At 41.2% G+C, this 144179-nt stretch overlaps 4 protein-coding genes and 1 pseudogene across 4 annotated transcripts; 3 read left to right on the top strand and 2 right to left on the bottom strand.

Moving 5' to 3' along the window:
• Window positions 1-7101: 7101 nt before the first annotated feature.
• On the top strand, window positions 7102-12416 carry ZBTB39 (zinc finger and BTB domain containing 39). The gene is made up of 2 exons (XM_049783965.1): window positions 7102-7228; window positions 9752-12416. Exon 2 carries the CDS (start codon window positions 9796-9798, stop codon window positions 11929-11931), a length of 2136 nt encoding a protein of 711 aa, XP_049639922.1. The 5' UTR covers window positions 7102-7228; window positions 9752-9795; the 3' UTR covers window positions 11932-12416.
• A 6665-nt stretch (window positions 12417-19081) lies between these two features.
• On the bottom strand, window positions 19082-20331 carry GPR182 (G protein-coupled receptor 182). Its single transcript, XM_049783009.1, has one exon. It carries the CDS (start codon window positions 20329-20331, stop codon window positions 19123-19125), a length of 1209 nt encoding a protein of 402 aa, XP_049638966.1. The 3' UTR covers window positions 19082-19122.
• Window positions 20332-49170: 28839 nt separating this feature from the next.
• On the bottom strand, window positions 49171-49966 carry LOC126023028 (elongation factor 1-beta-like). Its single transcript, XM_049784076.1, has one exon. It carries the CDS (start codon window positions 49906-49908, stop codon window positions 49231-49233), a length of 678 nt encoding a protein of 225 aa, XP_049640033.1. The 5' UTR covers window positions 49909-49966; the 3' UTR covers window positions 49171-49230.
• A 15314-nt stretch (window positions 49967-65280) lies between these two features.
• LOC126022985 (retinol dehydrogenase 16-like) lies at window positions 65281-110432 on the top strand. Its single transcript, XM_049784025.1, is given in 5 exon segments — window positions 65281-65334; window positions 104519-104834; window positions 106682-106940; window positions 109228-109388; window positions 110165-110432. Coding segments are annotated over 4 exon segments (945 nt in total). The 5' UTR covers window positions 65281-65334; window positions 104519-104521; the 3' UTR covers window positions 110377-110432.
• LOC126023060 (retinol dehydrogenase 16-like) lies at window positions 67666-73065 on the top strand (annotated as a pseudogene).
• Window positions 110433-144179: the final 33747 nt, after the last annotated feature.

The following is a 144179-nucleotide window of genomic DNA, read 5'->3' as shown; positions in this document are numbered from 1 at the left end:
TTTGCATAATTATCATTATAATGCAAATCAAAACAACAATGAAATATCATCTCATACCGGAGAGACTTACATACATGAAAAAAGAACAAAAATAATCTATGTTGTATATTTATGGGGATAAAGGAGCCCTCATCCATTGTTGGCAGAAGTGTCAACTGGTTCAACCTCTTTGAAAAACAACTCTGAGAGAGATTAGCACAGCAGTAGGGCTTCTGCTTTGCATGCAGCCAATCCTGGAAGGACCCTGATTTGATTCCCACCATCCCATATGGTCTTCTGAGCCTGCCAAGAGTGATTTATGAGCACAGAGCTAGGAGTAACAAAAACAAAAACACCCAACAACTATGACATTTCTAAAATAACTAAGTATTGAGCTCCCATACAACCCAGCAATTCTACTTCTACTGTAAGGGTCCAAATATATTACTTTGAAAGATATTTGTGCCCTTAAGTTCACTGCAGTAGTTTTATAATGTCAAGATCAGGAAATAATCAAAGTGTCCAAGAAAAGGTGAATGGATAAAGAAATCATAGTATGTGGAGCCTGATAGATAGTAGTACAGCAGATAGGGTACTTGCCCTGTACACAGCTAAACTGGGTTCAATCCATGGCATTCCATATGGTCCCCCAGGCCACCAGAGTGATTCTTGAGTACAGAGCCAGGAGTAAGCCCTAAACACTGCCCGCCCCCCCCCCCCAAAAAATTGTGGTATAGATACACAGTGCAATCCTACTCATCTATAAAAGAAAAGATAAAAATGATATAATTTGCTACTATATGGATGGAATTAGAGGATATCATACAGATGAAGTCAGGTAGAAGGAGAAAGACAGATACTGAATGATCTTTGTCATGTGGGATTTAAAGAAAGGTACTGAATTGCTCTTCTTCAAACCCTGTTCTTTGAACGCCGCTTGTTAGTTTCTATGTATCTTTAGCTTGCTTATGTCTTCCACTCTGGAGAAGCTCCTATTCTATCTTTTTTTTTTTTTTTTTTTTGTGGTTTTTGGGTCACATCCGGCAGTGCTCAGGGGTTATTCCTGGCTCCAGGCTCAGAAATTGCTCCTGGCAGGCATGGGGGACCATATGGGATGCCGGGATTCGAACCGATGACCTCCTGCATGAAAGGCAAATGCCTTACTTCCATGCTATCTCTCCAGTCCCCCGGCCCCTCGTATTCTATCTTGAACAAGTACTCTCTCTCTCTCTCTCTCTCTCTCTCTCTCTCTCTCTCTCTCTCTCTCTCTCTCTCTCTCTCTCTCTTTTTCTCTCTCCCCTCACATCTTTCAAAATAAGTTTCATTCAATCAAAGCCATCTTGTCTTACTAAAAAAAATTATGAAGAAGAAAAGGGAGCAATAAATGGCCAAAGGTAACGAGATAGGAAAATTGGTCCTCAAAACCGAGGTTAGTTAGGGTACTTGAGGGATAAAAAGAGGATGGTTAGGGTCCTCAGGTCATTGGTGGAAGGAAGTGGGCATGCTGGTGATGGGTGTGGTGTTGGAACAATGCATGCATGGAACTATAATGAAGAATTTTGTAAATCATGTTACCTTAATAAAGATAAATAAAAAATAAAGAATCAAAGTTCAGGGCAGAGTCATAGCTCAAAGGACCAGTTCATACTTTAAGTGTGGTAGGCCTGGGTTTAATCTCTGGCACTATATGTTTCCCCGTACACAACTGGGAGTGACCAGGACCAGGAGAAGGTCCCAAGTACTACTGAATGTGCTCCCCAAACAGCAGCAATATTCATACATACATAAAAAAAAATCAGAGTGCTAGTAAATCCTATGCAGAGCTATGTGGTTTATAGTGAAGATAGGCTTGGAGTCAACTCTGAGTTGAAGTGTAGATACATTACAGAGTAGCACTGTTTCTAGGAAAGATAGCGACTTACTAAGAGTACACACTGGAGAGAGAGAGTAGTGCCACTTCACAAATTTCTAGGTTTTATAGGTATAGACTTGGGGTAATTTAATAAGAAGTGGAATATGCATGAGATTTCAGAGAAGACGCTTTTCAGAGTGATTTTCAAGGTCTAAGAAAGCATCACCCAGGTTTTTCTACCCAAGACAGCCAAGAAGACACCATCTTTCTTTTTTTTAATTTTTATTTTCATCATAGTGGCTTACATATCTTTCACATTAGTATTTTAGGTACATATTAACATTGATTCAGGGGAATACCCACCACCAAATTTGTCCTCCCCCCTTCCCCATTGCCTTTCTGCAACCCATATCCCCCACCATCACCCCCCCTCCCCCGGGCTGCTAGAGTAGGTGGTCCCCTCTTTGTCTAGATTACTATCAGTGATCATACCTCTGTTTGGTCCTGGTGCCCCCCCCCTTGTTTCTCCCTCTATTTGAGAGGCTAAGCTAGATAAATCGAGTTATGTGGTTTTGTTTGAGGGAAAGAAAAGCAATAGAATGGGGTAAAGATTAAGCAAAAAAAAAAAATTAAAAAAAATATGCTGAAAATGGGTGGAGTCCTTCTAGTGGCTATCAGCCTCCGTTTGAGAGAGGACTTGAAAAAGGTAATTGAAACACCATAACAATACAAAAATAAATGTCAAATTAAATATCCAGTGAGCCCTACAGCAATAAAGAGAAGCACCACACAATAGTTTCGGTTCTGAATTCAAATCATGCCGGAGTGCAAAAAGAAAGAGAAAGATAAGATAAAATAATATAAAATAAAAAAGGAGACATCAATTTCAATATCTACACCAAAATAAGGACGTCAAAAAAACAACAACAACAACAATCAATCAATCAATAAATATATATGTGGAAAATGATTATTTTGTGCTTTTTTTTTCCCCCCTGCATAGGCACATAACTATTGGGGATATTATAGAGGGAATTCCCTTGGCCTAGGAGATACAGAGTTTCTCCATCCCTGAAGTATGCTGTCATGAGATTAACTCTAGACTCCTTGCATGATCATTTACTCTCCCCTTGGTGCTTTTGTGGTGTATGGAAGACTTCTGCTTCATCATGGATGGTAAAATCAGTCCTCTGTATCTAGAGATCTTGGTGATTGTGCAGCTCAAGGAATGGAGCTAATGATGAAGGTTTTCTTTGTGGTTCTAGCAGTTCTGCTTCTTCAGTGTCGTTTTAATTCATCTTCTGTAGTTGGTGTTCTTGGTCATTATGTTGCTCCTAGGATGGAGCCTGGGACAGAGTCTTTCGTTATGTTTCTGGAAGACCTGTTCACTTGCGGTTGTCTCAGTAAGACCTCTGGAATTGGAGATCTTGTTTGTTGAACAGATTATAGACTAAAACCTAGGTTAGAGCTTCTTGTTGTTGTTGGGATTTGTACTGTCTAGTCCTGGTTGTAACAACCAGTCATCTGTATATAGCAATCTTGGTTTTTGCACAGATCAAAGGGTGACATGTCTTCTGATTTAAGAAGACACCATCTTACACAATCTCCAGGGCCCAAACCCGGAGAGCCATTATAAAAGACTGCTGCTTTGCTCCCTGTCTGCTTTCCTGCACAAGACAGCTAAGAAGATGCCATCGAACATAATCTCTGGGGCCCAGACCCAGTAAGGGCCCAGCCCAATAAGGTGGGTGCTGATCCCTGCCATGTGATTGGGCACAGGAGAGCCATTATAAAAGACTGGGTGCATCTTCTAACCCACAAATCCCAGCACAGCACATAGTAAAAACCACTATACAAGTGTTGCAATGGGAAACAATGCATGACAACACCACATATAGAGAATGAAGATGATCTGAAAAGCCTCTAAGAAAAGGAGTGTAGAGTATTAATATGAAGGATGCTCAAAGAACTCAAAGCAAGAATAGATTGAGCTGAACAGATCACAATGATAGAACTCAGATAATTCCAATGAGATGCAGAACAACTCCATACAGCAGAAGAGATTGGAAAAGAACCTTAAAGTAAATGATCAAACAATGGGGGCTGGCGTGGTGGTGCTAGAGGTAAGGTGTCTGCCTTGCCAGTGCTAGCCTAGGATGGACCGCGGTTCAAATCCCCGGCGTCCCATATGGTCCCCCAAGCCAGGAGCGACTTCTGAGCACATAGCCAGGAGTAACCCCTGAGCGCCACTGGGTGTGGCCCAAAAACAAAAACAAAACAACAACAACAACAAAAAAAGATTAAACAATGAATAAACTACTCAAAAAATGTGAACAGATGAAAATAGAAGTCTTTGATAAACTTAACAGAAACAACATAGGAATCATTGGAGTCCCAGAGACTCAGGAAGAGAATATTAAGAGTTGGAGGAAGTGTGAGAAGAAAAGGAAGAGGTGTAAGAAGAAGAAAAAGAAGAATAAAAAAAAAAAGGAAGAAGAGGAAGAAAAAAGAAGAGGAGGGAAGGAAGAAAAGGAAGAAGAAAAGGAGGAAGAAGAGGAAGAGGAAGAAGAGGAGAAAAAGATAAGAAAAGAGGAAGAAGGAAGAAGAGGAAGAAAATGAAGAAGAGGAGAAAGAAAAAGAAGAGGAAGAAGTAGAAGAGAAGAAAAGGAAGAATAAAAGAAGAAAAAAAGAAAAAAAAGGAAATTGGTCTAAAGATTTATTTTTTTTGAAGATTTATTTTAATTTCTTTTTTTATAATAATGTCTTTGTTTAAGCACCGTGATTATAAATGTCTGCAGTTGGGTTTCAGTTAAGAAAAAAAAGAAACGTGCATAATTTCCTGATGAAATGATAAGAAATCATTTTCATTTCCTGAAAATGATAAGAAATTGTTGAAATACTTAGACCAAACAAAGGAGAATTCTGTGGTAATGATCTGGACCTTAGTTTTTAGGGAAAAAGAGGGGGTGGTTTTCATAATGTATTCGTCTTGGCATGTGTGACTTTAATTCTAACAGTTTACTTTGGTTTGGGGATTCAGGTTGATAACATGCAGAAGCATGAGTTAGTTTTCTCAATAATCCTTGCTTCTTGGAGGTTAAAAATAAGCTCACTTCTTTATTTCTTCAAAAGAAAAAAGGAAAGAAAAAGAAAGCACCACCCAGGTTTTAACTCTTTATGATTCTAACTCTTCCTGTAGTTGCCATGAGAATTGTAAACTCATGCCATGACTGGGTATGATTTTATTGTTTAAATGTGTTACAATGGAACCTATAATAAATCTCAAAGTCATCCACTGGTCAATTTATCTTTATTTGGCTCCAATTGGTCTCTGGCCGTTTCTTCCAGTATTCAGCATCTATAACACATTAATCCCTTTGGCAAAAACATATTAAACTTCTGGGCATAGTGAGGATTGCAAGAAAAATCTGACCAAAGATAGAAAGGGGAGGTGATCGCTGATGACATTATAGGGACAAGGTGCAATAGTTACTAGTCCTTGTATAAACAAACAGGGAATAACAGAATGTGATTCTTAAGTTTTGAAATGCCAGCACACAAAATTTTTCCATGAGAGACAAAGTTGACTGCTTCCTTCCCTACGAAGCCTCAGAAAGGTAAAGGGAAAAATTCTGCCTCCTCTACTATTAATTTATTCTTTCAAACAGATTTTATGAAAAAGCTTGTCATAGGGAACCAGATAATGTTCTGAGAGGGTGCTGGAAGGCAGAACCACGGATTTCTTGCTTTCGGAAAAACTCCCTGTCCACTTAGTTCATTGTGGACAGGGGAGAGACAGCCCAGAGGGTTGGTGTCCCCTTTGGGGAGACTCTTCACCCCAGATCCATCCTTTCCCTCAAGCCATCAAAAAGACCCAAATTGTGGGAGCAGAAGAGATAGCATGGAGGTAGGGCATTTGCCTTGCATGCAGAAGGAAGGTGGTTTGAATCCCAGCATCCCATATGGTCCCCCGAGCCTGCCAGGAGCGATTTCTGAGCGTAGAACCAGGAGTGACCCCTGAGCGTTGCTGGGTGTGACCCAAAAATCAAACCAAACCAACAAAAAAGACCCAATTGTGGTTCTCTGGAAAAGAAGAAACTTCTGGAACTTTGAGACCTAGCCCAGAAGGCGTCAGGAGAAAGAACTAAGAATTGAAGAGGGCTTTTCATTTCAACAGACTGAGGAGAGGGGAGTCCTTCATTGGGGTGGGGGTGGGGGATCCCGGCTTGCCAAAGAGCTAGGCCTGGGGTGCGGGGTGCGGGGGGGGGGCAACGCTAAAGCCCCTTCTCTTCCCCAGGCCATCAAAAGACCTAACTGTGATCCTCTGGAGAAGAAGAAGAAACTTCTGGAAGTATGAGACCTAGCCCAGGAGGTTAGGTCAGGAGAAAGAACTAAGAATTGAAGAGGGCTTTTCATTTCAGCAGACTGAGGAGAGAGAGAGGGGTGTCCTGCCTTGGGTAGAGGGGAGATCCAGGCTTCGGAAAAGAGCTAGGCCTGGGGTGTAGGAAGCGCTGTGGTAGTCAACATTAGCTCGGTCCTGGGGGGTGGGTGTGGGTGCCCTCCAGGCAGCGTAGAGGCTGAGGCGGGTCGGGTTGGGGTTTCAGAACCTCGCTGGGGCCTGCTTGGGAGTTGAGGGGGACCCAGTGCGGAGTGCAGCGTGCAAGCGAGGGCAGAGTGCAAGCAAGAGCAGAGTGCAAGCGAGTGCAGAGAGCAAGCAAATGCAGAATGCAAGCAAATGCAGAGTGCAAACAAATGCAGAGTGCAAGCGAGTGCAGAGTGCAAGCGAGTGCGGAGTGCAAGCGAGTGCGGAGTGCAAGCGAGTGCGGAGTGCAAGCGAGTGCGGAGTGCAAGCAAATGCAGAATGCAAACAAATGCAGAGTGCAAGCGAGTGCGGAGTGCAAGCGAGTGCGGAGTGCAAGCGAGTGCGGAGTGCAAGCGAGTGCGGAGTGCAAGCGAGTGCGGAGTGCAAGCAAATGCAGAATGCAAACAAATGCAGAGTGCAAGCGAGTGCAGAGTGCAAGCGAGTGCAGAGTGCAAGCGAGCGCAGAGTGCAAGCAAGGCCCGGAGGCCGGGGCTGTCCCGGGGGTTGCCCCCGAGCCGCCGTAGGGGGCGCTGCCTCGTCCTCCTCCACCTCCTCCTCCTGCGAGGCGGCGGCGGGGGGCGCTGCCTCCTCCGGGACGGCGGGGGGCGCTGCGGGCCGGGCGGCGGGGGCGGCCCGGGCCGGCGCTGGCGAGCGGCGCGGCGGATGGAGAGTCTGGCCGCGCGGCCAGAGCGGCGCCGCCTCCTCGTCGCGCCGGGCACGGCGGGCCGGGGCCTTTGTGTGCGGGAGAGGCGGCGTCGCGGGGCGGTCGGTCGGGCGGTCGGTCGGCGATGCTTGCTCGGGGCCCGCCGAGCCGGGTAAGCGCGAGCCTCGCGCCGGCCTTTCCCTCGCGCCCGCTGCCCGCCTCCCGCTCGGAGGCGCTTTTCCCTCGGAGCCAGCCGCCCCGCCGCCCAGGGCCGCGCCTGGCCTCGGCCTGCCTGCGCCAAGTGGCCGCGGGGAGTCTCTCTCTCTCTCTCTCCTTGGAACAGGGCCGCAGGAACTCGGGGACCCCCTGAGGAAATGTCGGGGCGCGAGCTAAAGCTCCCCTTCTGGCATTCCAGCACCCCCGGAGGAGGAGGAGGAGGAGGAGGAGGAGGAGGAGGAGGAGGAGGAGGAGGAGGAGGAGGAGGAGGAGGAGGAGGTTGAGGAGGTTGGGCTGCGCCGGCATAGCTCTCTCTCTCTCTCTCTCTCTCTCTCTCTCTCTCTCTCTCTCTCTCTCTCTCTCTCTCTCTCTCCTCTTCTCTCTCTCCTCTCCTCTCCTCTTCTCTCTCTTCTTCTCTCTCCTCTCCTCTTCTCTCTTCTCTCTCCTCTTCTCCCTCTCTCTCCTCTCCTCTTCTCTTCTTTCTCCTCTTCTTCTCTTCTCTCTCTCCTCTTCTCTCTCTCCTCTCCTCTCCTCTCCTCTCCTCTCCTCTCCTCTCCTCTCCTCTCCTCTTCTCTCTCTTCTTTCTCTCTCCTCTCCTCTTCTCTCTTCTCTCTCCTCTTCTTCTCTCTCCTCTCCTCTTCTCTTCTCTCTCCTCTTCTTCTCTCTCCTCTCCTCTTCTCTCTCTCCTCTCCTCTTCTCTTCTCTTCTTTCTCCTCTTCTCTCTCTCTCTCTCTCTCTCTCTCTCTCTCTCTCTCTCTCTCTCTCTCTCTCTCTCTCTCTCAGGCACCTTCTTGGAAGTTAAGGAAGCTGCAACTCCCCTCCCTCAAGGCTGGCTATATCCTTGGGAACTGGGGTGCAGCCTTTTTTGGGGGGGAGGGAGTGTGTTTCTCCACCCCAAGAAGCCCCCAGGGGTGTGTGTGTGGCTTGGTGTAGGCCCAACTAGGGGCAGAAGCTTCTTGGGCCCTCCCCCCAAAAAGTTGGGGTGGTGAAACCCAACTATGCGTAGAAGCTTCTAGAACCCCCCCCCCAAAAAAAAAGTCGAGGATGGTGAGGAGGTGGAAGAAAGAGCTGGTGGGGTGAGGGGGTGAATGACTGAGTGAGTGAGTGGTCGCCTGGAAGGGCCTTTAGTTGGCCTCCTTTTCCTCCTCCTCCCTGGAGAGGCTCCAGAAGCGGGAAAAGTGGCTGCAGGGTTTTTTTTTTTTTTTTTTTTTTGGGGGGGGGGGACTCTTCGCTTTGTAATTCGATGCCTTCTCTCCTTAGCTTAGCTAGCCAGTGTTGTTCTGACTGGGTCAGTCTGCGTGAGCTTCTCCTCAGAAAAGGGTTACACAGGAAGCGAGCCTGAGCAATATTCAAGGCCCAAGTTGGAGTCCTCTAGCCTCCCTTTTGGGATTTGGGGGTCAGTTTCTCCTCCCACAGCTCCAGCAGCGATTGTAGGACTCAGAACGAGCAACTGATTTGTTGAGGGACTCAAAGGATACAATTCTGACCCAGAAACTCAAAGAAGGGGGCATCTATCTATCTTGTCTCTCTCCTCAGCAGCTGATGGAGGTCCCATATAGTTGTGTTCAAGAATGTATGTGATTATTTGGCTTTAGAAGGGGAAAGGATATTCTCATATTCAGTAGTTGATTAGGAACTTTTTTTTTTTTTTTTGGAGGGTGGTGGTTGTTGAGTCCACTCCCAGCTGGGCCTGGAGGACCATTGTTGGTGTAGAACCCTAGGTTGGCTCGTGCAAGGCAAGCACCCAACCTTCTGTACTATCTCTCTACTCAGTAACTAGGAGGTTAATAGAAAACTGCTAATGAAGTTTCAAATTATTTGTGAGAATGGGCCTTGAGCTTCTTGGGTTTGTGGCACTTGCTTCTGTCCAATCAGGCCTATATTTACTCCCCTTTCCAATTTAATTTCTTAAGACCTAAACCCACATTCTTTTTTTTTTTTTTTTTTTTGTTTTTTGTTATTTGGGCCATACCTGGAAATACTCAGAGGGTAACTCCTTGCTCAGCATTCAAGAATTACTCCTGGTGGTGTCAGGGGATTAGTTATATAGGATGTGAGGAATCAAACTTGGGCAAGCACCCTACCTATTTTACTATTTCACTGCCCTCATCACATCCCACATTCTTGGTGCTTAATCTTGGCTCTGCTCAGGGGGCCATATATATTGCTGGACTGGGCAAAGCAAAGTCCTTTAACCCCTGTTTGATATCTGGTTCTTTCACTAAAAAAATCCAGGTTTCCATTCCTCTTAATACTAGGGTTTTGTCATTTTGATTGTTTATATATGTTTATAAATACATGTTTATGAATTTATGACCAAGTTACTCTTTTTTTCCCCAGCTGTTCTTACCCCCAGCCAAGTGAAACCATTCCTGCTCCTCATCTGGACTTAGAAATATTAAGTTGGGTGTTTTCTGGTAAAGCTCGTCCCTGTCAAGAATGTGTTTGACCATCTAACTTTCCTTTTTGCTCTCCACAGATTAACTGTGCTGATCAGGAGGCAACTTCATAGAAGCTGCTAAGATGGGCATGAGGATCAAGCTGCAGAGCACCAACCACCCCAACAACCTGCTGAAGGAACTCAATAAGTGTCGGCTCTCAGAGACCATGTGCGATGTCACCATTGTGGTGGGGAGCCGCTCTTTCCCAGCCCACAAAGCCGTGTTGGCATGTGCGGCTGGCTACTTCCAGAACCTTTTCCTGAATACTGGGCTTGATGCTGCCAGAACCTATGTGGTGGACTTCATCACCCCTGCCAACTTTGAGAAGATTCTGAGCTTTGTGTACACATCTGAGCTCTTCACAGACCTGATCAATGTTGGGGTCATCTATGAGGTGGCTGAGCGCCTGGGTATGGAGGATCTCCTCCAGGCTTGTCATGCCACCTTTCCTGACCTGGAGAATACTGCTGTTGCCAAGCCCCTGACCAGCACCAGTGAGAGCCACGCCAGTTCTTTGAATTGCGGCTCAGTAGAACCAACCCATCCCCTTGGAGAACTTCGTGGTAGTGGGGAGCACTTTGCCCCTGATAGAAGTTATATATTGTCTAGTGATATTGGAGAAAACTATAAAGAGGAAGAGAGAAATGTCATCAATGATACAAACCGTGGCTTGTCAATATCACAGCAGCCACCACCACCAAAGACAGAAGATCATGACACACCTGCTTCTTTCACATCTGTTCCTGGTGTGGGGACCCAGCCAGTCCTCAGCAACATCAGTATGGGCATTCAAACCAGCACAAGTTCCTGCCTGCCATTCAAAGTTCAGAGCAATGGCGACTTCAGTAAAAACAGCTGTTTCATTTCTGACAATGCAATAGACATTACCACTGGGACCAACTCCTGTCTGAGCAATAGTGACCATTCCAAAGATCCAAGCTTTGGGCAGATGGATGACCTCCAGCTGGAGGACCTGGGGGATGAAGACTTGCAGTTTGAAGACCCCACTGAGGAAATTGGTACAGCTGAGGAGGTAATTGAGTTGAGTGATGATACTGAGGATGAGCTGACTTTTGGAGAGAACGACAACCAAGAGAATAAGGCCATGCCTTGCCAGGTCTGCAAGAAAGTTCTAGAGCCCAACATCCAGCTGATCCGACAGCATGCACGGGACCATGTGGACTTGCTAACAGGCAACTGCAAGGTCTGCGAGACCCACTTTCAGGACCGAAACTCTCGGGTGACCCATGTTTTATCCCACATAGGTATTTTTCTTTTCTCCTGCGACATGTGTGAAACCAAGTTCTTTACCCAGTGGCAGCTCACTCTACACCGACGGGATGGAATATTTGAGAACAACATCATTGTCCACCCCAATGACCCCCTGCCTGGGAAGCTTAATCTGTTTTCTGGAACGGCCTCTCCAGAATTGAAATGTGCCGCTTGTGGAAAGGCATTGGCCAAAGATTTCCATGTAGTCCGGGGTCACATCCTCGACCATCTAAACTTGAAGGGCCAGGCATGCAGCATCTGTGACCAGCGCCACCTCAACCTCTGCAACTTGATGTGGCACACACTTTCACATCTTGGCATTTTAGTCTTCTCCTGCTCTGTCTGTGCAAATAGCTTTGTGGATTGGCATCTCCTCGAGAAGCACATGGCTGTGCACCAAAGCCTGGAAGATGCCCTATTCCGCTGCCACTTGTGTGGCCAGAGTTACAAGTCGGAAGCTGCCTATCGCTACCATGTCAGCCAGCACAAATGCAACAGTGGCCTTGACGTGCGGCCTGGTTTAGGGCTCCAGCACCCAGCTGTCCAGAAGCGAAAGCTGCCTGCTGAGGAATTCCTTAGTGATGAGCTGGCTCTGCAAGGCCAACCTGGGAACAGCAAGTATAGCTGTAAGGTCTGTGGGAAAAGGTTTGCCCACACAAGTGAGTTCAACTATCACCGGCGGATCCACACAGGTGAGAAGCCATACCAGTGTAAGGTGTGCCACAAGTTCTTTCGAGGCCGCTCGACCATCAAGTGCCACCTGAAGACGCACTCGGGGGCCCTCATGTACCGCTGTACGGTCTGTGGCCACTACAGCTCCACTCTTAACCTCATGAGCAAACATGTTGGCGTGCACAAAGGCAGCCTCCCACCCGACTTCACCATTGAACAGACCTTCATGTACATTATCCATTCCAAAGAGGCAGAAAAGAACCCAGACAGCTGACTGGGTCTCAGCAGAGCCTAGGGAACTCCCAAGAGACAGCCAGGACATTATTGATTTTCTGGTCCCTCTCCGGCTGAAGTTAACAGTTTTGCCTTGCTAGCAAGTTGGTTCTGTCTTGTGTTTAAAGAAAGAAGAAAGAGCACATAAGTTGTCACTGTTTTTGAGAAGCAATGGCCCTATCATGTTTACCTCCTTACCTATTCTTGCCCACGAGGGCTGCTTTTTAAAAGTCTTTTGAGGCCAATGTCGGGGTCTTAGGCGTTTTGTGTCATCTAGATCCCCCTTTCCAGCCTCTCAAGTTTTAGTTTACTGATGATAGGTTTTATGCTGCTAAGACGCCAGCCAACATCCTCACTGAATAGAGGGGGTGGAGAGAGGTTTTCACTGTGGGTATTTCTGCCAGACTTTAACCGGAACAGTCAGATCTGAGAGACGTTGAAATGTGGCCATTAAAAGACAGGTCAGCAGGGCCACTCACCTCAGGTTCAGTAGTTCTAATCCTTACCAGGAAAAAGGCATCAGGGGTGGAGGAGTCTGCTTGTTCTACAGCCTTAACCTGCTGATAGAATAGTAAAACCTTTTGGCAGCTACATCCAAACTGAGTACACAGCTTTCTAAATAGAAATAAAATAGGTCACAAAACTTTGGGAATGAATCCTTGTCAGCCAGAAGAGGTGTCCTGTAGTGCTGCCAGAAGTGGCGCCTTGATGGACCGGAAGGGAGCTTCCTCTTTTCTCCTCGTTCCAAAGAAACAGTGATGGAATGATGACCTGCATTATACGGTCATCTTTGTGGGGCAACGGGGGCAGGGAGCCACTTTTAATAGAGTCAGTTGTCATTATGACCATCTCCATTGACCTTGAGTTTTCTAATGGGTTGCAATGTCAGCAGCTATGCCTTAATTCAGATCCAGTCTCTCACTTAGAAAGATGCTTGGCTTCTCATGTAGCTGAGAAGATCCCATGAGGTGGTGGACTGGTGAATTGTGAGCCCTTCAGTAACTGGTGGTATATAGCAGATTATGCATTTTGTCTGTCCCAGTATTCTAACTGAGCAGCTTTGGTGAACTCTCCATTGACCTGCTGGAATTGATCTGGGTCTGGCATAGCATCTCCACCAGGGGGCACTCTTAGACAGTAGCTGGGTCAGCCCCTCCCTAGGTCACTGTGAGCGTGTTGGTTCAGACCTTGGGACTGATTGGCTCTTGGCTTGAGAGTAGGCCTTGCCCGAAGAAGGCTTGAGGGAGAGGGCCCTCAGATTTTGCATACTCACAAGGTGGCACCTCAGGACCTCATACTACCTCACCTTGCTCAGTCGAGCTCTGGGAGTTCCTGGTCTTGGCCCTGAACTACTCCTGGTGGGACTGGACTCAGCAATACCCAGGCTAGTTCACAAGGAAGTGGTTTTTAATAAACCCACAAGGCCTTTTTGGATGTTGATATTTATTTATTTTTATTTTTAAATACATACTACCCAGCATCTCTTGGATAAGAGATTTCAGGAAAAGGAGTTTCTCCCCATAGCGAGTAGCCATATTACAGGGGAAAATCCTGGCCTTGAGATTTGGGAAGCAGAGTAGATTGGGGTGAATGTGCCGAGCCTTGAAAAAAAGCAGAAAAAACCTATTTAAGCAAATGGATGTAAACTCTAGAAAGTTGAGGCTTATTAAATCCCTCTTCCATCTGTTGTGGAGTAGGTTGGGGATGGTTGAAGGGATCAGGTCACACAGAAGATAAATTCTCATCCTTCCTAATTTTGGAAAATTGGATGTAGATATCCAGGTAAATCAAAGCTCTAGCTTTATTGGACCTGCTGCCCCTCTCCCTGCCTTTCCATTGATAGAGCCTATAAGAGGTTCATGGTTCTGTTGGGGTGACCCTTACATGAAAACTTGTCTGAGTGACCTCCAGATAGTTTAAACATTAAAACCCAACATTTTGGGACTGGAGAGATGGCATAGTTGGCATAGATAGTGTTTGCTTTGCATGCTGCTGACCCTGTTTTGCTCCTTGACCCCAATAGGAATGATCCCTGAGCACCATCTGGTATGTTCCAGTAAACAAACCAAAACACTCAACTTGTTAAATATTTCTCTGGAACTTTTTTTGTCAACAAAGAAATGCTGAGACTTCTCACCCATGTTTGGACTCTCTTTTTTCCATTGACTGTTAGAAATTTAAGAATGAAAATTTATAAAAGATGGTGCTAAGCTTTTCAAGGCTGAATGATCTCAAAGTTGGGGAGGACTGATTTTTTTGGAGGGTCACACCCGGTGGCACTTAGGGGTTATTCCTGGCTCTGTGCTCAAAAATCCTTCCTGGCAGGCACCAGGGACCATAAGGGACACCGGATTTGAACCACCGCCTGTCCTGGATTGGTTGTGTGCAAGGCAAACACCTTCCTACTCTCTGGCCCCGTGAGGACTGATTTTTGCCTGACTGCTTTTAAGAATGCTGAAACTGGCAGCAGGCCAGGTAGCCGAAACTGGCTCAGTGTGCTAGAGAGACCTTTTTCCTAAACTGATGGTTTCATAATGCTAGGTAATATGTATACTTAACTTGAAACTGTGAAATTTTCCCTTTTAGCCAGTAAACCAAAAAGCAATCCTTGAAACTTTGTTCTGTAACACTAAACAAACAACTGTATCTCCTGATCTCTCTCTGAGGTCTAGTGGTTGATGAGGAGACCCAGTAGATCACAGACATGTAGCAGGGTCAGTAGCTCATGAGGCGTATTGCCCAAACCCTGTTCCTCTGTATGTCCCTGCTTTCACACCCAAACCCTCTGTTCTCTGCCTCTGCCTCCAGCATTTTTTCTGAATTGCTTTACTTGAAATACTTTGAAGTTATATTGTGGCTGAGGGCACTCTAGGATACCTGATGGAATATATTTATTTCATAGGAAGTTCAATTATTTTTCAACCCCTCTTCAATTGATTTTGTTGCCTCCAATACCCTGGAGTCTGATTTAGAACTGTATCTTACTGGGCTATTTTGAGGTTCCCTTTCACCTATGAATGTCTTATTTCCAATTTCCTCCTTTTTTTTTGTTCTGTACTCAGGACTGGCTACATAATTTGTAGAGCCCCTTAAGAATTAGTAAGAATTTCAAGATGGCAACTGTAGAGCATTAAACCAAGCATGAGGTAATTCCTGTTTCCTAAGGGAAAGGGGTAAAACATGTATGGCACACTGGGATAAACTGCGGCCAGAGGAGGGGATCATTGTTTTGGATACCTCAGGCCCAGTTTGGCTGGGTTCTCTGAATTACTTTGGTTCCAGCACTGTGGGGAGCTCTTCTCTACCACAGTATTTGGTCTTAAATGGTAAGACCCAGTAGGATTGTTAGATGGAAAGGAAAGAGGTGGGAGTAAGAGTCCAGCCCAGGAGACCCCTAAAAAGCAGGAAATGGAGTAAAAGTTCTTGACTTTTGATATATTTGTGCCCATTTGTCTCTAGGACAAGCTTTTGGGCCTTATACTTTCTCTAGTCAGGTTTTTGCTACTGATGATCCCCCCCTGCCCCCCCCCCCCCCCCTTTGGCTTCCTGTGCCCTGTTGCCCAGCCAACTCCACTTTGGAAGTGAATTTAAATCCCTTTGTAGGTGGACACTGATATTTTGGGGGGCTGAAGTAGGGTCTGGAAATGGGCTGTGGGGAGGTCTGTGCTTGTCCAGGAATCCCCTCAATCCTGCCCTGAAGGAATCTGAAGCAGGGCACAACAGCATTCCGTTCAGTATGATGATTCATGAAGTCACCTCAGAGTGAAAAGGAATCTTTTGATTTTGATGTTTATTTAACACTCCACCCTCCCTGCCCACCTCTACTAGCTAAAGTCATTTATGAAACAGAAGAGTTGTTGACTTCTAACTCCTTCCATTAAATTAATAAGTACTGACCTCCTAATATTTAAGTGTTTACTATCTATTGCTGTAAAGTTTTGTATATTTTGTAAACTTTCCCCCTCAAATAGTAGATGTCTAAAATCGTACATCTGATTCTTTTATATTCCATTGTTCGGCACAAAGTGTGGTTTTTATTTAGAATAAAAAAAAAGGAAATCTGAAAATGGAGTTTGTTTCCTGTTGACCGTGAACATCTGCATCCCTGAGTACAGAGCATCTGGGTTGCCACCACCACCTTTTCACTTCAGCAGCTCAGCAGAGGGCAGGAGTCTGTCAGGTGGCATATTTTCCATTCCTGTAACTGGTATTTCCCAGAGTTAACTTGACCTGTTTCTAGAGGGGAAAAAAAACCAAAACAAAAACAAAACATCGACCCAACCTATTTTAGGGGGAAACATCCCTAAGTGGATCTTTTGTGGATGCTGGAGTAGAGGAACTATGCTAACATTGTAGTTGAACTAGATATAATATTAAGTTTAGGATTTGGCCACTGCTGTTGGACAACATTTGAGTTGAAAGAGGCATATGCTAAGAGGAAGCAGAGGTCGGGCATACTTTTAATAAACATATCTCCAGTATGGAAAGATGTGGATTTCTAGAATTTAGGCTGTGATGTATCCAAGTGTACTCTGCCTGGCCCTGTTCTTGGTAAATGCTAAGCAGAGCAGACTTGCTGTGGTCAACAGAACCAGGATCCCTCCCCGCCAGCCCTAAAGAAGTTATCATGCTCCCTGGGTGATAACTGGTTGCCAGAGTGAAATCTGTGAGAGGAACAAGGCCTTGGGAAAATGGCCTGTGAGTTAAGCTAGGATTTAAGAAGACAGGCATGTATAATTGGGGTTCCCTTATGAAACTTCTGGAGCCCAAAGAGGTAGAGATACCAGTATTATATTTTAGTTTGGTTTTATCTAAGTTGGTGATTTGATTCTTCCTGCTTGGTTAGGTTAAGCTTTCCTACAATCCCCGATCATAGTCAAGATTCTCCTGGTTGAACAATTCAGCCTTCTTCTCTGCCACTGAGCAGCTCTAAGACCCTTTTAGGTTTGAGCTCAATGTGCTGGGGACTGGGGGACCTTTTCCCTCTGTGTTCCTGGCATTCAGGGACATAACTGCCCCGGGAGCACATGTTTAATGCATCTGGTGAATAGTTTCATGTTTCTAAGAGTACTCCAGGCTAGCGAGCCAGAGAGCAGCTCTTCCAAGATAAACATTCCACACACCTAAATTTGTGGACAGGACAGCAGCTCTCAGATTATGTCCTGAAGCCTGTTATTCTCCATGGGTAGTACTGAGACTTATAACTGAAGGGGCCCATTCTAAGTTGTTTACTTCACTCTTCGTGGATATGGTCCTGGTTTTCTAAACTACTTTATTTGGGGGGGGGGCGCTCAGGGATTACTCCTTACTCTGCATTCAGAAGTCGCTGCTGGCTGGGGCTGGAGAGGTAGCATGGTGGTAGGGTATTTGCCTTGCATGCAAAAGGACAATGGTTCAGATTCTGGCATCCCATATGGTCCGCTGGGCCTTCCAGGAGCTATTTCTGGAGCGTAGAGCCAGGAGTAAACCCGGAGCGCTGCCGAGTGTGACCCAAAAAGCCAAAAAAAAAAAAAAAAAAAAAAGTCCTGGCTGGGGGGAACCATGTGATGCTGGGATTCAAACCACTGTTCCTCCTGTGTTGGCTGTAGTACAAGGCAAAGGCCTTACCTCTGTGCTATCTCACCGGCCCCTAAACTGATACATTTTGTAGACCTATATTAATAGTACTTCTCTTCCTATCTGCTGGACACTTGGTCTTTTTCTTTATTTTGTTGAAGGGAGGGTGAGGGGACTTCCAAACAGCATTCTCCCTTGCAGGCCAGACAATTTAGTTCTTGTACCCAGCAATGCAGGACTGCTCAGGCTCAGTTCCCTCCAGAGAGGCTGGAGGTGGGGGCATGTGGTGCCAGGAATTGAACATGGGGCCTGTTGTATGCCAGGCATGTGCTTTGAACCTTTGTGCTTTAGAGCTTGTCAGCTCCTGTTGCACAAGAGTCAATAGTTAGCTCCTACACAAGAAAAATGAAATATGCAGCCAGGGAGAAAAAAGATTAAGACTGAAAACTGACTTAGAAGAGTACCAGAACACTGCTCGTTATAATAGTGGAAAATTTTCATTTCCCTTTCTGGCTAGGGGCAAGGGCAGCGGGATAGTATTTGTCAACACCTACTGTGGACTAGTCCATGGTCACCCCCTACAGTAATCCTTTGAAATTCCCTGTAATATGCAGATAAAAGGATGACAATGAAGTTCTAGTATTTCTTTTTTTTTCTTTCTTTCTGGTTTTGGGTCACACCCGGAAGCGCTCAGGGATTACTCCTGGCTTTACGCTCAGAAATCACTCCTGGCAGGCTCGGGGGACCAGATGGGATGCTGGGATTCGAACCACCATCCTTCTGCATGTAAGGCAAACACCTTATCTCCGTGCTATCAGATAGAGTCCAGCCCCTCTAGTATTTCTTTCTAAAGGTCTGGAAATAATACCCTGGAGTTGAAGAAATAGACTTGGAAAAGCTCTGATTCTGAGAATCCTCTGCCTTTGGGATTCCCTTTGGGAGGGAAGGGAGTGGATGAACCAGAGGGAGAGTGTCAGCAAGGAAATGGGGTTGTTTCCTAGCCTGTGGGGGTGGAGACTCCATCCTGCTCATCCAGCTGCTGCACCGACTCAGCCTCTGCCTCTCCCTCACCCTCATTTATCATAGCTCTGAGCATGCACATTTGGAAGTGTCCTGCTGGGCCTCCTGCTTCCTTGACCTCTGGCCTCTTGTTCCCATAGCCCACATAATATGCTGGAAGAGCAACACAAACACAAACAAAAGGAAAGTTTGGGGGAGATTATAATCTCTGCAGCACTCCTTCCTTTCTGGCTGGGAGATTTCTGAAATGAGTATGCCTTCTTTCTACTGAGTATCTATCTGTTTAGTCTAGGTTTCCTCCCCAGTCTGACAGTAAGTGCATGTTTGAGAGATTCAGAGTTCTGGATATGCTAATATTTATTTCACCTTTTCCCTGCTTGGCTCTATGAAAAATGGACTATGAAATAGTACAGTGCCTGTTCTCTCTGCCCCTTCTCCCTCTTCCCACTTTGGTATTTTATTTTATTTTATTTATTTTTTTTTAAGGGACAGAAATGGAAATTTTTTAATAATATGTACAACAGAAAGAAACACTTTGGTATTTTAAAATAAACTCAATTGACTATGAGTTCTCTGACCCTTGCCCCCCAACCCCTCCACATCTCTCACCTAGACTTTAGCTTTCTGCTTCACTGATTGGGAGAGATGGAGGAGCAGAGAGTGGAGAGATATTTGACGCCTGGGAGTTCAGGTTCAGGGGACTCTGGGGGCTCGCTGCAGTGGGCTGGATGCCCTCCTTGGTGATGATAATGGAGTGCTGCGTTGAGGAGGAAGAGGAGGAAGAAGCATGCCTCCTTGCCCGGGCCTGGACCTTGGGAAGGTAATGGACCACAGCGCTCAGCAGCTGGCCCCGGAAGTTGCGGCTGAGAAAATTGTAAAGGATGGGATTGATCACGCAGTGGAGGAGGGAGAAACAGTCGACAACATCATAGAAGAAGTAGAGCAGGTGGACCACGTAACAGTGCAAGGAGATATGGGTCCCAAGCAGTGTGAACAGTAGCAGAGTCACATGATAGGGTAGCCAGCAGATGATGAAGGTGGCTGTGTAGGCAGATACCAATATAGAGTGACGCCGGCCCTGGGGCTGACCTGTTCGCCATAGCCGACAGGCTGTCAAAACGTTGAAGATGGCGATGAAAGGGAAGGGCAGCAGGAAGCCCAGGATGGTGGTAGAGAGTGAAATCACCAGGGTTCCAACGTTGTAGCTTTCCAAGGGCGCCATGAAGAGGCATACGGGCTCTACACTCTCTAACAGCTGGATGTGGGCCACCTCGGGCAGTGGCAAGATGGCTGAGAGGACCCAGACACAGGCGCACACGGCCCGACGCACTCGGTGTTGGGAGCGCTGCCAGGAGGATGAGGCATGGGAGAGAGTGATGTAGCGGTCTACGCTGAGGCACAACAGAAAGAAGATGCTGCTGTACATATTGACAAAGTAGAAATAGTGGGCAAAACGGCAGGAGAAGCTGCCCCAGAGCCAGGTGTATTCCAGTGTGAACTCAAGCATCCACACGGGCAGGGTCAAGACGACACCCAGGTCGGCAATGGCCATGTTGAGGATGTAGAGGCGCACGAACCCTGAGCGGCCTGAGCAGCAGCGCCAGTGCACACAGATGACCAGGAGGTTCTCCACTAGCCCCACCACGAAGATGGCCAGGTAGAGGACAAAGAGGACCACACTCTTGGCATCCTCACTCAGGTCTATCTCGCACTCAGGCAAAGTGTGGTTGAAGAAATAGAACAGTTCAGTCCAGTTGTGGATCTCCCCCAGGTCATTGGCAGGCTCCGGGGTGAATCCCTCAGAGGGGCTGGTCTTGTTTGACATTAGGACCAGTGAATGCCTAGTAGGGAGAAGAGAGGTTCAGAGGAGAAAGGAGATTTGCAAAGCAGTCTTGGCTCCCCCAGGCAGCAGGCCACAGAGGCAGGGGTTGGGTACAGATTCTGGGGCTGAAGAGGCAAGAAAGGGAACTTGAACTTTTCAACTGTGGCAGTCAACTGTAAGCAGTCAACAGCCTATTTGGCAGCTTTGACTGGAGACACTTTATTAAAGGACCTTAGTGTCTGGTGAGACCAGAACTGTTTGCACCCAATATTTCTTTCTGGCTCCATTTATTACCCTCTACCCACCCTGACGTCACTTTTCTCCAGGTGTCCAGCTTTCCTTTCTCTCCATTCTTACACATGGGCTTTCTTTTTTTTTTTTTTTTTTCTTTCTTGCCATTTGAACCATGAGTGGGGCACATACATCCTCATCCACAGCACTCACACACATTTAGGCATCAAGCATGAAAGTCAATTGCTACTTTCCCCAGACCTTATTCTTGTCTTCCTGAGAGGGAAGACACTTACCTGAGTTTCTGTCAAAGCACTTGGTCTTGGAGGGCAGTGGTTGAACTCTTGGCAAGCTGTGAGTAGGCTGGAGCAGAAGTTGTGGGACAGGCTTTGCTGAGGGTTTCAGGGCCGCCCTTCTCATCCGGGAAGCAGCATCACTGGCTGAGGGTCTTGGAGAGAGGAAGTCATAGTGAAAGACCTGGGAGGGAGGAGTCGGGCTGCAAACTCGAAACTCCAGGCTCACCAATTTGGTGCACTTGCCTCTTTTAAGTCTCAGTTTTTTGCTCTGCCAAATGGGAACAGTAATAGTGCCTACAGTCAGGAGTATTGAGTGTTGAAAGAATTCAGCAAACCATCAAGGTGAAATATTGAGTGCAGAACTGGCCAGGATAAATGCTTTATGGAGATATGTCTTGCCTTCTGACTCTCCCAGTGTGTGTGTGTGTGTGTGTGTGTGTGTGTGTGAGAGAGAGAGAGAGAGAGAGAGAGAGAGAGAGAGAGAGAGAGAGAGAGAGAGAGAGAGAGAGAGAGAGAGAGAGAGAGAGAGAGAGAGAAGGGGGGATGGAGAGGGGAACTGCACAGTGCTTCAGGGAGATTCCTGGATGGGGAAAAGGAACACAGCTTACATTCCTAGGGAGACAGACAGTCACTTGACCTCTCTTTCCTTAGGTATGAGGCTCGGTGCTAGTGGCTATGTGCTGTGGTTGGACATACTGTGTCCTGCTTCTTGGAGCACTCAATGGGAAACTCAATGGGTCATTTGATCCCTGTGGTCCCTTGTGGAGTAGAAGGATAGCTTCCTTATCTGTTGTGTGGACAACACAACCTCTTTATCTCACATGCCATTGACATGAGCCCCCTGGAGCTGGCTCTGTAGCATGGAGATCTAGGGTGTGCTGGCTGGAGTAGAATAGCTGCATATGGTCCACCAATAAAAACTCAAGTAATTAAAAACCATTTATTTATTTATATCTCACAAGGGGAACTCAGGAGGCCCAGAGTCCCCACTAGTGATTCTTGGTCAATTGGGCTCTTGGTTTAGTGCATGGGACTTCGGATGTGACCTATTTGAACCCTACAGTGCTGGGAATACTTAGGCCAGGCTGGTGGTGCTGGGGACCTTCTGCACTTGGTAATGATTGGGGGAATAAGTGGTTCTGGGAACCAAATCTGGATTGGGCACATGGCTGACATAACCTCTAACCACTGGACTATCCCCTAGACCCTCAATTCATTTAAAAATGAACAACCTTGGGTCAGAGAGATAGCACAATGGTAGGGTATCTGCCTTGCATGTGGCCGACCCAGGATGGACTTGGGTTTGATTCCTGGCATCCCATATGGTCCCCCAAGCCTGCCAGGAGTGACATCTGAGCACAGAGCCAGTAGTAATCCTTGAGCGCCACCGCGAGTGACCCCAAAAACCAAAAAAAAAAAAAAAAAAAAAAAAAAAAGAAAGAAAGAAAAAAAAAAGGAACAACCTTAAATTTAAAATGGGTCTGTTGTACTGGCAGACTGATGGGCAGGAAGTGGGCTGGTGGTATGGGATGTACTCTGGGAACATTGATTGGTGGAGGGAGGTTGACATTGGTGATGGGATTGGCCCAGATTTTATTGTATGTCTGAAACCTAAGTAGGAAGGACTTTGTAAATCACAATGGTTTCAATAAAATAAAAAATAAATAAAATGATGACCAAGAGGCATTTAGTATAGTCAGATATTATGCAAGCACTACTTTTATCTAGTTCCAAACCATTTTCAAAAGTTTTTTCCCAATACCAAAATGACAGACACCTCCATACTCATTAAGTACTTGTTCCCAAGTTCCCTGTTCTCCCAGCCCTGGAAACCCCCATTGCACCCTCTGTCTCTGTGTGTTTACCTATTAAGGACATTGAATGCAAATAGAATCAGATAAGATGCAAACCTGTGTCCTTATAATACAATTCAGAAAAGTATTTCTGGGACATTCAACGCATAGCTATGTATTCTTCCCTTTTATGGTTGAGTGATATATTATTGTATAGCTCTGCCACATTCTGTGGCAATCTCATTTAAAAAGAGATTGTTTTGGGACCAGAGCAATAGCACAGTGGTAGGGCATTTGCCTTGCATGCAGCTAACCTGCAACTGACCTGGGATGGATCCAAGTTCAATTCCTGGCATCCTATATGGTGCCCTGATTTCTGAGAGCAGAGCCAGGAGTAGTCCCTGAGTGCAACTAAATGTGGCTCAGAATTCCCCACCACCACCAAAGGGACTATTTTTAAATTTGTTAATTAATCATAAAATAATATTTGAGGCTTCTCAATCAGTGCTTGGAGCCATCAGGGCCACATCCAGTGATGTTTGCATGGTTACACAGTGCTGGAGACCAAATTGAGTTCTAAAAATATTTTGTTTTTATTTGTTTGTTTTTGGGCCACATCTGGTGATGTTCAGCCTGTGAGCTCAGGACTCACTCTTGGTAGGGCTGGAGTTTCATATGGCATACTCGGGATTGGACCTGGGTCAGATGCATGCAAGATCTACCTGATAAACTTTTGCTCTATTCCTAAAAGAATTCTAATCAACATGTATGGTGGCCAGCATACCATTTTAGCTATTTTAAAGTAACTAAAAATATAGTTCAGTGTATTCAGATATTCAGATGTTTTTACCCTTTATGCTAGGGACCAGGCGGTGCTAATGATGAGGCCTGGGGTCTCACATATAAGGCATTCATTCAGTCCTTTGAAAATCTTCCAGCATTGCCCTCTTCATGGGAAGAACTATTAAAACATTTTTTGGCCACACCCAGCAGTGCTCAGAATCTGCACTCAGGGATCAGTTCCGAAGGATTTGGGGAACCATATGGGATGCTGGTAAGTGAACCCAGTCAGCTGTATGAGATGCAAGCAGCTTGCTATTACCCCAATTTTTCAGTTCAGTTTACTTAAAGTCTCATAGAAAAACTTTTTTTTTTAAATTGCTTTATTAAAGCACCATGGTTACAAAATTATTCATTGTGTTATACATTGTTCATACAAGATTCACCATTCTTCACCCTTCCTGTACCCTTCCCATTACCAATGTCTCCTGTTTTTCCTCGCACCCCCACCTTATTCTCGGCAGGCAATTTGCATCTCTCTCCCCTCCACCCCTTTTGACTCTGTGGTTTGTACTATTGTTAATGGAGGAGTACCTAGCCCATTAGTTTTTGCACTTTCCTCTTTCTTTTCTTTTTTTTTTTTGGGGGGGGGGAGGGGTTGGGCCACACCCGGTGACACTCAGGGGTTACTCCTGGCTATGTGCTCAGAAATCGCTCCTTGCTTGGGGGGCCATATGGGACACCAGGGGATCGAACCATGGTTTGTCCTAGGTCAGCGTGCAAGGCAGATGCCCTACAGCTTGTGCCACTGCTCCATCTCCCTTCCTTCTTTCCTCCCTCCCTCCCTCCCTCCCTCCCTCCCTCCCTCCCTCCCTCCCTCCCTCCCTCCCTCCCTCCCTTCTTTCCTTCCTTCCTTTCTTTCGTTTTTGGACCATTTATGGAGGTGCTCAGGGCTTACTCCTCGATCTGCACTCAGGAATTATTCCTGGCAAGTTCAGGGGATCAAATCCAGGTCAATTGCATGCAAGACAAACATCCTACCAGCTCTACTGTTATTCCAGCCCTGAAAAAACAGTTTACTTCCTCATAATACACTGTGCACAGGTGTGTAGGTTTTCTTCCCTTACACCAACTAATTTCCAATTTTATGAATATGAGTGTTCTATAATTTTGCTTGCTTTTGGACCACCTCTGGAAATGTTCAGAAGCTACTTCCATTTTGGTGCTCAGAGTTACTCCTAGAGGAATGTGAGAGAGACCATGTGTGAGGAGTGGAACCGAGGTCACCTGCATGTAAATCTTGTGCTACAGTCCTTTTAGCCATCTCCCCAATCCCTATTTTATAATTTAATTTTTTTTTTTTTTTAGTTTTTGGGCCACAGCTGGCAGTAGTCAAGGGTTACTCTTGGCTCTGGGTACAAAAATAGCTCCTGGTAATCATGGGAAACCATATGGGATGCTGCTCTGGATTAAACCTGGGTCTGTCCTGGGTCAGCCAGGTGCAAGGCAAATGCCCAACCTCTGTGCTATCTCTCTGGCCTCCCAATTAATTTCTCATACCTATGATCTGAGCTAGCAGTGAAACCTCAAAATTAAAGGACTTAGTCCCATGAGAGTTCCTTACTTTAGATGCCAGTTGGGATCCCAAACGCTATCCAACATTGTTACAAGGTTGGGGTTTTTCACCCATCTTCCTCAGTTTTGATAATTTGTTGAAATAATATTTACTTATATTTTGCTGGTTAATGAAAAAGGCTAGAGTTGAATATGGGATGACATTGGATCCCAAGTATCTGTCCTTGAAGAGTTGGGGTACAGTTCCTGACAAACAAGCATTTAACATCACAGCTCTCCTAAACCTGTAGTTGAGAAGTTTCATCACATTGGTCTGATGGATGATTAATTCCCTCTCTAATCACCCTCAAGGAGGGTGGGACTGAAAATTCTAACCTCTCATCATGCTTTGTCTTTCTGCTGATCAACCCTCATCTTAACCCTCTACACTCCTACCCTGAGTAACCTCATTGCAACTAAAGATGTCTCTGTTACCTAAGAAATGTCCAGGAATTCAGGAATCTGTGATTGTGATGTGGTCTTATCAGACCATTACCAGAAAGTTATAAGGCTTCTAGAGGTTATGTTGTGTTGAATCAAATAATTAACGATTGAGCTGGATGGTGAAGGATGGAGGCCTTTGTGCTTAGGCCCCAGCCATGTGGCTTCATTCCCCATCCAGCCTGCGGGTCCCAGGCCCAGGTGATCGGCGTAATTAAGACTCACTCACAGGCAGGCTTCAGGAAGCATCAGCTTTATTCATGCCCTATCCACCACATGTGTGTGGCCTATTCATAACCTTTCAAGCACAGCAATACTTTGCTAGCTCTGCGTCTTATCTCCTGTTAGCCATCTTCCCTTTTGGCTCCATGCTGGTCAAAGATCAGAACACAGAGGCCCAAAAGCCAGAGCGCCCACCAGCGCAAAAAGGGGCGAATTCCCTTGGTCCAAGGCTTATCTAACTTTTCCAAGACCCCTCCCAGGAATGGGCGGGGTCTTGCAGGTAAGGTAACACCTAATATTCAGTTCCCAAGACCCCTCTAAGAAATGGGTGGGTCTCGGGTAGCTACACCCAGATCCAGGGTCTCAGCTAGGTACACCAATTGCAATGTTGAAGCTGGGGATGGGGGGCAGGGGGCACAAACCAACATTTATGTCATATCCTACCCATATATTGGACCAAGGAATATAACATAATAAACTCTGGTGATGCAGCCAGTTTTATTTACTTTTTAGTTTAATTTAATTTTTGTTGTTTTTGGCCACAAGGTTTTCAGGAGTTACTCCTGGCTCTGTACTCAGAAATCAACCTTGGCAGGCTTGGCAGACCATATGGGATGCTAAGTATTGAACCTGGTTGGCTGCATGCATACAAGGCAAATGCCCTACCTGCTGTGCTATTTGCTTTAGCCCCAATACATCAATCCCACTACCTTCTCTCCACCATTGTCTCCAATTTTCCATCCTCAAGTCTGCTTCCTTAGTAATTAGCAAAATAATAATTTATTTTATCTTGCCTGTTACAACAAAATGGTAAATAGATTTATTAAAAAATAGTTCAGGGCCCGGAGAGATAGCACAGCGGTGCTAGCCTTGCAAGCAGTTGATCCAGGACCTAAGGTGGTTGGTTCGAATCCCGGTGTCCCATATGGTCCCCCGTGCCTGCCAGGAGCTATTTCTGAGCAGACAGCCAGGAGTAACCCCTGAGCACCGCCGGGTGTGGCCCAAAAAAACCAAAAAAAAAAAAAAAAAAAAGTTTAGTAAAAGAACATTTGTGAAAATTGTTATAGTTCACAATAGTGTTATTAAAGTCATTGAGGATTTACTGAGCTGTTTGTTGCTAGTTGAACCTTCTGTATTATTGCTTTTGCTTACTGAGCTTAATGGACTTTTATTCTACTTTCCTATCTAATTAGTTGTGCTCCTACTTTGTAAATATTGTGGAATTTGGAGGTGTTGTGCTGGTTCCTATCTATGAAAACCTTTTTTTTTTTCTGTAAGGACTCTGAAAAAATTTTCCTCCATTTTCTGTGCCTTTGACTTCTTCTTCCTCTTTTTTTTTTTGGACCACATCCAGCTGCACTCAGGGATTACTCCTGACTCTGTGCTCAGAAATCACTTCTGACTCAAGGGACCATATGGGGATTGAACTCAGGTCTGTCCTGGGTCAGCCGCATGCCAGGCAAACGCCCTACCACAGCGCTACCACTCCAGCCCTGTGTGCTTTGACTTCTATAGTTGCAGGTTTTATTCAGCCAAATGCCCCACAAAGAAGACCCTTGTCTAGGCTCTGTTCTCCATGCAGGGATCATTCACTCCAACGTTAGTTGCAGGAACAACCTACTATAACCCACATCCATCTCTTTTATTTTGGGACTGTATTTCCAATGCTCCTCTCCCTGCCATCTTCCTCACCTTTCCTTTGCACATGGACACACAAAGTCTGCAGTCACACCTTCACTTGTTCCCTCTACCCATTCCCCCATCACCAGATGTTTATTTGCAGCAAGAGAAAGTGATGGAGCTCTTCTAGCAGAGGCAGCAGGAAAGCTGCTTCCTCAGGAAGAAGTAAGTGACAGCATTGCAGTTTTCACGTGTTGTTTTCTAAGTGGGGGTCAGTTGGGGGAGACATGTGGAAAGAGAGAGACTGGAAGGAAGGGAAAGAGGGTGGGGCAGGATTCCCGGCACCTTGCCAGCCAGAGCAGAAGGGGGCACATAATTCTGCTCCAAGTCCCAGCAGTAGCAGAGAAACAATTCCAGGAAATTTATCTTTTCTCCTTCCTCCTCCCTCTCCTCTTCCCAAGTGCAGACAAGATATTGTGAACAACAATCTGAAAGGAAGGAAGGTACCAAGGAGGAGGGATTGGGAGGCACAGATAAAGGCAGGGTCGGTGGGGTCAAGGGCTCAAGCCTGGATTTGGACACAGCACTCAGCAGACTGTCCAGAACTCAGCCCATTTGCCTGGCCCGGATGACCACTTCTGTGATGACAGCAGATGAATGATGGACTGGTTAAAACTGAATTGCTGGCCTCATCCACAGCACAGGTTTTCAGGTCACTGATGGCAGGAGTCCTGTCTGGCCACCCACTTGGCTTTGCCTTTCTGCCTCGACTTTCCCCACTCAGGGTGCAGCCTGAGTTGTTGGGTGGTGCCAGAGAAGGGACAGCTCTCCCCTACCCCCCAGTACTAGCCCCAAGATCCACCCTTGTCTCTTTCTGCTTTTCCTGCTCACTTACTTCACAGAGATACAGTGCACATAGCCCAGCCCTCCTTTGGGGACAGAACTCAGACCTAGTGGTGAGAGTTTGAGGCACCACTTGGGAGCTCCCTTTTGTGTCTTAGTTGTGTCTTTATATGTAGAGGGAGGCTGGTGAATGCTTTCTTCCCAGGCACAGCATCTTGATTTCACAGAAGGGTGCCCCTTTCACACCTCTGTTGGGGAGGGAGAAATCCCCTTTTGTTAATTACCTGTGTTTGCTCCCTCTAGTCCCACCACCATCTGGCCCCCTTTTCTCAGCTGTAGCTTGATTTTCTGCTTGTTAGCTGTATCAGCGATGTAGAAAGGATCAGGAATAGCCCTAGTTGCCCTCTGAATAGCACAGACAGTCTGCTGGCAGTGCAGCAGTGGAGCTGCCCCAATGTACCCCAGTTGTTTGGTGAGGCAGCCACATGTTTTAAGTGTATGACAGTTCATAGTCCTTGAGACAATCTCAGCAGGTGGCGATTGAGGAAACTGAGGCACAGAGCAGCAAACCAGCTTGTTCAAGTCACAAGCTGGTACAGGGATTCTTTTATTTCCCAGGGCACCTCCCAAGAAATGCTTAGGGGGTTGCTTGCCTTACCCCCACTTCCTGAATACTTGGCTAAGCTGTGTAGATCAGCTGGTCCCCAAACCAGCCTGCAGTGCCTGGTGGTGGTGGTGGTGGGGGGCATGAGGTGAAGGGGCTTGCTGGAGGAGGGGAGACCTGCTCTGTGGATTTCAGGCAGGGCCTCACCTATGAAAATAGGCACTCCAAGCCTTTGAGCTCTTTCCCCAGGTCCTTACAGGGATTCTTGGCCTGGATTCTAACCACCTGTGGCTTTAGATGGCCAGTGGCTTCTCTGAAATGTAAACACAAGACCCAGTTTGGATTGGGGAAGTGGCTTAGTGGTAGGGCACTTACTTTGCATGTGTGAGGCCTAGGGTTTGACACTCCCACCCGTGTTCCCCCCAACCCAATCCTGTTTGCTATGTTAAGTCATTTTTATAGAGCTTAGAGTCTTCCTTGGAGCCCTTGGGACCCATGTATGTAAATGGTTAAAAATAGCTGCCTTTGGGGCCAGAGATAGCATGGAGGTAAGGTGTTTGCCTTTCATGAAGAAGGTCATCGGTTCAAATCCCGGCGTCCCATATGGTCTCCTGTGCTTGCCAGGAGCAATTTCTGAGTATGGAGCCAGGAATAACCCCTGAGCACTGCTGGATGTGACCCAAAAACCAAAAAAAAAAAAAAAAGCTGCCTTTAAAGAGTTTATAGACAGAGACTAGGATAGGAAAGTAGGTTTGGGATACATTTCCCAGAGGTGACTTAGCCCTGGAAATTCTGAGGGACTTATTGAGGAATGGAGGAGGTTGAATGTGTCTTTTCCTGGAGACAGAGAGCAATATGAGGGGATCTGGGAGAGGGAATTTGATTTGAGAAAGGGAAGGCGAGTTATCACCCTTCACTCTTCCACAAGATAAAGGATGATGATTTCTATACTATCTTGACATTGTGTACGTATCTATTGTGTGTGTGTGTGTGTGTGCGTGCGTGTGTACGTGCGTGCAATGCTGCTCTAAGGAAGAGGAAGCTTGAAAGACTGATTGGAAAGGCTCATGCTTCATTCCTTCTTGGGAAAGCCTCAGCTCTCCTTCTCTTGAATAGGGACCTCCTCCCTTAGATTCTGTTCTTCAAATTATGCCACCCCACATTCAGTCCTACTTTCCTTGTAGATGAAGTACCAATTCTCTTACTGATTCCACTTTCTGCTTACTTTTATTAATCACCTACTGCTTTCTGGTGAAAAATTCCCCAGGAATTCTTTAGTGCTTCCGAAGGCCCTACTTTCTTAGGAATCAACACTTCCTGTGCTCTTCTCTTTGTTGTTTTTGTCTTGGTGGCAGTTCTTGCTAGGAGTGGGGGTAAGGCAAGCAACCCCCTAAGTACTTCTTGGGAGGTGCCCTGGGAAATAAAAGAATCCCTGTACCAGCTTGTGACTTGAACTGGCAGAGACTTGCTAGGAGGTCACATGTTTGGGAGCTGGGATTGAAGTCAGGAATATGAGATGGTGCTGGGGATCAACCTTGTGGCCTCAGGCCCTTGTCTCACCATTTGACTTTCCAGTGAGTTCTGTCTCCATCTCAGTGTATTCATTTTACCAGCGTGGACCAGGTCTGAGCACACTAGAGCTTTGACAATGACTCAGAGCCTCTGGAAGGCAGGAATGTCTTATAATTCAGCAACAAGCCATGCCACATCCACAGAGATGGATTCTTAGGCTATCCAAAAGTTGGAATTGCGAGAACTCTCCGATTCATCTTGGTTCTCCGCCCTCATTTGGAAACTGAGAGAATAATGACTTATCAACACAATGACATAGACATAGAGAGGGACGTAAGTTGAAGAGTGCCATCTCCATATGTCTTTGTCTTTAGTAGGTCAGCGTGATAGTACAGGGCTTTAGGCACTTGTCTGGCATGTAGCTGACCCTGGTTGGGTTCCATATGCAATTCTCTAAGCACTGCCAGAAGTGACCTGAATACAGGGCCAAGAATAGCCGCTGAGCACAGCTATTGTGTTTCAATTCTACTCTCTCCCCTCCCCTCAAAATAACACACACACACACACACACACACACACACACACACACACACACACACACACACACCCCAACCACCAAACCAAGCATTCCTTCCTCTCTGTTAGAAGTGGCGTGGCTTGTGGCTGAATTATAAGACATTCCTGCCTTCCATTCCAGAAGCGCTGAGTCATTTTCAAAGCTCTAGTGTGCTTGGGTGAAATGATACACTGAGATGAAGAAAGAACTCACTGGAAAGCTCATGGTTCCTGGTGCACCACTGGAAATGATCCCTGTGCACGAAGCTGAGCTGGGGGCAGCCTCTGAGAACTGCTGGCCTGGCCCAGAAAGCAACAACAACGAAAGACTTAAGCTGCCTGTCTATCCTTTGCTGTGTCATTTCCAACCCTCATCAATGACTACTAAGCCCCTTGGGGAAAGGTGTTCAGGAGGTTTGGTCTCAAGTCAGGAGGCTCTCCAGAGTGTCTGGGGGTTTATTCCTGCCAAGGCCTCAGGAGCACAAATTGTGAATACTTGATGAATGAATCTCCCACTGGCTCCAGCTTGTGAGCAGACCCCACCTCCCTCTGGAGCCCCCCCGCCCCCCCACTCTCTCTGGGAAAGTGGAGGGTGCTGGTTCAGTCTAGGGAACCCAGAGGAAGCTGCCTTCCTTCCCTTTTTGGCTCTTTTGAGAAGTACAAGGTCAATGGCTCACCCCATCCAGTGTTCCATCTGCCCCCCCACCCCCACCCCAGTCGTTAGCTTCTGCAAGGAAGTTGGTGTGTGCCCTTCTACCTTTGGCTAAGCAAGTTTCCCACACTACTGTAGAGGTAGAGAAAGATTTGTGCAACGAATCTTTAATGTAGCTCCTAACAAGTCACCAGTTTCCCTCCTAGGGAGGACTATGGAGTGGAAAATGATGGGGGACACCATGATTTGGAGAGTGGCACAGTGATGCTGGCCAAAAATACCCCTTGGTGGTAAATACCTTGAACGGGACTGTCCAGGTTCTATTCACAGATTTCCATATGGTTCCTTCCATCACCACTAGGAGTAATAGCGACACCGAGTGTGGGTCCCCTATCCTTTAGCCCTGTCCTGTTAATGCCCTCTTGGTGAAATGCCTCTGACCAACTCAACGCGGAAACTATAGTGCCCAGAGTAACCACTAGGGGACACATGACTCCTCTCCAGCCTCTGGTTCTGCCACTGAACTTCTTCAGACCCCTCCCTCTTCTGCTCTTAATTAAAGCTTATAGGACAGAACTTGGAAAATTCTGATTTAAGGAAGACACCTGAAGAGTGAAATTACCTTCTTCTGTCCCTGGCTTTCTCTTCAGTCCCCTGTTTACTTTTTTGCTCCTATTTTGTTTTCCGTTTTAGATATTTATTTTTGCCATTTTAATTCTTTGAATATATAAAATATTTACATGGTCTTAAAGTAAACATTGGATGAAAAGATAATCAAACTCACCTTTGTTTGTTTGTTTGTTTGGGCCAACCCTGTGGGGCTCAATGGTTAGTACTGTACTCAGAAATTACTGGTACTGTGCTCAGAAATGACTCCTGGCAGGTTTGGGTTGACTATATGGGATGACAAGGTTCAAACCCTGGTTGGCCACATTCAGGGTGCAAGCCCTGCCCACTGTGTATCGGCACCCAAACTCACAGTTTTATAATTTCTGTTTTATCCCACCACCATCCTCCCTAACCTCAAAACAATTAACATATTTTTATCACCTCCTTCTTGAAATAATAGGAAAATATTTGTATATGTCCTATTTGCTCCTTTCTTAAGCTTCCCCTCCAAATTAAAAGGATATTCAGGAGGATACTTAAATTCATAGACATAACATTCTTTTCTTGACTACATACTCTCCAATTCATGTATGCACTGCAGGTTATCTATTGTTTTTTTATTTTTTTGGTGGACATCTTGTTTGAGTCTAATCTTTTGCTAGTACAAACAATATGTTACCCAATCTTGTGCAATTCTTTTTGCCTAATTGTGCAAATAGGAATATGCTTTCAGGGTAGTTTTCTGGAAATGAGGTTGTTGGATCAAAAGGTTAAACTTTTAATAGGTTTTAAAATTTATTAATAGATTTTAAAAAGGTTAATCTTTTTATTTTGTTAAACATTATTATTATTATTATTATTATTATTATTATTATTATTATTATTATTTTGGTTTTTTGGGTCACACCCAGCAGTGCTTAGGGGTTACTCCTGGCTCCACACTCAGAAATTGCTCCTGGCAGGCACAGGGGACCATATGGGATGCCAGAATTTGAACCAATGACCTTCTGCATGAAAGGCAAACGCCTTATCTCCATGCTATCTCTCCGGCCCCTATTTGGTTAAACTTTTAATAAGACTTTATGTTTTCACTCTCAATAGAATGTTATTAAACTCCTGGAATCAGGAGTTTTTGATTTACATCCCTTATCATCTTAAGAGAACACTCTGTCCAGCAACAGTAAAACTTGAGTATTCTTATGTGCATATGAAAAATCAGCCAAATTTGTCACATGTCTGTCAATAAAACAAACTTTATACATTTTATTTTTTTCTGAAGTAAAAATGCTTTATTTAGAAATTCTGAAGAAGGGGAGAGTGAATGAATGAGAGAGAAAGAGAGAGAGAAAGAGAGAGAGAATAATACATTCAAGAGATAGTGCATGCTTCTCCAAGAGACCGAGTACTTAAAGTATGAAAGAATAAAAACCCACATCTCAAGAGGAGAGATGCAGGTAACATGTGCTTAGGTGCCATGTACTTGACAACATATGTATGCCCTTAATATATTTGACAAAGAAGTTAAAGTATACAAATTATACAAAGCATACAACATATAAATTATTATAATGAAATTATAAATTAAAATATGATTTAGAAAATTCTCAACTATGTGGAAATTAAACAACATCCTCTTAAGTAACCAATGGTTTAAAAATTACAAGGAAAGTTGGAAAATAATTTGACATAAATGTAAACAGAAATATTCAATATTTTTGAACAAAGCTATTGCTTTAGCAGAACTGCACATGTAAATTCCAATGCTAAAAAAGAAAATTGTCAATTAAGCCTCAATACAATAAAATATTTTACATTACTAGTATAAATTTCTGCCTTATGAAAATTTTGAAATAAGAGTAAACTTTTTTTTTGGGGGGGGGCCACACCGTTTGATGCTCAGGGGTTACTTCTGGCTAAGCGCTCAGAAATTGCCCCTGGCTTGGGGGGACCATATGGTACACCCGGGGATCGAACTGCGGTCCTTCTTTGGCTAGCGCTTGCAAGGCAGAGACCTTACTTCTAGTGCCACCTCACCGGCCCCATAAGAGTAAACTTAAGACAACAGTAATCAGAAGGAAGGAAATAATAAATATCAAGAACAAAGGTAATACTTTAAAGGGCTAGAGTGCATTCTGTGCATAAAAGAGACCAGCACCATATTATCATTAGCACAAATTAATCATTAGCACCTCATTATCCCCTGAGCAGTGTAGGGTGTGGTCCCAAACCAAAATACATAAAGTATCAGAGGGGAACTAAATAAAATAATAAAAAAAATAAAGATCATATTAAAGAAACCAAAATTCAACTCTTTGAAAAGATGAACAAAATTCATAAATCATCACCTAGACTATACATATAAAACATATAGAATACTTAATACTATTAAAAATAAAAGGGTAATCACATTGCTGATTTTTTAAAAATGGAAAAGGAGCTATTGTAATATTATGAACAATTGTAGGATAAATTAGATGATAGTTGAAATGATTAATTGCTAGCAAGACAAAGACTAATTCAAGAACACATCAAATATAGCTATGTAAATAAATAACAAGTAATCATATTAAATGAGGAATTTTAAAACTTTCCACAAATAGAAGTCCATGCTTACGAAACCTTTAAAGAAGTTTGCCAAACCTGAGTGGTAAAGTCCATCTCTGTAACCTGAGGGCGCTCAGAGAATGAGAGGGAAGGGACACTGGGATCATGGTGGAGAGATCCTGGTGCTATGGTGATGGGCATATATATGTGTGCATATTTATTTGGGGGGGCACTCCTGGTTCTGCACTCAGGAATTACTCCTAACAGTGCTCAATGGACTATATGAGGGTCTGAGTATTGAATCTGGTGGGCCACGTGCAAGGCAAGTGCTCTATCTGTTTATCCATGAGTCCCTATTAAAAAAATAATTTTATTAAGGCACCGCGATTTAAAGAGCTAATGATAGGTGAGATTAGACACATAATATCCTAGTACCAATTCTACCACCAGTGTCAACTTTCTACCACTAGTTCTGTCTCATTTTGAGTTCCCTTCCATCCTGCCACCTTGATGGGATTATGCTAGTTTTGAAGTTTAACACATTTATTTGTTTATATTTTATTTATTTATTTATTTTTGTATTTTTGGGCCACACCCAGTGGTGCTTAGATGTTACTCCTGTCTTTGTACTCAGAAATAATCCCTGGCAGGCTTGGGGGACCATATGGAATACCAGGAATTGAACCCAGGTCGGCTGCATGCCAGGTGAATGCCCTACTGCTGTGCTATCGCTCCAACCCTCATTTATCTCTTAATTATTTTTTTTTGAAGCCATACACAGTGACACTCAGGACTTACTCAGGCATACTGGTTCTGCATTCAGGAATCACTACTTGTGGAGCTTGGGTGGACAATCTGGGGTATTAAGGATTGAACTCAAGTTGGCCTTGTGTAATGCAAATGCTCTGTACTTGCTGTACTATGGCTCTGTTCCCAGTAGAATTTGGTTATTATCTTTTTTTGTTTTGTTTTGTTTTTGGGCCACACCCGGTGGTGCTCAGGGGTTACTCCTGGCTGTCTGTTCAGAAATAGCTCCTGGCAGGCACGGGGGACCATATGGGACACCGGGATTTGAACCAACCATCTTTGGTCCTGGATCAGCTGCTTGCAAGGCAAACGCCGCTGTGCTATCTCTTCGGGCCTGGTTATTATCTTAATTTCATGTTTTTATGCTGTTGAATCTGTGGTTTGGACATATAGCTATGTCACTCCTCAAAACTGCTGATGCATACAGAGGCTCCTAACCCCTCCCTGCTCTCCTGTTACTTCTCTTTCTCATTTTCTTTCCTCCCTCTCTGGTTTCTTTCCTTCTCTGTCTAGTATTATTTAGACATTCCCTCTTTTACTACATTGCATTCCCTCATCCAGCTATTTTGTATGCCATAGGTAAGTGAAATCATCCTGTGTTTATCATGGTACTGTGTTCAATCTCGTGTTCAACATGGTACCTTCTAATTCCATTAAGATTAGAGAAAATTGCATAATCTCCTTATTCCTTGCAGCTGCATATTCCTTAAACTTTTTGGCCCCAGATAAATAGCTTTCTTCTAAAGAGACCTGATCATCATTTACCTTTTCTTCCCAGCCTGGAGAGCAAAGATTTCCCCTAGTGACTCTGTGTTCTAAGTCAGATTGAGAAATCCAGCTGAGTGAGGAGCCAACTCTAACTATTTTTCGAATCCAGTGTTGTTTCCTGTTCAGACACTTCAGCAGGTGGCAAGATCAAGCAGCAGCACACTGGCAGGGAAAATGAAAGAATTCTGATCTGAACCTAGTGCAACACTGCTCAGGGGCAAGACGTGGAACTTGGGACCTTCAAGAGTATATATCAGCTGTGCAGGAATGAGGAAGGAATTATGTCCCCCACAAAGAGAGTGGTGAGGAGGAAAATTAAAGTCTCCATGCACAGAGCTTTGAAGCAAGACTCCTGCACAGACTTTCTGATTAAAGGAGAGGCTCTTTTCAATTCCTAGCTTTTCTTTTCCTTTTTTGAAGTAAAAGCAGGTTTTATTTAGAGATAATGAGAAAGGAGAGGGAAAGGATAAGGGGTAGAGGGAGAGGGAAAGAGAAAGAGAAAGAGAGAGTAACAAGATCTCAGGAGAGAGCACAGGTTTTTCTAAAGGTGGAGAGAACTCCAGCATGTTGTAGAAAAGTAGGAAAGTCCAGATCTCATGAGGAGAGATGCAGGTGATACTCAGGATATTTAGGGACCATCTACCCAGACAACACATATGTCACAGTCTTTTTTTTTTTTGTCCTTGCAGGCCCCATGGCTGTCTCTACTTGTTGGCCCTGGTGGGCCTGTACCACCCCGTATGCTCTGATAGCAGGAGAGGCAGGTGTTCAAACATCTGCGGGACAAGCATATCTTTACCACGTCCGGTGACTCGGGTTTTGGGAATCTGATGTCCAAGGAGCTGGGATTGAGGGTAATATCTGGTATCTAAGAGGACAAGACACTGAGGACGCAGACACAGTGATCCTGGATGTTGCCACGTCGGAGAGCATCGCTGCTGCCACCCAGTGGATGTACACGGGAGAAACGGGAGAAAAGAAGTATCACAGGCTTTGTCTATGTCTCTTGAAGGGGAGATCTCGGTTGTGCTCCCAGGGGGCTTTCAGGACTTGAGTCCTGTGAGCTTTTCTCAGTCACCAGCTCTCAACCAGAACCTCTGTGCTTTGTACTGAGCCCCACTCCACTCAAACCCGGGCCTCTGAGGTTTGGGGTGTTGGGAAGAATTTCTTCATCTGGAGTCAATTGTCCCTCCACTGTTTCTACTTGTGCTACACATTTAAGGAGGTGGGGTGTGTATCTTTACATGGAGGCTTGCATATAGAGTTGGGATCAGCACTGGAACTGGGAAGCTGTTCTTAGCATGTTCTTTTGTTGTTATTGTTTAGTTTTTTGGGGACCACACCTGGTGGTACTCAAGGGTTACTCCTGGCTCTGTAATCAGAAATCATTCCTGGCAGGCTTGGGGTACCATATAGGATGCTGGGGATTGAACCTGGGTCATCCTTGGTCAATCACGTGCAAGGCAAAAAGCCCTGCCCGCTATGCTATTGTTCCAGACCCTCAGCATGTTCTTGCTGGTATTTCCAAAATATTCCACTGACTAAATATCCCCATTTCTGTGACATCACAGTCTTGAGGAAGGTCAGCTCTCTCAGCTGTGATGTCTTTATCACTGTTTTTCTTTCTCTCTTCCTCTCTCTTCATCAGACTTCCCTTTGCCTCTTTGCTTAATTGATGGTTCACCCTGTGCTCAGCCCCTTTTCCTCTCTGTGTTCTCCTCAGTGTGTGTTTGTCCTTGTCCATTGCCCTTGTCCTTCCCCCTCACAGGATGAGGAGGGAAAGTCCCCTCTGAAGTCAGATACCTTTGCAGTTAGTAGGGGCATTGAGGAGTATATGACCACCTGCCTGACCTGTCAGCCTTAGTCTTCTGGGTTGGTTGCATTGGACTGAAAGGCGGAAGCCTCAGTGATGATTCTGATGGAGGACACCGAAGATGGTATTTGATTAGTCTGGAGATAAATCTACTTATAGGATTTTTTGTTTGTTTTTGGGCCACATCTGGCAGTGATCAGGGAGGGCTCCATGAAGGTCCAGGACTGCGTGAGATAACCTTAACATGGACGTGAAGAGGAAAGTCATATCAACCCCTTTTCTTTTAGAAGCGAGGGCAGGGATTTCTTTTCCAGATACAGAGATGGGCACAAAAAAGACACCAAGAGAGCATTCAGGACCCCAGATATTTTCTTGGAAGACATCCTTTTCCTCTCATTAAATCTTCTAAGGCCCTCTCTTGGATCTTCCCATCAGAGCAGAAATTCCTAAAGTTATTTGGTCTACAACTCCTTTTCAGAAAACAACCACTCAGCATGTCCTAAAAACTACTTATTTCAGTGAAATAAACAGGAAACACACCCAACTGCACCCAAGGTTATTACCACCTCCCTGAATTGTTCTAGCACCCCTTCCCTTGGAGACAAGATTACCCATTTTGGGAAAAATTGATTGAAAGATTTCACAGTGCCCCAGATTCCTTCTCCCAGATGCCTTCCAGTCCCCTCTGAAGGAGTCCCAGTCTTTTGTTTTCCCATCACCTTTATTGAGGACCTATTTTGAGCTGGACTTGGGACTGGAATTCCCTTAGTTATCTAGTGTTTTCTGTTGCTCTGCCTGTATTTTATGTCTGACGATTTCTCAGGATGGATTCTGCAGAGAAGGGTTTGGGAGTGATTGATTAGAGTTTCAGGGGAGGCCTACAGATGCAATTTGGTAGGATCTCCCCACGTAACTCAGTTTTCTTTTCTTAGTTTAAAAACAGGCATATGGAGCTTTTAGGGGAATTCTCTGTTGAATAATATTAGTGTTGTTTGTGGAACAGAAAAATCAACTATTATGGTGCCATTCATTCTCAAACCTGTAGTGACAGTCTGGTGTCATAGAAGGCACTGTTGAAGATGAGACAAGGGCTCTAAAAAACAGGGTTACCCAACATGGCTCTGAAGGGGAATTGATAATTTAGGTTAGTAAAAGAAAACCATAACTCTTACATTCTCCTTTGTAGGACATGCTTTCTAGCTTGTAATTTTTTGATGTCTTTACTAGTGCTAGGAATTGAACCCAGACAAGACAAGACTCTATCATTGAGCTACATCCCCAAGCTAACAATGTTTTTTTTTTTTCAGAGAGAATAGAGACAATATTTTTCACTCTCCATCTACCTTGTTTCTGTTTTTCTTTTGCTTTCAAAAGAGTCAGAGCAATATAAGACCTATTTTTTTTCTTTCTTTCTTTCTTTCTTTCTTTCTTTCTTTCTTTCTTTCTTTCTTTCTTTCTTTCTTTCTTTCTTTCTTTCTTTCTTTCTTTCTTTCTTTCTTTCTTTCTTTCTTTCTTTCTTTCTTTCTTTCTTTCTTTCTTTCTTTCTTTCTTTCTTTCTTTCTTTCTTTCTTTCTTTCTTTCTTTCTTTCTTTCTTTCTTTCTTTCTTTCTTTCTTTCTTTCTTTCTTTCTTTCTTTCTTTCTTTCTTTCTTTCTTTCTTTCTTTCTTTCTTTCTTTCTTTCTTTCTTTCTTTCTTTCTTTCTTTCTTTCTTTCTTTCTTTCTTTCTTTCTTTCTTTCTTTCTTTCTTTCTTTCTTTCTTTCTTTCTTGTTTTTGAGCCACACCCGGCTGTGCTCAGGGGTTACTCCTGGCTATCTGCTCAGAAATAGCTCCTGGCAGGTAGGGGGACCATATGGGATGCCAGGATTCGAACCAACCACCTTAGGTCTTGGGTCGGCTGCTTGCAAGGCAAACTCAGCTGTGCTATAACTCCGGCCCCTATAAGACCTATTTTAAGTTACATTTTAGGAAGAAATACATAAAAACAATGCCTTGTCCTGGCCTGGAGAGATAGTACAGCAGGTAGGGCATTTGCCTTGGGTTTAATCCCTGGCATCTCATATGGTCCCCCGAGCAATGTCAAGAATGACCCCTGGTGCAGTATCAGTAGTAATTCCTGAGCACCTCCACTGTGGTGTGGTCCAAAACCAAAACAAAACAGAAATATGTCATTATTCTGTTTGTTTACAGACCTGTATTTCTTCAAGATTTCTATACTGATATACCAGAGAAAAAGGGTATATTGGAGTGTTTTATCTAGACATTTTCATAAAGCAAACTGAATATGTTATCTAGTGTGACTGAGCATTGAGGTGTCAAATTAGGGTATCCACCCTTTGTATCCAAGAACCCCTGTGGACAGAGAAGCTGAGATGTTATTTTAAATCTAGTAATATAAATACATTAAAACACATTGTTTTGAAAAGCTTCCACTGGAGTCTCTGGCTTCTAATCATATTTTTCACCTGTAACCCTGTATAAAATCCCTAGGACATTATTATAGTACTTTGCAATAAGAGCTGATTACATACCTGTTCTCTCTAAGCCGTTGTTTCCGTTGTTACTGGTTTCTTTATGGTATAATGGATAGTCGAGGTTCTGTGTTGTTCTTCTTCCATTTGTTTTAGTCACTACTCCCCAGTAAATGTTGACAACTACAGTCCTTGGAGTTTCTACCCTATTAGATCATTGTATTTGTTCCTGGAGTATTAAATGTATATATGGTGTATATTCTTTTCTTATATAATAGCTTTATTTAAACATCTTGATTACAAATATGATTGTTCTTTGCGGGCCAGAGTTGTGGAAAAAGCTGACTCTGCTGGGCTCCTTAAGCTTGGCAGACATTTTGAGGCTTCCCCCCACTTGCTTCAACCTGGGAACTTTGATCTTCTCTGGCATTCATCCCCTGAGAGTTTGCCTCGGCTGAGGTGAGTTTTTGCGGGCCGAATTTGCGGATAAAGCTGACTCTACTGGGCCCCTTAAGCTACCTCCACTTTGCTTCATGGCTGCGCACTCCCCCTAGCCAATGAATACCACCGCAACACTTAGAAAAACCTGCAACACAAGCGTGACAATGGGGAAACTATGCAGACCAATCTCAGGCACAGAGAATTAAGATGGCAACCCTGATGACCCAACAACAGCCTTTTAGATATGGAGTTTAGAGAAGAAATATGGAAGATGCTCACAGAACTCAAAGAAAGTATAGAACAGAACACTAATAAGAATCAAGAGAATATGAAGATAGAAATCAGAAAACTCCAAACTGAAATATCCGGTCAAATAACAGGTCTGAAAAACTCAGTAGACGAATTGAAGACAAAATGGATGAGCTTTCCCACAGGTTAACAGCTGCTGAGGTAGAATTAGTGCGCTGGAAAATGAGATGCATAACAACTCCATACAGCAGAAGAGATTGGAAGAAAGCCTTAAAGCAAATAATCAGACAATGGAAAAATTACTCAAAGAATATGAACAGATGAAAATAGAAGTTTTTGATAAGCTCAACAGAAACAACTTAAGAATCATTGGAGTCCCAGATACCCAGGAAGAAAATCTCCAGGAAGAATCAAAACTCAAGAACATCATCACAGATAAACTACCAGAGCTAAAGAATACATGTGACCAAATCCTGCATGCCCGAAGAGTACCAGCTAAAAGAGACCCCAGGAAAATACCCCAAGACACATCCTAGTCACAATGATGAATCCCACAGATAAAGATAGAATACTGAAAGTAGCAAAATCAAAAAGGAAAATTACATTCAAGGGAGCATCCTTGAAATTTACAGCAGACCTGTCACCAGAAACACTCAAGGCCAGAAGGCAGTGGTGGGATATAGTGACAAAATTCAATGAAATAAATGCTTCGCCTAGAATACTGCACCCAGCAAAACTTACTTTCAGGTTTGAGGGAAGAACACATGGCTTCACAGATAAACAACAGCTCAAAAACTTTACAGACTCAAAATCAGCCTTAAAAAAACCTGAAAGATCTACTTTAAAGACAAGACAGACCAACAAACACACCAAACTTCTACACAAAAATGGCAATAAATCCCATGACAATTATCTTTCTCAATGTCAATGAACTAAACGCACCCATTAGGAGGCACAGAGTGGCGAAATGGATTTAAAAACTGAACCAAAACTTCTGCTGCCTACAAGAAACACACCTGAATAGTCAGAATAAACATAGACTCAAAATCAAGGCTGGAGGAAAATCATCCAAGCAAGCAATACCCTTAAAAAAGCTAGAGTGGCTATACTAATATCAAATGACACAAACTTTATACTCAAAAAAGTAGTAAGGGACAAAGATGGACAGTATGTACTAATCAAGAGATATGTACAGCAGGAAGAAATCACTCTCCTAAACATATATGCACCGAATGAGGGGCCAGCAAAATATTTAATACAATTGTTGACAAATCTTAAAAAGGATATCAATAATAACACAATGATTGTGGGAGACCTCAACACAGGTCTGTCAACTCTTGATAGGTCAACCAGATTGAAACCCAACAAAAATATACTAGATCTGAAAAGAGAAATGGAAAAAATAGGCCTAGTAGATATATATAGGACACTCCATCCTCAGAAACCTCGATACACATTCTTTTCCAGCATACATGGGTCATTCTCCAGGATAGACCACATGCTGGTACATAAAACATACCTCCATAAAATCAAGAAGATAGAAATTTTGCAGGCTAACATTGCTGACCACAAGGCTCTGAAGTTAGATATGAACTACAAAGGGACACACAGAAAAAACTTTAACAGCTGGAAATTAAACAGTCTACTATTGAACAACCAGTGGGTCCGAGATGAAATAAAAACTTTCCTGGAAACAAATGAGAATGAAAACACAAACTATCAGAACAGCAAAAGTGGTACTATGAGGAAAATTTATAGCTTTGCAAGCACACATCAGGAAGAAAGAAGGAGCATACATGAATAGTTCAATGACACAGCTTACAGAATTAGAAAATTATCAACAAAAGGAACCCAAAATAGGGAGACAGAAGGAAATAACAAAGCTGAGAGCAGAAACCAATGAAATGGAAACCCAAAAAACAATCCGAAAGATCAATGAAAGCAGAAGTAAGTTCTTTGAAAAAATAAACAAGATTGATAGACCATTGGCAAAACTCACAAAGAAAAAGAGGGAGAGAAACTTGATAACGCATATTAGAAATGAAAAGGGGAGATCACTACAGATACTGCAGATATTCAAAGGGTGTTCAGAGAATATTTTGAGAAACACTAGATATGAGAACCTGGAAGAAATGGATAAATTTTTGAACTCATATAACCTTCCACGGTTGAATGAAGAAGATGTAGCATATTTAAACACCCCCATCACCATTGAGGAAATTAAAACCATAATAAAAATTTGCCCAAAAACAAAAGGCCAGGTCCTGATGGATTCACAAATGAATTCTTTCAAACCTTTCAAGAGGAACTACTACCAATCCTGGCCAGGCTCTTTTATGAAATTGAAAAAACAGGAACACTTCCAAATAGCGTTTATGAAGCCAACATCACCTTAATACCAAAACCAGATAGAGATGCTGCCAAAAAAGATAATTATAGACCAATATACCTGATGAACACAGATGCAAAGATCCTTAAGAAAATCCTGGCAGGGCCCGGAGAGATAGCACAGTGGCGTTTGCCTTGCAAACAGCTGATCCAGGACCAAAGGTGGTTGGTTCGAATCCCGGTGTCCCATATGGTCCCCCGTGCCTGCCAGGAGCTATTTCTGAGCAGACAGCCAGGAATAACCCCTGAGCATCGCCGGGTGTGCCCCCCCCCCAAAAAAAAGAAAATCCTGGCAAACAGGATCCAATGCCTCATCAAGAAGATCATTCACTATGATCAAGTAGGTTTCATCCCAGGAATGCAAGGATGGTTTAACATCCGTAAATCTATCAACATAATACACATCAACAACAAGAAAAATAAAAATTACATGGTCATATCAATAGATGCAGAGAAAGCATTTGATAAGGTCCAACACCCTTTCTTGATCAAAACTCCAGCAAGATGGGAATGAAAGGAACCTTTCTCAATATAGTTAAGACCATCTACCACAAGCCAATGGCAAATATTATCCTCAATGGAGAAAAATTAAAAGCCTTCCCTCTAAATTCTGGTACAAGACAAGGCTGTCCTCTCTCACCACTCCTATTCAATACAGTACTGAAAGTCCTTGCTATAGTGATTAGGCAAGAAAAAGATATCAAGGAAATCCAGATAGGAAAGGAAGAAGTCAAGCTCTCACTGTTTGCAGATGACATGATACTCTATACTTAGAAAACCCTAAAGACTCTACCAAAAAGCTTTTAGAAATAATAGATTCATATAGCAAAGTGGCAGGCTACAAAATTAACTCACAAAATCAGTGGCCTTTTTATACACCAATAATGATAGGGAAGAAATGGACATTAAGAGAATAATCCCATTCCCACTAGTTCCACACAAACTCAAATATCTTGGAGTCAACCTGACTAAAGATGTGAAGGATGTATACAAAGAAAACTATAAAACCCTGCTCCAAGAATAAGAGAGGACACGCAAAAATGGAAACACATACCCAGCTCATGGATTGGCAGGATCAACATCATTAAAATGGCAATACTTCCAAAAACACTGTACAGATTTAATGCGATTCCTCTAAAGATACCCATGACATTCTTCAAAGAAGTGGATCAAACACTTCTAAAATTTATTTGGAACAATAAACACCCTGAATAGCTAAAGCACTCCTTGAAAAAAGGAATATGGGAGGCATTACTTTTCCCTATGTTAAGCTGTATTACAAAGCAATAGTTACCAAAACAGCATGGTATTGGAATAAAGACAGACCCTCAGATCAGTGGAATAGGCTTGAGTACTCAGAGAATGTTCCCCAGACATATAACCACCTAGTTTTTGATAAAGGAGCAAGAAATCCAAAATGGAGCAAGGAAAGCCTCTTCAACAAGTGGTGTTGGCACAACTGGCTAGCCACTTGCAAAAAAGCAAACTCAGATCCCCAGATAACACCATATATGAAGGTAAAATTCAAATGGATTAAAGATCTTGATATCAAATATGAAACTATAAGGTATATAAAACAACATGTAGGTAAAACACTCCATGACATTGAGACTAAAGGCATCTCTAAGGAGGAAACAGCATTCTACAAACAAGTGGAAGCAGAGATAAACAGATGGGACTATATTCAGCTGAAAAGCTTCTGCACCTCAAAGGAGATAGTGCCCAGAATACAAAAGCCACCCACTGAGTGGGAGAAATTATTCACCCAGTACCCATCAGATAAAGGAATAATACCCAAAATATATACAAGAAAAAACCATCTAACCCCATCAAAAAATGGGGAGAAGAAATGAACAGACACTTTGTAAAAGACGAAATGTAAGTGGCCAAAAGGCACATGAAAAGATGCTCAACATCACTAATCATCAGGGAGATGCAAATCAGAACTACTATGAGGTACCACCTCATGCCACAGAGATTGGCACACATCACAAAGAAGGAAAACAAGCAGTGCTGGCCCGGATGTAGAGAGAAAGGAACTCTTTTTCACTGCTTGTGGAAATGCTGTCTAGTCCAACCTTTATGGAAAGTGATATGGAGATTCCTTTCAAAACTAGAAATTGAGCTCCCATACCATCCAGCTATACCACTCCTAGAAATATACCTGAGGAACACAAAAATAAATACAAAAATTCCTTCCTCATACTTATCTATATTCATTGCAGCGCTGTTTGCAAAAGCCAGACTCTGGAAACAACCAAGATGCCTTTCAACAGATGAGTGGCTAAAGAAACTATGGTGCATAAACACAATGGAATACTATGCAGCCGTCAGGAGAGATGAAGTCATGAAATTTTTCTATACATGGATGTACATGAATCTATTATGCTGAGTGAAAGAAGTCAGAGGGAGAGAGAAAGACACAGAATAGTTTCACTCATCTATGGGTTTTAAGAAAAATGAAAGACATTTTTAGCAGTATCTCAGAGACAATTGAGATGAGATGAGGGCTGGTAGGTGCAGCTCATAATATGAAGCTCACAACATAGAGTGAAGCGTGCAGTTAGAGAAATAACTACATTGAGAACTATCATAACAATGTGAATGAATGAGGGAAGTAGAAAGCCTGTCTCGAGTACAGGTGTGGATGGGGTGAGGAGAAGGGAGATCTGGGAAATTGGTGGTGAGAATCTTGCACTGGTGAAGGGGGGTGTTCTTTACATGACTGTAATCATACAACTGCAATTATTTTTGTAATCATGGTGTTTAAATAAAGATAATTAAAAAACAAATAAATATGACTGTGATTAGATTTCAGTATGTAAAGAACACCCTCCTTCACCAGTGCAACATTCCCACCACCAATGTCCCAAAGCTCCCTCCACCCCATCCCACCCCCACCTGCACTCTAGGCAGGCTTTCCAGTTCCCTCATTCATTCACACGGTTATGGTAGTTCTCAGTGTAGTTATTTCTATAACTGTACTCACCACTCTTTGTGGCGAGCTTCATGAAGTGAGCTGGAAGTTCTATCCCTCCTCTCTTTGTCTCTGAGAATTATAGCAAAAATGTCTTTTATTTTTCTTAAAACCTGTAGATGAGTGAGCCTATTCCACCTCTATCTCTCTCCCTCTGACTTATTTTACTCAGCATGATAGATTCCATGTACATCCATGTATAGGAAAATTTCATGACTTGATCTCTCCTGATGGCTGCATAATATTTCATTGTGTACATGTACCACAGTTTCTTTAGCCACTCATCTGTTGAAAGGCATCTTGGTTGTTTCCAGAGTCTGACTATTGTGAATAGTGCTGCAATAAATATAGGTATGAGGAAGGGATTTTTGTATTGTATTCTTGTGTTCCTAGGGTACATCCCTAGGACTGGTATAGCTAGGTTGAATGAGAGCTCAATTTCCAGTTTGTGGAGGAATCTCCATATTGCTTTCTATAGAGGTTGGACTAGACGGCATTCCCACCAGCAGTGGATAAGAGTACCTTTCTCTCCACATCCCCGCTAGCACTGATTGTTATCATTCTTTGTAATGTGTGCCAATCTCTGTGGTGTGAGATGGTATCTCATAGTTGTTTTGATTTGCATCTCCCTGATGACTGGTGATGAGGAGCATTTTTTCATGTGCCTTTTGGCCATTTGTATTTTATTTTTTATCAAAGTGTCTGTTCATTTATTCTCCCCATTTTTTGATGGGATTAGATGCTTTTTCTTGTAAAGTTCTGTCAGTGCCCTGTATATTTTGGATATTAGCCCCTTATTTGATGGGTATTGGGTGAATAGTTTCTCCTACATGGTGCATGGCTCTTGTATCCTGGGCACTATTTCTTTTGAGGTGCAGAAGTTTTTCAGCTTAATGTATTCCCATCTGTTTATCTCTGCTTCCACTTGTTTGGAAAGTGCAGTTTCCTTCTTGAAGATGCCTTTAGTCTCAATGTCATGGAGTGTTTTACCTATGTGTTATTCTATATACCTTATGGTATCAGGTGTGATATCAAGGTCTTTAATCCATTTGGATTTTGCCTTCATACATGATGTTAACTGGGGGTCTAGAAAGGAAAAAGTCAAACTCTCACTGTTTGCAGATGACATGATACTCTATACTTAGAAAACCCTAAAGACTCTACCAAGAAGCTTATAGAAACAATAGATTCATATAACAAGGTGGCAGGCTATAAAATTAACACACAGAAATCAATGGTCTTTTTATACACCAATAATTATAGGGAAGAGATGTATGTTAAGAAGGCAATCCCATTCACATTAGTGTCACACAAACTCAAATATCTTGGAGTCAACTTGACCAAAGATTTGAAGGACCTATACAAAGAAAACTATAAAGCCTTGTTCCAAGAAATAAGAGGAGACACACTGAAATGGAAACACATACCCTGCTCATGGATTGGCAGTATTAACATAATTAAAATGGCAACACTCCCCAAAGCATTATACAGATTTAATGTGATCCCTCTAAAGACACCCATGACATTCTTCAAAGAAGCAGATCAAGCACTTATGAAGTTCATTTGGAATAATAAACACCCTCGAATAGCTAAAGCATTCCTAGGGAAAAGGAATATGGGAGACATTTCTTTCCCCAACTGTAAACTGTAATACAAAGCAATAGTTATCAAAACAGCATGGTATTGGAATAAAGACAGACCCTCAGATTAGTGGAATAGGCTTGAGTACTGGTAGAATGTTCCCTAGACATACAGGAACCTAATTTTTGACAAAAGAGCAAGAAATCCTAAGTGGAGCAGGAAAAACCTCTTCAACAAGTGGTGTTGGCAGAACTGGTTAGCCACTTGAAAAAAAGTGAATATGGTGTATATTCTAAGTATCTCAGAAATGTGTTATCATTCTGTGTTTATCCTTCATCTTCTGGCTTACTTCATTTAACATAATATTTTGTAGATCCATGTTGCTGCAAAGTCTATGATTGTATCATTTCTAACTGCTATGTAGTATTCCATTGTGTATAAATACCACCTCTTCATGATCCACTCATCTGTTGTTGGACATTGAGGCTGGTTCCAAATCTTGACTATTGTGCTGAGTGCTGCGATAAATAATGGAGTGCACACATACTTTGGGATGAATGTCCTTCCACTTGGGGATAGATACCCAGGAGAGCAATTGCTGGGTCATATGGCAGCTCAATTCTGAGTTTACTAAGCACTCTCCACACTATTTTCCATAGGGGTTGGACCAGGCAGCATTTCCACCAGCAGTGGCTGAGAGTTCTTTTCTTACCACGTCCCCACCAACAGAGATTGTTCTCATTTTTGATGTGAGCCATCCTCACTGGTGGTACCTCATTGTTGTCTTGATTTGGATTTCCCTAAAGATGAGTGAAGGTGAGCATGTTTTCATGTGTCTGTTGGCCATCTTTCCTTCTTCCTCAGAGAAGTGTCTACTCATTTCTTCTCCCCATTTTTCTATTGATTTAATAGATTTTTTGGAGCTAACCTTTCTGAGTGCGTTGTATATCCTAGATATCAGCCCTTTAGCTGAAGTGTTGAGTGAAAAAAATTTTTCCCCATTCTGTTAACTGCCTTCTAGTATTAAGTAGTGTTTCTTTTTTTTTTTTTTTTTGCCTTTCAAGCATTTATTGAAGAGCCATGGCCCTAAGATTTAGATCTTGTTGAAAGCAGCCACATCCATGGACTGTACGTAGTCCTCAAAAGCCGTGATCTGCTCCTCCAGCATGTCTGTCCCTACTTTATCGTCTTCAACCACACACTGTATTTGAAGTTTTTTGATTCCATATCCCACTGGTACCAGTTTCGAAGAGCCCCAAACCAAGCCATCAGCTTGAATGCTTCGGACGCACTCCTCCAACTTGGCCATATCTGTCTCATCATCCCAAGGTTTCACATCTAGTAAGATGGAAGACTTGGCCACAAGTGCAGGTTTTTTGGCTTTCTTTGATTCATACTGTGCAAGGCGTTCTTCTCTTAGCTTTTTGGCTTCCTCGCTCTCCTCCTCGTCATCTGAGCCAAAGAGATCAATGTCATCATCATCTTTACTGTCCCCAGCTCCACTTCCGGTGGTGTCCTCCACATTAGTAGGGCCATACTTGCCCAGTGCTTTCTTCACCCCTGGCAGACTGGACTTTTCCTTCTCGAAGGACTTGATGTGGTTATACCAACGGAGGGCGTGACACAGGTCGGCAGGGGGTGGGCCGGACACAGCTTCGAACACAGCCACATCTGCTTGCGATGGGACATAGCCCTTGATGTAGCTCTTGTCCGCCAGGTAATCGTTGAGCACCTGGAGGCCCGCGGTGCTCCTGAGATCCCCAAAACCCATGGTGCAGGCGCAGAATCGGACGCGGAGGAGCCGGAGAACGTGGCCCAGGGATCCGGCGCGAAGAGAAAAGGGTTAAGTAGTGTTTCTTTGGTCATGCAGAAACTTTTTAGTTTGATGTATTCCCATTTATTTAGATTTTATGCTAAAGTTCTTGCCATTGAAATTCTATCCTCAAAGATTTTTTGATATATAGGTCTTTGAGTGTTCTGCCTATTTTTTCCTCAATAAACTTTATGGATTCGGGTCTGATCTCAAGGTCTTTAATCTATTTTGAGTTGACTTTTGTGTAAAGTGTGAGGTATGGATCAAATTTTAATTTTTTACAGGTGGTTATCCGGTTGTTTCATCATCATTTGTTGAAGAGACTGTCTTTGTTCCATTTCAAGTTCTTGGCTCTTTTGTCAAAAATTAGTTGGCTGTATATTTGGGGTTTATCTCTGGATATTCTGTACTGACCCAGTGATTTGAGACTCTGTCTATGTTCCAGTACCATGCTGTTTTGATCACTATGGCTTTATAGTAAAGCTTCAGGTTAGGTAAAGAGATGCCATCTAGCTTCTGTTTTTTCAGTATGTATTTGGCTAACCTGGGTCTTTTGTGGTTCCAGATAAATTTTATAATTGATTGTTCTAAATCCTTAAAAAATAATGTCTGAATTTGGATAGGGATTGCATTGCATCTATATAGAAGTTTAGGTAAGATAGTCATTTCAATTATGTTGATTCTACCTACCCATGAGCATGGGATGTTCTTCCATTTCCTTAGGTCCTCTTCAATTTCTTTCTGGAGTGTTTTGAAGTTTTCATGGTATAGGTCCTTCACTTCTCTTGTAAGGTTGATACCTAGGTACTTGATATTTTTGGATACTATTTTAGATGGGATTGTCTTCTTAATCTCTTTTTCCTCTACTTTGTTATTTGTATAGAGGAACACTACTGTTGTTTGTATATTGACTTTGAAGCCGGCCACTTCGCTTAATGGTTAATTGTTTCTAGGAGTTTTACTGTGGACTCCCCGGGGTTTTCGATGTATATCACCATATCATCTGCAAAAAGAGATAGTTTGAGTTCTTCTTTCCCTATTTGGATTTCTTTGATACCCTTCTCTTGTCTGATTGCTATTGCTAGGCCTTCTAAAACTATATTGAATAAAAGTGGAAAGAGTGGACAGCCTTGCCTAGTTCCCGACCTTAGTGGAAATGCTTTCAGTTTTTTGCCATTAAGGATAATGTTAGCTGTGGGCTTTTTATAGATAGCTGTAACTATCTTGAGGAAGGTTCCTTCCAGCCCTATTTTGCTGAGTGTTTTCATCATGAATGGTTGTTGATTTTTGTCAAATGCTTTCTTTGCATCAATTGATATAATCATGTGATTTTTGTCTTTCTTGTTGGTGTGGTGTATGATGTTGATTAATTTGCGCATGTTGAACCATCCTTGCATCTCTGGTATGAAACCCACTTGGTCATGGAGTATAATCTTTTTGATGTAATGCTGGATTCTGTTTGCTAAGATTTTGTTGAGTATTTTTGCATCTATGTTCATTAGTGAGATTGGTCTGTAGTTTTCTTTCTTGGAAGTGTCTTTGCCATCTTTGGGAATGAATGTGATATTAGCCTCATAAAAGGAATTAGGAAGGATTCCTGTCTTTTCAGTGTTTTTGGAAGAGCCTGTAGATCAGTAATAATTCTTGGAATGTTTGATAGAATTCACCTGTAAAACCATCTGGACCTGAACTTATATTTTTGGGGAGTTTTTCTTTCTCTTCTTTCTTTCTTTCTTTCTTTCTTTCTTTCTTTCTTTCTTTCTTTCTTTCTTTCTTTCTTTCTTTCTTTCTTTCTTTCTTTCTTTCTTTCTTTCTTTCTTTCTTTCTTTCTTTCTTTCTTTCTTTCTTTCTTTCTTTCTTTCTTTCTTTCTTTCTTTCTTTCTTTCTTTCTTTCTTTCTTTCTCTCTCTCTCTCTCTTTCTTTCTTTCTTTCTTTCTTTTTCTTTTTCTTTCTTTCTTTCTTTCTTCCTTCCTTTCTTTCTTTCTTTCTTTCTTTCTTTCTTTCTTTCTTTCTTTCTTTCTTTCTTTCTTTCTTTCTTTCTTTCTTTCTTTCTTTCTTTCTTTCTTTCTTTATTTCTTTCTTTCTTTCTTTCTTTCTTTCTTCCTTCCTTCCTTCCTTCCTTCCTTCCTTCCTTCCTTCCTTCCTTCCTTCCTTCCTTCCTTCCTTCCTTCCTTCCTTCCTTCCTTCCTTCCTTCCTTCCTTCCTTCCTTCCTTCCTTCCTTCCTTCCTTCCTTCCTTCCTTCCTTTCTTTCTTTCTTTCTTTTTTCTTTCTTTCTTGTCACAACTGTCGGTGTTCAGGGATTTTCCTGGCTCCACACTCAGAAATCGCTCCTGGCAGGCACAGGGGACCATATGCGATGTTGGGATTTGAACCAAATGATCTTCTGTATAAAAGGCAAATGCCTTACCTCCATGCTATCTCTCTAGCCCTGGGGAGTTTATTCATTACTGGTTCAATTTCCTCAGATGTGATTGGACTACTTAGGCTTTCTACATTCTCCTTATCCAGTCTTGGAGGATGCTATTTTTTCATAAATCTATCGGGTTCTTCTGGGTTTTCTAACCTGACTGAGTAAAGTTGTTCATAATAAATCCTCATGATGTGTTGAATTTCTTGGGGGTTCTGTTGTAATCTCTCCCCTTTCCTTAGTGATTCTATTTATTTGGGTGTTTCCCTTATTTTTTTTTTTTTGAGTCTTGCCAGTGTTTTGTTAATCTTGTTTATTCTTTTGAAAAACAAACTGGTCTCATTGATTTTTTGTATTGATGTCTTAGTTTCTATGTTGTTTGTTTCTGCTCTGGTTTTTATTACTTTTTGTCTTCTGGTTGTGTTTGGGTTTCTTTGCTGCTGTTTTTCCAGCTCCTTAAGATGTTCCTTTAAATTGTTGATTTTTGTCTCTTCTTTCCTGACATAGGCCTATATTGCTATGAGTTTCACCCTAATTATTGCTTTTGCTGTGCCCCATAGATTTTGAATATTTGTCTCTTCATTATCATTTATCTCAAGGAATCTTTTTATTTCTTCCTTGATTTCCTCTTTGATCCAGCTGTTGTTGAACAGCATGTTGTTTAATTTCAGTTATTGGATTTTCTCCATAGCTTCTTTTTACAGTCAATCTTGATATCTGTTGCATAGTGATCTGATAGAGTACTTCAACTAATTTTTATGCTTATTTGTGACTTTATGCAAGTTAGATTTATATCCCAAGGCACAATCTATTCTAGAGATTGTTCTATGTGCACTTGAGAAGAATGTATATACTGCTTTCTGGGGGTGGAGGGCCCTACATGAGTCTATTATCCCTAGTTCTTCTAATTTCTCATTTAGGGCTCTGATTTTTTTTTTTTTTTGCTAGTTTTCTGTCTGGTGGATCTGTTCAGTGGTGACAGTGGAGTATTGAATCTCCTACTACTATCACATTACCTTCCATATGTTTCTCTAGGTCTGTGAGCAAATGCCTTTTATATTTTTCTGGCTCTGCATTTGGTGCATATATATTAAACAGAGTTAGTACTTCATCATGTGGCATTCCCCTAATCAGTAAGTAGTGTCCCTCTTCGTCTCTGATCACTCTCTTGAGGTTAGAATGCAAATTTGTCTGATATAAGAATGTCTGTCCCAGCTTTTTTTTGTTTCCATTAGCTTGAATAATTGATTTTTCTTCCTTTTGTTCTGAGCCTGTGTCTATCCTGTACTTATAGGTGTGTTTCTTGCTGGCAGCAGAAATCTGGTGTTTGTTTTCTGATCCAAGTCTCTACTATGTGTCTTTGAATGGGAGAGTTTAGTCCATTGACATTTAAGGAGAACATTGCTAGGGAGGGCTGTTGTGCAGTTGTATTGTGTAGGGTGGTTGTTGTTACAATCAGGCGTTTGATTGTGTAATTCATCTCTGAGTATATCATTTAGAATTGGTTTTGTTTGTGCAAATGATGCAAGTACTTTTTTTGTCTGAGAATGTTTTTTGTCCTCCCTCCCATGTGAATGAGAGTTTTGCTGGGTAGTGGTAGTGGACTCTAGGTTCGAAGTTTCTTTCATTGAGTTGTTTAAATATGTCATTCCACTGTCTTCTTGCTTGAAGTATTCCAAGTGAAAGATCTGGTTTGATTCTTATGGTCCTTCCTTTGTACTTGAGTATTTTCTCCCTTGTTGCTTAAGGGGTTCATTGTTCTCTCTCTCTCTCTCTCTCTCTCTCTCTCTCTCTCTCTCTCTCTCTCCATGTGGATTACTATATGTCTTGGTATTGGTTTAGTAGGATCTATTTTATTAGGGACACTTTTCCCCTGGATTTGTACTGAAGCCTCTTTCCAAAGGGTAGAAAAGTGTTCTGCTATTATTTCCCTAACCACTTCTTCTCTCCCTTTTCCTATTTCCTCCACTTCTGGTATTCCTACAATCTGTAGATTATTTATTTTGTCTTTGTTCATTAAATATCTAACTTTTTCTTCCAATGCTTTACCTTTTTTTTTTTTTTTTTTTGGTTTTTGGGTCACACCCGGCATTGCTCAGGGGTTACTCCTGGCTGTCTGCTCAGAAATAGCTCCTGGCAGGCACGGGGGACCATATGGGACACCGGGATTCGAACCAATCACCTTTGGTCCTGGATCGGCCGTTTGCAAGGCAAACACCGCTGTGCTATCTCTCCGGGCCCCCAATGCTTTACCTTTTATTTCCTTATTGGCTTCTTGGCAATTTTTGGTTTGTAGTTCTTCAAGTTTTTCTTATGTGATTCTCCAACTGTGTAATTCTGCTACTATGGCTTACTAAGACATTTTTTATTTCCTTCAATTTTATTTGTATGGATTCTCTCATGTTCTGTATAAGTTCTTCTTTGAGTTTGTTGATTTGTTTTGTCTACGGATTTCTTGAACTTGGTGACTAGTGATTTCATGATTTCTTTTGCCATGGCTTGCAATGTTGCTTTTAGGTTCATCTATTGGTCCTATGCATTTTGGTGGACTTGGGAACTTTCTAGGATTTTTCTCCACATCCCTGATTATTAGTGTCTTCCTTAGTTTGCCCATATTTCTTTGCATTTGGCATTTTGGTTGGAATGACTAAGCTCCACTGGTTGGCTTGGATCAACCGCCCCTCCCCTACCTGGCAGAGGCATGGTTCAGCTCCTGCTGCAGAAAGGAGCTCCATAGGTCGGTTTGAATCAACCTATCTGGCAGAGGCATGATTCATCCCAAATGCAGAGACGAGTTACACAGGTCGGTTTGGATCAACCGCCACTTCCCTATCTGGCAGACGCTGTGATTCAGCTCCAGCTGCAGAGACAAGCTCCACAGATCGGCTTGGATCAACCGCCCCTGCCCAGGTTTTTATTTTCTGAACCAAGTCTCTACTATGTGTCTTTGAATGGGAAAGTTTAGTCCATTGACATTTAAGGAGATAATTGCTAGGAAGGGCTGTTGTGCAGTTGTATTTTGTAGGGCTGTTGTTGTTACAATCAGGGGTTTGATTGTGCAATTCATCTCTGAGTATATCATTTAGAATTGGTTTTGTTTGTGCTAGTGATGCAAATGGCTTGGGTTGGAGTGACTGAGCTCTGCAGGTCAGCCTGTGTCAACCGCCCCTCCCCCTCTACCTGGCAGACAGCGTGGTTCAGCCCCCAGTGGCAGAGACTGAGATCCACTCTGCATTCTTTTTTAATATGTCATATTTGACCAACCACTCTCCTTTTTTCCTCAAGTGCAGTACAATAATAAAATAACTAAACAAACAGGGACCTCATAATTGCAAAGGATTTCATGTATCTCATTTGATTTTGGTGGGTGAAGACACACTTGGCAATGCTCTGGGGCAACTCCTGGTTCTGCACTCGGGAATTACTCCTGGTGATGGTTGGGGGAACCATATGGCATGCTAGTGATTATTGAACCCAGGTTGGTTGTGTGCAAGGTAAGCAACCTACTGGCTGTACTCTTGCTCCAGCCTCTAGCCTGTATCTAGTCTTGGAGCTTAAGGATCTAGTCAGGATGATCCTGTAAGGAGAAACCTTGTGGGGGAATACACAAAACTGGGTAATATTTTTTCACTACCATAAATTACTACTGGTTCTTCACTTAGATTCTTACTGTGGGACAGTTTGTTAGCAAGTCTTGCCCTTCTGTATGCTCTTTTCATGTTCTTGTAACCTGTACCCATTTTATATGCTACATAATTAACAACATAGTGCCTCACACAGTTGGTTGCAATATACCAACGATCCTATTATATGGAACCAGTTTATCCCAAAAGTCAGCATCATAAATATATGGCCTCATCTTGCAAGGCAAGTAATTTGCCACTGAGTTATTCTCTGTCCTCTCTGCTGCCCAGTATTTTGCTTTTGAATGGGAGGACCTTCAGATTAACATAAGACAACAAAAATGTTGAGCTATACTGCCTTAGAGTTTGAAAATGCAACTATATTGAATTTGAGGTATATAATGACAATTTAATCCCCTTATATATGTAGATGATGATAGTTAATGTGGGCCACAAAGTATTCAATAAAAGTGCTATCAAAACGTAAATCTCCACAAAGAGCAGAATTGATGCCTAGTAGGAAGCTTGCCACTGGTGGTTGGATAGGTGGAATAGGTCAGGTAAGGGACCACTACAACCATGATAGAGGGAAGTAGTCACTCTGTACCAGCAATAGGTGCTGAAAGTAGATAAAGTGACATGCATGTTACTTATATCAGTGGTGACTAAAACAAAAGAAAGGGAAAGAAAGAAAAAAGTATCTGCAATAGAAGCAGGCTGGAGTGGGGTGGGAAAGAAGCTGGGGACAGTGATAGAGGAGAGAGGACACTGGTGGAGGGACTGCTTCAATATCAGTCATGAATAACTTCATAAACTTCCATTTATATTGATTTAATAAAAAAAAGTGTAAACTTTCAGGCAGGAAGGGGATACACAATCTCCAAAGAAAAAGGCCCAAATAAAAGAGCCTTATATCAAATACCCATGGTTTAAGATGTGAAAAAATAAAAGGGCTCTTCTCCCACATCCAAGGGTCACTCTAGCCTGGATCATAACTTGTTAGAAAAACTATTTAGGCTAAAGTCTTAAGAGTTTATATCCATCTGGACAGAGAGTATGAGTTAGGTTCCCAAGGTCTTTTGCAGAGACATTTGGGAGCAAATCATCCTGTGAGCCTTTCTCTTTTAGATAGCACAAAGATTAATGCTCACAGTTCCAAATTACTTTGCACTTGCTTTATAGTCTTGCTGAAAAACATTGTTAGAAAGACTTGATTTAATTTAAATAATAACTTAATTTCTTTGCTCTGTATGAAATGATTTATAAAGCACTCTGCATATATAAACTCTCTTCTCCATTTCCTGCGAGCAGGAGAATTTCTATAATTCTCATTTGCCTTTTAAGCTAATTTTATTTTAAAATTTACTGTCTGAGGCCGGAGAGATAGCATAGTGATAGGGCTTTTGCCTTGCACATGTTAGACCCAGAACGGACTTGGGTTTGATTTCTGGCATTCCGTATGATCCCACGTGCCTGCCAGGAGTGATTTCTGAGTGCAGATTCAGCAGTAACCCCTGAGAACTACTGGGTGTGACCACCCAAAACAACCCTAAAAAACCTTACTGTCTTCATGTCTTTAATATTAACTTGTCTTATCTCATATTTAATCTATAAATTATGGAAATCTCTTATCTCTTCTACCACTTGGTACCCAAAAACTGGGAAATAAGATAAAATAACTGAAATGGAGTCAATAGATTCATTGATTGTTCAATTGTCTTTTTGGGAAGTACTGTAATTCAAGATGTGAAGCTATCTACTTAGGTTGGATTTACACTTAGTTCTGGGCACAGGCACCCCATATCTCAATTTGACTGTGTAGATCCTATTAGAGATGCCTATCTCATATGCTTAGTCTCTCCATGTAAGGCCAGAAGTGTGTATGCAGGGAGATGTGCACAGTATCTTCATTACCTGTAACTTCTTGCTAGTTCCTGGATTTCACTGGCAACCACCTAGAGTGGCTGGCTCCCTGATAAGTTTCAGAAAACTGTGCCCTGATCCTGAGCAATGTAAAAGAAGCTATTTTTTTTCCTTTTCCATCATATGACTGTAACCATATCTGTTCTCCTTGAATATGGACAATTCCTTGTTTCACCACATTGCAGTTTTTATCTTGCACACTTTAATTGATGCTTTGTTTTACTACATCATGGTAGTTTAGGATATAAACATTATTTTAATAGTTGAGTCATTTGTCATGGGTGAGTTAGATACACTACTCAGTGTATGGGATGGATGAATAAACAATGATTCTTGAGTACAGAGTCAGAAGTAAGCTCTGAGCATTTCTGGGTGTGAATCAATAACACTCAACCATCCCCCCAAATAGCCAGCCAATAGCTTCTCTTTTGTTCAAGTACAAGAACTACACCATGGAGTCTATATAAATAGTAGGTACACTTTAACTTTCAGTAGGTCAAAGTGACAGTTATTGCCCTTAGACAAACAATCAAGTCATCCTGAGACTTGGTGGTGTCTGGCAACTTTGAGAAATATGTTATTTTTTACTGAGGCATAAGTGTGGACACTGACTCGTAGTTAATAAATAATCAGATCCTTTGCCTTTGGTTAATAAGCAAGTCAATGTGCTGGAAGCCTAGGGGTGATGCAGTGAAAAGTTCTCTTTTATCACTTAAAATGACTTTTCCAAGTAAAGACCAATTTTTAAACCATGCCCATGAATTCTCAGGGGTTACTCCTGATTCTGCATTCAGGAATTAATCCTGGTAGGCTTTGGTGACCATATGGGGTGTCAAGGATCAAACTCAGGTCATCTTCAGGCAAGGTAGGGAACTGAATTAAAGGTTTATTTTCACTACCTTTAAGTGCTTCACAGAGGACCTTAACCATTAGAAATGAGTGAAAGAGTATGTAATGGAGAAGTTTAGTTATTAAACTTAGTTTTATTTTTTGTTTTTTGTTTTTGGGTCACATCCGGTAGCACTCAGGGTGCTACTCAGGGTGTCTCTATGCTCAGAAATCGCTCCTGGCAGGCTCAGGGGACCCTATGAGATGCCGGGATTCAAACCACCATCCTTCTGCATGCAAGGCTAATGCCTTACCTCCATGCTGTCTCTCTGGCCCCTAAACTTAGTTTAGCGTGTAGAAATAAACTAATTTTGGAGCGCTAGATAGATAGTATAGTGGGTAAGGTGCTTACCTTGCCCACTGCACATATGTGTTCAAGCCACAACATCTGATATGGTTATAAAGCATTACCAGGAGTGAATCCTGACTGCAGATCCAGGAGTACATCCTGATTACTGCTGGATTGCTCTCCTTTCCCAATGAAATCAATTTTCCATATGTGAAAAGAGATTTAGTGCTGTGACAAGTAAAGAACTTGTTGTAGGTAGTGGAAAAATAGAGGATTTTTAGTTGATTTTGTTTTCTTTTTGCGTTGGGGTCACATCCAGCATTACTTAAGGGATATTACTGGCTCTGTGCTTGAGAGTAATCTTTCATGGGCTCTGGGTACCATATGTCATTTCAAGGATCCAATCAGGTTGACTGTACATGAGGCAAATGTTTTAACTTCTGTGCTATGTCTCTGACCAAGGATACGGATTTTTTTTTTCACTTTTCCTAGGTAAAATTTTATTTCCATGTTTAGCTGCCTTGGAGATAAGAGAGAATCTGAGAAATATAAGTATCCAGTATTTTTAAGTTGTCCAGTCTATGATCTTGAGCTGAAACTCATTTAGAAAAAAATCTTTATAGAAACTTGGTTGCTTGAGATCTGGTAGATGATACTTAATGAGGTAGACTCCTCCTATAGTGCTCACTAGCATATTGCTTAGTACTCTAGTCATGAAAATTATGATTGTTCTAAGAATGCTCCATGCACAATATACCCCAGAAGCCTTTATTTAGCAAAATTTACCCTCACCAATGGTGATTTGCCTAGAAACTGCAAAGCGTTTCCCTCTGATTTGCTAACCTCATATTTTTTAAGTGCTCTGACCTATACCACAAGGGTCAGTTCTTCAACTGCAACCCATGGGTTGATCTCCAATATGTGTGTGTGTGTGTGTGTGTGTGTGTGTGTGTGTGTGTGACTGTGTATGTGGTAGACACCTCCATGTCAGTCTAAACTGTATTGTACATAATGCCTGTCTATGTTGTATATAGTCCCTATCATATATAACTCTTTCTTTCCCCCTCCTCTGCTTAACATCTTACAAATTCACTTCTATCCTTTCACCCTCAACACTGATCCATTATTTCATCCTATTTAACCTTCTTTACCCTCAGTTCACTTTTTTTTTTTGTTTTTGTATTTGGGTCACATCTGGCAGTGCTCAGGAGTTACTTCTGGCTCTATGCTCAGAAATCGCTCCTGGCATGCTGGGGGAACCATATAGGATGCAGGGATTCGAACCACCATCTTCTGCATGCAAAGCAAATGCCCTACCTCCATGCTATCTCTCCAGCCCCTCCCCTCAGTTCTTAATCCCTCAGGATCCAGACCTTTCCCCTGCCCCAACAAGCTGTCAGCCAGCTCCCAAAGTGAAAGGACAGCCTCCCAACTTGCCTTGTCTTGGCCAGAGTAGAAGCTGCCACCATCGCTCCTGCTGATTCATCTTAAGTGGTCCCTTTTATCTCACCTCCCATCACTGTAGACTGCTGCTTGCTACCAGATTCAGCTCCAAAGAGACCTTCAGCGGAGGACACTACATGATCCCTGATTTCTGCAAACCATTTCTAAGACTCCACAAGACCAGGACACAGTATTAAACTGTGCTCTAGATTTTATACCCTCCTCAGACTATTTCAAAAGACTTAAAGATGATATCTGTATTTCCTTTGTATATTTCTTTATATGCATTTCCTTAAAAGTTATAATTATTTGTTTATATTTCCATTTGTAGAGGTAGCTTTCCCCATACTTTTTTTTTTGGTTCTACTTACTAGAAAATTTAGTTGATAAGTCTCTCTTGAAATCTGAGTTCAGGTTAGAACCAAGTTATTGATTGTTTAACTTTTTATTTTTATCCCCATATGCACCAGTAGTATCATGTGGCATTGCTCCTTTTTTGCATAGGCACATTAAAATGGGGAAATCTTATCTGTAGAAAGAAGTTCTTATTTAATAGGGTTAGGACTCATAAATTTTATAGTGCAGGGATGCCTTTTACCCTGATCATTTGTCATAGTGATTTGACTTAAGCCTCAACTGATCAAACATCGGCAGTCCAACCCTAAACCTTGGATCCCATTCCTGGAACCAGCACAGTTTCCTGCACTAGCACCAGAAATGCAACTTCTACAAGGGGAGGCCCTAAAGCTGCCCTGACACCTACTTGCTTCCTGATGAGTAGGAAACAGCAACAACTTGCTTTCAGGGCAGGTTTCCCTGCCTCACCATTTAGTGGTGAGATGAAATCAGAAGACATTCTATGACAATCTGGTTTCAACATAAAATCTGTGCAAAAACCAAGATCTCCAGTAACAAAAAACTGATTACCACAACCATGATTGAGTAGAACTTTTCCTGGGACCTTGAATAAAAAACTTGGGATTGGACACTTAGAATGTTCGGAGCCAGAAATTGGTCTTCTGATAGGTTGCTTCACGGGTAGAAACACCCTGTGTGTTTCTTTTAGGTCAAGGGTATTTCCTTTCTAATTTCCTCCAACATTTGCTGTGCCTCTCCAACAAAGAAACAAAAAAGCTGCCAACCCTCCTTTTTTTAAAAAAATTATTTTTATCTTCTAGATAAGGGCTCCCACCTTTTTCATACAACTTGGGGCATGAATTACTTTGTTTTACTTCATAATTCTGCGTTTTTCTACAAATTGAGAAAAGAAAAAAATAAAGAGAGAGGATGGGGCTCAGGGACCAAATGATCTAAGGTCATTGGTGAAGAAAAAAAGGTCAGAACTAAATACCCAAGCCAACATCAATGACAATAGAATTAAGAGACCTAAACTATAACAATCTAAACATAAAATGGACCTGTTACACTGGCAGGTCAGGGTGGAGATATGGGATGCAGACAGGAACTTTGGTGGAGAGAGGTCAACACTGGTGGTGGGAATTGTCCTAATTCACTGTCACTATGCTTAAAATCCAACTATGAAGAACTTGTAATTCACAATGGTCTCAATAAAAAATTAAAAATAAGAAAAATATTATATATATTAAAACATTTAAAATTTAGTTAAAGAGGGGCCAGAGCAGTGATGCAAGTGGTAAGGTGTCTGCCTTGCCCATGCTAGCCTAGGACGGACTTCTGTTCGATCCCCCAGCATCCCATATGGTCTCCCAAGCCAGGAGCGATTTCTGAGAGTGTAGCCAGGAGTAATCCCTGAGCGTCAGTGGATGTGGCCCCCTCAAAAAAAAACACACACACACACACACACAAAACCAAAAATAATTTTTAGTTAAAGAACTATAATTTACAAAGTTATTGATAGTTGAGTTTTAAACATATAATATTTCAACACCAGTCCCATGACCAGTGTCAACTCCTACCACTAGTGTTTCCATACTCTGGCACCCCCTACTTTCCCCACACCCCATTTGCCTGCCACTTTGAGAGGCATATTACAAACTTTGGTGGTTGCAGCTTAGATCCCATGTTTTCAATATTGAGTCTATACTTGGGTTAATAGGTATAATTCTCTCTTCCATCATCATTATAACTGATCCCTGTTCCTTCATTATTTCCCTTTCTCTGTTTCTTTCTTCCATTTTGATTTATTTCCTTCTCTGTCCTTCCCCTTCCTAAGCTCTGTGGTCAATGGTGATCTAGGCAACCCCTTTATTACATAATATTTTTTTTCCGTTTTTTTATTAATTTTTTATTTTTAATTATGAAAACAAAGATGCAAAGAAAGAGAACAAGGTAAAGTTACAGTGGAAGGACAATCACCCATAACATAATTCTCAGAAGAAGTCCCCTTGCTGATACCTTAACTTTGAACTTTTAGCCAAAGAACATTAAGATAAGTAAAACAGAATCCATGTACAACTACTTTGTCCCTCAAGTCCCCAGATTGTAACACATTATAATATTTCTTAACAGCACACAAGGCAATCTAAAGCCATAAAACTTACATAACTCCTTAAACATTAGAGGCATAGTATTTTTTACATTTCCATGTACAATCATATTAGCTTAAGTTAACCTCATATTTTAAGTGTTTTTTTTTTAAGGATTAGAGTCAAAGGAGCACAGTAAAAATGGTGTTAGAGTGACAATTGTTGTTTGCATAGGCTCACCAAAATATAAGGGGCATGGAAAGGAATAACCTTGGACTAAATACAAAGAGACCCTACCCCTGAAGTTTCCTGGCATAAGACCAACTCTAGGCTCCAGGCAAGTTAGATCATCCAATCCAAGACATTGTCCGTAGTGCCAACACACTTTTCACACAGTCTCTGTTGTTGGTATCATGTTTCAGTATTAAAGATCCTGGAATCTGCATATCCTACATTGAAGTCAGGATGTGGAGCGTCCTCTCGTTTCACCTCACCATTAAAGGGCAATGCAGGAAGCCCTGTCCTGTAAGCAGGTCGTTGTTGTTAAGTCTTCTCAGTGTTAAGGGAAGTCTCTTTTGAGCAGGTCGATGTCTGAGTAGTGGTAGGTTCTTCCGTGGTAGAGGATTGCTTCCAGGTGATGTTATAGACAAAGCTGGATGTTTCGTGGATGGCTTCCCTGGTTCAGGGGTGAATGGAAAATGCCCTTTCTTCTGAGGCCTGTGCCAGGTCATTATGTCAATGTTCAGGGTGTAAGGTCCCTTTGCACTACAAGATTTGTGTATTCCAATCTCTATTAGATAGGATCTTATTTGTATGTATAGTATTTTCCCATTTAAATGTGCCTCTGCAAAAAAGGAGCAATGCCACATGGCGTTATTGGTGCATATAGGGGCCATAAGAACAAGTCCAACAATCCCCATGACATGGTTCAATCATAAGGATTAAACTGGGGGACTCTTTCACCAAAATTCCTTGTTGAACAGCTCATAAAGAGAAGATAAAAAGTGGTTAGAATCGTCACTGTATCAGAGAATATTTAGTAAGACTTATCGTTGTCAGAGAAAAAACACAAAATATTCTAAAGAAATACATGTCCATTTTATGTCTTTTGAAACAGTTTGGGGTTATTACACACAATGCAAGGCTTTAGTCTGTGATTAAGATTGTGCAATACTGAAGTTAAAAAGAGTAATGTGGATTGGTGATGTTTTGGGGGGAGAGAGTTAAGGAGTAAAAATGAGCTTTGTAGGGGTGTGGGAAAGGGCAGAATACAAAATGGACATTCTGGATACGCAAAACATAACATAAAGATAAGGAATACTCTTAATACATGCAGTGCGCGGGGGAACTAGCCGCCACACGGTTTTCCATATGCAGAGTGGTCAGAAATTGCCAGTGACAAACAGCGCAACCGAGCAAATCTCAGCACACCCCAAGTTAGGACCAACCATTTCTGGCCGCCTGGGCTGCCACCCCAGAAGGCCTGGAGGCCAAGGGCAGAAGGGGAAGGCTGGGGGCCTATCAAGGCTCCCAGCGCACCCAAGTTATGGAGAAGGCCTTCCACATGGGGTCTCCCCAACCGCATGCCGGCTAGAGCTAGCCTCCAGCTCAAGAGAATATCGAGAGCCGGAAGCCAGGATCTGCCCGCCCTAAACCCTGTGCCCTTCCCACCCCAGAGCTGGGGGAAGGACGGGGAAAGCTTGGGACCCCATCCAGGAGGGACCCCCCGACACCCACCTTGTCTGGCCGCCTGGGCTGCCACCCCAGAAGGTCTGGAGGCCAAGGGCAGAAGAGGGGAAGGCTGGGAGCCTATCAAGGCTCTCAGCGCACCCAAGTTAGGGAGAAGGCCTTCCACATGGGGTCTCCCCCAACTCCATGCCGGCTAGAGCTAGCCTCCAGCTCAAGAGAGGATCGAGAGAGCTATTACATAATATTTTCTCAAAGAATAGAAATTATTTTTAAATTTTTTTGGTTTTTGGGCCACACCCAACAGTACTCAGAGGTTACTTGTGGCTCTGTGCCCAGAAATCACTTTAGCCCCAGGATAGAAAATTTTTAAGTAAATTGGAAAACTGTAGATAAAATGGCTTAAAAAACTTATAATAAAAAATGTCTCACTTTCCTGTCTAGAGCTGTTCTGCCTAAATGTCACACCTCACATCTTTTTTTGTTTGTTTTTGGGTGACGCTCAGTGGCATAATATGAAGCCCAGGACAGAGGTACAGTGCCTGCCCTGGGCCAGAGTGCAATGAGCCCAGGACTGGGAAGCTGGGCCAGTGTTAGGCAGTCTTTCACAGAAATTTGCAGAAACTAGTCCCTGCCTATGAACATTAGGACTTACACTGTGATCTTGGTAGATCCAGGTAAGTGACCGTCAGTCTGGGCTTCTTACTCACCTTTTTTTTTTCCTCCTCTGAGCTTGTCAGTTTCCAGGCTGGCATGAACTCTGAGCTCCAAAAAACCTGCACCCATACTGCCATATATTCTATGACTTTAGGAGTCAAAGTGAAGCTTAGTATTGGGGGTGTGATATGTCCCTCTCCCTTCTTGACTCCTTGTCTGCGACGCCTTTCCAGAAAAGAAATTCTGACACTCTATGACCCTTTAGAGAAGAGATCTTGTCTCTCCCTTTCTCATCTGGGCCAGGGCTAGGAGGGTCCTGGGTTCCTGGGCAGCAGGAGAGACTGGTCTCTGGAGGAGTAGTGGGCCTTCTGAGCCCGGGCACACACTTTCAGACCTGTGACCATAACCCTGTATTCTATGCTCTGCTGTGTTTGTGTTTAAGGAGAAAATCTGAGCGTATTGATCACTGTGTGGTTATTCTCTCCTCCTCACTGCTCTTTTTTCCTCCCCAATTTCCTGTGACCAGAGACAAGTGTGAGCAAAGAGAGATGCATGGAGTGGGAAACTGACTTGTGAGTTCTGCCCATCCCAGTCCTGCTCTGGTTTCCCGGGGAACCCCTTATGCACTGGTTCCCCTCAACTGATATCCCAGCAAGGACAATGTCTGAGGGTCAGGGTTTCGTCCTCTCTTGAAACCAAGAACCGAGGCTCGCCCCCATCATCTCCTGATACAAATTTAACTCACCTTCCCCTTGGGGCACAGTTCTCCCTGTTACAGTGAGACTCAGAAACCCATTCCTGCCCAGGGCAGCTACACTGATAGTCTTACTACCCAAGTGTTCTGAGTTGTGATGTGGGCTTGTGAGGGTAGGCTGTGCACAAAGGGTGAGGGCACCATTTGCAGGTGACAGAGCTTGAGACAGGTCATCTGAGGGAGTGTGACCAGGAGACTCACTGTCTGTGCTTCTCTCAGCCCCTCTCTGCCAGTCAGAGCAGTTTCACTCCTGCCTGTGCCCCCACATCTTCCTCATTCCCTCCTGCACCTTCTCTGAGATTGCATACTCTCTCCTGTCCTCAGACCCTTTTACTAATACATTCCTTTATCAGAAAAGTTTTTGTAATTTTTTTTTCTTTGTTCTTGGGCCACACCCGGCAGTACTTACTCCTAGCTCTGCATTAAGAAATTACTCCTGGAAAGCTCAGAGGACCATCTGGGAGCTAGGGATAGATCTCAGGTTGGCTGTGTGCAGGCAAACACCCTGCAAACTGTAATATTGCTCTGGCCTGTAGAAAGTTTATTTTTATTTTTAATCACTCTGCCTTTTCCTCCAAATTCTCGAGATGCTGAGAGGAACTGTTGTCTCAGGGGTGTTTGTGTACTGAGCCAGATGGGAATCCCAGATGCTGGGGCTCACACAGAGTGATATTGGAACAAGGCTTGAATTCTCTTATTTTATTTATTTAAAATTTTTTAAAATCCTTGACCCGGAGAGATAGCACAGTGGCATTTGCCTTGTAAGCAGCCGATCCAGGACCAAAAGTGGTTGGTTCGAATCCCGGTGTCCCATATGGTCCCCCGTGCCTGCCAGGAGCTATTTCTGAGCAGACAGCCAGGAATAACCCCTGAGCAAGGCCGGGTGTGGCCCAAAAAACAAAACAAAAAAAAATTTAAAATCCGTTATTTTTTTGAACTTAGTTTATTCATGATCTCAAAGAGCCCCAAATCAGTGATGAACAGAAAGTTATGTAAGAGTGTGCTGACTCATGCGAACTGGGTGAGGCTCCCATGTATGTGTGCTGCAGGGAGTTTAGAGGAGCAAGAGAACTCGAGTGAGAGAGAGAGAGCGAGCGAGAGAGCAAGCGAGGGAGAGAGAAGGAGAAGAAGAGAGAAGGACAGAAGAGTAGGAGAAGCAGAGAGGTTGGTTGGGGAACCTTGAAAGTTATTGGGAATCTGACAAAACCTATTAGAACTGGGCTAAGTAGCACAGAGCCTTGCCCCTCAAACTTGAGTTACACCTCGTGTGGAGTCACATAACTGTTAAGAAGTTTATTTTAAAATAAATTTCTTTATGATTTGTAATCAATAAATGCTTGATGTGTATGCCTGGAGTTGTATAAAAATTTCTTAAGCTAATGGGGTCTTGAGTGGAAATAACTTAGGAAGATCTGGTACAGAGCATGGAAGGAGGACACAATTAACTACAGTTAATTAAACAGGATAACATTGGGAGCCCTTGTTATAGACACTGTAGGCTGGTTTACAAACCAATACCTCAGTGGTCAACATAGCTTTTACACACACAGACCTATTCTGATGTCCCCTGGAATTATATTTCTGACTTTTACAGGTCATGTGGCTATACCTGGTGGTCCTAGTAGGCTTGTACTACCTTGTGCGCTGGTATAAGGAGAGGCAGGTGGTTGACCAGCTGCAGGACAAGTACGTCTTCATCACGGGCTGTGACTCAGGCTTTGGGAACCTGCTGGCCAGGCAGCTAGACCTGAAGGGCTTGAGGGTGCTGGCTGCATGTCTGACAGAGAAGGGAGCTGAGAAGTTGAGGGCGCAGACTTCGGACAGGCTGGACACAGTGATCCTGGATGTCACGAAGACGGAGAGCATCGCTGCTGCCACCCAGTGGGTGAAGGATCACACAGGAGACAGAGGTATGCTGAGCTGTCTGCTTTTCTGTGTCTGTGTCTGGAGGTGGGGCACTGGGTGTGCTTCCTAGTCAAAACCCTGTTGCTTTCAGGACTTGAGTCCCACGAGCTCTCAGTCACCAGCTTCTGTGCCTTGTACAGTCCCTGGTCCCTGGGGTTCTGTGCTGCTGGGTTGATATGCGTCCTTTCAGAGCTCCTATCTTTGTCATGTCCTCTCTTAACAGATTGGTTTTCTCTTTTCTTTTCTTTTCTTTTTTTTTGGAGGGGGCCTTTAATATGGCACCATTTGGGTATGGAGACTTCTGGGACTGGGACCCAGCAGGCAAGTTAGGACTCTGTCTCCTCTTCTGGAATGTCATAGGCAATGATGTCAGTCATAGGCAATCCTCACCTGGGATGTTGGAGCACAAAGGTAGTTTTCTTTCCTTGATGCCACTGTTGGGGTCTGAACAGTCTGCACATTAAGGGTCTGAGAGGAAGATGTTGGAGTGTAAGTTTCACATGGAGCTTGGGTAAGTACTGGATTTGAACTTAAGTTCTTTACAATTCCTTACTAAAATTAAAAAATAATTATTTTTTGGGAGTAAGACTCAGTGATTTTTAGGGCTCTGCACTCAGAAATTATTTCTTCTTTTCTTTTTTTTTTAATAAAATCTTCATTTTATGACTGACCCCAACTAAAATTATATTTGTAATCATGGTGTTTAAATAAAGAAATTATTATTATTATTATTATTATTTTGGTTTTTGGTGTTTTGGGCCACACCCGGCGGTGCTCAGGGGTTACTCCTGGCTGTCTGCTCAGAAATAGCTCCTGGCAGGCACGGGGGACCTTATGGGACACCGGGATTCGAACCAACCACCTTTGGCCCTAGATCGGCTGCTTGCAAGGCAAATGCCACTGTGCTATCTCTCCGGGCCCTAGATAAAGAAATTATCAAGAAAAAGAAAAGAGGGCTGGCACGGTAGTGCTAGAGGTAAGGTGTCTGCCTTGCCAATGGTAATCTTGGACGAACCGCGGTTTGATCTGCTAGCGTCCCATATGGTCCCCCAAACCAGGAGCAACTTTTGAGTGCATAGCCAGGAGTAACTGCTGAGTGTCACCAGGTATTGCCCAAAAACCCCACAAAAAATAGAAAAGAAAAATCTTTAGACAATAGGAAGGAATAAAAACATCTTTATTTTAGCACCATAATTACAAGCATGATTGTAGTTGGGTTTTAATCATTAACAGAACACCCCCGTTCACTAGTGCAATATTCCCACCACCAGTGCCCCCTTCCTCCTTCCCCACCCCTGCCTGTATTAGAGATAGGCATTCTACTTCTCTCACTCATTAAAATTGTCATGATAGTTGTTAGTGTAGTTATTTCTCTAACTGCACCCATCACTCTTTATGGTGAGCTTCATATTGTGAGCTGGTCCTTCCAGCCCTCATCTCAGAAATTCCTTTTGATACTGCTTGGAGGACTATAGGAGATGCCAGGGATCAAAATGGGTTAGCCAAATGCAAGGCAAACATACACCTTACCTGTACTATCATTCCAGCTCCTCCCTCACTTACTCTGATACTACTCATGTCCCCCAAATGTCCTACAGACCAGGACAGATATCTTGGAATCTTCTGTACTTTCCTGAGTAAGATTGGGCTAACATGATAATACTGATGAGAGTAGAGCTTTTGCCTTGTAAGTGTCCAACCCAGGTTTCATCCATAGCATTCAGTAGGGTTATCCAAGCCTTGCTAGGAATGATCCCTGTGTGCAGAGCTAAGAGTAAGCCCAAGACATAGCAAGAGTTGTCAGCACCCACCCCACAAACACAGTAAAGCAAAACACAAACAAAATTTTTTCTGAGCAAAATCAAATCTGTTCAAAGTGTTGTTGTTTTTCTCCATCGTGTGTATCTTCCTGTTTTCCTACCTTCCTTATTCCTTCTCTCTGTCTTTTTGGGCAACTGTAGTTGTGTTGCACCCACTAATAAAGCTCTGAAGACACATAGAAATGCAGGGGAATATCTATAATGCTTCAGCCACAACATAGATTTATGAGACTCAAAGACTCAGGCCCAATTTGTCATTCAGGACTGACAGGGTTAAGCTTCAGTCCTGAGGATGGCCCATTCGTTTCTGTTCTGCCCATTTCCATGCAACCTATCAATGTCCTTGAGGGGGAAGTTTAGGTCTGGGGAACAAAGCTGTGATTTCTGGCAAGTCACAGAACACTGATATTTCCCAACCTCTGTGTTTAGGACTTTGGGGACTGGTGAACAATGCTGGCATTGTAGGGATCATTGGTCCCAACGAGTGGCAAACCAGACAGGATTTCATGAAAGTACTGGACGTGAACCTGCTGGGGGTGATTGATGTGACTCTGAATCTGCTGCCCCTGCTGAGGAAAGCCCAGGGCCGTGTGGTCAATGTCTCCAGCATGGCTGGTCGTGTGGCCATTGGTTCTGGTGGCTACAGCATCTCCAAGTTTGGCATTGAGTCCTTCTCTGACTCTCTCAGGTAAGGGAAAGGAGGCTCACCTGTGGGGCTCCTGCTGCTGTCTTCCAGGGATCATTTCTTGGGGGTCATTCCATCACCTACTTGAGACTCTTCCTTATCAGCCCTCTGATTTCTGAGTGTCACTTGTATTGAACTTTCTATGTTCTGGGTCCTGAATGAAAACCTGGCTTGTACCATATTCCTTCTATGGAAGAGGGCTCTCAGTAATGGGTCTAAAGTAGAACTAAACAGGGACATTTTAATTATGGACCCATGACTTCTTCTCCATGATATTTTCACTAAGGAGGCTGTGAGTTTGATTAGAACTTTTGACAGTGTTTGAGAGATATTCCTGGAGTACAGTTGATTGTGAGAAGGCAATTTCTTATTGACCGAACAATGCAAGAAACTCAAGAAAGGGGCAGGATCAGAAGCGATGTGTTCACCTCTCATGATGTTGGCCACTGATTTAGCTGTGGTGGTCTTATAGCCAGTTGCATAGCAGAGTATATTGGAGAGAGGCTCTAAGTTGAAAATGCTACTTGTTGTTCTACAAAGTATTGCAGGAAGGGTCCTAAGAGAGGGATATGATCAACCTAGAATAAGAGGGATTGATACTATGCTGCAGAGTTCATGGTAAAGATGAGAATGGGCCAGTCTATTATTAAAGGGAAGATTTGCAGTAGAATTGGATGAACTTTAGAGGAATGTGATTCCTGGAAGGAGTGATTCTTCTTGCTATGGCAGCAGAACCCATGACAGAAAATCAGATAAGAAAGTACTATTTTTTTATGGGGCCACACCCCTTTGATGCTCAGGGGTTACTCCTGGATAAGTGCTCAGAAATTGCCCCTGGCTTGGGGGGACCATATGGGATGCCGGGGAATCAAATCGCGGTCCTTCCTTGGCTAGCGCTTGCAAGGTAGACACCTTACCTCTAGCGCCACCTCACCAGCCCCAGGAAAGTACTATTTTGATTAGATTTTTGAATACAACAGACTTCAGAGCCTAGATGATTAATTTGAGAAATGAGCCTTTCCATGAGATGTTTCATATTTACCTTGTCCTTCCTATTTGCTGTTATTGGAAGACCAAGAACAGCACCATTGTTTGTTGTGCTTGCACACTTAGCTCTGATTGTGGTTCCATAAATACCAAAGTTAGTGATACAGGCAGAGTACACTCTAGGACAATTTTACCACAGGTTTAAAGTGCACAAAGGTATGTACTTTCCCAGTAGCTGCCTTCTCTGCCAAGAGCACTTTCTTAGAGAATAAACACGTAGATGATAGTTGATCAGGAATTGACAAGAGTAGAGGTAGAAAGGGACAGAATGTGGCTGTGGGAAAGATAAAATGAGAATGTTGGCTAATGGATGTGTCATAAGAAAAAGTGTAAGACTTTAGAGCTAATTTATATATATTAGATATTTGGGAAAATTGATAAGCCTTCTGTATGTAAAGATTATGTCATCATCACAGTTGTTCTTGCCAACACTTGTTGCTGCCAGGGTTCTCCACTTTCATCTTTTTTTAATTCAAGGCATTAAGATTAATCTCTGTCCTGTGTATTTGCAGAAGGGAATTATCCTTCTTTGGGGTGAAGGTGGTTGTGATTGAGCCTGGTGCTTTCAAGACTGGAATTAGTGACAGTTCGGTTACTGAGAGCCTCTGTATTGCATGGAATAAGGCCAGTGCAGAGGTCAAAGACATCTACGGGGAAAAGTTTCTGACAAACTGTAAGTGTTCACAGGATTTTGGGGAGGAAAGAAAATAATTCTTGAAAGTCTAGATCTTTCATTAGTCTTTTCTACAGTTTATGTCCATGCCCTCGTTAGAATCCCCACAAAAAATGGCCTGTACCATCCTTTTGTTAATGTAGTTATCGTAAGTAAGATAAGAATCCAGACCTTTCAATCCTTGGACCACTCTCATCAGATTAGGTAAAACTGGAGCTGGCATTAGGACTCTCCTGAATTTACAGCAACGTGGTGTAGATCAGTTTGTTCAAAAAGCTAGATTTGTCATACTTGTAAACAGTTATAGGTTGCATAGAGAATATAATTCCTAAAGAGCAGCCACAGTGGTCCTCATGATGAGAGTGTTTCTGTGTAAATCAGTGAGAAACTCTCAGAGGAAATTCATGTCAGTTATTAAAGATATGATTTTAGATTTGGTGCCTAGTATGCAACCTATCACAATATTATAATAAATTATTAATGAATTAATGTTTTCAGTAAGTAATGAAATAATATGAGAGATTGCAAATAAAATTTTATTTCAATGATTTGTCTTTCTGAACAGTTCTACAAAATTTTAAGTTATACAAGCCAAAGTTGGATCTGACATTGGTGACAGACTGCATGGAACATGCTCTGACCTCCCGTCACCCTCGCACACGATACTCAGCTGGCTGGGATGCCAAATTGACCATTATCCCCCTGAGCTACATGCCCACCTTTCTGGTGGATGCTCTCTTTAAATCGAAAACTGTAAGGCCTGCCAAGGCCATTTGAAGCCTAGATGAAGTGCATCATAGGATAGGGTTGTGTGTCATGTGAGAAAATAGAGGCATCAAGAGGGAAATAGATTGGATAGAGAAGGATTTCTTTCTTTCTTTTTTTTTTTTTTTTTTTTTTTTGGGCCTCACCCATTTGATGCTCATGGGTTACTTTTGGCTAAGCGCTCAGAAATTGCCCCTGGCTTGGGGGACCATATGGGACACTGGGAAATCAAACCGCGGTCCTTCCTTGGCTAGCCCTTGCAAGGCAGATACCTTACCTCTAGCGCCACCTCGACGGCGAGAAGGATTTCTTGTCTGCAGGAAACCAATACATTTCTTTCTTTGCCCTCCTTCAGTTCCTCAGTGGGATATACAAGATTCTACAATATTAGAAAACTCCACATTTTGTCTCTGAAGAACAGAGGCCCACTAATGCACACCTACTACTTGTTCTTTGAGTGCCCAGTAAAGCCTCTGAGCATCATGGTTTTCATCCTTGAAGGCAATCCCCATTTAGACGCATATGTGTTGCTTACGGGGACTCAGCCATAGCTAATATATAGTGCCTGCTTCCTGTGTTTTGGCCCTGGGCAAGACTGAAAATGGATGGATGTGTTTGGAAAATAAGATTATTTTGCACTGAAAATGACTGTTGGTGGTATTGAAGGTTTGGTATACTCTCCATTCTGACCCATAAGCCTCAGGTGTCTAATTGTGGGAAACTGTCATCCAGAAGGCTCTGAATTCCTGGCACTAAACAGTGTCTAAAAAGTCAATAGACACACTAAACAAAGAGCAGGTTTTAAGAGAATCATTATAATGTCCAAAGTATTCAATACAATGATTATTTCAGAGTAATCTTTATGATTAGCTGAGAGATAGATTTTGTTTCATCTGAAAATGGTATTTGAACTATTTTTCTAATATACTAGATATTGCAAAGTTTAATCTAAAGTAATCATAGAAAATCCACAGAGATTTGTATGTTGTCTTTTTGTTTTTTTGGGTTATACCCAGTGAAAATCATGGATAATTCCTAGGGCATGAGAGAGACATTTGAGATTGAACTATAGTTGACTACATTCAATGTAAAAGCCTTAACACCTTTAATATCTCATGGATGCTATAAATCATATGTCAAACCAAGTCTTACTTGCCTTCGGATGTGGTCTGGCAACAATTATACATGTATTGATGTTTTAGATAAGCTTTTAAATTTAATTTAATTTAATTTACAATAGTAAACCAATGTTAAGTCACTGGGAAATGATTACTGCTTCTGATCATCAGACTTTTTAAGCACTACTGCTTAAAGAATCCATTTTTCAGCTTTTGTGAATATTATATTTTAAGCAGAAAATATACAACTCTCTGCATATCATGTTTTATTTTGTTTACTCGAAAGTTCTTGGGTTCTTCTCAGAAGTGTGATGTTTTTTAATTTTTAATTATGAGAACAATGATGCAAAGAGGACAAGGTAAAGTTACAGTGGAAGGACAATCACCCATAAAAAGAATTCTCAGAAGAAATCCCCTTGAAAACACCTAAATATTGAACTTACAGTCAAAGAACATTAAGAAAAATAAGGCAAAACCCATGTACAATTACTTTGTTTACAGTCCCCAGATTGTAGTACATTATAACATTTCTTTTTACTTTTCTTTTCTTTTCTTTTCTTTTCTTTTCTTTCTTTTTTCTTTTCTTTTTTTTTTTTTTTTTTTTTTTTTTTTGGTTTTTGGGCACACCTGGCAGTGCTCAGGGGTTACTCTTGGCTGTCTGCTCAGAAATAGCTCCTGGCAGGCACAGGGGACCATATGGGACACCGGGATTCGAACCAACCACCTTTGGTCCTGGATCGGCTGCTTGCAAGGCAAATGCTGCTGTGCTATCTCTCCAGGCCCACATTATAACATTTCTTAGCAGTATACAAAGCAATCTAAAGCCATGAAATTTATGTGACTCCTTAAACATTGAAGGCATAGTATTTTTTTATATTTTCATGCACATGCATATTGGTTTAAGTTAACGTCAAAAGTTTAAGAGTTTTTTTTTAAGGGTTAGAGTCAAAGGAGCACAGTAAAAACGGTGTTAGAGTGGCAAATATTGTTTGCATAGGCCCACCAAAATATGGGGGTCATGGAAAGGAAAAGCCTTGGTCTAAATACAAGGAGACCCTACCCCTGAAGTTTCCTGGCATAAGACCAACTCTACGCTCCAGGCAAACTAGTTTGTTCAATCCAAGTCATAGTCTGTAGTGCCAATACAGTTTTATTTTTTCACGCAGTCCTATTGTTGGCATCAGGTTTCTGTATTAAAGATCCTAGAATCTGCACATTCTACATTGAAGTCAGGCTGGTGTGGAGTATCCTCTAGTTTCACCTCACAATTAAGGGGCAATACAGAAAGCCCAGTCCAGTAAGCAGGTCATTGTTGTTGTTAAGTCTTCTCAGTGTTAAGGGAAGTCTCTTGAGTAGGTCGATGTCAGAGCAGTGGTAGGGTCTTCCCTGGTAGAGGATTGCCTCCAGGTGATGTTATAGACAATCTTGGATGTTTTGTAGATGTTTTCCCTAGATCAGGGGTGAACAGAGAATGCCCATTCTTCTGAGGCCTGTGCCAGGTCATTATGTCAATGTTCAGGGTGTAAGGTCCCATTGCACTACAAGATTTGTGTGTTCCCATCTCTATGAGATAAGAACTAATTTCTATGAATAGTATTTTTTCATTTTAATGTGCCTAAGCAAACAAGAAATAAAGCCACGTGGCATTATAGGAGTATATGGGGGCGTAAGAACACGTCCAACAATACCCATGACTTGGTTCAAACATAAGCATTGAACTGAGGGACTCTTTCACCAAATTCCCTATTGAACAGTTCACAAAGAGAAGAAAAGATAAAAAAAAAAAGGGAAATTATATGTGTATAAGAAAATATTCAGCAAGAGTTATAGCCATCAAAGAAAACACACATAAAATGTTGAAAAGACATATGTGTACATTCTATGCCTTTTGGAATAGTTGGGAGGGTGTTAACTCCAGGGCACTACTATGGTCTATGACTTAGGATTCTATAATACTTAAGTTCAAAAGGGTAAATGTGAAGTAATGATGCTAGGGGGTGAGAGAGTTAAGAGAAAAATGATCTTTTGTAGGGGTGTACGAAAAGGCAGAGTACAAAGTGGACATTCTGCATACACAAAAATATAATTCAATGATAGTGAGACTATTAGTGTATCTTGTGTGCACAGGGGCACTAGCCCCGGCGCGGTTTTGAAAATAAAGACTGGTAAGAGATTACCAGTGACTGCTTTAGTGCAACCCACAGGTAAAGCCTAGGGTAACCTTCAAGCTCCGCTGAGGGACCCACCTCGCTGGCTTGCCCAGGCATGTGGCCCGGGGAAGCCCTGGAGAGCTGGAGCAAGCTGGTAGAGGGGTGATGGGGTCACCCAAGTCCCGCACCCTCCCCCAGGCCTGGTTAAGAAGGCCTCTGGCATGGCAGAGGCCTGCTGAACCCCATGAGTGTGATCTTTATTATGTTTCAGTTGAATGATTTTTAGAGAATAGGAGGAGAGGAAGTGAGAGGGGTTAGGGAGATGAATTAGTGGTTACATACTTTGCATGCACTGGAACAAATTAGAGTCCAAACAGTTATATACCCTCAAGTACCATCTGGTGTAGCCATGGTAGACACTGACAATTAAAGGCCCTGGCATTGAATAATTTGACCTAGTTAGTAATGGAGCATCACTGTGAGTAGTGCTGGTTTCCCTAAGCACTTCATACGAGGTGTCACCTAAAATAAGATGAGTGACAAGAGGCCACAGGACAGGAGTCTCTCCCATTAAAGGGCAGAAACGGAGGCGGGTACAGATGGCGCCACAACGTGAGTGTTTTTCATCCCACGTGTTCATCCCGTCGGCTGGAGGCAGGCGAATCCAGGAGCTAACGCGGTAATACGTCGGTAAACCCCCATCAGGGGTGGGTAAGCTCCCATCAGGAGTGACGCAGTGTAATAGTCAGCCTTTCTTAGTGTGCACACATTTATTTTTGTGCCGACCTATCGTCCCACAATTGGCTTTGGGACTCCTGTGCTTTTTACTATGGGCAGCCCCCTCAAGCACAGAAGCCAAATTCATTGCTTAATATTCAGTCTGAATTAAAACGCAGACATATAGAAGTTACCAAAAAACGTATTTGTAATTTCTTAATGTTTTAATCATAATGTTTGCCAAAAATCTAGTGTTCTGGGCTCCCTCTCATCTCTGTTTCCTTCCTCCTCTGATCCTTCATCTTCACTTCTGCCGCTAACAGTCAGCCACTTCCCTAACCTTGCCTCCAGCTTTTCTGTCGCTGCAAAACAAAAAACTGCCTTTAAAAATCTCCCTGGCGTTTCTCGTACCCTGCCGTAGCCTGCCTCAGCTCGTCCTTGCTCTGCCAAAGTTTTTACTCCCCTCCTTAGCCGGCAATTGCTACAAAGCAAAGTCTTTAATTAAAAAAGCCTCACAGCTGTTTCAAGCCGTGTGACCCCAGCCCCTTACACGCTCTCCTGCTTGAAATCTATTGGGGGCGGCGCTGTCTCCCCCGCTGAAAAGCTGAACTCTTGCAAAGTTAACTTTTTCTCCACAGTAAAATCTTTCCTTCCAGCAAGCAAGCACAGATTCTAATCTCTGAGCTCATCGCTGGCTTCACCTTAAAGGGACAGCGCCCATTTTCCAAATCCCAGCTTAAACCCAGTTCCACACGTGGCAACAAACTTTTGCTACTCCCCCCCCCCCCCTCTTGGCCATGCGGCCGCTTCAGCAAAATTCAGCGAGCAGGGCGAAAACCTCCCATCCCTTACTATACAAATGCCTATCTTCCCTCAGGCTGCTATAATTGTCTCTCTGGTGCTACAAATGTTCCTTTTTCCTGAGTTGGAATGCCTAAGTTGAAATGTTTTTCTAAATATAAAGGCCACAGTTGGTAAAATTAAATGTGTTACAAAATGTCATAAATATAAAGTTTGTAAAGTGGTTCAGGTCATGGGCATTTTTTTAATAGTTTAAGCTCCTTAATCTGCGTTTAAATAACATTTTGTAACATTTTTAACTTTGTTTTTGAGAAATAATCTGTAAATATAACACAGGTGTCTTTCTTACCTCTGCATTGAAAAAAAAAAAAAAGAGCAAAACTCCTTTGTTAAAATTACTGCACATGTTTAGAAAGTTAATTTTTTTTTTTTTTTTTTTTTTTTTGGTTTTTTGGGCCACACCCGGTAATGCTCAGGGGTTACTCCTGGCTGTCTGCTCAGAAATAGCTCCTGGCAGGTACAGGGGACCTTATGGGACACCGGGATTCGAACCAACCTCCTTTGGTCCTGGATCGGCAGCTTGCAAGGCAAACGCCGCTGTGCTATCTCTCCGGGCCCGAAAGTTAATTTTTTTAAGAACTAAAATAATACAAGTGAGCAAAATAAGTTGGTCAGCTTTCCTTAACAATAATGTGTAAACATTCCAAAACTCTAAGCTAAGCCTAAGCTCTTTTGAATGCATATAAATATAGCAAAATAGCATTGCCATTTGAAAAACTTAAACCAAATAATCTAAACCTTAAAAGTGGTTAGACAGTTCAAATAGTGGCATAAAAGCCATTTCAATAACAAAAACAATATAATAACTAATTAAATAAATTTGTTCATAAATTATTGTTCATAAACTTAAACCTTAAGTAGCTTTCTTTCTTTTCTTAATTTCAAGCTTAATTTTAAACTCAAAGGTAAGTACAAATAATTTTGCATTTTCCAAGTTTAATCTTAAGTTGTCTCTGTTCATGTTGTGCTTAGCCCTTTTTAAAATAATATTGTTAATTAGTATCATAAAAGTAACTAAATTTTATAAGCAAATTAACAAGTATTAAAAATAATTTTGGTCTTAAGCTCTAGGTGTGTAAATGCATCAAATGTCTTTAACTATATTTTATAATGTCTAAACATTTTGTTAATTTGGTATCTAATGTTTTTTACAAATTATTCACTTAAAGTCTTCAAAGTAAAAACAGTTGTTTTTTAAAGTCAGTTTTTTATACCTTTAATAATCATAGTTCATACTCTTGTGTTTAATCATAAAAATTTTAACACTTTATTACAGCTGTCTTACTATTCTACTGTAAAACCAATTTATAACAAACCTGTTCATTTTCAGCAAATAATATCATACTTCAGAGTGAAAACTTCTTCTACAGTGCTCCCCTAACCATTTCACTTAACAAAATTTTTTAACTGCTTACATTTTACTTCATGTTTTAAACTTCAAATTAAAATTGTTTTAAAAATGTTTTGTGTTAAAGCTAAACCTTAAAATTTATTTTCAGCAGTTCCACTCCAGCTACGTTAACAATTTTTTTACAAACATGCCGGCTAAATATTTAAAAGCGCTTGTTAATTTTTCTAATGCAAATTTTGAATAAATCCTCTTGTCTGTTCATGTGTGTGTGTTATGCGTGAAAGTGGCCACAATGTTGTGTTTCGTGTTGTTTGTTCTGTCTGTCTATTTGTTATTTTTGCATTTCATATAAATACAATTTTTAAGGTCTTATCCATTTTTAAAATTTCAATTAATTTTTTTAACCTGCTTAGTCTGGTCATCTAACAAACTGTGAAATCCTGCTAAAAAATCCTGTGCTAAGCTAGCTTTGTTCTATCAGCATGGCAGAAACAGTAGGGGATGGTAAACCCCAAAAATTTCTCAAATGGCCATCAGGAATAATTTTTCCCTGGAGAATTTTTGAACTTTGCAATCCCCAGTTTTTCTGCTATGTGTAGTTAAGGCCAATAGAATAAGGCCAAATGTGGCTAGAAATAGAAGCATCTAGCTTTAAAATAATAACTAATAAGTTTAAGAAAAATCATTTAAGTTCAGTTTATAGGTTTTTAAACAATTGGCTATTATTAATTATAAAATTTTTCAAAATGCTAAAGTCTGGCAAAAGTCAGAAGGCATTCCTGTGGCATTCAAAAATAATCATTTTACCTCCTGCCAAGTTGTTTTCTTATAAACCTCCTACAGTTTCCTGCAGTCCTATCTTCACCCACTTCAAAAGAGCCTGTCACCCCTCCCGCCAGCCCACCATTCCTGCCGAACCAGTTTCTGGCTGACTCCACCTTTCACAATGCTGAAATTGGTACTCTGCCTGGCTGTCCTTGATGCCCACTGCCACCAACCACCCCCTTCGCACCAAGTCTTCATTAATTTGTTTGCTCCACTTCACTCTCCCTTGCAAGACGATGACAACACCTCTGGTTCCTTCTCTTCACCCTTTGCTGCCCATGCTGTCCTCCGGACCCCCCCTCCTCTTCTCAGCTCATCCTTGTCATGATCAACGCTTCCGCCCTCCGCCCAGATGCAAACGCCTTCGGTACCTGCTATTCACCCACCTCAAACCTCATCCTACAGCTGGTCAACGTCTCCACCATCACCGACCCTGCCTGCTTTGGCAACCTCCTGCCTGTCTCTAACCCCTTCGCTCTGCGATCCAGCCCCAAGCCTCACTTCAGCATCACCTTGGAACAGATGATGAAATTTATACTTTGCCTTTTGGTACCCAATATGATTCCCCCTATTGAAAATTGTAATCAAATTCTTGTCATTAATTCCTCCTTTTAGTTCATAATTGCCCCCAATTTAACGTTTCTTGCCTGTTTTACTGGTTTATCTCCCCACATTGTTTCACATTTGTTTTTTCAGTCCTAGAACTACTGTGTTTTAGTTGTTTTAATGCCTAAATTAACTGTTACACCTAAAACTAATTTATTACCCCTTAAAAATAACTCTGTGTCTCTCTCCCTCCGCAGAAAATAGCCAGTTACTGCTCTTACCCTTGCCTTATTAATGGGCCTGGATATTATTGGTGCTGGCACAATAATTTATTCATTAATTCATACTCTAAAATCTGTCAATGCCTTAAGTATAACTGTTGTTAATAATGTTTACAAACTTAAACTAAGTTTACAACACTTAAAGCACATTGTTAAATCCCTAGCAAAGATAGTGCAGCAAAACCACCATGCTTTAATTTGGTTTCCTTTTTTTTGAAGAAAGGAGGAATCTGTGTAGCCCTTAAAGAAGAATGTTGTGTTTTTAAGGATGAAACAGGTTTAGTTAGAGACAGCATTCAACGTATAAATGATGATTTAGTAAATAGACAAAAAGATTTAGAGCAGAGTGAGAGCTGGTACAAAAATTGATTTTCTACCACTCCATGGATAACTACAGTGCTCCCAGCTTTTTTGGGACCCTTCATTGGCTTCATGTTGCTAGTTTCTTTTGGTCCTTGGGCTTTTCGCAAACTCACCACCTTCGTGAAGAATCAAGTGGATGAAGCAACCAGAAAGGACTCAAAAGTTTTATACCAACAACTATGCACCTCAGAAGACCAGCTAATGCCTGACATCTCCCCTCCTGCCAACTTTCCGCCACTTAAGTTTGAAGTAATCGAGGAGCTGGCGCATAGACCTCAATCTGTGCGCTCGCGCCTTGCCAAGCTTTGGAAACGACTGACTCAAGGGTAGCAGATGCGGTGACTGGAAGCCCCACACCTCTTCACCCAGTGTGGCCAGTCCACCGAGGCACATCTGTCCTTTCCATTTTGTATACTAAACAGGGGGAGATGTGAGCGACCGAGCACCCACATGTTTAATGGAACTCTGAATGGATTTTTCACCGCTGCCTGATTCAAGCCAAAAGTTTGCTTAGCCCTGAGTCAAAAGAACCCTGCAAATAAATTTAGCTCACCACAGAGAATCTAGCTTAACTAGATTCCTTAAATCTTTCCATGGAACCTGTTTTTTGTAACTGCTCTCAAGCATAGTTATAGATAGGTTTTTGTAAGGTTTAAATTGTAATCCTTATTTGCTTGCACAAAAGAAAGATCTATTAACTATTTGTTTAAGGATTTGCTTCCCCTCCCCCCATCCTGCCAGGTTTCTCCTTATCCTTCCCGCCATCAAAATGTGTCTGCTCCCATTGGTTAAAAATCGTTGTACCTGTACAAATCTGATTGGTTTAAGTTTCAATCCTATGTTTTTGCTCCTCCCACTAAGCAGGCTATAAAAACTCTGCTTGTTCTCTCAATAAACCTCTTGACAGGAATTCAGCTTGAGCTTTTTATTATTAACTTCTATGGCTTAATTTTCTAGGTGTTCACAAAAGAGCTTAACACTTGCGAATTATTTGTATTCGCCTTCTACCTTCTGTCCTGGTTGAGAGAAAGCTGCTGGCCGGAGTCTCTCCCATTAAAGGGCAGAAACGGAGGCGGGTACAGGGAGGTAAATAGGATGATGACCCTGTAGTGCTGCCTGTGTCCTCTTTCCTGGACCTGCTCATTTTTGTTTCCTCCATGATAGAGGAGAGGGCTTTAGCATAGCTAATTGCATGATATTTGAGAGGAAAATTTGCTGAAAAAGATTTAATCTAACTGTAGAGACTGTAATATGTGAAAAAGAGGGACTTAAGAGCAGGTCAGTGTACGTATGACCCCCAATGAATTTGCTGCCTTTTAGTATAAGCAAATGGAATTCTAATGAATGAACTGAGAGATTTTGAAATATTCCCTGGGAAATGAATTGTTACCTGGGACCTTCAGCAAGAACCTCAGCCCTGAAACACTTCATTTTTAGCCTAATGAGGCCTATCTTACACTTATGACCATCAGAATTATAAATAACCAATAGTTGTTGTTTAAAGAGTAAAAGATAGGGGCCGGGCGGTGGTGCTAAAGGTAAGGTGCCTGCCTTGCCTGCGCTAGCCTTGGACGGACCGCGGTTCGATCCCCCGGTGTCCCATATGGTCCCCCGAGCCAGGAGCAACTTCTCAGCACATAGCCAGGAGTAACCCCTGAGTGTTACTGGGTGTGGCCCAAAAACCAAAAAAAAAAAAAAAAAAAAAAAAAGAGTAAAAGATTATGATTACTCAGTATGACAACAATGAAATAACAATCAGGAAGAGGCAGATAGTATAGTCACATCCAGTAAGGAGTAATTTTCTATAGTATAGGTATTTTTATAATTATGCAATCTAGAAATTTGTGTAGAGATGGCAGTACTCTGTCTAGAGTAAGTCCAAACTCTGATTCCCTGTGTACGTACTTACTTTTAGTAAATTTTTATGTTACTTAGAAATTACTGTGGCCAGAGAGATAGCACAACAATAGGACTTTTACCTTGCACGTTGCAGACCCAGGAAGTACCTAGGTTGGATTCCCAGCATCCTATCTAGTTCCTCAAGCCAGGAGCAGTTTCTGAACACAAAGCCAGGTGTAACCCCTGAGCACCGCTGGGTGTGGCCCCCCCCAAAAACAAAACGAAACAAAACAAAGAAAGTATGCTCTCTTTAGGTTGCCTTAATTCACTTTATTTAACTGTGTAAATTTTGATTTAATAAACTAACTTATGTTATTTAATTCTGACTTGTTCTCAAATTCTTTTACCCAACAAACTAAAAAAAATGAATTTCTGGGGCAATGTTAACAGCTTTGGTTCGGACCAGGTTTTTTCTGCAAGAGTAAGATGGAAAAATTAGAGTTAAAGAAAAGAAAGATATCTCTGTGGTGAGAGGCCACAATCATGCCAATCAATCAATTAATCAGTCACACCACAGAGATTGGCATACATCACAAAGAATGAGAACGAGCAGTGCTGGTGGGGATGTGGAGGGAAAGGAACTCCTATTCACTGCTGGTGGGAATGCTGTCTAGTCCAACCTTGGTGAAAAGCGATATGGAGATTTCTCCAAAAGCTGGATGTTGAGCTTCCATACGATCCAGGTATGCCACACCTAGGGATATACCCTAGCAACACAAAAATACAATACAAAAATCCTTTCTTCATACCTATATTCATTGCAGCATTGTTTACAATAGCCAGACTCTGGAAACAACCTAGATGCCCCTCAATAGATGAATGGCTAAAGAAACTCTGATACATATATACAATGGAATATTGTGCAGCCGTCAGAAGAGATGAAGTCATAAAATTTTCCTATACATGGATGTATATGGAATCTATTTGCTGAGTGAAATAAGTCAAAGGGAAAGAGATAAACACAGAATGGTCTCCCTCATTGATGGGTTTTGAGAAAAATAAAAAACATTTGTGGAATGATTCTCATGACAAAATAGAGGAGGACTGGAGGGTCCAGCTCCTGACATGAAGCTCACCACAGAGATTGTTGGGTGCAGTCACAGAAATAATTACACTGAGAACTATCATAACAAAATGTGACTGAATGAGGGAAGTAGAAAACCTGTCTAGAGTACAGGCCGGTGTGGGGTGGGGAGGAGAGACACTTGGATATTGGTGATGGGAATGTTGCACTGCTGAAGGGTTTTAATAATAATAATAAAAAAAGAACCTGGTTTGCAAGGTAAATGCCCGACCCATTGTGCTATTGTTTTGAATTAAAATTTCATTATTACACACAGACACACACACACTCACAGACACACATAGACACACACACACCAAACCAAACCAAACCAAACCTGAGAGTAATGCAACGTCGTCCAGAACAAGCACTGTAAACCAGGATCCTAGAGACTTAATTTGTGCACAGCACAAATACACTCAGGCCAATTGCAACATGGTGCCATCTAGTGTAAGTCTTGGCTCTAGCTTGTGGAAGTCAGGACACAGCTTTGGCCAAAACAGCCAGGTCCCCACCACTTTCCCAAAGCAGCAGATATAGAAAACTCCCATTCATTTCCTTTGAGGTCTCTGCAAAGGTCACCTGCTGATGTAGTTCATGCACCGACAATAACAGATCTCCCAGAACTTGAAATCTAGCGCCGTTTGAGAATAGCAAAAATCACTAATCCCAATGCATCCTGGTCACATTTTTAACAATGTTATAATATGTAATAAAATATGTTATTAAATAAAGCACCACAACATTTTCTATGACAATTATATTTATATAAATACTAAAATATAACAATAATTTTTTCTGTGTTCTGTGTCTGTAATTAATTATCCATTTTCTTTCTGTATGTATTTTTCCCTCTTCTCCAGAGGAAGAGCTTTAAAAGAAAAAAAATGAAAAATAAAGATCTACTTTGTACACGACAAGTGAGAAAGCTAGATCTTATTCAGAGATACACGGAAAATACAGGAAACTCATGGAACTGTATAAGAGTGATCTCTTCAGAGCAAATATTCTAGGAAAATAAATAAAATAAATTTAAAAAAATTTAAATAAAAATAAAATAATAAATAAAATAAAAAATAAAAACCAAAAATTTTTATAATAAAATAAAAAAGAAAATGAATAAAATAAAATAAAACTCTGCCCCATCCATTCATTCGCAAGCAACAGAGGCAGACCTGGGCCTGGAGAAACTGCACGCCAGGAGTTTGGTTCCTTGTACTGGCATGTGGTGAGCACTGGGCTGGACAGCTAGCCAAAGAACCCCCGGACTGCCGGTCAGTCCAGGGGCCTAGACTCCCCCACGCCAGAGGGGCTTTATGGCCTGATCTGGTAACCTGGGCTTTTTGGGAATGGGATGGGTGGAGCAAAACTCTGCCCCATCCATTCATTCGCAAGCAACAGAGGCAGAGCTGGGCCTAGAGAAGCTGCATGCCAGGAGTTGGTCCCTTGCACTGACATGTGGTGAGCCCTGGGCTGGACAGCTAGCCAAAGAACCCCCGGACAGCTAGGCAAAGCAGATTTATCTGAACCATTTTTAAAAGCGCGCTGGCGCAAATGCGCCCCCTCGACATAAACCCTTTTTAACATAGTCCAAAAATATTCTTATTCTTGACTATTTGTAGGTAAGGAAATGGAATATACTATGTATGGAGAATAGCACTCAAATAGATTTCTGAAGTCAGTGTCTAAGTAAACATTACTTTCTATACAGTTGTCCTATCTGACTCCAGAGCCTTAGCCTTAAATATTTTATCTATACAATGTATAGAGCCCTTCTTCTCTATTGCCTTTGCACACCCAGAGACCTCTCTACCCCCCATATCCCAACCTGGATTTATTCTCTCCCCTTTATTTAACCTTGTTTACCCTCAGTTTTTAACTCGTTAGGCACTAAGACCGACCTCCTTCCCAACAGACCACCATCCAGCTCCTCAATGAAAGACACCCTCTTGGTACCTCATCTGTTGTCTCAGCAAGAAATCTGAACCAATAAGCCTCCTGTCTCAAGCTTGTGACCCCTCTCACCCTCTTCAAATCGTGGATCGTTGCATGATACCGGATTCAGCTGCAGCAAAACCCCTAGCTCAAGGACACTATATGACTCTGAAATGCCACAAATCATATATTAAACTCTAGACCAAAGTCTGTGATATAAAAAAGTACCTTGGCTTTCGCTCCCCACAAGAATATGTCAGAAGACCTAATTGGGAGGCTTATATTGCCTACGTTAACTTAATACCTTTGTAAAAATGTATCTTAAGATATGCATTCCTAAACATACAGATAGCCTCCCCAATCACTTTCTTCTTTCAAATACCTTTTCTCCCATTTTCTTTCTCAATTTCCTTTTTTATATATATCAATTTTATCTTTATAATCTATTTTTTATATATACATTTTATCTCTACCCTTACCAATCTTGGTGATGCTGGGTCAAAAACCAAGGAAACATCTTGCCTGGGATAAAAGCTCAGACCACACCACAGATACTGTACGTGTGGTCTGTCATCCTTACCTGGAATAGCACCAGCAATACAAAAGGACACCACACATTTTGTATAGGCACAGTAAATAAGGGGAAATCATGGACTCAGACACAAGATCTTATCTTCTAGGATAAGAACTCACACTTTTTATACAAGGGTGCCTCCCATCCTGGATGTATGCCATGTGGATAAAACTCAGTCTCCACGAGATTGGACAGTGTTAGTTCATTCTCAAATCCCAAGTCCCAGACATAGAACTGAAACAAACCCATGTAACAACACCAGGAACTAAGCTGCATTGGTAGATATACTTCTGCCAGTGTTAATATGACAACGAGGACAGCGAGGAAATGAAAACTTGACCTAAGACCAGGAGGTCCTATCACATCACCTAACACTAAGTGGAAATTAGAAGAAGTATCGTCCTTTGAACTATGGAAAATAAGAGCACTAACTACAGAAAACTGACTTTGACAACTGTGACTGAAAAGAACCTACCTGGAGACCATTAAGGAAAACCCTACCCTAGGCTATAGCCCAGGTCTTTTACAAAAATCAAGACTTCTTAGTACAGAGGCCCAACTCTGACAACAAAGCCTGAGCAGAACCGTTGGAACCATAATTTTCTAGACTTCAGCTTAGGGAACGAGCAAAAACATGGAGCACATGATACAGAAAACTGAACACACCAACAATGGTGGAACAGTATCTCTAGAACCTTAAAGACTCTACCCTAGGCCCTGACCTAGGACCTGCGCAAATACCAAGATTGCTTGCTATAGTGGCCTTATTTTCTCCACAACAGAGAAGAAAGGTTCCTGACACCACAAAAACAGAAAACAACAACAAAAAACAAAAAACAAACAAACAAAAAACCCCTGGGATATGGCAATGAGAAGGTATGGAGACAGTGGTTGTTCCCATGACAATATGGTTCAAGAATGGAGAAACCCTGAATCTCTTAGGCCACGGGAATTTTCTTCCTTCCCCAACACTTGCTGTGCCTATACAAAAAAAAAAAAAAAAAAAGATGGGGTAACACAAACCCTGCCACTGCAGCACCTTTTTTGGTGTTGTTTTGTCTTATTTTTTGTTTGTTTTTTGATATTATCTTCCTTCTCTTTTTTTTCTTCCACTTTTTTCTTTCTTTTCCACTTTTGTGGATATTATTAGGTAATTTTTTTTTAGCAGTTGATTCCAAATTCTTTCTCCTCTTTTCCTTAACCTTTTTTTTTTATTTAAAAACCTTGATTACATACATGATTGTGTTTGGGTTTCAGTCATGTAAAGAAAACCACCCATCACCAGTGCAACATTCCCATCACCAATGTCCCAAGTTTCCCTCCTCCCCACCCGACCCCCGCCTGTACTCTAAACAGGCTCTCCATTTCCCTCATACATCCTCATTATTAGGACAGTTCAAAATGTAGTTATTTCTCTAACTAAACTCATCACTCTTTGTGGTGAGCTTCCTGAGGTGAGCTGGAACTTCCAGCTATTTTCTCTTTTGTGTCTGAAAATTATTATTGCAAGAATGTCTTACATTTCTTAAAACCCATAGATGAGTGAGACCATTCTGTGTTTTTCTCTCTCTCTCTGACTTATTTCACTCAGCATAATAGATTCCGTGTACATCCATGTATAGGAAAATTTCATGACTTCATCTCTCCTGACAACTGCATAATATTCCATTGTGTATATGTACCACAGTTTCTTTAGCCATTTGTCTGTTGAAGGGCATCTTGGTTGTTTCCAGAGTCTTGCTATGGTAAATAGTGCTGCAATGAATATAGGTGTAAGGAAGGGGTTTTTGTATTGTATTTTTGTGTTCCTAGGGTATATTCCTAGGAGTGGTATAGCTGGATCATATGGGAGCTCGATTTTCAGTTTCTGGAGGAATCTCTATATCGCTTTCCATAAAGGTTGAACTAGACAGCATTCCCACCAGCAGTGGATAAGAGTTCCTTTCTCTCCACATCCCCGCCAACACTGTTTATTCTCATTCTTTGTGATGTGCGCCATTCTCTCTGGTGTGAGGTGGTATCTCATCATTGTTTTGATTTGCATCTCCCTGATGATTAGTGATGTGGAGCACTTTTTCATGTGTCTTTTGGCCATGTGTATTTCTTCTTTGTCAAAGTGTCTGTTCATTTCTTCTCCCCATTTTTTGATGGGATTAGATGTTTTTTTCTTGTAAAGTTCTGTCAGTGCCTTGTATATTTTGGAGATTAGCCCCTTATCTGATGGGTATTGGGTGAATAGTTTCTCCCACTCAGTGGGTGGCTCTTGTATCCTGGGCACTATTTCCTTTGAGGTGCAGAAGCTTCTCAGCTTAATATATTCCCATCTGTTAATCTCTGCTTTCACTTGCTTGGAGAGTGCAGTTTCCTCCTTGAAGATGCCTGTAATGTCCTGGAGTGTCTTGCCTATGTGCTGTTCTATATATCTTATGGTTTTGGGGCTGATATCGAGGTCTTTAATCCATTTGGATTTTACCTTCGTACATGATGTTAGCTGGGGGTCTAAATTCAATTTTTTGCAAGTGGCTATCCAATTGTGCCAACACCACTTGTTGAAGAGGCTTTCCCTGCTCCATTTAGGGTTTCCTGCTCCTTTATCAAAAATTAGGTGATTGTATGTCTGGGGAACATTTTCTGAGTATTCAAGCCTATTCCACTGATCTGAGGGCCTGTCCTTATTCCAATACCATGCTGTTTTGATAACTATTGCTTTGTAGTACAATTTAAAGTTGGGGAAAGTAATTCCTCCCATATTCTTTTTCCCAATGATTGCTTTAGCTATTCGAGGGTGTTTATTGTTCCAAATGAATTTCAAAAGTGCCTGATCCACTTCTTTGAAGAATGTCATGGGTATCTTTAGAGGGATAGCATTAAATCTGTATAATGCCTTGGGGAGTATTGCCATTTTGATGATGTTAATCCTGCCAATCCACGAGCAGGGTATGCGTTTCCATTTCCGTGTGTCCTCTCTTATTTCTTGGAGCAGAGTTTTAGAGTTTTCTTTGTATAGGTCCTTCACATTTTTAGTCAAGTTGATTCCAAGATATTTGAGTTTGTGTGGCACTATTGTGAATGTGGTTGTTTTCTAATGTCCATTTCATCCTTATTACTATTGGTGTGTAGAAAGGCCATTGATTTTTGTGTGTTAATTTTGTAGCCTGCCACCTTGCTATATGAGTCTATTGTTTCTAGAAGCTTTTTGGTAGAGTCTTTAGGGTTTTCTAAGTAGAGTATCATGTCATCTGCAAACAGTGAGAACTTGACTTCTTCCTTTACTATCTGGATTCCCTTGATATATTTTTCTTGCCTAATCGCTATAGCAAGTACTTCCAGTGCTATGTTGAATAGGAGTGGTGAGAGAGAACAGCCTAGTCTTGTGCCAGAATTTAGAGGGAAGGCTTTTAGTTTTTCTCCATTGAGGATAATATTTGCCATTGGCGTGTTTGGGTTTCTTTGCTGCTGTTTTACCAGCTCCTTAAGACGTCCCTTTAAATTGTTGATTTTTGTCCTCTCCTTTCCTGAAGTAGGCCTGTATTTTTGAGTTTCGCCCTAATTAGTGCTTTTGCTGTGTCCCCTAGATTTTGATAATTTGTCTCTTTATTATCATTTGCCCCAAGGAATCTTTATTTCTTCCTTAAGTTTCTCTTTGATCCAGCTGTTTTTGAGCAGCATGTTGTTTAATGTTCCGTTATTGGATTTTCTCCATAGCTTTTTTTTACTGTCAGTCTTGATCTCTGTTGCATAGTGATCTGATAGAGTATTTCTAATAATCTTTATATTTGTAACTTTATGCAAGTTAGATTTATATCCTAAGGCACAATCTATTATAGAGATGGTTCCATGTGTACTTGAGAAGAATGCGTATACTGCTTTCTGGGGGTGGAGGGTCCTACAGAAGTCTATTAGCCCTAGTTCTTCTAATTTCTCATTTAGGGGTCTGATTTCTTTCTTTTTTTTTTTTTTTTTTTTTTGGTTTTTGGGCCACACCCTGTGACGCTCAGGGGTTACTCCTGGCTATGCGCTCAGAAGTTGCTCCTGGCTTCTTGGGGGACCATATGGGAGCCGGGGGATCGAACCGCGGTCCGTCCTAGGCTAGCGCAGGCAAGGCAGGCACCTTACCTCCAGCGCCACCGCCCGGCCCCCTTGGGGTCTGATTTCTTTACTAGTTTTCTGTCTGTTGGATCTGTCCAGTGGTGATAGTGGAGTGTTGAAATCTCCTACTACTATACCATTACCTTCCATATGTTTCTCTAGGTTTGTGAGCAAATGCCTTCCATATTTTCTGGCTCTGCATTTGGTGCATACATATTGACCGGAGTTAGTTCTTTGTTATCTAGCATTCCCCTAATCAGTAAGTAGTGACCCCCTTTGTCTCTGATCACTCTCTTGAGGTTGAATGCAATTTGGACTGATATAAGAATGGCTGTCCCAGCTTTTTTTTCCGTTTTCATTAGCTTTAATAATTGATTTCCATCCTTTTATTCTGAGGCTGTGTCTATCCTGTACTTGTCGGTATATTTCATGAAGGCAGCAGAAATCCGGTTTTTGTTTTCTGAGCCAAGTCTCTAGCTTGTATCTTTTAATGAGAGAGTTTAGTCCATTGACATTTAAGGAGATTATAGCTAGGGAGGGCTGTTGTGCAGTTGTACTGTGTAAGGTGGTTGTTGTTACAATCAGGGGTTTGATTGTTATAATTTATCTCTGAGTATATCACTTAGAATTGGTGGGGCCAGAGATATAGCACAGTGGTAAGGTATTTGCCTTAAATGCAGAAGGACGGTGATTCAAAACCAGGTATCACATATGGTCCCCCGAATCTGCCAGGAGCAATTTCTAAGCATGGAGCCAGGAGCGACCCTTGAGGTCTGTCGGGTGTGACCTTCCCAAAAAAAGAATTTTTGTCCTCCCTCCCATATAAATGAGAGTTTTGCTGGGTTGTAGTAGTGGTCTCTAGGTTGGAAGTTTTTTCCATTCAGTTGTTTAAATATGTCATTCCAGTGTCTTCTTGCTTGAACTATTTCAAGTGGGAGATCTGGTTTGATTCTTATGTTCCTTCCTTTGTACTTAAATTTTTTCCTTCCTTATTGCTTTAAGGAGTTCATCTCTCTCTCTCTCTATTTCTTTTTTGCAATTTGGATTACTATATGTCTTGGTGTTGGTTTAGTAGGCTCTATTTTATTAGGGACACTTTTCACCTTTCCAGAGTGTGGGAAAGTTTTCTGCTCTTATTTCCATAACTCTCTTTTCCCCTCTTTCCCTATTTCCTCTCACTCTGGTATTCCTACAATCTGTAGATTATTTATTTTGTCTTTGTTCATTAAATACCTAACTTTTTCTTCCAATCTTTACCTTTTATTTTCTTATTGGCTTCTTTGCCCTTTTTGGTTTGTAGTTCTTCAAGTTCTTCTATGTGATTCTCCAACTGTGTAATTCTGCTATTATGGCTTGCTAAGATAAGATATTTTCATTTCCTTAAATTCCATTTGTATGAATTCTCTCATGTTCTGTATAAGTTCTTCTTTCAGTTTGTTGATTTGTTCAGCTATGGATTTCTTGAACTTGGTGACTAGTGATTTCATGATTTCTTTTGCCAGTTTTGCAATTTTGCTTTTAGATTCATCTATTGGGCCCATGTGTTTTGGTGGACTTGGGAACTTTCTAGGATTTTTCTCCATATCCCCAGATGTTAGCGGCTTCTTTAGTTTGCCCATATTTCTTTGCATTTGGTGGTTTGGGTTGCAGTGACTGAGCTCCACAGGGGCTTGTATCAACCGTCTCTTCTCCTTACTGGCAGAGGCGTGGTTTAGCCCCAGCTGCGGAGACAAGCTCCACAGGTTGGCTTGGATCAATCGCCCTTCCCCTACCCAGCTGAGGCGTGGTTCAGCTCCAGCTACAGAGCTGAGCTCCAAAGGTCGGCTTGGATCAACAGCCCCACCCCTACCTGGCAGAAGCGTGTTTTAGCTCCAGCTGCAGAGACGAGCTCCTCAGGTCGGCTTGAATCAATTGCCCCTCCCAGGTTTTTGTTTTCTCATACAAGTCTCTACTATGTGTCTTTTAATGGGAGAGTTTAGTCCATTGACATTTAAGGAGATTATTGCTAGGGAGGGCTGTTGTGCAGTTGTATTGTGTAGGGAGGTTGTTGTTACAATCAGGGGTTTGATTGTGTAATTCATCTCTGACTATATCATTTAGAATTGGTTTTGTTTGTGCAAATGATACAAGTTCTTTTTTGTCTGAGAATGTTTTAGTCCTCCTTCTCATTAAAGTTTTGCTGGATAGTGGCATTGGACTCTAGGTTGGAATTTTCTTTCATCCAGTTGTTTAAATATGTCACTCCACTTCTTGCTTGAATTATTTCAAATGGGAGATCTGGTTTGATTCTTATGTTCCTTCCTTTGTACTTGAGGTTATTTTCTCCATTAATTCTTTAAGGGATTCATCTTTCTCTTTTTTTTTTCTTGTTTTTTTTTTTTTTTTTTTGTTTGTTTGTTTTTTCTTTTGCCATTTGGATTACTATATGTCTTGGTGTTGATTTAATAGGGTCTATTTTATTAGGGACACTTTTCACCCCCTAGATTTGCACTGAAGCTTCTTTCCAGAAGGCGGGAAAATTTTCTGCTATTATTTCCTTAACCACTTTTCTTCCCCTTTCCCTACTTACTCCCCTTCTGCTATTCCTACAATCTGTAGATTATTCATTTTGTCCTTGTTCATTAAATACCAAACTTTTTCTTCCAGTGCTTTACCTGTTATTTCCTTATTAGCTTCTTTGTCATTTTTAGTTTGTAGTTCTTCTTCAAGTTCTTCTATGTGATTATCCAACTGTGTTAATCTGCTACTATGGCTGGCTAAGCAATTTTTATTTCATTTAATTCCATTTGTATGAATTCATGTTCTGTATAACTTCTTCTTTGAGTTTGTTGATTTGTTCATCTATGGATTTCTTGAACTTGCTAGCCAGTCATTCTATGATTTCTTTTGCCATGGCATGCAATGTTGCTTTTAGCTTCATCTATTGGGTCCATGCGTTTTGGTGGACTTGGGAACTTTCTAGGATTTTTCTCCATATCCCCAGTTGTTAGTGTCTTTTTTTTTTTTTTTTTTTTTTGGTTTTTGGGCCACACCCGGTGGTGCTCAGGGGTTACTCCTGGCTGTCTGCTCAGAAATAGCTCCTGGCAGGCACAGGGAGGGACACCGGGATTGGATTCGAACCAACCACCTTTAGTCCTGGATCGGCAGCTTGCAAGGCAAACACCGCTGTGCTATCTCTCCGGGCCCTGTTAGTGTCTTTTTTAGTTTGCCCATATTTCTTTGTATTTGGTGGTTTGGGTTGGCGTGACTGAGCTCCACAGGTCAGCCTGTGCCAAATGCCCCTCCCCCTCTACCTGGCAGACAGTGTGGTTCAGCCCCCAGCGGCAGAGACTGAGATCCACTCTGCATCTTTTTTATTATTTCATATTTGATCAACCACTCTTCTTTTTTTAAGTACAGTACCTTCTAGTAAACACTAATAAAATAACTAAACAAACAGGGACCTTATAATTGCAAAGGATTTCATGTATCTCATTCTCATTTGATTTTGGTGGGTGAAGACACACTTGGCAATGCTCTGGAGCAACTTCTGGCTCTGTACTCGAGAATTACTCCTGGTGATGCTTGGGGGAACCATAAGGCATGCTAGTGATCATTGAACCCTGGCTGGTTGTGTGCAAGTTAAGCAACCTACTGGCTGTACTCTTGCTCCAGCCTCTAGCCTGGATTGACTTAACACCTAAGGATATAGTCAGGGTGATTCTGTAAGGAGAAACCTTGCGGGGAATACACAAAACTGGGTAATATTTTTCACTACCATAAATTACTACTGGTTCTTTACCTAGAATCTTACTGTGGAACAATTTGTTAACAAGTCTTGCCCTTCTGTATGCTCTTCTCATGTCCTTGTAACCTTACGCATTTTATATGCTACATAATTAACAACATAGTGTCTCACACAGTTGGTTGCAATATACCAGAGATCCTATTATATGGCACCATATCCCAAAAGTCAGCATTATGAATTTATGGCCTTATTCTTGCAAGGCAAATAATTTGCCATTGAGTTATTCTCTGTCCTCTCTGCTGCCCAGCTTTTTTGCTTTTGAATGTGAGGACCTCCAGATTAGTATAAGACAACAAAAATATTGGGTTATACTGCCATAGAGTTTGAAAATGCAACTATATTAAATTTGAGGTATATAATGCCAATTTATTGCCCTTAGATGATAATAGTTATCATGGGCCAAAAATTATTCAGTAAAAGTACTATCAAAACGTAAATCTCCACAAAGAGCAGAATTGGTGCCTAGTAGAAAGCTTACCACTGGTGGTGGGATAGGTGGAATATGTCAGGGAAGGAACCACTACAACAATGATAGAGGGAAGTAGTCACTCTGTACCAGCAATAGGTGCTGAAAGTAGGTAAAGTGACATGCATGTTACCTATATCAGAGTGACGAAAATAAAAGAAAGGGAAAAGAAAGAATAAAAGTATCTGTCATAGAGGCAGGCTGGAGTGGGGTGGGAAAGAAACTGGGGACATTAATAGATGAGAGAGGACACTGGTGGACAGACTGGTGTTGGAACACTGCTTCAATCTTAATCATGAATAACTATACATCTGTCATTTATATTGATTTAATAAAAAAGTGTAATCTTTCAGGCAGGAAGGGGATACACAATCTCCAAAGAGAAAGGTCCAAATAAAAGAGCCTCATATCAAATACCCATGATTTAAGGTGTGAAAAAATAAAAGGGCTCTTCTCCCACATCCAAGGGTCACTCTAGACTGGATCATTACTACTTGTTAGGAGAACTATTTATGGTAAAGTCTTAAGAGTTTATATGCATCTGGACAGACAGTGTGAGTTAGATTCCCAAGGTTTTTTTGCAGAGACATTTGGGAGCAAAGCATCCTGTGAGCCTTTCTTTTCAGATAACACAAAGATTAATGCTCACAGTTCCAAATTACTTTGCACAAGCTGGAAAAACATTGTTAGAAAAACTTGATTTCATTTAAATAATAACTTAATTTCTTTGCTCTGAATAAAATGATTTGTAATGCACTCTGTATAAATTCTCTTCTCCCTTTCCTGCAAGCAGGAGAATTTCTATAATTCCTTTTTGTCTTTTAAGCAAATTTTATTTTAAAACTTTTTGTCTGGGGTTGGAGAGATAGCACAGCAATAGGGCATTTGCCTTTCATGTGCCCAACTGAATATGGACCTGGGTTTGATTTCTGGCATCCCATATGGTCCCCCGCTCCTGCCAGGAAGTTTTCTGAGTGCAGATACAGGAGTAACCCCTGGGAACTTCTGGGTGTGACCCTCAAAAACAACCCTAAAAAACCTTACTGTCTCTATGTCTTTAATATTCACCTGTCCTATCTCATATTTAGTCAATAAATTATGGCAATCTCTTATCTATTCCATCATTTCGTACCCCAAAACTGGGAAATAAGATAAAATAACTGAAACGGAGTCAATAGATTCATTGATTGTTCAATTGCCTTTTCTGGGAAGTACTGTAATTCAAGATGTGAAGCTATCTAATTAGGTTGGATTTACACTTAGTTCTGGGCACAGGCACCCAATATATCAATTAGATTATATAGATCCTACTAGAGATGCCTATCTCATATGCTTAGTCTCTCCATGTAAGGCCAGAAGTGTATATGCAGGGAGATGTCCATAGTATCATCGCTAGTCCCTGGATTTTACTGGCAACCACCTAGAGTGGCTGGCTCCATGATAAGTTTCAGGAAACTGTGCCCTGATCCTGAGTAATGTAAAAGAAGCTATTTTCTCCCTTTTCCATCATATGACTGTAACCATACCTGTTCTCCTTGAATATGGACAATTCCTTGTTTCACTACATTGCAGTTTTTATCTTGCACACTTTAATTGATGCTTTGTTTTACTACATCATGGTAGTTTAGGATATAAATATTATTTTAATATTTGAGTCATTTGTCATGGATGAGTTAGATACACTACTCAGTGTATGGGATGGATGAATAAAGAATGATTCTTGAGTACAGAGTCAAGAGTAAGCTCTGAGCATTTCTGGGTGTGAATCAATAACACTCAACCATCCCCCCAAATAGCTAATATTTGTTTACTTAGTCCTAGAAGCCAGCCAATGTTTCCTCTTTTGTTCAAGGACAAAAGCTACACCATGGAGTTTATATAAATAGTAGGTACACTTTAACTTTCAGTAGGTCAAAGTGGCGGTTACTGCCCTTAGACAAACAAACATGTCATCCTGAGACTTGGTGGTGTCTGGCTACTTTGAGAAATTACAAGGGTCAGTTCTTCAACTGCAACCCATGAATTGATCTCCAATATCTATGTGGGTGTGTGAGACTGTGTATGTGGTGGACACTTCTATGTTTGTCTAAACTGTATTGTACATAATGTCTGTCTATCTTGTATATAGTCCTTATCATATATAACTTTCTTTCCCCCCTCCTCTGCTTAACATCTTACAAATTCTCTTCTATCCTTTCACTCTCAACACTGATCCATTATTTCTTCCTATTTAACCTTCTTTACTGTCAGTTTTTCTTTTCTTTTGGTGTTTGGTCACACCTGGCAGTGCTCAGGAGTTATTTCTGGCTCTATGCTCAGAAATCGCTCCTGGCATGCTGGAGGGAACCATATGGGATGCCGGGATTCAAACCACCATCCTTCTGCATGCAAAGCAAATTCCCTACCTCAATGCTACCTCTCCAGCCCCTACCCTCAATTCTTAATCCCTCAGGAATCACACCTTTCCCCTGCCCCAGCAAGCTGCCAGCCAGCTCCCAAAGTGAAAGGACAACCTCCCAACCTGCCTTGTCTTGGCCCGGGTAGAGGCTGCCACCATCACTCCTGCTGATTCATTCTATGCAGCCCCTTTTATCCCACCTCCCATCACTGTAGACTGTTGCTTGCTACCAGATTCAGCTCCAAAGAGACCTTCAGCGGAGGACACTACATGATCCCTGATTTCTGCAAACCATTTCTAAGACTCCATAATACCAGGACACAGTATTAAACTGTGCTCTAGATTTTATACCCTCCTTAGAGTATTTCAAAAGACTTAAAGATGATATCTGTATTTCCTTTTTATATTTTTTTTATATGCATTTCCTTAACAGTTACAATTATTTGTTTATATTTCCATTTGTAGAGGTAGCTTTCCCCATACCTTATTTTGGTTCTACTTATTAGGAAATTCTAGTTGATAAGTTTCTCTTGAAATCTGAGTTCATGTTAGAACCAAGGTATAGATTGTTTAACTTGTAATTTTTATCCCCATATGCTCTAGTAGTATCATGTGGCATTGTTCCTTTTTGCATAGGCACATTAAAACGGGGAAATCTTATCTGTAGAAAGAAGTTCTTATTTAATAGGGATAGGACTCATAAATTTTATAGTGCAGGGATGCCTTTTACTCTGAACATTTGTCATAGTGATTTGACTTAAGCCTCAGCTGATCAAACACTGGCAGTCCAACCCTAAACCTTGGATCCCATTCCTGGAACCAGCACAGTTTCCTGCACTAGCACCAGAAATGCAACTTCTACAAGGGGAGGCCCTAAAGCTGCCCTGGCACCTACTTGCTTCCTGATGAGTAGGAAACAGCAACAACTTGCTTTCAGGGCAGGTTTCCCTGCCTCACCATTTAATGGTGAGATGAAATCAGAAGACATTCCATGACAACCTGGTTTCAACATAAAATCTGTGCGAAAACCAAGATCTCTAGTAACAAAAAACTGATTACCACAACCATGATTGAGTAGAACTTTTCCTGGGACCAAGAATAAAGAACTTGGGATTGGACACTTAGAATGTTCGGAGCCAGAAATTGGTCCTCTGATAGGTTGCTTCACGGGTAGAAACACCCTGTGTGTTTCTTTTAGGTCAAGGGTATTTCCTTTCTAATTTCCTCCAACATTTGCTGTGCTTATGCAACAAACAAAAAAAGCCCTACCACCCCTTCTTTTTTAAAAAATTATTTTTATCTTCTAGATGAGGGCTCCCACCTTTTTCATACAACTTGGGGCATAATTTACTTTGTTTTACTTCATAATTCTGCGTTTTTCTACAAATTGAGAAAAGAAAAAAAAAAAGAGAGAGGATGAGGCCCAGGGACCAAATGGTCTTAGGTCATTGGTGAAGAAAAAAGGTCAGAACTAAATACCCAAGCCAAAGTCAATGACAATAGAATTAAGAGACCTAAACTATAACAATCTAAACATAAAATGGACCTGTTACACTGGCAGGTCAGGGTGGAGATATGGGATGCAGACAGGAACTTTGGTGGAGAGAGGTCAACACTGGTGGTGGGAATTGTCCTAATTCACTGTCACTATGCTTAAAATCCAACTATGAAGAACTTGTAATTCACAATGGTCTCAATAAAAAATTAAAAATAAGAAAAATATTATATATATATTAAAACATTTAAAATTTAGTTAAAGAGGGGTCAGAGCAGTGATACAAGTGGTAAGGTGTCTGCCTTGCCCATGCTAGCCTAGGACGGACTTCTGTTCGATCTCCCAGCATCCCATATGGTCTCCCAAGCCAGGAGCGATTTCTGAGAGTGTAGCCAGGAGTATTCCCTGAGCGTCAGTGGATGTGGCCCCCTCAAAAAAAAAAAAAAACCAAAAAAAATTTTAGTTAAAGAACTATGATTTATAAAGTTATTGATAGTTGAGTTTTAAACATATAATATTTCAACACCAGTCCCATGACCAGTGTCAACTCCTACCACTAGTGTTCCCATACTCTAGCACCCCCTACTTTCCCCACACCTCATTTGCCTGCCACTTTGAGAGGCATATTCCAAACTTTGGTGGTTGCAGCTTAGATCCCATGTTTTCAGTATTGAGTCTGTACTTGGGTTAATAGCTATAATACTCTCTCACATCATCATTATAACTGAAGCCCTGATCCTTGTTCCTTTGTTATTTCCCTTTCTCTACTTCTTTCTTCCATCTTGATTTATTTCCTTCTCTGTCCTTCCCCTTCCTAAGCTCTGTGGTCAATGGTGATCTAAGCAACCCCTTTATTACATAATATTTTCTCAAAGAATAGAAATTTTTTAAAAACTTTTTTGGTTTTTGGGACACACTCAACACTACTCAGAGGTTACTTGTGGCTCTGTGCCCAGAAATCACTCTAGCCCCAGGATAGAAAATTTTTAAATAAATTGGAAAAGTGTAGATAAAATGGCTTAAAAACTTATAATAAAAAATGTCTCACTTTCCTGTCTAGATCTGTTCTGCCTAAATGTCACACCTCACATCTTTTTTTGTTTGTTTGTTTTTGGGTGACGCTCAGTGGTATAATATGAAGCCCAGGAGAGAGGTACAGTGCCTGCCCTGGGCCAGAGTGCAATATGAGACCAGGACTGGGAGGCTGGGCCAGTGCTAGACAGTCTTTCACAGAAATTTGCAGAAACTAGTCCCTGCCTATGAACATTAGGACTTACACTGTGATCTTGGTAGATCCAGGTAAGTGACCGTCAGTCTGGGCTCCTTATTCACCTTTTTTTCCCTCCTCTGAGCTTGTCACTTTCCAGGCTGCCATGAACTCTGAGCTCCAAAAAACCTTCACCCATACTGCCCTATATTCTATGACTTCAAGAGTCAAAATGAAGCTTAGTATTGGGAGTGGGATATGTCCTTCTCCTCGTCTTGACTCCTTGTCTGCGACGCCTTCCTAGAAAAGAAATTCTGTCCAATCCCGGTCATTTTCTGTAGTGCCCATACAGTTATATTTTTCACAGTCTCAGTTGTTGGTCTCATGCTTCTGTATTGAAGGTCCTGGAATCTGTATATCCTACGTTGAAGTCAGGATGGTGTGGACGGCATCTAATTTCAACTCTCAATAAAGGGGCAATGTAGGAAGCCCTGTCTAGTATGCAGGTCGTTGTTGTTGTTTAAATCTTCTCAGTGTTAAGGGAAGACTCTTTTGAGTAAATCGATATCAGAGCAGCAGTAGGGTCTTCCCTGGTAAAGGATTGCTTCCAGGTGATGTCAGAGACAACTTTGGATGTTTCATAGATGGCTTCCCTGGTTCAGGGGTGACTGGAAAATACCCAAACCTCTTAGGCCTGTGCCAAGTCATCATGTCAATGTTCAGGGTGTAAGTTTCCATTGCACCACAAGATTTGTGTGTTCCTATATCTATTAGATATTTATTTATATGTATAGTATTTTCCATTTCAATGTGCCCATGGAAACAAGGAATAATGCCAGCTGGTGGTATCAGCACATAAGGGCGCCGCAAGAACAAGTCCAACAATCCCTGTGACCTGGTTCAAACATAATCATTAACCTGAGGGACTCTTTCACCAAAATTCCTTATTGAACAGTTCACAATTTGTGTGTTCCCATCTCTATAGGATAAGAACATGTTTGTATATAATTTCCCATTTTAATGTACCTATGCAAAGGAAGAACAGTATCACATGGCAAGATTGGTGCCTATGGGGATGCTAGAACAAGTCCAATTGACTTGGTTCTTATATAAACATTAAATGGAGGGACACTTCTACAAACTTCCTTATTTAACAAATAACCAAGGGAAGGAAAGATAGAGAGGGACTCTTTCACCAAAATACCTTATTGAACAGTTCACAAAGAGGAGAAAAGATAAAAAGTGGGGAAAATAAACAATCTAACTTAAGACAGTGGACTCAATTGTCAACGTTTATGGGAAATAATCAGAAACCTAGTATGGTAGCAACCACAGTTACACAATGAAAGAAGGAAGAGGCCAAGAGGCCACTGAGAATAAACAAGTAGGTAAAGAGTACTAGCCTCTTCCCAGCCTGAGAGTCCAAACTAGTTTACCTGGAGCCTAGAAATGGTCTTATGTCAGGAAACTTTAGGGGTAGGGTCTCCTTGTACTTAGGCCAAAGTTTTTCCTTTCCATGACCCCATACTTTGGTAGGCCCATGCAAATGATAACTGCCACACTAACATTGTTTTTACAGTGCTCCTTTGACTCTAAACCTTTAAGAAACCACTAGCAAAAATATCTGGAACTGCAAGAAAAAAAAAAAAAAGGTTAACATTAGTGTTAACATATATGCTTTTAGTTACACTAGCATTCTGGAAAATAAAGGAGAGAGATAAGGGATATATGCTTGGGAACAGGGATGAAGGGAGGACAACACTGGTGGTGGAAAGGCCCTCCTTTATTGTCACCGTGTACCTTAAATATCACTGTGTAAGATTTGTAATTCACTTTGGCCACAATAAAAAAATTAAAAACATAATAGGGTGAATTAATACCTTACACATGAATTTATGTATGGTTAAAGTAATAAATAATAATTATTACTAATTAATATTATGCAAAGAAGGATTGGTCCTTCTTATTTAATGCCAATTTACCCTTAATATTTATGATTAGTAAGTGCTGACCTCTAAGGAGACTGTATTGAGCTAGTTTATTCAGAATTTGCTTTTATGACTAAGAAATTCTATATTAAATATTGTGTTGAAATATTCTATAAGATTAGCTTGATGCAACTTCATTCACATAACATTTTTAATTGTTTTCACTGACACATCACAAAAATAATTATTGTTCATTTGATAAAGAATGTATATTTTCAGTTGTATTTATACTGATGCCACATGTATCAGGAACAGAGTGTGTTTAACTCAGAGTCTAAATTACCTTAGTGTTATGTAATGGAAAGTATCTAATGATACAGTTGCGACATAAAAAGTGGATATTTGAATTTCTGCATGCATTTGTTATTTTATTTATCAATATTCAATAAAACAAATATATACCTCAAAAAAAAAAGAAAGAAAAATTCTGACTCTCTATGACCCTTTAGAGAAGAGATCTTGTCTCTCCATTTCTCATCTGGGCCAGAGCTAGGATGGTGCTGGGTTCCTGGGCAGCAGGAGATACTGGTCTCTGGAGGAGTAGTGGGCCTTCTGAGCCCGGGCACACACTTTCAGACCTGTGACCATAACCCTGTATTCTATGTTCTGCTGTGTTTGTATTTAAGGAGAAAATCTGAGCGTATTGATCACTGTGTGGTTATTCTCGCCTCCTCACTGCTCCTTTTTCCTCCCCAATTTCCTGTGACCAGAGACAAGTGTGAGCAAAGAGAGATGCATGGAGTGGGAAACTGACTGTGGGTTCTGCCCATCCCATTCCTGCTCTTGTTTCCCGGGGAACCCATATGCACTGGTTCCCCTCAAGGGAAAGGACAATGTCTGAGGGTCAGGGTTTCGTCCTCACTTGTAACCAAGAAAGGAGGCACCCCCCCATCATTTCCTGATACAAATTTAACTCACCTTTCCCTTGGGGCACAGTTCTCCCTGTTACAGTGAGGCTCAGAAGTCCATTCCTGCCCAGGGCAGCTACTCTGACAGTCTCAGTATCCAAGTTTTTTGAGTTGTGATGTGAGCTTGTGAGGGTAAGTTGTGCACAGAGGAAGTGAGGGCACCATTTGCAGGTGACAGAGCTTGAGACAGGTCATCTGAGGGAGTGTGACCAGGAGACTCACTGTCTGTGCTTCTCTCAGCCCCTCTCTGCCAGTCAGAGAAGTTTCACTCCTGCCTGTGTCCCCACATCTTCCTCATTCCCTCCTGCTCCTTCTCTGAGGTTGCATACTCTCTCCTGTTCTCAGACCCTTTTACTAATACATCCCTTTTTCAGAAAGGTTTTTGTGATTTTTTTTGTTTTTCTTTTTGGGCCACACCCGGCAGTACTTACTCCTAGCTCTGCATTCAGAAATTACTCCTGGAAAGCTCAGAGGACCATCTGGGAGCTAGGGATTGATCTCAGGTTGGCTGTGTGCAGGCAAACACCCTACGAACTGTAATATTGCTCTGGCCTGTAGAAAGTTTATTTTTATTTTTATTTTTAATCACTCTGCCTTTTCCTCCAAATTCTCGAGATGCTGAGAGGAACTGTTGTCTCAGGGGTGTTTGTGTACTGAGCCAGCTGGGAATCCCAGATGCTGGGGCTCACACAGAGTGATAGTGGAACAAGGCTTGAATCCTCTTATTTTATTTATTTATATAAAATTTTTTTAAATCCCTTATTTTTTTTAACTTAGTTTATTCATGATCTCAGAGAGCCCCAAATCAGTGATGAGCAGAAAGTTATGTAAGAGTGTGCTGACTCATGCGAACTGGATGAGGCTCCCATGTTTGTATGCTGCAGGCAGTTTAGAGGAGAGAGAGAGAGAGAGAGAGAGAGAGAGAGAGAGAGAGAGAGAGAGAGAGAGAGAGAGAGAGAGAGAGAGAGAGAGAGAGAGAGAGTGAGAGAGAGAGAGAGAGCACGCAAAAGAGAGAGAGCTAGAGAGAGTGAGCAAGGGAGAGCAAGAGTAAGAGAACGACGAGTGAGTGAAAGAGAAGAGAAGGAGAAGGACAGAAGAGTAGGAGAAGCAGAGAGGTTGGTTGGGGAACCTTGAAAGTTATTGGGAATCTGACAAAACCTATTAGAACTGGGCAAAGTAGCACAGAGCCTTGCCCCTCAAACTTGAGTTACACCTCATGTGGTAAACTTAAAGAAGTTTATTTTAAAATAAATTTCTTTATGATTTGTAATCAATAAATGCTTGATATGTATGCCTGGAGTTGTATAAAAATTTCTTAAGCGAATGGGGTCTTGAGTGGAAATCACTTAGGAAGATCTGGTACAGAGCATGGAAGGAGGACACAATTAACTACAGTTAATTAAACAGGAAAGCATTGAGGGCCTTGTATAGACACTGTAGGCTGGTTTACAAACCAATACCCCAGTGATCAACATTGCTTTCACACACAGACCTATTCTGATGTCCCCTGGAGTTATATTTCTGACTTTTACAGGTCATGTGGCTATACCTGGTGGTCCTAGTAGGCTTGTACTACCTTGTGCGCTGGTATAAGGAGAGGCAGGTGGTTGACCAGCTGCAGGACAAGTACGTCTTCATCACAGGCTGTGACTCAGGCTTTGGGAACCTGCTGGCCAGGCAGCTAGACCTGAAGGGCTTGAGGGTGCTGGCTGCATGTCTGACAGAGAAGGGAGCTGAGAAGTTGAGGGCGCAGACTTCGGACAGGCTGGACACAGTGATCCTGGATGTCACGAAGACGGAGAGCATCGCTGCTGCCACCCAGTGGGTGAAGGATCACACAGGAGACAGAGGTATGCTGAGCTGTCTGCTTTTCTGTGTCTGTGTCTGGAGGTGGGGCACTGGGTGTGCTTCCTAGTCAAAACCCTGTTGCTTTCAGGACTTGAGTCCCATGAGCTCTCAGTCACCAGCTTCTGTGCCTTGTACAGTCCCTGGTCCCTGGGGTTCTGTGCTGCTGGGTTGATATGCGTCTTTTCAGACCTCCTATCTTTGTCATATCCTCTCTTAACAGATTTTTTTTTCTTTTTCTTTTTTTTTTTTTTTTTTTTGGAGGGGTCCCTTAATATGGCACTGTTTGGGTATGGAGACTTTTGGGACTGGGACCCAGCAGGCAAGTTAGGACTCTGTCTCCTTTTCTGGAATGTTCATATGATGTCAGCCATAGGCAATCCTCAGCTGGGATGTTGGAGCACAAAGGTAGTTTTCTTTCCTTGATGTCACTGTTGGGGTCTGAACAGTCTGCACTTTAAGGGTGTGAGAGGAAGATGTTGGAGTGTAAGTTTCACATGGAGCATGGGTAAGTACTGGATTTGAACTTAAGTTCTCTACAATTCCTTACTAAAATTAAAAATTAATTATTTTTGGGAGTAAAACTCAGTGCTCCTTAGGGGTTACTCCTGCTCTGCACTCAGAAATTATTTCTTCTTTTTTTTTTTAAAAATAAAATCTTTATTTTATATGACTGAAACCCAACTAAAATTATGTTTGTAATGATGATGTTTAAATAAATTATTAAAAAGAAAAAAGAAAAGAAAAATCTTTAAACAATAGGAATGAATAAAAAATCTTTATTTTAGCACCATAATTACAGGCATGATTGTAGTTAGGTTTTAGTCATAAACAGAACACCTCTCTTCACTAGTGCAACATTCCCACCACCAATGCCCCCTCTCCTCCTTCCCCACCCCTGCCTGTATTCAAGATAGGCGTTCTACTTCTCTCACTCATTAAGATTGTCATGATAGTTATTAGTGTAGTTATTTCCCTAAATGCACTCAGCACTCTTTATGGTGAGCTTCATATTGTGAGCTGGTCCTTCCAGCCCTCATCTCAGAAATTCCTTCTGATACTGCTTGGTGGACTATAGGAGATGCCAAGGATCAAAATGGGTTAGCCAAAATACAAGGCAAACATACACCTACCTGTTGTACTATCATTTGAGCTCCTCCCTCACTTACTCTGATACTACTGATGCCCCTCAAGTGTCCTGCAGACTAGGAAAGTTATCTTTAAATCTTCAGTACTTTCCTGAGTAAAACTGGGCTAATATGATAATACTGAGGATAGAGCTCTTGCCTTGTAAGTGGACAACCCAGGTTCCATCCCTGGCATCCAGTAGGGTTATCTAAGTCTTGCCAGGAATGATTCTTGTGTGCAGAGCTAAGAGTAAGCCCAAGACACAGCAAGAGTTGTTCAAAAGAAACCCAAAATAAAGCAATAAAGCAAAACACAAACAAAAATTTTTCTGAGCAAAGTCAAATCCATTGAGAGCCTTGTTGTCTTCCTCCGTGTCTATCTTCCTCTGTTTCTCTACCTTTCTTAGTCCTTCTCTCTGCCTTTTTGGGCAACTGTAGTTGTGTTGCACCCACTAATAAAGCTCTGAAGACACATAGAAATGCAGGGGAATATCTATAATGCCTCAGCCACAACATAGGTTTGTTAGACTCAAACTCAGGCCCAATTTGTCATTCAGGACATGACAGCATTAAGCTTCAGTCCTGAGGAAGGCCCATTAGGTTCTGTTCTGCCCATTTCCATGCAATCTATCAATGTCCTTGAGGGGGAAGTTTAGGTCTGGGGAACAAAGCTGTGATTTCTGGCAAGTCACAGAACACTGATATTCCCCAACCTCTGTGTTTAGGACTTTGGGGACTGGTGAACAATGCTGGCATTGTAGGGGTCTTCGGTCCCAACGAGTGGCAGACCAGACAGGATTTCATGAAGGTACTGGATGTGAACCTGCTGGGAGTGATTGACCTGACTCTGAGTCTGCTGCCCCTGCTGAGGAAAGCCCAGGGCCGTGTGGTCAATGTCTCCAGCATGGCTGGTCGTGTGGCCATTGGTTCTGGTGGCTACAGCATCTCCAAGTTTGGCATCGAGTCCTTCTCTGACTCCCTCAGGTAAGGAAGGGAACCTGTGGAGTTCCTGCTGCTGTCTTTTCAGGAGCATTTCCTGGAGGTCATTCCATCACCTACTTGAGACTCTTCCTTATCAGCCCTCTGACTTCTTAGTGCCACTTGTACTGAACTTTCTATGTTCTGGGTCCTGAATAAAAACCTGGCTTGTACCATGTTTCTTCTATGAAAGAGGGCTCTTAGTAATGGATCTAAAGTAGAACTGAACTGGGACATTTTAGTTATGGACCCATGACTTCTTCTCCATAATAGTTTCACCTAGGAGACTGTAAATTCGGTTAGACCTTTTGACTGTGTTTGAGAGATATTCCTGGAGTACAGCTGATTGTGAGGAGAAGGCAATTTCTTTTTGACCGAGCAATGCAAGAAACTCAAGAAAGGGGCAGGATCAGAAGCGGTGTGTTCACCTCTCATGATGTTGGCCACTGATTTAGCTGTGGTGGTCTTATAGCCAGTTGCATAGCAGAGTATATTGGAGAGAGGCTCTAAGTTGAAAATGCTACTTGTTGTTCTACAAAGTATTGCAGGAAGGGTCCTAAGAGAGGGATATGATCAACCTAGAGTAAGAGGGATTGATACTATGCTGCAGAGTTCATGGTAAAGATGAGAATGGGCCAGTCTATTATTAAAGGGAAGATTTGCAGTAGAATTGGATGAACTTTAGAGGAATGTGATTCCTGGAAGGAGTGATTCTTCTTGCTATGGCAGCAGAACCCATGACAGACAATCAGATGGGAAAGTACTATTTTTTTAGGGGGGCACATTCCTTTGATGCTCAGGGGTTACTCCTGGATAAGTGCTCAGAAATTGCCCCTGGCTTGGGGGGACCATATGGGATGCCAGGGGATCGAACCGCGGTCCTTCCTTGGCTAGCGCTTGCAAGGTAGACACCTTACCTCTAGCGCCACCTCACCGGCCCCGGGAAAGTACTATTTTGATTAGATTTATGAACCCAACTGACTTCAGAGCTAGTTGACTAAAATTGGAGAAATGAGCCTTTCCATGAGATGTTTCATATTTACCTTGTCCTTCCTATTTGCTATTATTGGAAGACCAAGAACACCATCCTTGTTTGTTGTGCTTGCACACTTAACTCTGATTGTTGTTCCAGGAATACCAAAGTTAGTGATACAGGTAGAATACATTCTAGGACAGTGTTTCCACAGATTTAATGTGCACAAAGGTGTGTACTTTCCCAGTAGCTGCCTTCTATGCCAAGAGCACTTTCTTAGAGAATAAACACATAGATGATAGTTGATCAGGAAATGACAAGAGCAGAGGTAGAGAGGGACAGAATGTGGCTGTGGGAAAGATAAAATTAGAATGTTGGTGATGGTGTGGGTGGGTGTGGAACTATCTGTATGGTCAATAAGCAGAAGTGTAAGACTTTAGAGCTAATTTGTATATATTAGATATTTGGGAAAATATAGAAGCCTTCTGTATGTAGAGACTATGTCATCATCACATTTGTTCTTGCCAACTGATGTTGCAAGGAATATCCACTTTCAACTTTTTTTAATCTAGTCTAACCTTTATGGGAAGCAATATGGAGATTCCTCCAAAAACTGGAAATTGAGCTCCCATACAATCCTGCTATAGCACTCCTAGGGATATACCCTAGGAACACAAAAATACAGTACAAAAATTCCTTCCTCACACCTATATAAACATTGCAGCATTATTTACCATAGCAAGACTCTAGAAACAACCAAGATGCCCCTCAACAGATGAATGTCTAAAGAAACTGTGGTACATATACACAATGGAATATTATGCAGCTGTCAGGAGAGATGAAGTCATGAAATTTTCCCATACATGGATGTACATGGAATCTATTATGCTGAGTGAAATAAGTCAGAGGGAGAGAGAAAGACACAGAATGGTCTCATTCATACATGAATTTTAAGTAAAATAAAAGACATTCTTACAATAATTTTCAGAGACAAAAGAGAGGAGAGCTAGAATTTCCAGCTCACTTCATGAAGCTCACCACAAAGAGTGATGAGTGTAGTTGGAGAAATAACTACATTAAGAACTATCATAACAATGTGAATGAATGAGGGAAGTAGGAAGCCTGTCTCGAGCACAGGCGGGGTGGGGTGGGAAGGAGGGAGATTTGGGACATTGGTGGTGGAAATGTTGCACTGGTGAAGGGGGGTGTTCTTTATATGACTGAAACCCAACCACAATCATGTTTGTAATCAAGGTGTTTAAATAAAGATATTAAAAAATCCAAGGCATTAAGATTAATCTCTGTCCTGTATATTTGCAGGAGGGAACTCTCCTTCTTTGGGGTGAAGGTGGTTGTGATTGAGCCTGGTGCTTTCAAGACTGGAATGAGCCCCATTTGAGTTATTCAGAGCCTTCATATTGCATGGAATAAAGCCAGTGAAGAGGTCAAAGACATCTATGGGGAAAAGTTTCTGACAGACTGTAAGTGTTCACTGGATTTGGGGGAGGAAAGAAAATAATTCTTGAAAGTCTAAATCTTTCATTAGTCATTCCTACAGTTTATGTCCATGCCCTGGTTAGAATCACCACAAAGATGGCCTATACCATCCTTTTGTTAATGTAGTTACAGTAAGTAAGATAAGAATCCAGTCCTGAGGTTGGAGAGATAGCATGGAGGTAAGGCGTTTGTATTTCATGCAGAAGGTCACTGATTCAAATCCCGGTATTCCACATGGTCCCCAGAGCTGCCAGGAGCGATTTCTGAGCGTGGAGCAGGAGTAACCCCTAAGCACTGCCCGGTGTGACCAAAAAACCCAACCAACCAACCAAACAAGCAAACAAACAGACAAAAAGAATCCAAACCTTTTAATTCTTGGACTACTCTCATCAGATTAGGTAAAACTGAAGCTAGCGTTAGGACTCTCCTGAATTTACAGCAATGTGGTGTAGATCAGTTTGTTCAAAAAGCTAGATTTGTCATACTTGTAAACAGTTATAGGTTGTATAGAGAATATAATTCCTAGAGAGCAGCCACAGTGGTCCTCATGAAGAGAGTGTTGCTGTGTAAATCAGTGAGAAACTATCAGAGGAAATCCATGTCAGTTATTAAAGATATGATTTTAGATTTGGTGCTTAGCATGCAACCCATCATGAAATTATAATAAATTATTAATGAATTAATGCTTTCAGTAAGTAATAAAGGGGTATGGGGGATTGCAAATAAAGATTATATTTCAATGATTTGTCTTTCTGAACAGTGATACAAAACATTGAGACATACAAGCTAGAGTTGGACCTGACATTGGTGACAGACTGCATGGAACATGCTCTGACCTCCCGTCACCCTCGCACCCGATACTCAGCTGGCTGGGATGCCAAATTGATCCTTATCCCCCTGAGCTACATGCCCACTTTTCTGGTGGATGCCTTCTTGAAATGGAACTCTGCAAGGCCTGCCAAAGCTATGTGAAGCCTAGATGAGGTGCATCATAGGATAGGGTTGTGTGTCATATGAGAAAATAGAGGCATCAAGAGGGAAATAGATTGGATTGAGAAGGATTTCTTGTCTGCAGGAAACCAATAAGTTTCCTTCTTTGATATCCTCTAATTCCTCAGTGGGATATACAAGATTATACAATATTAAAAAAAATCCACATTTGTCTCTGAAGAACAGTGACCCACTAATGCACACACTACTTATTCTTTGAGTGTCCAGTAAAGCCTCTGAGCATCATGGTCTTCATCCTAGGAGGCAATCCCCATTTAGAGGCATATGAGTTGCTCATGGGGACTCAGCCATAGCTTCCTGTGTTTTGGCCCTGGGCAAGACTGAAAATGGATGGATGTGGTTTGGAGAATAAAAAGATTCTTTTGCACTGAAAATGACTGTTGGTGGTATTGAAGGTTTGGTATACTCTCCAGTCTGACCATAAGCCTCAGGTGCCTAATTGTGGGAAACTGTCATCTAGAAGGCTCTGAATTCCTGGCACTAAACAGTGGTCTAAAAAAGTCAATAGACACACTAAACAAAGAGCAGGTTTTAAGAGAATCATTATAATGTCCAAAGTATTCAATACAATGATTATTTCAGAGTAATCTTTATGATTACCTGAGAGATAGATTCTGCTTGTCTGAAGATGGTATTTGAACTATTTTTATAATGTATTATGTATTGCACAGTATAATCTAAAGTAGTCATAGAAAATCCACAGAGATTTGTATCTTGTCTTTTTGGTTTTTGGGTTATACCCAGTAAAAATCATTGATCACTCCTAATGCTTGGGAGATATTTGAGATTGAACTACAGTTGGCTACATTCAATGTAAAAGCCTTAACTCCTTTAAAATCTCATGAATGCTATAAATCATATTTTAAACCAAGTCTTATTTGCCTTTGCATGTGGCCTGGCAACAATTATACATATATAGATGTTTTAGATAAGCTTTTAAATTTTTTAAAATTTTTATTGTGATCATAATGGGTTATGTATCTTTCACAGTAGTATTTTAGGTACATACTAACATTGAATCAGGGGAATACCCATCACCAAATTTGTCCTTTCCCCATCCCAGTTCCCTTTCTGCAACCCATATATTTGAAATAAAAATGGGAGGATGGACTCTCAGTTTGGGAAGAGACCAGTTCAGGGGGGGGTACCATATATTTTCAAAATAAAAATGAGAGGATCGACTCTCAGGCTGGGAAGAGGCCAGAACTCTTTACCTACTTGTTTACTCCCAGAGGCCTCTTGGCCTTTCCTTTTTTCATTTTGTAACTGTGGTTGATACCATACTAGGTTTTTGATTAATTCTCATAAACGATGACAATTGAATCCACTGTCTTATGTTAGATTGTTTATTTTCCCCACTTTTTATCTTTTCTCCTCTTTGTGAACTGTTCAATAAGGTATTTTGGTGGAAGAGTCCCTCTCTATCTTTCCTTCCCTTGGTTATTTGTTAAATAAGGAAGTTTGTAGAAGTGTCCCTCCATTTAATGTTTATATAAGAACCTAGTCAATTGGATAGTTGGACTTGTTCTAGCATCCCCCTAGGCACCAATCTCGCCATGTGATACTGTTCTTCCTTTGCATAGGCACATTAAAATGGGAAATTACATACAAACACATTCTTATCTTATAGAGATGGGAACACACAAATTTTCTTAAACAGTGACAACTGTGTCCACTGTCTTAAGTTAGATTGTTTATTTTCCCCACTTTTTATCTTTTTTTCTCTTTGTGAACTGTTCAATAAGGAACTTTGGTGAAAGAGTCCCTCAGTTTAATGCTTATGTTTGAACTAGGTCACGGGATTGTTGGACTTGTTCTTGCGGCCCCCTTATGCGCTTATAATGCTAGTCGGCATTATTCCTTGTTTGCATGGGCACATTAAAATGGAAAATACTATACATACAAATAAGTTCTTATCTAATAGAGATAGGAACACACAAATCTTGTGGTGCAATGGAACCTTACACCCTGAACATTGACATGATGACTTGGCACAGGCCTCAGAGGTTTGGGCATTTTCCAGTCACCCCTGAACCAGGGAAGCCATCTATGAAACATCCAAAGTTGTCTCTGACATCACCTGGAAACAATCCTTTACCAGGGAAGACCCTACTGCTGCTCTGATATCGATTTATTCAAAAGAGTCATCCCTTAACATTGAGATTTAAACAACAACAACGACCTGCATACTTGACAGGGCTTTCTGCATTGCCCTTCAATTGTGAGTTGAAATTAAACGCCGCCCCACACCATCCTGACTTCAATGTAGGATATACAGATTTCAGGATCTTCAATACAGAAACATGATACCAACAACAGAGACTGTGAAAAATATAACTGTATGGGCACTACAGACATGACTGGGATTGGACAAACTAGTTTGCCTGGAGCCTAGAAATGGTCTTATGTCAGGAAACTTCAGGGGTAAGGGTCTTCATGTACTTAGGCCAAAGTTTTTCCTTTCCATGACCCCCATACTTTGGTGGACCCATGCAAACGATAATTGCCACTCTAACATTGTTTTTACAGTGCTCCTTTGACTCTAAACCTTTAAGAAACCACTAGTAAAAATATCTGGAACTGCATATATGCTTTTAGTTACACTAGCATTCTGGAGGATAAAGGAGGGAGATAAGGGATATATGCTTGGGAACAGGGATGAAGGGAGGACAACACTGGTGGTGGAAAGGCCCTCATTTATTAGGTGGACTCTCTTCACAGTGCTCCTCACCTATGATTGATTATCATAAAGTTACTGTTAAACAGTAACTTTGTATATATATGTTATACACTTACAGTGGAGTTTTCCATGATTGTATTGTGCATGAAATTCTATTTCAGATCTGCTCTACTCTGCCATAAAAATATTTTATTTTTTGATTTTGAAATGATTTATCTAAACAGTTTGCCGGCTATCATGTTTTAAAGCACTTTCTGTTGATTAAGCTGAATTTTTGGATCCTTTCCAACAAATATTTTTTGGTATGAGTGAGTGTGATGGCCATATTTTTTGTGAAGTCTGTATGTGTATGTCTTGTTCTGTGTCTGTCTGTTTTGCATACTTTGTATATATTCCCTTTTTCCTAACTTTAGCTTCCCCAATTTAGTCTTCCTTATCCTTCCCTCTCTCTTCCTAGTCCTTAACTTTTAATTTTCAGGATTCCCTTCACATGTGCAAATCATCTCCTTCACCCACAACTACAAGCCTCCTGATCTCGGCCTGAGGAAGAAATCCGTGACTGTTGGAGTTTTGTACCAGGTTTGCTGCAAACTTGTTGGAAACGAAGCCACCTGGAATTTGTGTCAAATGTAACCCCAGAAAAAAGATCCATGGATAAGACCCACAGTCTCTGGATCCCAGTGCTATCTGAATTTCTGGTTTTCCATCCACATACACAATGCTATTGTTGACCATTTCTAAATGGCTACCCCAAGTTTGCACCGATCCCAAAGGAAATGCAGAAGCCCAACCAACTCATGATGGCAAAGATGTAACGCTTGAGGATGCCCCAACACATGGATGCCTGCATTGGCCTTCCTTCTTCATTCAGCTTGATGTTATCTTCTGTACTAGGCTTCAACCCGTTTTCCAGACCCATCAAGTGTCTTGCCGGTCTTTTCAGAGTTCCAGACCCCTCATCTTTACAGATTGGTATTGGACTCTGTAGAAATTTCACCTTTTGTATTTTTCTTATAATTGTAATCCTTTGAATTTATATTTGGTACTACACTTCTTTTGACTATTGTAATTAATGTTTTTCTATTTTTAGTTTTTAATCTTAGGAATTGATGTTGTATTACATAAGGGTATTGCTTTCTTGACTTTAGGTTAGTGAGTTAGATATTGCTGTCTATAGTTTTCTAAATGATATTTCTGGGTTTTTTGCATGGATGCATCATAGGCAAAAATACTAGGTTTAAAAGGAGGTTCTATCCATTTTAGATGGACCCTCAAGTTGTTTATTTACATAGGAAGGTTCTTTGACTTAAACATTTTGTTCCGGTTTGTGACTTAAGCTCCCATCTATAAATAATTGACAGTACTTGGTACATCAGTTTCAGACCTCATATGGACTTCTGCCTGGACTAAAACTTGGATTAAGTTCAGATGCCTATTGATCATCATTGCAGTGGCCCCCCACTGTGCAGGGGTTATATGCTTCTTCCTCCAAAATAAGGGCCTAATTCAATGCCCTCAAAGATGGGATTTCTGGTCTACCTGGACTTGAATGGAATATGTGCCAGAAGGATAGCATGGAGGTAAGGCGTTTCCCTTGCATGCAGAAGGATGGTGGTTTGAATCCCGGCATCCCATATAATCTCCTGAGCATGCAAGGAGCAATTTCTGAGCATAGAGCCAGGAGTAACTCCTGAGCGCTGCCGGGTGTGACCCAAAAACCTAATACCAAAAACCAACAACAACAACAACAACAACAAATAGAGAAAAGGTGCTTCTTTCTTGCCTGCTATACAACCTTTCTGGCGTCTCTTGGAAGGATCTATGTCTACGGATTATAATTGGGCTTTCTGATTGCCCTGAGAGCTCCCCATTGCCTACTAGATCCTTGATCATTGAATTTCAGATTCTCCATCTGCTTCTCTAAGGAAGAACTTACTTGGAATTCTTCATCTTGTACATCGTAGATCTCAGGAGCTTGTAGTTCATTTCTTGACACATGTTTCTGGTTTTAGACACCCTGTGTTTAGGTTAGAAGTTTTTCTTTACATTTTCCTGTGATACGCTTATGCAAACAGTCGCTCTTTTCTTATTGACGAGTTTTTCCTTTAATAATTGTAGACAATATTGTTTGTTTACTAAAACAAACAAGGGAATTGTTGTGTATGTAAACATTTCAATGGGATTATTATGCTACTGACCCTACCCTGATCGGTGATTGTGCCCTACCCTAGGGTCTGACCTGGCATTCTGCTTCCACCCTAGGGTGGTACCTGATTCTGCTCCCACCATTGGGTGGTACCTGATCCCACCATTGGGTGGTACCTGATTCTGGGAGATAAAAGCAAGGGTCTGTGGAAGGCGGGAAGCTTTTTGGGTGGAATGGACGCTTAGGCTTTGGGCTTCAGTCTTGTCCTCCAAATAAAGCTAATATTTTCACAAGCCTGACTGTCTGCTAGCTGTTTACCTGCCGCTTCACCTCAGAACCGCCGGCTGAACAGGGTGGCAGATGCGTGCTCCGAGCTGGAGGGGAAAGACCTCATCCTTCATCTCTCCATCAGTCAACCCCATTAAGGGCTGACTTGCAACAGTTCTCCAAGCCAGGAACAATTTCTGAATACAGAACCACGAGTAACCCCTGAGCACCGCTGAGTGTGGCCCCAAAACAAAACAAAACACAGAAATTATGCTTTCTTTTTTTTTTTTTTTTTTTTGTTTTTTGTTTTTGGGCCACACCCGTTTGACGCTCAGAGGTTACTCCTGGCTATGCACTCAGGAGTCGCTCCTGGCTTGGGGGACCATATGGGACACCGGGGGATCGAACCGCGGTCTGTCCTAGGCTAGTGCTGGCAAGGCAGACACTTTACCTTTAGCGCCACCGCCCGGCCCCAGATTATGCTTTCTTTAGGTTACCTTAATTCACTTTAATTCATTGTGTGAACGTTGATTTAATAAACTACCTTATGTTATTTAACTCTGACTTGTTCTCAAATTCTTTTACCCAACAAACTAAAAAAAATTGAATTCCTGGGGCAATGTTAACAGCTTTGGTTTGGACCAGGTTTTTTCTATAAGAGTAAGATGGAAAAAATTAGAGTTAAGAAAAAGAAAGATATCTCTGTGGTGGGAGGCCACAATCACACCAATCAATCAATTAATCAATACACCACAGAGATTGGCACACATCATAAAGAATGAGAACAAGCAGTGCTGGCGGGATGTGGAGGGAAAAGAACTCTTATTCACTACTGGTGGGAATGCCATCTAGTCTAACCATTTTGAAAGCGATATGGAGATTTCTCCAAAAGCTGGAAGTTGAGCTCCCATACGATCCAGCTATACCACTCCTAGAGATATACCCGAGGAACACAAAAATATAATACACAAATCCCTTCCTCTTACCTACATTCTTTGCAGCATTGTTTACAATAGCCAGACTCTGGAAACAGCCTAGATGCCCCTCAATAAATGGCTAAAGAAGCTATGGCACATATATACTATGGAATATTGTGCAGTCGTCAGAAGAGATGAAGTCATGAAATTTTCCTATACATGGATGTATATGGAATCTATTATGCTGAGTGAAATAAGTCAAAGGGAGAGAGATAAACACAGAATGGTCTCCCTCATCTATGGGTTTTGAGAAAAATGAAAGACATTTGTGGAATGATTCTCAGAGACAAAATAGAGGACTGGAGGGTCCAGCTCCTGACATGAAGCTCACCACAGAGATTGTTGGGTGCAGTCACAGAAATAATTACACTGAGAACTATCATAACAAAATGTGACTGAATGAGGGAAGTAGAAATCCTGTCTAGAGTACAGGCCGGTGTGGGGTGGGGAGGAGGGACACTTGGATATTGGTGATGGGAATGTTGCACTGCTGAAGGGTTTTAAGAAAAAAAAAAAAAAAAAAGAACCTGGGTCAGTGGCTTGCAAGGCAGATGCCCTACCTATTGTGCTATTGTATTGAATTAAAATTTCATTATTACACACACACACACACACAAACAAACAAAACAAAACAAAACGTGAGAGTAATGCAACGTAGTCCGGAACAAGCACTGCAAACCAAGAGCGGAGAGAGGTAATTTGTGCACAGCACAAATACATTCAGGCCAATTGCAACATGGTGCCATCTAGTGATGAGTCTTGGCTGTAGCTTGTGGAAGAAGTCAGGACCAAGGTTGGCCAAAACACCTAGGTCCCTACCGCTTTCCCAGAGCTGCAGAAATAGACAACTCCCATTCATTTCCTTTGAAGTCTCTGCAAAGGTCACCTGCTGATGTAGTTCATGTACCGACAATAATAGATCTCCCAGAACTTGAAATCTAGCGCCGTTTTCGAATAGCATAAATCACTAATCTTAATGCATCCAGGTCACATTTTTAACAATGTTATAATATGCAATAAATTGTTATTAAATAAAGCACCACAACATTTTCTATGACAATTATATTTATATAAATAGTAAAATATAACAATAGTTTTTATGTGCTCTTTGTATTTAATTGTCCATTTTCTTTCTGTACGTATTTTTCTCTCTTCTCCAGAGGAAGAGCATACAAAGAAAATACAGAAAATCCATGAAACTGTTTAAAAGTACTCTCTTCAGAGCAAATATTCTAAGGCAATGTATGAAATAAGAATTTTATAATAATTTGTAATTATTATAAATAATAATATAAATAATAATTATTATAAATATTAATAATTATTATAAATAATACTATATATAAAAATAATAAGAAATTTGATTTGTACTATAGAAATTATAGCCCACACATACAACAAAGTAATAGTTGTCCATAATAAAAGATAAAATCTTGCAATTTGTTGTTAGGTGGATGGATCTAAACGGTATCATGTTGAATGAAATCAGTTAGAGAAGGAGAAACAGACTCGGAATGATCTTACTCACATGTGGGATATAAAGAACCTTTGTGAGGGAACATTAAATGCTCAAAGGCAATAGAAATGAAGAGCTAGAGAACTGGTTTTCAGTAGGAAGTTTGCTACTGGAGCAGGGATGTGGGAGGATAAGTTAGTATAGTGAACACTTAAGACTACAAGAAACACTAGGTGGAGGATAAATGTCTCCCAATCACTTTTCCTAACTTTAAATTGTATTACAAAGCAATGGTCATTTGAAACAGCATGGTATTAGAATAACGATAGATCCTCAGATAAATGGAATAGACTTGAGTATTCAGAGAATGTTCCCCAGACATACACTCAATCAATAAAGAGGCAAGAAATGCAAAATGTAGCAAGGAAAGCCTCTACAACAAACGGTATTGGGACAATTAGCTACATGCAAAAAAGCAAACTTGGACCTCCATCTAACACCAGGCACAAAGGTCAAATCCAAATGGATTAAAGACTTTGCTATCAGACCCTTGAACCATAAGGTACATAGAAGGATATGTAGGCAAAACACTCCATGATATTGCAACTAGAGGCATCTTCAAGAAGGAAACACCACTGTACAAACAAGTGGAAGCAGAGATAAACAAAAGGGACTACATTAAACTGAGAAGATTTTGCACCTCACAGGAAACAGTGACTAGGATACAACGGCCACCCACTAATGGGAGAAACTCTTCAATACCCAACAGATAAGGAGCTAAAATCTAAGATATACAAGATACTTATAGAACTTAATAAAAAATTTTTAATTCCTTCAAAAAATGGGGAGAAGAAATAAACAGAAACTTCTTCAAAGAAAAATGTGGATGGCCAAAAGGCACATAAAAATGCTCTACATCAGTTCTGGAGAGGTCTTTTATAAACTAAAAAAGATAAAAAAAAAAAACAAAAGTTAGGACGAGAGTTATAGTTGTACAGTACATGCTTTGCTTACATGAAAATCTGGGTTTGGTCCCTAGATACCTGCTTTGCACCCAAATCATGAGTTAAAGTGAAATTGTATTTTATTGAGTGTGGGATTAAAGATTTTCTGTAATGCTATACAAGGCAAGTTTATATTTTCCAAGAACAGCAGAATTAACCTGAGGCTTTTAGAATTAATTTCTAGGTATAGAACTGACAAGTGTTCTTGATATAGAGTTGGCTGTTTATGCAACAGTGCTGAGTTCATGGACAGGAAGATATTAATCATGTACTATTTAGGAGTGGGTCATGTGAACAATTCACAGAGGAGAAGAGTGAAAAATAAGTTGAGACATCTACAGTAACTTTCATAAAATAAGAAAATTTTGTATTTTCTGATAAAGATCCATGTACTGCTGCTAATTACTACTCTACTTTATTTGTTTACACTAGTTTATAACTGAAAATTTGCATTCCTTCCTTTGTGGCATGGAAAAAGAGGCTATCATGCTGAGTAAAGTCAGCCAAAGGAAAGGAATGGCTACAGAATGATCTTGTTTATATGTGGGATTTCGAGATACACATTGAAGTAACCACAAAAACCAAAGGGAGACATAATCCAAAAAATTGAGTTGTGGGAAGTTTGAAAGGAAAAGTATTTAGGTCCTTGAGGAATGAAGGTGGTTTTACTATTGATGGATGTGATGTTGGAATTATTTATGTACATGAGAAACTGTTATTAATAGTATTGTAAACCACAGAAACTCAACCAATAATTATTTGGGATGTTTGGGTCACACCTAATGGTGCACAAGTGTTACTCTTGGCTCTATACTCAGAATCACTCCTGGAAGACTTAGGGGATCACATGGGATGCCAGGAATTAAAGTTGGGTTGGCTGCATATAAGGCAAATGCCTTACCCACTGTATTATCTCTCCTGTTGCTCAATAGTTAAAAAATAATTTTTAATTATGACACTGTGATTTACCAAGTTGTTCATAATATAGTATTTTTAGGTATAAATTTTCAAATATCAATCCATCACCAGTGTGACCTTCCCTCCACCAGCGTCCCCAGTTTCCCACTCACCATCTTGTAGGCACAAATTTATTTCATCATGTTTGTTACAACACAAAGACAAATGGAATGATCAGAATTTAAATCAATAAGGGTCAATTTGAAACAATGATTATATCTTTCAATTTGTTATTAAATACTAAATATTAAATACTCTGAGTATTTACTCACCTATAATTGGTACTAGTTGAGCCATTTCTGTATTAAACTGTTTAAGTTCACTGAGCTTGATGGTCTTCTGTGTCACTTTCCCATCAGGTTTGCTCTGATTATACTGGAATGACACTACTATGAAATTTTGAGGACCTTTAGATATGGGACAAATTTAGTTTGATAAGGTTAATCTGAGGAACTGGACTGTTTTTATTTGAGGATGTCAGTTGTGGCAGTGGGCTGTTGTGGCTTCAGGCAGAAAGGGAAGCCTGCCCTGCCACCCCCCATTCTGAGAAGGCCCCTGAGTTTTCATCCCAGCTCAGATTACCTGGATAGAGTCAGAGCACATCATTTTCTTTTGGAGCTTAGTTGAAGAGCTGGGCCATTTTTCTGCTGGATTATAGCTACATGTTTTGTTTCTTAAGTAGAAATACTGGACTCCAAAATTTAAGTGACACACCTACATTATTTCAAGAACTTAAAAAAATGAGTGTTGTTTTTCCCCTTTGTTCCCATATCTTTCTTCTTATTACTATAACTGTAATGAGTGGAGTTTAACATACTTGGTTTTTTGCTCACACACTAGGTTGTCTTTGCACTGGGAGTCACAAGGATTGGGTTGCAAGGCAACCAAGGCAAACATTCTACCTATTTATTATTACCCCCTTTTACATAGTAAAATAGGGCCTATACCTCTGAACAATCTGACTACGGAGTGCAATTCTTTTTTTAATTCTTTTTTTCAAGAAGATGAATGGGTCATACAATAGCAGTCATATTAATTGTACTTTTGTCATGATAGTAAATTTTGTATTCAAATTTGTTGAAAACATGTTAGTTACCAAGAAGAAAAAGAAAGACATCAAGAGGTCTCAGGTGCATTGAGGGTGTTAAGAAAGGACAGAAATAAATATCCAAGCCAGTATCAACAACAATGAAATCAGGAGACTCAAATTTTAACAACCAAAATCAAGAACGGGCCTGTTATGCTGGCAGGCTGTGGGTGCAGGGGGTGGTGGCACGGGATGCATTCTGGGAACATTGGTGCAGGAAGGTTGACACTGGTGGTGGGATTGGCCCAGAAACATTGTATGTCTGAAACCCAACTATGAAGAACTTTGTAAATCACAACAGTTAAATAAAAACTTAACAAAAAGAAAAGCATTGGGCCCGGAGAGATAGCACAGCGGCGTTTGCCTTGCAAGCAGCCGATCCAGGACCAAAGGTGGTTGGTTCGAATCCCGGTGTCCCATATGGTCCCCCGTGCCTGCCAGGAGCTATTTCTGAGCAGACAGCCAGGAGTAACACCTGAGCACAGCCGGCTGTGGCCCCAAAACAAAACAACAACAAAAAAAAAGCATTAAAATATGTCATTACTTTTCTTTAGCTAGGTATTGGCACCTACACAACTTATATATAAAGCTAAATAGAAAGTGGTTCTTAGCATAGTCTTCATTTTCTCTCCATTTTCAACTATCTGCTAAATATTTTTGGGAGGCACCCTCAGACTTTTTCCTTTCACTATTGTGCTCAGGGCTTACTACTGTATCTGCACTCAAAGAATACTTTTGACAGGACTCTGGGCATCATGTGTGGTGCTGGGAATCAATCCCAGGTTGGCCACATGCAAGATATGTGCCCTGCCCTCTATATTATTGTTTCTGTCCTGAATAAAGCTGATCTTTGAAAATATCGTTTATTGGGGGATAGAAGAAGCTAAAAAAGAAGAACCCCATGCTTTGCATATGGGAACCAGGATTGATTCCCAGCACTTCAGGCTTTTCCAACACTGCCATATGTAGTCTTCAAGCAGTTTTCAATCTCCCTGAGAAGATTCCTTAGCACCAACTGGTGTGGCCCAAAATATAAAATTTAAAAATTGAAATATTTCATGATGTCATGTCTCTGGTTTGCAGCATTACAAACCAGTGTGTGCATTAAATTTACCACCAAAAGTCAAAATGTCTTCATCATACAATTGGCCCCTTTTTCCTGATTTACAGATTCTCTTTTGCTTCTGGTCTTAACTGTTTTTCTCTGACAGAGTAAGAAGAAAACTTTTTTTTTTGTTTGTTTTTGGGCCATACCCGGTAATGCTCAGGGGTTACTCCTGGCTATGTGCTCAGAAATCGCTCTTGGCAATATGGGATGCCGGGGATCAAACCCAGGTCTGTCCTGGGTCAGCCACTTGCAAATGCCCTACTGCTGCGCTATCACTCCAGCCCCGAATTTTTTAGTTTTCATAGTAATTTGTCTACTTGTGTAAAACAAGAAATAAATCTGTGTTTATCTTTCTCCTTAGTTAATTCACTTAGCATAGTAACTTATAGGTATTTTTCTGCATAATGGCAAACAGGCTGCATTTTCTGATACTGGGCATTGCTTATATGACAGTGGCTATGAATGTGGGTCTGTTGAAGATCTTGTTTCTGGTAGAACATATGGAGGGGATCTTAGGACAAATGTCCAAATACTTTAATTTGTGTCTAATATCTGGGCAGACTGACTCAAAAGGCCTAGATGGGATGTTCATTTCCTCCTGACTAGAGGAATCTAAATGAGTAAATCTGGGATATGAATTGGTAGTTCTGGGTATGGCCATTATTTGATACTGTCTCTGCACAGATCTAGTAGATATTAGATTGATGGGTTGCAAGTTTATCAGTATACTGCTAAGCTGAAGACAGCATATGTTTTTCTTTTCTAGGACTTAGGGAGTAATTAATATATAAAATGCATGTCTTATCAAGTTAGGATAAATGCTAAGGAAAATTCTGAAACTGTTATTAAAGAGAGATTTGACTTAGGAAAGAGGATTACAACAGTTCCCATTTCTTCATTAGTAACTTCTCATCAAGACAGCATGTGATTTTCATGGTAAGGGACACTCCTGTGAGTGATTCCCGCCAGACTTGGGGAGGAAGTAGAGTGAGCAGGAGCTGATGGAGAGGGTGAAATTCAGAGATGGAAGGAAGTTAACCTAAAGAAGGTTTTGTGCCTTGTTTTGGGCATATTGACCTATGCCCAATATTTTTTATTTTGGGGCCACACATGGTGGTTCTCAGGACTCACTCCTGGCTCTGCATTCAGGATTACACCTGATGGAGTTCAGGAGAACCCTATTTTGTTGTAAGTTGTCACTTGTGGGAGGCTTTTTAGTGACTTAGGCCTAAGGTAGTTGTCTAGTTCTTGTTCAGATGCTTCCTACTTAGTAGATACTATGCATTTTGCTGAGTTGCTTTAAGGACCTAGGATTTGTCTCATGGGAACAGAAACTGCTGAGACTGCTTAGAGGAATACATACAGGGCATTATCTCCCCATTGTGGCTGCATGAGAGATTTATGGCTTGTATCTATCAGTGGGGCCTATTCTGACTTCCTGCATCCTGCTTGTGCCTGGGAATAAGGAATCTGTTACTTAATTTATAACGTTGTCACCTTTTAGCCAAACATGAAGGTTTTGCAGTTAAGTACTCATCACACACTCAGTCTGACACTGCCACAGGGTGTCAATAGGAAATCCTAATGAATGGTGTACTCTTGTTCATCACATGACAGGGAGGGTACAAGAAAGTCCAGCTTTGTCATTCCATTCTTTCCTGGCTTGTATGATATCATGGTGAATGCAGTAAGCCAGAAGAAGAAACACAAACACAGGATGATTTCACTTATCTGTGACATATAGAATTACCGGATAAACAAATGTCATGTAGTAAATGAAGGATGCCTAGATCACCTTTACCCCAGAACTCAGGGAGGAGAAGGACAGAGAGGGAAAGAAATAAAGTGGAAAAGGAAGATGAGATGGGGAAGTGATATGTAACAGGGATCAGGATTTTGGTTATATTGCTGATAAGGTAAAGTTAGGTATAGCTAAAAATTCAAAGCACAGAATCAACACTACTGAAAATATGAGATTTAAATTGCAACCTCTGAACTTTTTTTTCCTTTTTTTGTGCATTTATATATATATATATATTTTTAAATTTTTATTGTGACCAAAGTGCATTACAAATCTTTCACTGCATCATTTATGGTACATAGTGACAAGGAATAAGGGGCATTCCCACCACCAGTGCTGTCCTCCTTCCGCCCCTGTTCCCAGTATGCATCCCATATCTCCCTCCTTTACCCCCCAGAATGCTAGTGCAACTGGTCTCCACTTTACATTTTGTTGTAGATTGAGCATCCATTCCACCGTCATTGGAGATAAAAAGGATAAGAAAAAAGGGAGAAAAAAAATTGGTGACAACTACCAAAAAAAGAAAGAAGAGAGAGAAAAAAAGAAAGAAAAATGGAAGAAAAAAGAAAAAAATGGACCCGGCAAATAAAAATAAAAATAAATCTCTAAATAATAACCACAAAAGTGAAAAAGAAAGAGAAAAGTGGAAGAAAAAAGAGAAGAAAAAAAAGTCAAAAACTAACAAATCAAAACAAAACAAGAAAAAGTATGGGTGCTGGAGTGGCAGGATTTGGCGTTCCCCCAACTTTTTTTTTTTTTTTTGCATAGGCACAGTAAGCATTGGAGAAGAAAGGGAATTCTCATGGCCTAAGAGATTCAGGGTTTCTCCATTCTCGAAGCATACCATCATGGGATCAACCCCTGGATCCATATATACTCATTACCCCATCCCAAAGGCTTTTTTGTGATGCCAGGAAAGTTTCCTCTTGATTGTGTGTGAGAAAATCAAGACACTGTAGCTAGCGATCTTGGTATTTGCGCTGGTTATAGGTCAGGGTCTAGGATAGAGTCTCTAGGTTCTAGAAGTTCCTATCCATCTTTGTTGTTGTGTTCAGTCTTCTGTAACACTTGCTCCTTGTTTTCGTTCAGTCCCTAAGCCGAAGCCTAGGATATTATGGATCCAAAGGTTCTGCTCAGTCTTTGTTGTCCAAGTTGGACCTCTGTAATAAGACATCTTGTTGTTGTTTTTTATGTGTCCTGGGATACAGCCTAGGGTAGTGTTTTCCTTATTAGTCCCAAGGTAGGTTATGTTCAGTCACAGTTGTCAAAGTCAGTTTTCTGTTGTTGGTGCTCTTATTTTTCACAGTTCAAAGGACGATATCTCTTCTGATTTCCATTTAGTGTTAGGTGATGTGATAGGACAGCCTGGTCTTAGGTTAAGTTTTCCTTTCCTCGTTGTCATATCAAAACTGGCATAAGTTGGTGCCAGAGTAGTGTTATAAATCTCCCAATGGAGCTTAGTTCCTGGTGGTGTTGCCTGGAGCTGCATCATTTCTACGTCGGGGATTTGGGACTGCACTAACACTGTCCAATTTCCTGGGGACTGCGTTGTAACCACATGAAACATGTTCAGGATGGGAGGCACTCTTCTACTATAAAAAGTGAGTTCTTTTCCCTCGAAGATAAGACCTTGTTTCTATGTCTATGATTTCCCCCCTTTTTTTTACTGTGCCCATATAAAAACGTATGGTGTCATACTGTGTGCTGGTGCTATTCTAGGTAAGGATGACAGGCTGCACACACAGTCTCTGTCGTCTGGTTTTGTTCTGAGCTTTTATTCCAGTCAAGGCTTTTTGTAGCAAGCAGCACCAAAAATGGTAAGGATAGAGAAAAAATGTATATATTAAAATAGAACAAATAAATAAAACTGAGTTAAAAAGAAAAGGTATTCGAATAAAACAAGTGGTGGAAGAGGCTACCTGTATATTTAGGAATACACATCTTAAAATGTATTGTTATACAGATATTGAGCTTCCATAGGCAATATAAGACTCCCAATTAGGTCTTTTGATATATTCTTGTGGGGAGTAAAAGCCAAGATACTTTTTGATTCACAGGCCTTGGAATTGAGTTTGAGAGATGCTTTGCTGCATTACAAGACCACATAGTGTCTTTGAGCTGGGGGTTTTGCTGAGGCTGATTCCTGTATCGTGCAACAGTCCATGATTTGGTGGGGGTGAGTGGGGCCATCAAGCATGAGTCAGCAGGCATGCTGGTTGTAGTTATTTGCCGAGGCATGAGAACGGGGACCCAGAGGGTGTCTTTCACTGAGGAGCTGGAAGGTGGTCTGTTGGGGCAGGAGGTCAATCTTGGTGTCTACTGAGTTAGGAACTGAGGGTAAAAAGGGTTAAATTAGGGGAAGATAATGGATCAGGATTGGGAGATGAGGGGATAGAGGAGACTCAGGGGTAGGGGAGAGGCAATACATGACAGGGGCTATATACTATATATAGATATATTTACTATATATATATATATATACTATATATATATGTGAATTGTTTGTGATTTCGGCTTGGAGTCAGTACGGAAAGTCATGTCCACAAAAAGACTGACTTTAAAGTTCTATTTGAGTGTTATCATCCAAATCTTTGGCATTCAGTTTCCTTTACCAGCAACTGTCTAGAATATTTTTAGATAATGCTTAAAAAGTATTTTTAGACAGACCAATCTTGGCAAAATCAGAAGACTTGTCACCTTTTGGTCTGTCCAAAAGCCAAGATTGCAATCAACAGATGACTGGCTGATGGAACCATGACCGGACTGTATGTATCCTGAGACCAATAAAAAAGCCCTAGTCTAGAGTTTGAGCTATTGCCTGCACAACAACCGTGATCTCCAGGTCCAAAGGTCTGTCTGAGACAATTACAATGGAATGAGTCTTCTGGAAACATCCTAGGATCAACGTAAAGACCAAGACCACCAACCACAAAAGTCGGATTAAAATGACACTAAGGGAGCAGAACTTCTAAAACCACAAAGAAAGACTTCATCATAAGTTCCACCCCTTGACTTGTGTAGATACTGAGATCTTTAGATACAGAGGTCTAATTTTATCACCCAGGATGAAGCAGAAGTCTTCCAAACAGCACGAAAACACCAAGGGGAGAGTAAATGAACTTGTACAGAGTCTATAGTTAATCCCATGACAATATACTCTAAGGGTGGAGAAATCCTGTATCTATTAGACCAAGGAAACTCTTTTTCGAATGACCCCAATATTTACTGTGCCTGTGCAGGAGGGAAAAAAAAAGCACAAAACAATTTTTCTCCTTTTTTTTAAATTTATCTGTCTAGTTTTTGTCGATTTCTTTGTTTTGGAGTGGTTATTGAAGTTGTTGTCTCCATTTATATTTATATATTTATTTTCTTCCTTTCTTTTCTTTCTTTATGTGCTCTGCCATGTTTTTATCCCAAGATCAAGGCTCTTATGTGGTGCTTACCTTTATTGTCGGAGTGCTCACTGGATATTTTATTTTATTTGACACTTCCTTTTGTACTGTTGGAGTGATTCATCTTTTTCCCCTTCGTCTCTCAAACGGATGATGAGAACCTCTAGAAGGACTCTGCCCATTTTCAGGTGTATTTGATTTTTACCCCAGGGTATTACTTTTCTTTTCTTCAAACAAAACTATGTAACTTGATCTATGTAGTCCCGACTCCCAGTTACAGGAGGAAATAAGGGAGCCATCAAGACCAAACAGGTGTAAGACCACTAAGTAGCAAGTTAGGCACAGAAGAGACCATGTACTCTTGCAGTCCCGGGGGTGAGTGAGAAAGATATGGGAGGCAGGATGGGAACGGAGGTGTAGGAAAAACAATTCAGTGATGGGAATCCCCCTGATATGAAGTTAACATGTACCTAAAATATTATTGTCAACGAGAGCTTGCTTTACATGCAAAAATTGGGGGTGATGGGAGGACAACTTTGGTGGTGGGAATTCCCCTGATTCAATATCAATATGTACTTAAAATATTACTGTGAAAGATATGTAATCCACTTTGGTCAAAATAAAAATTATTATAAAAATAAATAAAATTAAAAAAGTATTTTTAACCGCATGTGCGGTTATGAAAATGAGTATTAGTAAGAAAAGACACCACTGCAGGGGGTCCAGTATGAATACAGGAGGAGTTTCCCAGTTGCCAGACCTGGCCCTGAAGACCAGTCTGCCATGGAGGAATCTTAGTCTCCTGGACTAAGTGGTCAGCCCAGGAGACCATTGGCCAGCTGTCTGCCCAGATTCCCAGCCATATCCGTAGGAAAGGAGCAGGAATCCTGGCATGTGGCATCTTCTAGGTCCAGCTGCAGCCTCCCTCTCCCGCAACCTCTGAACTTTTTAAGGTGACTGTCAATGTGGCAGGTGGTGGTGTTAGTGGTGGTGAAGATAATATATGGGAACATTGATGGAGGGAAGTTGACATTGGTGGTGGTGGGATGGTATTTAAATATTATATGTCTAAAACTCTACTATCAACAACTTTGTAAACCATGGTTCTTTAATTAAATAAAATTATTTAAAAGATAAAGGCCAGGGGCCAGAGAAATAGTGCAGTGGTAGGGCATTTGCCTTGCACGCAGCTGACCCAGGAAAGACCTCAGTTTGATGCCTTGTGTCCCATATGGTCCCCCAAGTCAGGAGTGATTTCTGAGCACATAGCCAGGAGTAACCTCTGAGCTTCACTGGGTTTGGCCCCAAAACCACCACCACCAACAACAACAACAAAAAACAAACAAACAAAAAAACATCCCCCTATAAGAAAGCCTAGCTAAAGACAAATGCTTGAGTAGGTACTGGGACCACAATGACAGCAACTTACGCTCCCGAAATGGTGGCCCTGCAGTGCCATTAAATTTTTCTTATTAGATCACCAGAGATAGAGTTAAAAAGTTATTCATATTCAATATTCCAACAGCCATCCCTTCATCAATGTGCATTGGCATTTTATAGCTTTCTGGTTCAGGTTTAGGCTATGACATGGCCTTCATTCAGCACCTTGTTCTTTTTAGGTTAGGTCTATCTGCAGAAGAGAAGATTATTAGAGTTTGAAAGTCTGTAGTTTTCCACCTTTTTACCTCCACTATCTGATGCAATCTAGGACTGTAGTATCCACAGAAGTTGTCTTTTGCCCCTCCAATAATTGGTCACTAATAAAGTTAATTTAATTAATTTATATTTATTATAATTTTGGTAACATTGTTATAATATCTTGAAGTTATAATATTCAAATACACAGTTCCTGCAACCCTACCAAAGTGTCCTTGACCCATTCTTTCTCTACTTGGGACTCCCTGTTATGCTTATTAATCAGTTTTTTTAAATAATTTTTATTGTGACCAAAGTGAATAACAAATCTTTCACAGTAATATTTAAGGTAAATAGTGACAATGAATTAGTAATCAGTTTTATAATTCATAGTTAAGGGTTAATTTGTTTTTCCTCCATATTACATAGTGAGATAATATGGTATTTGTCCTCCCTATGACTTATTTACTTGAATCTGTTCCATCTACATTGCAGTAAATTACATGATTTCATGTCCTCTTGAAGTTACATAGCATAGTATTGCGTTGTGTCTATGTACCAAAAATTCTTTATCCTTTCATCTGTGGTTGGTTAGGCTGTTCCATATTCTGGCTATTGTACTAAGCACTACCATGAACATATTATAGTGCATATATCTTTTTCAAGTTAATGTTCTTGTGTTTCGGGGATAGTTGAAAAGAAGTGGAATCACTGGGTTGCATGGGAATGCTTTTATTGTTGTTTATTTTTATTTTTTAAGGAATCTTCATATTGTTTTTTCTTAGACGCTAAACCAGACAGCATTGCTACCAATAGTGATAAAGGTTTCTTTTTCACCATATCCCCACAAATACTGATCATTTTCAGTCATTTTGAATTAGGTCATTCCCATTGATGTTACCTTATAATAAATGATGATGTATACTTTTTCATATGATTTCTTCAGAAAAATGTCTATTTGTTTTATTTCCCCATATCTGGTAGAATTATTAGTGGTTTTTTTTTTTGTTCCTGTATCTTGGAATATTTTCTCTCATTCAGTGTGTTTGATTTCTTTTAGCCTGCTACTTTATTGTATTGGTTTATTATTTCTTTTTTTATTTAATTATCCTTATTTAAACACCGTGATTACAAATATAATTGTAGTTGTATGATTACAGTCATGTAAAGAACACCCCCTTCACCAGTGCAGGATTCCCACCACCAATTTCCAGGATATACCTACTCCCCACCCCACCCACACCTGTACTCGAGACAGGCTTTCTTTTTCCCTCATTCATTCACATTGTTATGATAATTTTCAGTGTAGTTATTTCTCTAACTGCACTTATCATTCTATGTGGTGAGCTCCATGTCATTAGCTGCACCTACATGGGAGGATGGGGGAAGTAAGGGTTGGGACTGAGACAGTAAAATATTAGAAATGAGCTTTGTAGGGCAGTATCAAGGTCCCAATACAAGATGGATATTATGGATATATAGAATATATGCACACAATACTATCAATATGAAAACAAAGAGAAAAAATTTCCACTGACTGTCCCAATATAAACCAGTGCTAGAACCAGTGCCCTCCTCCCAGAGCACATCACCATTAGTGTAGGGAGAGATAGGGGTAAAGCCTGTTGACCCCTATAGAGTCCACCTAAACCGGTGCCCAGGAAAAGACTGAAGTCCAGGGGAGAAAAACCCTATACCTGGCAAGAGCTGGTCTCCAGAATCAAGGATGAAATCGGAAGCCAAATGTCTGCCCGCCCTCCTCCCCATGCACCTCCCCCCTGGAGTACGGAGGGAGGGGGGAACCTGAGGACCACTAAGAGTCCACCTGAACCCACTTCTGGCTGTTTGAGCTGGCACCCAGGGAAGGCCTGGAGTCAGGGGAAAAAGACAAGGATGGCTGGGGGCCTGCCAAGCCTCCCAGCACTCCCCAGGCTAGAGAGAAAAGCTCTGGTATGGGGCCTCCCCAAACCCCATACCTGGCAAGAGCTGTTCTTCAGGATCAAAGAGGAAACCGGAAGCCAGATGTCTGCCCGCCCTCCTTCCCATGCACCTCCCCCCTGGAGTACAGAGGGAGGAGGGAACCTGAGGACCACTAAGAGTCCACCTGAACCCACTTCTGGCCATCTGAGCTGGCACCCAGGGAGGGCCTGGAGTCAGGGGAAAAAGACAAGGATGGTTGGGGGCCTGCCAAGCCTCCCAGCACTCCCCAGGCTAGGGAGAAAAGCTCTGGTATGGGGCCGGTTTATTATTTCTAAGATTTTTAGTGGCGTCTTTAGGATCTTCTAGATAGATGATGATGATAATGATGATGCTGGGTTTGGGCCCATAATCACTCCTTGTTGGCTCAGGGTACTATATGGGATGCCAGAGATCAGATCTGGGTTGCTGTGTGCAAGGCAACTGGCCTACCCACCATATTATAGCTTTTATTCCTAGATCTTCCATGCATATATTATGTCATCAGCAAACAGTGAAAATTTAACTTTCCAAGTTAAATCTCTTTGAGTTCTGTTTTTGTTTTGTTTTGTTTTGTTTTTGGGGGTCACACCCAGCAGCGCTCAGGGGTTACTTCTGGCTCTATGCTCAAAAAAACCAGTAAAAACTATTTACCAAAAGCTCACAGACTCACTGGCAAAAAGCGGAAAGCTTTCCTGTGAGGTCAAACACAAGGTTAAGGTGTCCACTTTCTGCACTATTATTCAACGGATAGTTTTGAAAGTCTTCAGATAGCAATCAAGCAAGAAAAAGAAATAAAAGAGATTAAACTTGGAAAGTTAAATTTTCACTGATTGCTGATGACAAATTAAAATTAATTTAAAATTTAATTTAATTAAATCAAAACAAATTTAATCAAATTAAATTTAAATTCAGTTTTAAAATTTATTTAGATTCAATTAATTTAAAATTTCAGTTTTTAATTCTGTTTCAGTTAAAATTCAGAAATTTTAATTTCTTACAATTACTTTTAAAATTTATTGTATTTTGGGTCTGGAGTGATAGCACAGTGATAGGGTATTTGCCTTGCATGCGGCTGACCCAGGATAGACCTGGGTTCAATCCCCAGTATCCCATATGGTCCCCCAAGCCAGAAGCAATTTTTGAGTACATAGCCAGAAGTAACCCCTGAGCGTCACTGGGTGTGGCCCCAAAACAAAACAAAACAAAATGTATTGAATTTTATTTCCCTATTCCTTAATTTCTTTTTTTATAATCATCTTTATTTAAACACCATGATTACAAACATGATTATAGTTGTATGATTACAGTCATGTAAAGAACAACCCCCTTCACCAGTGCAACATTCCCACCACCAATTTCCCAGATCTCCCTCCTCCCCACCCCCCAACACCTGTACTTGAGATAGGCTTTCTTCTTCCCTCATTCATTCACATTGTTATGATCGTTTTCAGTGTAGTCATTTCTCCACTGCACTCATCACTCTATGTGATGAGCTTCATGTCATGAGCTGCACCTACCAGCCCTCAACTCTCTTGTCTCTGAGATACTGTTAAAAATGTCTTTCATTTTTCTTAAAGCCAATAGATGAGTGAAACCATCCTGCGTCTTTCTCTCTCCCTCTGATTTGCTTCACTCAGCACAATAGATTCCATGTACATCCATGTATAGGAAAATTTCATGACTTCATCTCTCCTGATGGTTGCATAGTATTCCATTGTGTATATGTACCACAGTTTCTTTAGCCACTCATCTGTTGAAAGGCATCTTGGTTGTTTCCAGAGTCTAGCTATTGTAAATAGTGCTGCAATGAATATAGGAGTAAGGAAGGGATTTTTGTATTGTATTTTTGTGTTCCTTGGGTATATTCCTAGGAATGGAATAGCTGGATCATATGGTAGCTCAATTTCCAGTTTGTGAAGGAATCTCCATATCACTTTCTATAAAGGTTGTATTAGACAGCATTCCCACCAGCAGTGAAAAAGAGTTCCTTTCCTTCCACATCCCCACCAGCACTGCTTGTTTTCCATTTTTGTGATGTGTGCCAATCTCAGTGGCATGAGTTGGTACCTCATAGTAGTTTTGATTTGCATCTCCCTGACAATTAGTGATGTTGAGCATCTTTTCATGTGCCTTTTGACCATTTGCCTTTCTTCTTTTTCAAAGTGTCTGTTCATTTCTTCTCCCCATTTTTTGATGGGGTTAGTTGTTTTTTTCTTGTATAGTTCTGTCAGTATCTTGTAAATTTTGGATATTAGCCCTTTATCTGATGAGTATTGGGTGAATAATTTCTCCCACTCAGTGGGTGGCCTTTGTATTCTGGACACTATTTCCTTTGCGATGAAGAAGCTTCTCAGCTTAATATAGTCCCATCTATTTATCTCTGCTTCCACTTGTTTGGAAAGTGCTGTCTCCTCCTTAAAGATGCCTTTAGTCTCAATGTCCTGGAGTGTTTCACCTACATGTTGTTCTATATACCTTATAGTTTCAGATATAATATCAAGGTCTTTAATACATTTGGATTTTACCTTTGTACATGGTGTTAGCTGGGGGTCTGAGTTTGCTTTTTTGCAAGTGGCTAATCAGTTGTGCCAACACCACTTGTTGAATAGGCTTTCCTTGCTCCATTTAGGATTTCTTGCTCCTTTATCAAAAACTAGGTGGTTATATGTCTGAGGAACCTTCTCTGAGTACTCAAGCCTATTCCACTGATCTGAGGGTCTGTCTTTATTCCAATACCATGTTGTTTTTATAACTATTACTTTGTAATACAGCTTAAAATTGGGGAAAGTAATGCCTCCCATATTCCTTTTCCCAAGGAGTGCTTTAGCTATTCGAGGTTGTTTATTGTTCAGATGAATTTCAGAAGTATTTGATCCACTTTTTGAAGAATGTCCTGGGTATCTTCAGAGGTATCCCGTTAAATCTGTACAATGCTTTTGGAAGTATTGCCATTTTAATGATGTTGATCCTGCCAATCCATGAGCAAGGTATGTGTTTCCATTTCCACGTGTCCTCTCTTATTTCTTGGAGCAGTGTTTTGTAGTTTTCTTTGTATAGATCCTTCACATCTTTAGTCAGGTTGACTCCAAGATATTTGAGTTTGTGTGGCGCTAATGTGAATGGGATTGTTCTCTTAATGTCCATTTCTTCCCTATCATTATTAGTGTATAAAAAGCCATTGATTTTTGTGTGTTAATTTTGTAGCCTGCCACTTTGCTATATAAATCTATTATTTCTAGAAGCTTTTTGGTAGAGTCTTTAGGGTTTTCTAAGTAGAGTATCATGTCATCTGCAAACAGTGAGAGCTTAACTTCTTCCTTTTCTATCTGGATTCCCTTGATATCTTTTTCTTGCCTAATCGCTATAGCAAGTACTTCCAGTACTATGTTGAATAGGAGTGGTGAGAGAGGACAGCCATGTCTTGTACCAGAATTTAGAGGGAAGGATTTTAGTTTATCTCCATTTAGGATAATATTTGCCACTGGCTTCTGGTAGATGGCTTTAACTATATTGAGAAAGGTTCCTTTTATTCCTATCTTGCTGAGAGTTTTCATCAAAAATGGGTGTTGAACCTTATCAAATGCTTTTTCTGCGTCTATTAATATGACCATGTGATTTTTATTTTTCTTGTTATTTATGTTGTGTATTATGTTGATAGATTTACGGATGTTAAACCAGCCTTGCATTCCTGGGATGAAACGTACTTGATCAAAGTGAATGATCTTCTTGATGAGGCACTGGATCCTGTTTGCCAGGATTTTGTTGAGGATATTTGCATCTGTGTTCATCAGGGATATTGGTCTGTAATTTTCTTTTTTGGCAGCATCTCTATCAGGTTTTGGTATTAAGGTGATATTGGCTTCATAAAAGCTATTTGGAAGTGTTCCTGTTTTTTTCGATTTCATAAAAGAGCCTGGCCAGGATTGATAGTAGTTCCTCTTGAAAGGTTTGAAAGAATTCAGTAGTGAATCCATCAGGGCCTGGGCTTTTGTTTTTGGGCAAATTTTTTATTACAGTTTTAATTTCCTCAATAGTGATGGGGGTGTTTAGATATGCTACATCTTCTTTATTCAACCTTGGAAGGTTATATGAGTTCAAAAATTTATCCATTTCGTCCAGGTTCTCATATTTAGTGGCATAGAGTTTCTCAAAGTATTCTCTGAATACCCTATGAATTTCTGCAGTATCTGTAGTGATCTCCCCCTTTTCATTTCTAATACACGTTATCAAGTTTCTCTCTCTTTCTCTTTTGCTTTGTGAGTTTTGCCAATGGTCTATCAATCTTGTTTATTTTTTCAAAGAACCAACTTCTGCTTTTGTTGATCTTTAGGATTGTTTTTTTGTGTTTCCACTTCGTTGATTTCTGCTCTCAGCTTTGTTATTTCCTTCTGTCTCCCTATTTTTGGGTCCTTCTGTTGAGCACTTTCTAGTTCTATTAGCTGTGTCATTAAGCTACTCAGGTAAGCTTCTTCTTCCTTCCTGATGTGTGCTTGCAAAGCTATAAATTTTCCTCTCAGTATTGCTTTTGCTGTGTCCCATAAGTTCTGATAGTTTATGTCTTTATTGTCATTTGTTTCCAGGATCCTTTTGATTTCTTCCTTGATTTCATCTAGGACCCACTGGTTATTCAGTATGTGGCTGTTTAACTTCCAGGTGTTAAATTTTTTCTTCTGTGTCCCTTTGTAGTTCACATCTAACTTCAGAGCCTTGTGGTCAGCAAAGGTAGCCTGCAAAATTTCTATCTTTTTGATTTTATGGAGGTATGTTTTATGTGCCAGCACGTGGCCTATCCTGGAGAATGACCCATGTACATTGGAAAAGAATGTGTACCGAGGTTTCTGAGGATGAAGTGTCCTATATATATCTACTAGGCCTCTTTCTTCCATTTCTCTTTTCAGGTCTAATATATTTTTGTTGGGTTTCCATTTGGTTGTCCTATCAAGTGTTGACAAGCCTGTGTTGAGGTCTCCCACAATTATTGTGTTATCATTGATATCCTTCTTCAGATTTGTCAACAATTGTATTAAATACTTTGCTGGTCCCTCATTGGGTGTGTATAAGTTTAAGAGAGTGATTTCTTCCTGCTGTACAAATCCCTTGATTAGTACATAATACCCATCTTTGTCCCTTACAACTTTCCTGAGTATAAAGTTTGTGTCATCTGATATTAGTATGGCCACCCCCACCTTTTAAGGGTGTTGTTTGCTTGAATGATTTTTCTCCAGCCTTTGATTTTGAGTCTATGTTTATTCTGACTATTCAGGTGTGTTTCTTGTAGGCAGCAGAAGGTTGGATTGAGTTTTTTGTTCCATTTAGCCACTCTGTGTCTCTTAACGGGTGCATTTAGTCCATTGACATTGAGAGAAATAATTGTCATGGGATTTATTGCCATCTTTGTGTAGAAGTTTGGTGTGTTTGTTGGTCTGTCTTGTCTTTAGAGTATATCTTTCAGTTTTTCTTTTAAGGCTGACTTTGAGTCTGCAAAGTTTTTGAGCTGTTGTTTATCTGTGAAATCATGTATACATCCTTCAAACCTGAAAGTGAGTTTTGCTGGGTGCAGTATTCTTGGTGAAGCATTTATTTCATTGAGTTTTGCCACTATATCCCACCACTGCCTTCTGGCCTTGAGTGTTTCTGGTGACAGGTCTGCTGTAAATTTCAAGGATGCTCCTTGGAATGTAATTTCCCTTTTTGATCTTGCTGCTTGCAGTATTCTATCTCTATCTGTGGGTTTCATCATTGTGACTAGGATGTGTCTTGGGGTGTTTCTCCCGGGGTCTTTTTTACCTGGTACTCTTCAGGCATGCAGGATTTGGTCACATGTTTCCTTTAGCTCTGGTAATTTCTCTGTGATGATGTTCTTGACCATTGATTCTTCCTGGAGATTTTCTTCTTAGGTCTCTGGGACTCCAATGATTCTAAAGTTGTTTCTGTTGAGCTTATCAAAGATTTCTATTTTAATCTGCTCATATTCTTTGAGTAACTGTTCTATTGTCTGATCCTTTGATTTAAGGCTTTTTTCCAATCTCTTCTGCTGTGTAACTTTGTTATGCATCTCGTCTTCCAGAGCACTAATTCTATCCTCAGCTACTTTTAACCTGTTGGAAAGCTCATCCATTATGTTCTTAAATTCGTCTACTGAGTTTTTCAGACCTGCTATTTGACCTGATATTTCAGTTTGGAGTTTTCTGATTTTTATCTTCATATTCTCTTGATTTTTATTAGTATTCTGATTTATATTTTCCTTGAGTTCTGTGAGCAACCTCCATATATCTTCTCTAAACTCCATTTCTGAAAGACTGCTTAGGTGATTGGCCATTGTTGGGTCATCAGAATTTCCATCTTCATTCTCTATGGCTGAAGTTGGTTTGCGTAGTTTCCCCATTGTCACACTTATGCTGTGGGTTTTTCTACGTGTTGTGGTGGTACTCATTGGCTAGGTGGAGTGCGCAGCCGAGAAGTGAAGCGGAGTGGCTGCGCTCCTCTGCTTCTATTCCTTATAGGTGGGCTTAGGGGGCTAGCAGAGTCAGCTTTATCTGCAACTCAGGCCCAGAAACACTCACCTCAGCTGAGGCAAGCCATCAGGGGATGAATGCCAGAGAAGATCAAAGTTCCCAGGTTGAAGCAAGCCTGGGGAAGCCTCAAAATGTCTGCCGAGCTTAAGGGGCCCAGCAGAGTCTCTTATCCACAACTCTGGCCGGAAAGACACACCTCAGCCGAGGCATGCCCTCAAGGGATTAATGCCGGAGAAGATCAAAGTTTCCAGGTTGAAGTAAGCTGGGGGAGGCCCCAAAATGTCTGCCGAGCCTAAGGGGCCCAGCAGTCAGCTTTACCCGCAACTCCGGCCCGGAAACACTCACCTCAGCTGAGGCAAGCCATCAGGGGATGAATGCCAGAGAAGATCAAAGTTCCCAGGTTGAAGCAAGCCAGGGGAAGCCCCAAAATCTCAGTGAGTTTAATTTCAAGAGGATTGCTTCTATGTTGCCTTCAGGCAACACTGATAGATCTAATGTATAAGGAAACTTTACTTAATTTCTATTTCCATCTGTTCTTGCAAGAATTTCTCCCAGTCCTTCATTATTCTTGATACTTTGAACAGTAGAACATTGAATTCTAGATATTATGGACAGTGATATGGTACTCCTATTCACAATACCAGGCTAGTGTCCATGAATATCTATTGATTTTATCAGTGAAAATTGCCTTATGAAGATTTCTTACTTTCTTTCTTTTTTTTTTTTTCTTTGGGCCACATCTGGCGGTGCTCAGGGATTACTCCTGGCTCTACACTCAGAAATAGCTCCTGGCAGGCTTGGGGGATTATATGGGATGCTGGGGATTGAACCCGGGTCTGTCCTGGGTCAGCTGAATGCAAAGCAAATGCCCTACTGCTGTGCTATCTCTCCAACCTCATATTAAGATTTCTTAAATGCTTACCAAATCCGTCTGATGCCTATAATTGATTTAAAAAGATTTATGGCATCCAATTTCCTGTAACTGTTATAGTATGTAGCACTAGCGGGCTTGGTTTCATATCTTTTGATGTCTGGAATTTAATGTAGCATTAAAGTCCAATTAACTTGCGTGGTCACTGAAGAACATGGCCACATGTCACAGCATTAACATAATAGGAATATTAATATATCTAGAGGAAGTCAGTCAGAAGACCTGCTATGATGTTCATATCCTAGCGTGGGTAGCTGATCAAAAATTTCTGAGGAAATATTACCAGCAGGCCCACTTAGAATTCTTTGCCCTTAAATGTGGATGGCTGGAAGATTCCTGAGCAATCTCTCATCAATAGATTCACTGAGTCTTCTCTCTCAGTGTGAATAATTGAATGAGATATTGAATTAATAAAACTGACATTCTGCTTTCTTTACTACAAACATTTAATTTATATATATATATATATATATATATATATATATATATATATACTCTCTTCTGCTGTATATACAGTAAAACCTTTCTCATCCTAACAAGGATTTTTACAGGCAATATAACTCTCATTAAATTTATCTTTACGTGGTATACTTAGCATCAAAAAACCAATTTCTTCTCTCCTTGTCTTTGGACATCATAGCAGGATTGCTTTGCTTCAGGGACTTCCCCTAGTCATTTTGAGTACCTGCTAACTAATCTATACTCCAAAAAGGTTTGGCCAGGATAGCACTGGGCTATTGAATTTTACTAGGTATAATTCTGTACCCCTTTCATACAGTTTGTCTCTTTGAAAACCAGACCTTAGGAAGTTAGTTTTAGCCCATAAGCTAGAAAACTGCTCCCTTAAGTAAAGGAAATTTGTTAGAGGAAACCTGGCTTCTTGCTAATCTCTTAATTTACATCAGTATGACACCTAACCTAGGGTCAGGCCATTTGTGTGGTCCTCATTTTTTTTTTTTTTTTTTTTTGAGTTCACTGTCTTATTTATTATAATGGTGAAAAATCTTTCCCTAACACCTCACAATGTTTCTATTCTAAACAAATGGGATATGGAATATGTAAACAGCCAAGTTAAAAATAGAAAAGGTAATATGTCCATATATTATGCATACAGTGAAACTCACACGTCACCATCTGTAAAACTCACACTGAAAATAGACTAGGATGGAAACTTGAATTTTTTTCCCTTTTCTACTATAAATTCCATTCAGCTTCAGCATGAGGGGGTTCAAATAAAAACGTCATGGTTCCAGGTAAACCTGAGATTTAGTGCTTCAAAGTTGAGTTTATCGCATAATGAAGCTATGGGAAATTCAAGGGTAAGAAAACAAATTAATTTTTTTTAAAAAAATAAGTGATGTTTTCTGAGTCTAGCCTTAATGCAGTACAAAAGTGGAAGTTGAAAAACTTGAGTTTTTTGGGGGGAAGAAACAGTACTGTTACCCTAAAGTTTAGTCTTTGATATGCCAGAAAAAACAATGTCAGTTAATTAACTAATCTTTTTTTTTTTTTTTTTTAATTTTATCCTATTTATTTATTTTTTTTTAATGCATAATTTTTTTTTATTTAAACACCTTGATTACATACATGATTGTGTTTGGGTTTCAGTCATAAAAGGAACACCACCCATCACCAGTGCAACATTCCCATCACCCAAGTCCCAAATCTCCCTCCTCCCCACCCAACCCCCGCCTGTACCCTAAACAGGCTCTACATTTGCCTCATACATTCTCAATATTAGGACAGTTCAAAATGTAGTTATTTCTCTAACTAAACTCATCACTCTTTGTGGTGAGCTTCCTGAGGTGAGCTGGAACTTCCAGCTCTTTTCTCTTTTGTGTCTGAAAATTATTATTACAAGGGTGTCTTTCATTTTTCTTAAAACCCATAGATGAGTGAGACCATTCTGCGTTTTTCTCTCTCTCTCTGACTTATTTCACTCAGCATAATAGATTCCATGTACATCCATGTATAGGAAAATTTCATGACTTCATCTCTCCTGACAGCTGCATAATATTCCATTGTGTATATGTACCACAGTTTCTTTAGCCATTCGTCTGTTGAAGGGCATCTTGGTTGTTTCCAGAGTCTTGCTATGGTAAATAGAGCTGCAATGAATATAGGTGTAAGGAAGGGGTTTTTGTATTGTATTTTTGTGTTCCTAGGGTATATTCCTAGGAGTGGTATAGCTGGATCGTATGGGAGCTCGATTTCCAGTTTTTGGAGGAATCTCCATATCGCTTTCCATAAAGGTTGAACTAGACAGCATTCCCACCAGCAGTGGATAAGAGTTCCTTTCTCTCCACATCCCCGCCAACACTGTTTATTCTCATTCTTTGTGATGTGTGCCATTCTCTGGGGTGTGAGGTGGTATCTCATCGTTGTTTTGATTTGCATCTCCCTGATGATTAGTGATGTGGAACATTTTTTCATGTGTCTTTTGGCCATGCGTATTTCTTCTTTGTCAAAGTGTCTGTTCATTTCTTCTCCCCATTTTTGGATGGGGTTAGATGTTTTTTTCTTGTAAAGTTCTGTCAGTGCCTTGTATATTTTGGAGATTAGCCCCTTATCTGATGGGTATTGGGTGAATAGTTTCTCCCACTCAGTGGGTGGCTCTTGTATCCTGGGCACTATTTCCTTTGAGGTGCAGAAGCTTCTCAGCTTAATATATTCCCATCTGTTAATCTCTGCTTTCACTTGCTTGGAGAGTGCAGTTTCCTCCTTGAAGATGCCTGTAATGTCCTGTAGTGTTTTGCCTATGTGCTGTTCTATATATCTTATGGTTTTGGGGCTGATATCGAGGTCTTTAATCCATTTGGATTTTACCTTTGTACATGATGTTAGCTGGGGGTCTAAGTTTAATTTTTTGCAAGTGGCTATCCAATTGTGCCAACACCACTTGTTGAAGAGGCTTTCCCTGCTCCATTTAGGATTTCCTGCTCCTTTATCAAAAATTAGATGGTTGTATGTCTGGGGAACATTTTCTGAGTATTCAAGCCTATTCCACTGATCTGAGGACCTATCCTTATTCCAATACCATGCTGTTTTGATAACTGTTGCTTTGTAGTACAGTTTAAAGTTGGGAAAAGTAATTCCTCCCATATTCTTTTTCCCAATGATTGCTTTAGCTATTCGAGGGTGTTTATTGTTCCAAATGAATTTCAAGAGTGTCTGATCCACTTCTTTGAAGAATGTCATGGGTATCTTTAGAGGGATGGCATTAAATCTGTATAATGCCTTGGGGAGTATTGACATTTTGATGATGTTAATCCTGCCAATCCATGAGCAGGGTATGTGTTTCCATTTCCGTGTGTCCTCTCTTATTTCTTGGAGCAGAGTTTTATAGTTTTCTTTGTATAGGTCCTTCACATATTTAGTCAAGTTGATTCCAAGATATTTGAGTTTATGTGGTACTATTGTGAATGGGGTTGTTTTCTTAATGTCCATTTCATCCTTATTATTATTGGTATATAGAAAGGCCATTGATTTTTGTGTGTTAATTTTGTAGCCTGCCACCTTGCTATATGAGTCTATTGTTTCTAGAAGCTTTTTGATAGAGTCTTTAGGGTTTTCTAAGTAGAGTATCATGTCATCTGCAAACAGTGAGAGCTTGACTTCTTCCTTTCCTATCTGGATTCCCTTGATATCCTTTTCTTGCCTAATCGCTATAGCAAGTACTTCCAGTGCTATGTTGAATAGGAGTGGTGAGAGAGGACAGCCTTGTCTTGTGCCAGAATTTAGAGGGAAGGCTTTCAGTTTTTCTCCATTGAGGATAATATTTGCCACTGGCTTGTGGTAGATGGCCTTCACTATATTGAGAAAGGTTCCCTCCATTCCCATCTTGCTGAGAGTTTTGATCAAGAATGGGTGTTGGACCTTATCAAATGCTTTCTCTGCATCTATTGATATGATCATGTGGTTTTTATTTTTCTTGTTATTGATGTTGTGTATTATGTTGATAGATTTACGGATGTTAAACCAGCCTTGCATTCCTGGGATGAAACCTACTTGATCGTAGTGGATGATCTTCTTAACGAGGCATTGAATCCTATTTGCCAGGATTTTGTTGAGGATCTTTGCATCTGCATTCATCAGTGATATTGGTCTGTAATTTTCTTTTTTGGTAGCGTCTCTGTCTGGTTTATGTATCAAGGTGATGTTGGCTTCATAAAAGCTATTTGGAAGTGTTTCTGTTTGTTCAATTTCATGAAAGAGTCTTGCCAAGATTGGCAGTAGTTCCTCTTGGAAAGTTTGATAGAATTCATTAGTGAATCCATCTGGACCTGGGCTTTTGTTTTTCGGCAGACATTTGATTACTGTTTTAATTTCATCAATGGTGATGGGGGTGTTTAGATATGCTACATCCTCTTCCTTCAACCGTGGAAGATTATAAGAGTCCAAGAATTTATTCATTTCTTCCAGGTTCTCATTTTTAGTGGCGTAGAGTTTTTCAAAGTAGTTTCTGATTACCCTTTGAATCTCTGTCATATCAGTAGTGATCTCTCCTTTTTCATTCCTGATACGAGTTATCAAGTTTCTCTCTCTCTCTTTCTTTGTTAGGTTTGCCAGTGGTCTATCAATCTTGTTTATTTTTTCAAAGAACCAACTTCTGCTTTCGTTGATCTTTCGGATTGTTTTTTGAGTTTCCACTTCGTTGATTTCTTCTCTCAACTTTGTTATTTCCTTCTGTCTTCCTATTCTTGGGTCCTTTTGTTGAGCATTTTCTAGTTCTATTAGCTGTGTCATTAAGCTACTCAGGTAAGCTCCTTCTTCCTTCCTGATGTGTGCTTGCAAAGCTATAAATTTTCCTCTCAGTACTGCTTTTGCTGTGTCCCATAAGTTCTGAGAGTTTGTGTCTTTATTGTCATTTGTTTCCAGGAACCTTTTGATTTCCTCCTTGATTTCATCTCGGACCCACTGGTTATTGAGCATGAGGCTGTTTAACTTCCAGGTGTTAAAGTGTTTCTTCTGAGTCCCTTTGGAGTTCACAAATAATTTCAGAGCCTTGTGGTCAGCGAAGGTAGTCTGCAAAATTTCTATCCTCTTGATCTTATGGAGGTATGTTTTATGTGCCAGCATGTAGTCTATCCTGGAGAATGTCCCATGTACATTGGAGAAGAATGTGTATCCAGGTTTCTGGGGATGGAGTGTCCTATATATATCCACTAGGCCTATTTCTTCCATTTTTCTTCTCAGGTCTAGTATATTCTTGTTGGGTTTCAGTCTGGTTGACCTATCCAGTGTTGACAAAGCCGTGTTAAGCTCCCCCACAATTATTGTGTTTTTGTTGATATTATTTTTCAGATTTGTCAACAGTTGTATTAAATATTTTGCTGGCCCCTCATTCGGTGCATATATGTTTAGGAGAGTGAATTCTTCCTGCTCTACGTACTCCTTGATTAATATAAAATGTCCGTCTTTGTCCCTTACAACCTTCCTGAGTATAAAGTTTGCATTATCTGATATTAGTATGGCCACTCCAGCTTTTTTATGGGTGTTGTTTGCTTGGATAATTTTTCTCCAGCCTTTTATTTTGAGTCTATGTTTGTTCTGACTATTCAGGTGCGTTTCTTGTAGGCAGCAGAAGGTTGGATTGAGTTTTTTGATCCATTTAGCCACTCTGTGTCTCTTAACTGGTGCATTTAGTCCATTGACGTTGAGAGAAAGAATTGTCCTTGGATTTAACGCCATCTTTATTTCAAAATTTGGTGTGTCTTTTGGGTAGTCTTGTCTTAGATTAGGTCTTTCAGTTTTTCTCTTAAGACTGGTTTTGTGTCTGTGAAGTTTCTGAGCTGTTTTTTGTCTGTGAAACCATGTATTCTTCCATCAAACCGGAAAGTGAGTCTTGC

This window comes from Suncus etruscus, chromosome 11, assembly GCF_024139225.1.
Source record: "Suncus etruscus isolate mSunEtr1 chromosome 11, mSunEtr1.pri.cur, whole genome shotgun sequence".
In the NCBI taxonomy this organism is placed as follows: Eukaryota; Metazoa; Chordata; class Mammalia; order Eulipotyphla; family Soricidae; genus Suncus; species Suncus etruscus.
Note: the sequence above shows the minus strand (reverse complement) of the source record. Positions and strands in the feature narration are given on the sequence as shown.

Bases quoted from the DNA above. Each gene is read 5' to 3' on its own strand.
- GPR182 (XM_049783009.1), bottom strand. From the start codon at position 20,331: ATGTCAAACAAGACCAGCCCCTCTGAGGGATTCACCCCGGAGCCTGCC.
- LOC126023028 (XM_049784076.1), bottom strand. From the start codon at position 49,908: ATGGGTTTTGGGGATCTCAGGAGCACCGCGGGCCTCCAGGTGCTCAAC.
- ZBTB39 (XM_049783965.1), top strand. From the start codon at position 9,796: ATGGGCATGAGGATCAAGCTGCAGAGCACCAACCACCCCAACAACCTG.